The sequence below is a fragment of the Scyliorhinus torazame genome, chromosome 2 (genome assembly GCF_047496885.1).
Source record: "Scyliorhinus torazame isolate Kashiwa2021f chromosome 2, sScyTor2.1, whole genome shotgun sequence".
Lineage (NCBI taxonomy): Eukaryota > Metazoa > Chordata > Chondrichthyes > Carcharhiniformes > Scyliorhinidae > Scyliorhinus > Scyliorhinus torazame.
The window spans coordinates 47,329,621-47,473,799 of record NC_092708.1 but is presented as its reverse complement, the minus strand read 5'-3'; the positions used below and the strand labels follow the sequence as shown (position 1 = coordinate 47,473,799).

Here is a 144,179-nt window from a genome sequence, read left to right as displayed (position 1 = left end):
ATCTCAAACCAGGGTCAATAATCAGCTCTTGGTTACTTCCTTCTATGAGGCCATTAATTGGCCTCCTGCCCTTATGTGGGAGCTGGGAGCTGCTGACCAATCAAAGGGCAAATAAATGAATACAAAGGAATGGCTAAGAATAGTTTTAACTTTGAAATGGTGCTCATATGTCATCAAATAAAAGTTTTGGTGAGAATTCTACAATTTCTAATATTAACAACTGTCCATTCAAGTGAAAATAAGAACTTCTTATAGTACTGTATGGCATTACATCTTATAGTACTGAATGGCATTACATCTTATTCCTAACAAGGGGCAGGGTGGGGGTGGTCTTTTGTCAGATTAAGGTGATGAGAGATGATGGTGAACCTTGTGGCGGGAAGTCCCAATTTTACCAAGTACTCTAGTGACACCAAGTGGCAGCATTGTAAGCTAGCAATTTAAATATAAGTTTCATGTTGGTCCAATAACTGGAAAAGGTGATATCAGTATTACCGCAAAATATTTAAATTCTCATTTCCGTTTTATTCTGACGTTCTGCAGTCAATTCTGAGAATAATGTCCGCAGGAAACCTTGAACTTACTGGCTCTTATGATGTGGAGATTCACCTGAGGAGGGAGCAGTGCTCCGAAAACTAGGGATTTGAAACAAACCTGTTGGACTTTAACCTGGTGTTGTAAGACTTCTTAACTTACTGGCTCTTGGCATCCCTTGAAGCCGACGCAGGTTGTCATGCCAATTAGTAGAGCCTCTAGGGCAGCATGGTGGCGCAATGGTAGCACGACAGTCTCACGCCGCCGAGGTCCCAGGTTCGATCCTGGCTCTGGGTCACTGTCTGTGTGGAGTTTGCACATTCTCCCCGTGTTTGCATGGGTTTCGCCCCCACAACCCAAAATGTGCAGGGTAGGTGAACTGGCCACGCTAAATTGCCCCTTAATGGAAAAATTATTTGGGTACTCTAAATTTATTTTTAAAATTTAGAGCTTCTAAATGTAAGCTGACGGTATGGCCTGAATGAGCACTGTATAGTTGAAAGGCTCAGGAGTTCAACTGTTTGTTGCAGTTGAAGCTTTACGGAAACCAGCTTAAAATTTAAGTCAAAAGGACAAAACCAAAATCAATGGGTGGAATTTTCCCATAATTGTCAGAGTGTCAGGTTCTGACTGAAATCCGGTGTGTATCTCTCCAGCTGCACCGCCGAGTTTTCATGCCAGACCTTGAGCCATTCTGACAACAGAAAAGTGGGGGCGTGGTTTATGCCGTTAGCCTGGTGGGACAGGGCCTGATAGAGCCAACAAGCCTGGCTCCACAGATATCGAGGCGTCGTCTTTAAAGGGCGCCCTGATCAGAGCTGAGATGTACAACCCCCCCCCCCACCCCCAGCCCTACCCCCCAAAGATATCCGGGGCTCTCCCCCACCATGGCACAATTACCGGGGGAGGGGGGTCTCATCCCCCCCCCCCCCCCCCGGCTACAACCGCCATGTCAGTATCGGCAACGCTACCCCCCATCCTGCCAGGTCTGCCCCCAGCACAGACAGGTACCCCATCTCAATGCCAGGTCCCCTCAATGCCAGGTTCCCTCTCTCACACTGCCCACTCTCTCTGCCACTTCCAGCACCCTCTTCAAAGACCTCAAAGCTATCCTTCAGCTCCACACATAATGAGAACAGCCCCCACTCCCCAGAGGGCCCATCCTGGTACTACCCCCTTGGTACAGGGTGGCACATGTTGGTACTGCCAGGTTGTCACAGGTTTGACATAGAATCATAGAATCATAAAATATACAGGGCAGAAGGAGGCCATTTGGCCCATCGAGTCTGCACCGGCCCTTGGAAAGAGCACCCTACCCAAGCCCACACGTCCACGCTATCCCCGTAACCCAGTAACCCCACCTAACCCTTTTGGAAACTAAGGGCAATTTATCATGGCCAATCCACCTAATCTGCACATCTTTGGACTGTGGGAGGAAACCGGAGCACCCGGAGGAAACCCACGCAGACACGGGGAGAACGTGCAGACTCCACATAGACAGTGATCCAAGTGGGAATCGAATCTGGGACCCTGGCACTGTAAAGCAACGGTGCTAACCACTGTGCTACCATGCCATCCTCCACGCTGAAATCAATGATCTCCGAGGTAAAAGGTTTCAGCTCATTGGGAAGGGCATGATGCTGGGCCCAGTACAACATGATATGATGAACTTTGGACAATAGCAGCTCAGTCTGCATCCATACACTTATCCGGGCCACCATGACCACATCATTCTGGGGGGTATTGGAGCCCAAATTGACAGTGGGACCCTACACAATGTGTCAGTGTTTGTGATCTGCACCCCAGGATGGTGTTCCAGCATGTAGTCAAACCGCAGCAACAAAAGGGCCCTTGGAAAGAGCACCCTATCCAAGCCCACACCTCCACATAATCCCCGTAACTCAGTAACCCCACCCAACCTTTTTCTGGACACTAAGGGCAAATTAGCGTGACTGATCAACCGAACATGCACATCTTTGGGCTGTAGGAGGAAACCGGAGCACTCGGAGCAAACCCACGCAGACAGGAGGAAAACGGGCAGCCGCTGCACAGACAACGACCCAAGCCAGGAATCGAACCTGGGACCCTGGAGCTGTGAAGCAACATAGAACATAGAACAGCACAGCACAGAAGAGGCCCTTCAGCCCACGATGTTGTGCCGACCATTTATCCTAATCTAAGATCACCCTAGCCTACAGCCCTTCAATTTACCGAAACCCTGGCCAAGTGTTGATGCCGGCGTAGACACCGGAGTCCTGGCCCAGCGATTCAGCGGCCCTCAGGGGGCCAGCACGGTGCCGGAGCGCTGCACGCTGTTCCGGCGCCGAAAGGCGACCCTGCGCTGTCAGAGTGGCATGGCGGGAATTTCCCGCGTCACCAGCGATTCTCTGACCCGGTGCGGGCTCGGTGAATCCCAGCCCCTATCTCTGACATCTCCCCTATATCTTCCTCCAATCACCTTAAAATTATGTCCCCTTGTGACAGCCATTTCCGCCCTGGGGAAAAGCCTCTGGCTATCCACTCTATTCATGCCTCTCATCACCTTATACAGCGCTATCAAGTCACCTCTCTTCCTTCAGTGAGAAAAGCCCCAGCTCCCTCAACCTTTCTTCATAAGATATGCCCTCCAGTCCAGGCAGCTTCCTGATAAATCTCCTCTGCACCCTTTCCAAAGCATCCACATCCTTCCCATAATGAGGTGACCCAGGACTGAACACAATATTCCATGTGTGGTCGAACCAGGGTTTTATAAAGCTGCAGCAAAACTTCGCAGCTCTTAAACTCAATCCCCCTGTTAATGAAAGCCAGCACACCTTGCACCTTCTTAACATCCCTATCAACCTGGGTGGCAACTTTGAGGGATCTATGTACGTGGACTCCAAGATCCCTCTGTTCCTCCACACTTCCAAGAATCCTGCCTTTTACTTGGTATTCAGCATTCAAATTCGACGTTCCAAAATGAATCACTTCACATTTATCTAGGTTCAACTCCCTCTGACACTTCTCAGCCCAGGTCTGCATCCTGTCAATGTCCTGTTGTAACCTGCAACAGCCCTCAACACTATCTACTATCCCACCAACCTTCATGTCATCGGCAAACTTACTAACCCACTTTCTCGTCCAAGTCATTTATTACAACCACAAAGAGCAGAGGTCCCAGAACAGATCCCTGCAGGACACCACTGGTCACCGACCTCCGGGCAGAATACTTTCCATCCACTACCACACGCTGTCTTCTTTTGGCCTGCCAATTCTGTATCCAGACAGCTAAATTTCCCTGTATCCCATGCCCCCTAACTTTCTGAATGAGCCTACCATGGGGAACCTTATCAAATGCCTTACTGAAATCCATATACACCACATTCACTGCCCGAACTTCATCAATCTGTCTCGTCACAGCCTCAAAGAATTCAATGAGGCTTGTGAGGCATGACCTGCCTCTCACAAAGCCATGCTGACTATCTTTAAATCAAACTATGTTTTTCGAAATAATCATAAATCCTATCTCTCAGAATCTTTTCCAATATTTTGCTCACCACAGATGTAAGACTGACTGGTCTGTAATTCCCAGGGATTTCCCTATTCCCTTTCTTGAACAGGAGAACAACATTCGCCTCCCTCCAATCATCCAGTACTACTCCAACGGAGAGTGAGGATGTAATGATCATCACCAACGGCGCAGCAATCTCCTCCCTCACTTCCCGTAGTAACCTTGGGTATATCCCGTCAGGCCCAGGGGACTTATCTATCCTGATGCCTTTCAAAATTTCCAGCACATCCTCCTTCTTAATATCAACCTGTTTGAGTCTATTAACCTGGTTCATGCTGTTTTCATGGGCAACAAGGTCCCTCTCTCTGGTGAATACTGAAGCAAAATATTCAGTTAGGGCCTCCCTATCTGCTCAGACTCCAGGTACAAGTTTCCTCCACTATCCCTCTTACTCTAATCATACTCTTATTTCTCACATAAATGTAGAAAGCCTTGGGGTCTTCCCTAATCCTTCCCGCCAGGGCTTTTTCATGCCCCCTTCCAGCTCTCCTCAGTCCATTTTTGAGTTCCTTCCTGGCTACCTTGTAACCCTCTAGAGCCATGCCAGATCCTTGCATCCTCATCCTTACATAAGCTTCCTTCTTCCTCTTGACTAGAAGCTCCACTTTTCTTGTCATCCAAGGCTCCTTCATCTTACCATTCCTTCCTTGTCTCAGTGGGACAAAACTATCCAGCAATTGCAGCAAGTGCTCCTTAAACAACCTCCACATTACTGTTGTGCATTTCCCCCAAAACAAGTATTCCCACTTTATGCTCCTCAGCTCCTGTTAAAGCAGTATAATTTCCCCTCCCCCAATTAAATACCTTCCCATACTTTCTCTTCCCATCTCTCTCCATGACTATGGTAAAGGTCAAGGAATTGTGGTCACTGTCATCGAAATGCTCTCCCACCAAGACATCTGACACCTGGCCTGGTTCGTTGCCAAATATGGCCTTCCCCTCAGTCGGCCTATCTCCATATTAAGTCAGGAATCCTTCCTGTACACACCTGTCAAAATCTGCTCCATCCAAACCATTTGCAGTAAGGAGGTTCCAGTCAATATTAGAGAAGTTGAAGTCACCTATGACAACAACTCTGTTACTTCTGCACCTTTCCAAGATCTGCCGCCCAATTTGTTCCCCCACCTCTTTGCTGCTATTGGGGGTCTGTAGAAAACTCCCAATAAAGTGACTGCTCCTTTCTTGTTTCTGACTTCCACCCATACTGACTCAGTAGACAAACCCCCCTTGACTACCTCCTTTTCTGCAGCTGTGATGCACTCACTAATTAACAGTGCCACTTCCCCTCCTCTTTTACCTCCCTCCCTATTCTTCTGAAAACATCTAAACCCCGGAACATCTAACAACCATTCCTGCCCCTGTGAAATCCATGTCTCCGTAATGGCCACAACATTGTAGTTCCAAGTACTGATCCATGCTCTAAGTTCATCTCCCTTATTCCTGACACTCCTTGCATTGAAACAGACATAGTTTAACCCATTCCACTGAGTGCAACTTTGCCCTATCAACTGTCTATTCTTCCTCATAGACTCGCTGAATACTATTTCAGCCTGTTCAACAGCTCCCCTATCATCTGATCTATAGCTCTGGTTCCCATCCCCCTGCCAAACTAGTTTAAACCATCCCAAATTGCTCTAGCAAACCTCCTACCCAGTCTATTGGTGCCCCTCCAGTTTAGGTGCAATCTGTCCTTCATGTACAGTTCCCACCTTCCCCAGAAGGTATCCCAATGATCCACATATCTGAAGCCTTCCCTCCTGCACCAGCCCTGTAGCCACGTGTTCAGCTGCACTCACTCTCTATTCCTGCCTCACTTGCACGAGGCACCGGTAGCAATCCTGAGATTACGAACCTGCTTATCCTGCTCTTTAGCTTCCAACCTAACTCCCTAAAATCACTTTTTAGATCCTCATCCCTTTTCTTAGCTATGTCGTTGGTGCCTAAGTGCACCACGAATTCTGGTTGCAACCCCTCCCCCTTAAGAATCCTGCAGCCTCGATCCGAGTCATCCCTGACCCTGGCACCCGGGAAGCAACATACCTGAGGTGGTGGAGTCAGAGTCATTAGGGACATTTAAGCGACTATTAGACAGGCACATGGGCATCAGTAAATTGAATGGATGTAGGTTAGGTTGATCTTAGATTAGGATAAATGGTCGGCACAACATCGTGGGCTGAAGGGCCTGTACTGTGCTGTACTGTTCTATGTTCTATGTTCCGGGTGTCTCATTCGCGACCACAGAATCTCCTATCCGTTCCCCTAACCGTTGGGTCTCCTGTCACTATTGCTTTTCTATTCTCCCCCCTTCCCTTCTGAGCCACAGAGCCAGGCTCAGTGTCAGAGACCTGGCCGCTAGGGCCTTCCCCCGGTCTCTGAGGAGCTGGAGTTGTGCGTGCAGTTTACGCAAGTGTAGTCAGTGGGGACACCAGTGGTGTCCCTCACCACCCACATCCTACAGGAGGAGCACACAACTGCCCTAGCCTCCATCCCCTCTGATCTGAATTCCCAAAGAGATTTAAAAGGAAGAAAAAAAGATTAAACATCTGTTAGGCCCTATACTGCTGCTACTCTCTCAAGAGAACCCTCAGTGGTTAGCAACAGTGCTAACCACTGTGCTACCGTGCCGCCCCTGAATGTTGGGTGTGATTTTTGTCCTCCGGTCTATGGACTGGGGTTTGATCCCACAACCTTCTGACTGAGAGTTCTGGTCACTGAGGCATGGCTGACACTAGACAATACAAAGTTCGAAAGGGAAAGTTACCCTTTAACACCACACCCCACTTTGCCTCCAGTTCCTAAATCTAATAATAAAAACCCTAGTATAAATAACATGGATTTGACTGATAAATGTTGAAGTTTCAACTTCGCGTCTGAGCCTCGGACATCGTCCTGCCTCTCTATTGTTTGTGTCAGTGAAAGGAAGGTGTTGGAGGACTGACTGGGAAATGGGTCTCCAACCAATTGTTATATTGGTTACTAGCGCTAAAGAGAAACCCGTCTCTTTAAATAAATCGACTGGGAAAAGGCTACAATGAAATCGGTCCCTTTTAACCTACACAATAGCAGGAGGCTCAGCTTGCCTGGCTTCAGGAGGAATTCACTCGGCCCATCGCCTTCCTGACATCACTTTAAAAGGTCTTTCTGATTCATCCAACTGCTCTGCTCTTTCCCCACAGCCCTGCAAACTCTTCGCTTTTGGAAGTATTTACCCTTTGGAAAGATACTATTCGCCGCCATCCTCCGGCCACGCTGCGCCGGAAAAGCAGCTCGTTGTGGCACAGCGTGGCCGGTGAAAGCTGGGAGAGCCCACTCCCGGGATTTACCCTGCTCACACTGCCTGCTTGGCACTACCGGGAAAGGCAGGTCCCTCTCTCACCGATAGCTATACTTACCTTGGCACCCTCAGTGGGATCCCCGCAACTGTTTCCCACCTTCATATAGCTGTTGTGAATCTTGCCAATGTGACGTCACGTTGGCAACATTTGAATATTCAGTGAGGGGGAATCATGTGATGGGTAGGCCCTTTAATAATATTATAAAATTCATTGAAATGTATTTAAATGATGTCCCTGCCCTTTTGGGCAGGAACCTCATTACTTCACCGATGAGGGATGGAGAAAATCGGATCTCGCTGGCGAGAATGAATGCCAGTATGTTAAAATCTAAAAGAGATCTAACATAACACCTACCTGGATATGTTTGAAAAAGCCAGGCTTCTGATCCACGATGCGGAAGAACTCGCTCAGTGCAGGAATCCTGACAGTGGGAAGCAAAGAGAATTAACGCAGAAGATACTCCCATTTTTTACAGCACCAACTGTCGTGGGGTATATTTAAATACCCAAATTGGTGAATGGGTGATGAATGGATTTTAGTGAATAGGTAGGGCGAGTAGTTGGGTGAAGTGGTGGGTGCAGAAGGTTGTGGATGGCAGGTGGGTAGATTTTCAGTTGGTTGTGGCTAGGGTGGCAGGTGGGTAGATTGGCACCTGGTAATGTGCGTAGGGTGGCAGCTGGCTGAGGTGATAGGGTTGCAGGTGGGTAAGGTTGCAGTAGGTAGGGTGGCAGGTGAGTGGGGTGGCGATGGGGAGGGTGAAAGATGGGTAGGTGGGTGAGTAGGTTGGAAGGTAGTCAGGTTTGGTTGGGGTTGTTACATTAAAGGCCAGTCTAGTTAGGTTGGTGGTACGTTGGGTCATGGGGCTGGTCAGGTTGGGTCGGGAGGATGGTCGGAGGTCGAGGGATTGGGAGTCAGGTGGGGTTGGGTCAGTTTGGATTAGGAGGGGGCCATTGGCTCCGGGCAGGTAGTTAAGTTGGTTTGGTCGGGATTGTTACATTAACGGCTAGTCAAGTTTGGTTGGGGCTGCAGGTTTGTCATGGGCTGGTCAGGTTGGGTCGAGAGGATGGACTTTAGACATAGACATAGAACATACAGTACAGAAGGAGGCCATTCGGCCCATCGAGTCTGCACCGACCTACTTAAGCCCTCACTTCCACCCTATCTCCATAACCCAATAACCCCTCCTAACCTTTTTGGACACTAAGGGCAATTTAGTATGGCCAATCCACCTAACCTGCACGTCTTTGAACTGTGGGAGGAAACCGGAGCACCCGGAGGAAACCCACGCAGACACAGGGAGAACGTGTAGACTCCACACAGACAGTGACCCAGCGGGGAATCGAACCTGGGACCCTGGTGCTGTGAAGCAATTGTGTTAATCATTGTGCTACTGTGCTGCCCAAGGTCAAGGGAGAGGGAGCCAAGGTGAGTTTGGGTCAGTTTGGATTGGCAGGGGGTCGTTGGTTTGGTGCGGGTAGTTGGGTCGGGTCTGAAGGGGTAGCTGAGTTGGGTCAGGTCGGGGAAGAATCATGGGGATAGTCGGGGAAGGGATGAGGGGCGAGTCAGGAGGTGTCAGTGTGGGCAATTGGGGGGTTGGGAGGGGTATTAGTTGAATAATTACCCAGGAGTTCGATTGTTTTACCTAACATTTCCAGGGTAATTATCCAGATAAGTAAACCAAAACTGTCCGAAATCTCGGACTCGAGATCAGTCAGATACTTTCTTAGAGGATCCCAGTTAGCAGGGGAATTGACCATCTCAGGTTCAAACATCTCAGGCAATTCCCACGCTGTCAATGCATCAGGACTTTCCGTGGGGTCCTGCTACCCATTTTGGTTCCTCTATCCAATCTCTCCCAATTTGGAGACCAGAGCTCTGGGGCACCAGTATCCTTTAAACCTTCTGTATGATGTATTTTATCTCTGAATGATGTCAAATTGCTTCTTCTCAGGCATTCACATGATCCACCTCATACATATGCTAATGCTATATATCAGTCTGATTCCTCATGAAAGGTTAGAACATGGAAAAACTTCACCTCACCGGCACTTGGGTGAGAGAAGGTTAGACATGAAAGCCAAGAAATTCTCTACAGAAAATGAAATGTCCAAAACGTCCCCCTCAGTGAATTTAAAATATTTAAATAAATAAGTCAGATATGGCCTCATATTTCATAACTTCAGGAGATCCCAAGGCACTGAACAACCAATGTAAGCCACCAATATCACAGATAGCAGTCTTCAGCCAATTACATTTACTCCATGTGCCATGACATAATTGTTGACGGCACTGGATACATCAAAGACCCTGGCAACAGCCCAGCTGCTGTGGTTCCCAGGTTCGCTTCCCATCTGTGCATAGTCTGCACATTCTCCCCGTGTCTGCGTGAGTTTCCTCTGGGTGCTCCGGTTCCCTCCCACAGTCCAAAGATGTGCAGGTGAGGTGGATTGGCCATGCTAAATTTCCCTTAGTGTCCAAAAAAGGTTAGGTGGGGTTACTGGGTTATGGTCATAGGTTGGAGGCGTGGGCTAACGTAGGGTGCTCTTTTCAAGGGCCGGAGGCAACTCAATGGGCCGAATGGCCTCCTTCTGCACTGCAAATTCTATGATAACCCGGTTCGATCCCAGCCCTTTCAGTGCGGACTTTGCATATTCTCCCCGTGTCTGCGTGGGTTTCACCCCCACAACCCAAAGATGTGCAGGACAGGTTAGTTGGAAATGCTAAATTGCCCCTTAATTGGATAAAAAGAATTGGGTACTCTAAATTTATAAAAAGAAAGAAAAAATCTGTCCACAAACAGCAGGACAAACCTGGCCAATTACTGCCTCATCAGTCTGCTCACAATCAGAAACAAATTGATTGAAGATGTCATTGATGGTGCTATTAAGTAGCACTGTAAGATTTTGATACTACTACTAATTTTAAGGGTTCAGTGTTGGCCTGACATAACACCTATGGATTTTATTTTAAATCGCTTGTTGAGATACTTTGTAGGATGGCAGATGGATTTGTGCGGAACTACACTTAATGGATTTATGACTTCAAGTTGCCTGAGGGTCTGGGTTCAGCAGTTGCAACTTGTCTTAATTGTATTTTGGGTATTTAAGAGGCTTTTTAAAAATTAGCTTTGAAGAAATGGCTTTGAGGTAACTTTAACTGCGGATGATACCTGAACCAAACCCGTACACTGATTTAATTGATTAACCATATTCGTAGGGCAGAACATCTGTATTAGAGGGAAACCTTTCTTTCTGTTTAGACATTATGGTAAGATGCGTTCCTAACATTTCTTCTTAATGACTTTAGCTTCTGTGAGACTTAGATTAAAGATGCCTAAGAGGATGCAATTTTGTTTGTAACTGCTCTGTATCTGAAGGAAATGTGTCATTTGTTCACAATTTGTAAACTCTGGGGGCCCAGGAAACAAAGGATGGACAATTGACTTTAGTCTACATGACTCCCCATTAGAGGTGGTTTGAGACCAGATTACCCATACCCTAAGCCAATGGAAGAGGTGCAATTGGACTATTTCCAAATAATAATCTTTATTGTCACAAGTAGTCTTCCATTAACACTGCAATTAAGTTACTGTGTAAAGCCCCCAGTCGCCACACTCCAGCACCTGTTCAGGTACACTGAGGGAGAATTCAGAATGTCCAATTCACCTAACAGCACATCTTTTGGGACCTGTGGGAGGAAACCGGAACGCCCGGAGAATGTGAAGACTCCGCACAGACAGTGACCCAAGCGGGAATCGAACCTGGGACCCTGGCACTGTGAAGCAACAATGCTAACCACTATGCTATCACACATCTCACCCAAAAATGGAATAACCTTGCCGAGAAAGTCACCACAGGCAGAGAAGTGTTCAAGTATGTCTCCTTCCTCTATTTTCTCCACTTTGTGCCATAATTTAATGGTGCTCTACTCACCGGTATTTTGGAAACATTCTTTGCAATTGTTTTCTTCTTCTCAGACTTTTTCAAACCCTTTCTTAAACATAAACGTTGTTGAATGATGTTAGATGACAGTTTCTTAAATGCGTATGAATAATTAATGAAATGATTTACGGTTATATATTATATTCCATTGAATTTTCCTTGTGTGATGCTTTTACAAGTAATCACATCTCGTAAATCCATGGTACTGGCTGGATGGTAACTATAACTGATGCCATTTTTATTCAGAATTCTTCACCTGATAGACATGTAAGACAATTTAAAATTACAGTCTCCTTTTATTTAAAAATGGATGTTGTTTCCAGGGATTTTAGTTCCCCACAATTAGGTAGTTTAAGGAAAAAACATCTGAAAATAAACTTAATCATTAAGTTTGTTTCAAAAAAATAAATTTGTCCACATCAACATTAATCAACGTTCCCATCTTTGATGTTTTCCAGCAATGAAGTCTTTTATACATGCAAAATAGCCACTGGCATTCTAAAATCAAAGATTTTGTTGTATTCAACTAAATGGCTGCATTTAGTTGATGGTGATAATTAACTTAGCCTTTATACTACTGTCAAATGAGGAGCCACACAGTAATTAGTGATTTAATGAATGGTAGCAACATTGAGGAAAATAATCAGGAAATAATTTTGAACAGAATAAATGCCAGGCTTTACACTGGAATTTTGATAACTATTGTAGCCAGGACCTAATTATCCATTACCGGATACCGGGGCAGCATAGTGGCACATTGGTTAGCACTGTTGCTTCACAGCATTAGGATCACAGGTTCGATTCCTGGCTTGGGTCACTGTCCGTACCTTCTTTCTTTCAAATTGGAGATTGAATTCGACCATATTATGATCACTGCCTCCTAAGTGCTCCCTTACTTTAAGATCTTTAATCAAGTCTGGCTCATTACATAACACTAAGTCCAGAATGGCCTGTTCCCTCGTGGGCTCCATCACAAGCTGTTCCAAAAAGCCCTCCTGTAAACATTCAATTAATTCCCTTTCCTTGGGTCCACTGGCAGCATTATTTACCCAGTCCACCTGCATATTGAAGTCCCCCATGATCACTGTGACGTTGCCTTTCTGACATGCACTTTCTATTTCGTGGTGCATTTTGTGCCCCCGGTCCTGACCACTGTTAGGAGGCCTGTACATAACTCCCATTATGTTTTTTTTGCCTTTGTGGTTCCTCAACTCTACCCACACAGACTCCACATCATCTGACGCTATGTCGTTTAGTGCTATTGATTTAATTTCATTCCTAATTAACAAGGCAACCCCGCCCCCTCTGCCCACCTCTCTGTCTTTTCGATAGGTTGTGAATCCCTGGATGTTTAAATGCCAGTCCTGAACCCCCTGCAACCATGTCTCTGTGATGCCTACCACATCATACCTGCCAGTCACAATCTGGGCCACAAGCTCCTCTACCTTGTTCCGTACACTGCGCGCATTTAAATATAGCACCTTTAATTCTCTATTGACCGTCCCTTTTTGTTTTCTTGTTTTCTCAAATATCAGCAAAGGCCAATAGTGGGCAGGGAAAGTGACACTGAAACCGCCAGCACCAATGGTGTCTTTCTCCGCAGTATCATCTGGGACTTAGTAAAAAAGGGGCAGGTCCCATGACATCACCCTATCCTCTCCACTAACAATTTAGTTTTTTGAAGGTTGGGGTGCCATTTTTAAAGGCTGCCCAATGTACAAAGGTTCACCAGGATCACCTTCCCTGTCCCCTCTCCACCCCGCACTCCACAGGCAGTGGCAGGATAGTGTCCGGACTTGACCCTCTCCCCATTGAACTATGCACTCACGTGAGCTCCCCTGGGAGGTCTGCTCGCCTGGCGCCTTGGGAGAACAGTCATCCCATTCTGCTACGATGCCGACATAAATTGACTACTGAGGGAGATGATCCAGGTGTAGAGGCGTGATAATGGGATGTTAATGGCCGGGATTCTCCGGAAACACCGGAGTGTTTCACTCCGCCTTCAATGGGCCCCTTGGCCCAGCGATTCATGTACCTGAAGGGGGCCAACAGGGCGCCGGTGTGCTCCGCACAGCTCCGGCTGTCGATACTGGGCCCTGCACTTCTGGCCGCGGGTCCGCGCAACATGGCAAATCCACACAGCAAGCTGGCCCCAACAATATAGGCCCCCCCCCCCCCCCCCAGATAGCGTGCGCCCGCCGATCGGTGACCCCCGATCGAAACCCTGACCCGCCTGGAGAACCACCCCCCCCCCCAGGGACGGATCCCTCCCGTCCCCCAGCAGGGCGGCCGCGGTAGCCGCTACTCCGAGTGCCCGCCGGGTGGAACCATTGTAGAACCACGGGGCGGGAACTCAGTCAGCTGCCGGCGGAGAATCGCCGTGGAGGCCCCTTTCAATGGCTCACGACCGGCGCCGCGTCGACGGCGCTCGCATGACTGACGGCGATTCTCCGGCGTTGGACCCGATCGCATGTCTGACGCCCCATTCTCCGCCCCCGCGTCGAACGCGGTTTTGGCGCGGAGGATCGGAGAATCCCGGCCAATGTGTGGAAATGGTTTTCTCGATGTTGAACATAGGGAATCACAGCTGGGGCAATAATGTCACACTTTTACATTGGCGAGAAACGCGATTTGGGCCTCTCCGACGATTTTCTGGTCCTGTTGTCAAACCTAGCTGAAAAAAACGGGAGCGGAAAATCCCATTCAGTGGGCGAGATTGTCCGTTGCCCGACGCCGATATCGTAATTGGCGATCAGGTGGAGAATCCCTTCCGATGTCCAAATTGGGGGCGGCGCCGGTTTTCGAGTCTCTGCCCCCTCGAAACCGGCGTCATCACATCACGAGCCGCATGCTGTTGGAACGGTGTTGGCGCATCATTGGCAGACCGTCCCCCGATGTTCCGCACCCGATGGCTCGAGTTTCCAACCGTGCGGTTGACGTGTGGTCTGAGCGTTCGGGAACCCGGCGTGGCAGCCGTGGACTGTGTCCAACCCGGCCACAGTTGGCCGGGAGCCGTGTCGCTGGCCGGGAGGACTTCTGCGAGGGCTGGGGGATGGTGGGAGGGGTGGCCAGGGGTTGTCCTATGGGGCCGTATCTGGCAGGTCGGATCCGCGCACGGCCGGGTGTTGTATGGCGCGACCGCTGCAGGTCATCGCCGTGTGCATGCGCGGCCACGGACCTGGCCACTCTCTGGCCATTGTTAGCGCAGGAGTCGGGAGTTTTACCTGACACGGCTGCTAGTCCCTCACTGGTCTCGGAATCGGTGAGGGCTCGGTGCTGATTTTTGCATCGGAAAACGCCACTGCTCCCACGCCGGTGTCGGCACTTAGCCGCAGAATAGGAGAATCCAGCCCAGTGTCTTTGGTGAGTATTTGCCCATTTAAACCTAACTGTGTGCCTCAGTGGGGCACCAAGATCCAGGTGAATGTCAAACTGAGAATTCCACTGATGTAACTTGTGTAATGTGGATGGAATATTTACAACTCAAGCAGGGGAGTTCGAGGTATGGGTTTGTATGCTAACAGGCATTACAGGAAAAACTGGCTATTGATCCTTGAATTTAGACGACCATTTCACATTCCATTATACTTACCTCAATTGTGGTTTTAAAGACCTATCCATCCATAGGTGGTTCACACAAGATATTACCAGACTGATTTTTGAACTGCGAAATAACAGCGATTATAGAATATTAGGTGATAGATTTTCTTTTTACTTATTTCAAATAACATTTATTTCAGTATGCAGAATCTGTTACAAAAATAAAACAAGCACTTGTCAATAATTTCCTTGATAAAATGAGATATTTTAACATATATAATTGCACTTTCGAGGATAGTTTTTCTTTTTCCATCTTAGCTATCCATCTGCAGCATCACGTACTCTCATATCACGTGCAGAAGAGCTGAAACTGAGTAAACCCTTGTTTTAACTCCAGTTTCAGAACCCTAATTCACCAGTTGAAATATAAACTGTTGCATATCTCTCACTGATGATCCTTTCAGCTTTCCTTGTGGGCTCAAGAGAATTGATGCCTTAACAAAGGGGGTACAAGAAAGTTACCACAAATCTTGGAAGAATTGTTATAACCCAGAATTCTTATATCTTGTGTTTATTTTTATGAATAGGTAACATCAGCACCCTCCATAATTTTAAATACTTGAATTGCATGGCCACTTCTAAATCTTATTTGTATCAATAAAAAATAGCCTGTTTTTTTGAAAAACATGGGCTGCATTCTCCGCTCCCCGACGCCGAAATCGCATCCGTTTTGACGGCAACATCGGGAGCGTCGCCAGTTTTTGTATTCTCCACCCCCTGAAAGGTGGCGTACTCTAGGAGTACGCTGCACTGATTATCCACGGCTTCAGGCCATTGCCTGAGGCTTGCCATGTGATGCTCCAGCCCCAACTGGCCGAGTTCACAACGGCGTGGGCTACGTGTGCTCACACCGTCCGGGAACCTCGTGTGGCGGCTGTGGACTCAGTCCGACGCCGCCGGTGTCAGGGGAGGGCTGATCCGTGGGCAGGGGGGGGGGTTTCATTTGGCGCTGGGGGCACTGTGGGCGGGCGGTGCGGGGGCGTGAGCAGGGGGAAGGGGGGCACTACTTTTGTGGTCCAGGTCCGTGGGTTGAGCATGCCATGAAGGACGGCGCGGACGCTGCAGGCCGCCCTCATGCGCATGCGTGGCCATGGAACCGGAAATGCTGAGGGCCATACCGGTAGCTAGAGCCGCAAGCTCTATGTTGCCTCCCTGCTAGCCCCCAGCAAAACGGTGAATCGGTGCCCGTTTTGCACCAGTTTTCCTGGCGTAAAAGACCACCATTTTCACTCTGGCATGGGGACTTAGTCTCCAAAATGGAGAATCCAGCCCCATGTGTTCTGCTCTTAGAGATGAGCCTGAGAATCAAACTGGACACTTTCTGCACACTCTTCCGAATGCCTGGGGTAGACAGGTCTTGTTTTTTAAAAAGCTTTTGTGTATGTATCTCAATTATTCCAGCAGCAAGCTTTTGTGAGTTTAAACATAAAAGGTATTTATTTCAAACATTTAGCCTGAAATTAAAATGTGGCATCTCACACACTCGTCCTTAAATCCATGGTCACACACACAAAACTTAGTTTGTACACTTGTACAAATTATGGTTAACTTAGACTCTGGTTTATGATCTGCAGTCCCCTGTGAAGCAGATCTGGGGCTGGATATTCTGCCCCGCCACACCACATTTCTGCGTCACCCTGCCGGTGGCATGCTCTGTTATGCCAGCTAGTCAATGGGGTTTCCCATTGTGGGGCAGCCCCACGCCGTCAGGAAACCCCCGGGCTGCCGGCAAAATGGAGCATCCCGCCAGTGGAGAATCCAGCCCCTGGTTTCTGGAAAGAATTTGTTTCTCTCAGTTGTTGTAAAAGAAAGGATTCTCAGCATGGTGCGAGGTTTCCTGTGGTTGAATTTCCAGCAGATTGTTTCTCGTGTGAACTCAAAAGTAGGGACAGGTTGACGGAGTCCTTCTCTCTTTTGGGATCACCCGCTTAAAAGTGCTCTGATCCCAATTGATGTTATAACTGGACGGGAAGATTTCAGAAAGGAACCCTGGCTCAATAGACCGTAATGTTTACTATTTTTTATCAAATGTGTAGAAACAGAGTCACAGGACTACTAATTGGTTTTAACAACAAGGAAAAACTATAAACATGAAAAAATTGGATTATGCTACAATACTCATTTACTCCCCTTTTCTTAACAATTACACACAGAACTTAGGATTTACACAGTTTACAAAGTTACAATTGTAACGAAAAGGGTTTCCTTTACTCCACAACAGGCTGGTATTGAATGTCACAGATAACTGTGGGTGTCTCTCTCCTGCAGCTGTTGAAACCACGACCCGGAAGGGTCGCAGGAGGGGACAAGTCTCACTGTTTATACCTAACCAGTGAGGTTGTCCTTATGCCACACCAGTTACCCTGACTGCCACTTATGCCTGTGTGAGTCTCTCTCCTGTGATGGTGAAATGTCACCCGGAAGTGCCCCACTAGTGCAACTTCACAAGAGAGAGAGAGAAAGAGGGACCACTGTTTATTACTGACCAGTAGCCTCTCGAGTGAGCGTGTTCGAAGCGCTCAGATTCCCTTTTCCGGTCCTTGACTACGGGATTATGTCCTGGCAATTATTGTGACTTGACCAGAGCGGACAGTGAAAGGAAGGTGAGACCACAATAATGGTAGTTTTAAAATAATTGATTTATTCAAGAGAAATTAAGTCTTCTGCAACTCAGATTAACATACAAACACCGATTATGAAATACTATGTGTAAAACAAGAGACTATACGGCACATCAAAAATTCTTACAGCTTACACAGATTTACTTTAGCGCCCACAAACACAGATCATAGAATTTACAGTGCAGAAGGAGGCCATTCGGCCCATCGAGTCTGCACCAGCTCTTGGAAAGAGCACCCTACCCAAGGTCAACACCTCCACCCTATCCCCATAACCCACTAACCCCACCCAACACTAAGACCAATTTTGGATCTAAGGGCAATTTATCATGGCCAATCCACCTAACCTGCCCATCTTTGGACTGTGGGAGGAAACCGGAGCACCCGGAGGAAACCCTCGCACACCCGGGAGGATGTGCAGACTCCGCACAGACAGTGACCCAAGCCGGAATCGAACCTGGGACCCTGGAGCTGTGAAGCAATTGTGCTACCAACAATGCTACCGTGCTGCCCTAATAATAATCACTTATTGTCACAAGTAGGCTTCGATGAAGTTACTGTGAAAAGCCCCCAGTCGCCACATTCCGCCGCCTGTTTAGGGAGGCTGGAACGGGAATTGAACCTGCGCTGCTGGTCTTGTTCTGCATTCCAAGCCAGCTGTCTTAGCCCACTGTGCTAAACCAGCTCCAGATACACAGATATCTCACCCAACTCAAACCTCAACAAACTATACTAATTGGGAGTTTTCTGTGAGCTGGAGGAACATACTCTTCACTCCAGGGACAGGATAGTTAAAAAAATTGTTGGCACAGATTTCTTTAAATCTTCTTCCAAGCTGGCTGGTCCTTGTGGCTATTGTTCCTCCGGTTCTCGTGTTCTGTTTTCAGCAAGGCGAAGCGTGTGTCAGGCAGGAGAGTAGAGTTCCCCCAACAGTTCCTCAGACTTGTCATTTTAAGGGCAAAACTCTGAATGGGTCAAATACTGACCCTCCCACAGGTGAGTTCCAGGACAAAGTTATTACCTGTCCTGGAACTCACGCCTCCAAATCCCACCAGTCTGGGGTTTTAATATTTTCTATGTCCTTCGCAATATCGACTGTTTTCTGTTCTAAAATGTAGAAATGTTTGTGAGACAGCTCAACTGCCGCCAGCAGTTGCTGGAGCTTCTCCTTTACAGGGGGGATTATCGTACCCAAAGTGGGCAACATCGTCCTGCAAGTTAGTAAAATTCTCCTGTACCGTAATGTGAATGGAGGACGGTTCTGGAATGGGTACGATTCGCTGATGTGCCACATGAACTTCCGCCCAGGGTTTAAAACAGAAACTGCTGTGCGATATCGGGCACCACTGCTGTGGTCCGTGCTGATACCGCTGGGCATTGGTGGTAACACAGTATGTCCCACCTCCTATGTATGCCACCTGTGGAGGGACATGGCTAGCGGCCATTGCTTCCATGGTGCAGTTTATAGGCTCTGCCCCAGCAGTACTGAACCCGCACTGAGGTCTAGCATAGGCGTTCATGTGCTAGGGACACAAGATCACTTGCGCTCCCCTGCTTCGACAACCCGAAAGGTCAGTGCCTGTCACGGTGTGCTCCAACACAATGACATCGGGCGGGACCTTCCTGTAATGAACATGTACACCCCCATGAATGACTCCCACATTCTCCACTCGGTACAGAGGGGCTGGTTGTGCAGAGGTTCCCATCACTGGGATACGCACAACTACCCCCATGATTGTGTGGTTGGACTTCCCACAATCCACAGGTACTGGGTAGGCTTCTGAGGCTACACAAAGTTGGCAGGGACTCAATGTGCTGTTATAAGGGTGTAGCACTGCTAGGTGCTGGTTGCTTATCCATGAGGGGACGTGACCTTGTCTCAAATCCTCCAGATTGTTCCTCCCCTCTCCCAGCAACCAAGCCCCATAGAGCCCACACACCTCATTTTGTGCAGCCTGATCGGATGCATTCCGATCCTCTCTAATTAAAGCATTTATAGTTTTGGCATGTGTCTCCAATTGTGAAATGTAGAGTCATTACCACCTCCTCGTGTAACCCCGACCCTACCACAGCATTTTCATCCCCCAAAATCTTCCTGAGCTGGCTCTTTAAATCGTTCATTTGTAAAGCCAATTCTACATTGTCTAGGCTATTGACAATTGATGTGCCAGTATTAAATGCTGTGAAGCCGCCATTTACCAGCCCTTGCCGTTGCCTCCCTGGTCCCATAGTAAAAACATTTTCCTGTTTATACAATTGATCAATATTTACATCCCCGAAATCCAGATTATAACATTTTTGAAAGATGTCTTTCAGAAGGGCTTGGTGCAGTAGTTCTGTTTCCTGAGGACACCATGCTGGTAACCGTACCTCTGTCAGGTTTAAAACCACTGAAGCCACTGCGTAATGTACCCCCTGATACAGCAGCTTTTCTGTGGGAATACAAAGAACAAAGAAAAATTACAGCACAGAACAGGCTCTTCGGCCCTCCAAGCCAGCGCCGATCCAGATCCTCTATCTAAAACTGTCGCCTATTTTCTAAGGATCTGTATCCCTCTGCTCCCTGCCCATTCATGTATCTGTCTAGATACATCTTAAATGAATGACGCTATCGTGCCCGCCTCTACCACCTCCGGCGGCAATGGGTTCCAGGCACCCACCACCCTCTGCGTAAAGAGCTTTCCACGCATATCTCCCTTAAACTTTTCCCCTCTCACCTTGAACTCGTGACTCCTAGTAATTGAGTCCCCCGCCCTGGGAAAAGTTTCTTGCTATCCACCCTGTCTAAACCTCTCATGATTTTGTAGACCTCAATGAGGTTCCCCCCTCTACCTCCGTCTTTCTAATGAAAATAATCCTAATCTACTCACCCTCTCTTCATAGCTAGTGCCCTCCATACCAGGCAACATCCTGGTGAGCCTCCTCTGCACCTTCTCCAAAGCATCCACATCCTTTTGGTAATGTGGCGACCAGAACTGTACGCAGTATTCCAAATGTGGCTGAACCAAAGTCTTATACAACTGTAACATGAGCTGCCAACTCTTATACTCAAAACCCCTTCTGATGAAGGAAAGCATGCCGTATGCCTTCTTGGTCCACATAGGTACCAGCGACATAGGTAGGAAAAGGGATAGGGATGTAAGGCAGGAATTCAGGGAGCTAGGGTGGAAACTCAGATCTAGGACGAACAGAGTTATTACCTCTGGGTTGTTACCCGTGCCACGTGCTAGCGAGACGAGGAATAAGGAGAGAGAGGAGTTGAACACGTGGCTACAGGGATGGTGCAGGAGAGAGGGTTTCAGTTTCTGGATAATTGGGGCTCATTCTGGGGTCGGTGGGACCTCTACAAACGGGATGGTCTACACCTGGACCAGAGGGGTACCAATATCCTGGGGGGGAAATTTGCTAATGCTCTTCGGGAGGGTTTCAACTAGTTCAGAAGGGGCTTGGGAACCTGAATTGTAGCTCCAGTATACAGGAGGTTGAGAGTAGTGAGGTCATGAGTAAGGTTTCAAGGTTGCAGGAATGTACCGGCAGGCAGGAAGGGGGTTTAAAGTGTGTCTTCTTCAATGCCAGGAGCATCCGGAATAAGGTGGGTGAACTTGCGGCGTGGGTTGGTACCTGGGACTTCGATGTTGTGGCCATTTCGGAGACATGGATAGAGCAGGGACAGGAATTGTTGTTGCAGGTGCCGGGGTTTAGATATTTCAGTAAGCTCAGGGAAGGTGGTAAAAGAGGAGGAGGGCTGGCATTGTTAGTCAAGGACAGTATTACGGTGGCAGAAAGGACTGAGGTAGTATGGGCTGAGGTTAGAAACAGGAAAGGAGAGGTCACCCTGTTAGGGGTTTTCTATAGGCCTCCGAAAAGTTCCTGAGATGTAGAGGAAAGGATTGCAAAGATGATTCTGGATAGGAGCGAAAGCAACAGGGTAGTTGTTATGGGGGACTTTAACTTTCCAAATATTGACTGGAAACGCTATAGTTCGAGTACTTTAGATGGGTCCGTTTTTGTCCAATGTGTGCAGGAGGGTTTCCTGACACAATATGTAGATAGGCCAACGAGAAGCGAGGGCATATTGGATTTGGTACTGGGTAATGAACCAGGACAGGTGTTAGATTTGGAGGTAGGTGAGCACTTTGGTGATAGTGACCACAATTCAATTATGGTTACTTTAGTGATAGAAAGGGATAGGTATATACCGCAGGGCAAGAGTTATATCTGGGGGAAAGGCAATTATGATGCGATGAGGCAAGACTTAGGATGCATCGGATGGAGAGGAAAACTGCAGGGGATGGGCACAATAGAAATGTGGAGCTTGTTCAAGGAACAGCTACTGCGTGTCCTTGATAAGTATGTACCTGTCAGGCAGGAAGGAAGTGGTCGAGCAAGGGAACCGTGGTTTATTAAAGCAGTCGAAACACTTGTAAAGAGGAAGAAGGAGGCTTATGTAAAGATGAGACATGAAGGTTCAGTTAGGGCATTCGAGAGTTACAAGTTAGCTAAGATGGACCTAAAGAGGTAGCTATGAAGAGCTAGGAGACATGAGAAGTCTTTGGCAAGTAGGATCAAGGATAATCCCAAGGCTTTCTATAGATATGTCAGGAATAAAAGAATGACTAGGGTAAGAGTAGGGACAGTCAAGGACAGTGGTGGGAAGTTGTGCGTGGGGATAGGAGAGGTGCTAAATGAATATTTTTCGTCAGTATTCACACAGGAACAAGACAATGTTGTCGAGGAGAATACTGAGATTCAGGCGACTAGACTAGAAGGGCTTGAGGTTCATAAGGAGGAGGTGTTAGCAATTCTGGAAAGTGTGAAAATAGGTAAGTACCCTGAGCCGGATGGGATTTATCCTAGGATTCTCTGGGAAGCTAGGGAGGAGATTGCTGAGCCTTTGGCTTTGATCTTTAAGTCATCTTTGTCTACAGGAATAGTGCCAGAAGACTGGAGGATAGCAAATGTTGTCCCCTTGTTCAAGACGAGGAGTAGAGACACCCCCGGTAACTATAGACCAGTGAGCCTTACTTCTGTTGTGGGCAAAATCTTGGAAAGGTTTATAAGAGATAGGATGTATAATCATCTGGAAAGGAATAATTTGATTAGGGCTGCTGCCCCTCTAATCCTCCTACCTCCGGCTCTCCCACCATGATTGGTAACCCCACCCCCTGGTGTGCTGCACAAGGCGGAGATGCCGCTAACTGAGGGTGCTCTCCTGACCCCCCTTGGACCTGTCCCTCCTTGGACAGCCCGAACCCCACCTGCCAACCCAGACACATTACCGGCGCCTCAGGAGGCGGTCTGACCCCCCTTGCCCCTGGGAAATCATCTGCTGCTTGAAGCCTTCTATCTCCTGGGGACCCTCCTGGTCCTATCAGGCAGATCCGTCCCCTTGCCTGGGACAGAGCCTCTTCCAGCTTTTTGATCCTCAGCTGACAAGGTCTGTGGTCGCTCCCACCCAGCTCACTACAAGCTACCCTGTACGCTGCCTGGATGTCTTTAAATTTCCCCTCTAATTCTCTGTACCTTTGGGTACCCTGTACATGGAGATCTTGGAAATTTCTCTCCCTCTCCTTTGCCTCTGTTACTTGGCATTGCAGATACCCTTGGTTATTCCGGTTAGACTCATTCACCTGCTGAATGAACTGTTTGGCTTCATACAACTCCTCATAGAGTCTTTCCTCTGCCCTAGCGCTTTCCTCAGCATTTCTCTGTACTACCTTAAGTTGGCTCTCCAACTCAATAATTTGCTTTTCCATTTTTGCTACCTGTTGGGACAAGCATACCAGTCAGACTGCCTTTTTCTGTTTTTTATTACGGCTCTTACTCTCTGTCCATTCCCTTGCAGCCTATACTGGCTGCTCAGTTCCAGTGAGAGCTAATACGCCCGGTTTTATGAGATTAATTTTCTTGAATAAATAGGTGGAAATCCTTTCTTCCATTTTACTCCTTTCTCTCACCCCCTCTGATAAGTCACAAACTCCACCATAGTCCTGCTGCGGGACCATTGTAACGAAAACGGTTTCCTTTACTCCGCAACAGGCTGGTATTGGGTGTCACAGATAACTGTGGGTGTCTCTCTCCTGCAGGTGTTGAAACCACGACCCGGAAGTGTCGCACTGGGGCAGCTTCGCAAGAGAGAGGGGACAAGTCTCACTGTTTATACCTAACCAGTGAGGTTGCCCTTATGCCACACCAGTTACCTTGACTGCCACCTTCGCCTGTGTGAGTCTCTCTCCTGTGATGGTGAAATGTCACCCGGAAGTGCCCCACCAGTGCAAGTTCACAAGAGAGAGAGAAAGAGGGACCACTGGTTATTACTGGCCAGTAGCCTCTCGAGTGAGCGTGTTCGAAGCGCTCAGATTCCCTTTTCCGGTCCTTGACTATGGGATTATGTCCTGGCAATTATTGTGACTTGACCAGGGCGGACAGTGAAAGGAAGAGGAGACCACAATAATGGTAGTTTTAAAATAATTGATTTATTCAAGAGAAATTAAGTCTTCTGTAACTCAGATTAACCCACACACACAAACACCGATCATGAAATAGTGTGTGTAAAACAAGAGACTAAAGGGCACATCAAAAATTCTTACAGCTTACACAGATTTACTTTAGCGCCCGCAAACACAGATATATTCACTCACCCAACCCAAATCTCAACAAACTATACTAATTGGGAGTTTTCTGTGAGCTGGAGGAATATACTCACCGCTCCAGGGACAGGATAGTTAAAAAAAACATTGGCACATTTCTTTACATCTTCTTCCAAGCTGGCTGGTCCTTGTGGCTATTGTTCCTCCGGTTCTCGTGTTCTGTTTTCAGCAAGGCAAAGCGTGTGTCAGGCAGGAGAGTAGAGTTCCCCCAACAGTTCCTCAGACTTGTCATTTTAAGGGCAAAACCCTGAATGGGTCAAATACTGACCCTCCCACCGTTGAGTTCCAGGACAAAGGAAGCCTTTCTGATTGTTGACAGGATGGAAGTGATTAAGTTCCCCAATCAAAAGGTGTCGTAATGTAATTTGATTTTAATCAGTGCCCTTACAAAAGCTTGCAATGTCTCTGGTTTCTGCTGGTCTCTTGACAATGGTCACTGGATACAACTTTAATTGTTACCCCATTAAGGTATTGTGGTTCCGTCTGGCCAGGGCAGCAAGTGGTTTGCATTTCAACTGCCCCTGGTCTCTGAATGAGATTGGGCCATTTCAGGACTCACGGCCTGTTTGTCTTGACTCAATTGTCTGCCTGCAGACATGGTTTGTACAGCAATCTGTCCTTTGAAAATGGAATGTCCTGTTCCAATATGTCCAGTTCATTTTGGTCCTTTGATGAGTTTGCTACAACTTACACAATTAATCTACAATAAGAACATAAGAACTAGGAGCAGGAGTAGGTCATTTGGCCCTTCGAGCCTGCTCCGTCATTCAATGAGATCATCGCTGATCTTTTTTGGACTCAGCTCCACTTTCCCCTTCAAAAACTATCTATCTTTATCTTGAAAACATTGAATGAAGGAGCCTCAACTGCTTCACTGGGCAAGGAATTCCATAGATTCACAACCTTTTGGGTGAAGACGTTCCTCCTAAGCTCAGTCCTAAATCTACTTCCCGTTATTTTGAGGCTATGCCCCCTAGTTCTGCTTTCACCCGCCAGTGGAAACAACCTGCCCACATCTATCCTATCTACTACCTTCATAATCTTATATGTTTCTATAAGATTCCCCCTGCATCCTTCTTAATTCAAACGAGCACAGTCCCAGTCTACTCAACCTCTCCTCGTAATCCAAGCCTCTCAACTCTGGGATTAACGTAGTGAATCTCCTCTGCACACCCTCCAGTGCCAGTACGTCCTTTCTCAGGTAAGGAGACCAAAACTGAACATAATACTCCAGGTGTGGCCTCACTAACACCTTATACAATTTCAGCATAACCTCCCTGGTCTTAAACTCCATCCCTCCAGCAATGAAGGACAAAACTCTATTCGCCTTCTTAATCACCTGTTGCCCCTGTAAACCAACTTTTTGCGACTCATGCACTAGCACACCCAGGTCTCTCTGCACAGCAGCATGTTTTAAAATTTTATCATTTGAATAATAATCCCTTTTGCTGTTATTCCTACCAAAATGGATAACCTCACATTTGTCAACATTGTATTCCATTTGCCATTCCTGCCATTCGTGTGAGGCAGAAGGTGTGCTCCAAAAGCTAGTGATTCGAAACAAGCCTGGTGGCTTTAACCTGCTGTTGTCAGACTTCTTACTGTCCTCTTGAGAGAGGAATGGTTTCAATCCACAGTGAGGTGGCCCTCGGCCAGCCATCATTTCAGCCTTCTGTGTCCAGCTTTAAAATATAAATGTAGTTTGAAATTCAGAATAGTACATGCAGTTTCTGCGAATGGCAGCAATCTCATTCAAGCACCATTGTCTTTTTTCTTAAAATATTTCAAAGTAGTTAACATTGAAGAACATTCTTCAAACTGCACTGTTACACATAAACATTGGAAAGTAAAGAGTGCCAGAAAATACGCTTCAAACCACTTAGCCAGTCGCAAAAAACATATATCACTCTAATCCGTCAAATATTTATTCAGTTCTTGACTTTAACCACACTATCGGGGGTGAAATTGGATCTAATTTTCCAATTTTCCAGGTGGAAAGTTAGGCCTCGTAAGTCCAATTTCTGGGACTTCCCTTTCATATCTGAATAACATTCAAAACACCTCAGACACTGTATTGGTTCAAATGCTTTTAGAGGTTTACCTGGTGTCAGACCAGAACAGCTGTTAAATCTCTTTAATGTGCTACTAAGTGGCATAATTGCCTACTTTAGGACATCTTTCCCAAAATTCTGGCAGTTTGTCCTAAGGGACCCAGTCAGCAGTTTTTCGGGGGACCATTGGAGGCCACTAAAACCCAAGGGCAGTCCTCCTGCAATCCATAGCGATGGTGCACAATGCCGCACCACCCTCCCACTACATGGACATACTGGACCACTGCCCACGTTGCTGTGGCTCAACATGCATCTCTGCTTTGTTGAACGTATTAATGAGGCTTAAAGCCACAGGCCCTGATAGTGACGTTTAAGGGGCATCTTGACAAATACATGAATAGGATGGGAATAGAGGGATACGGACCCAGGAAGTGTAGAAGATTTTAGTTTAGACGGGCAGCATGGTTGGCGCAGGCTTGGAGGGCTGAAGGGCCTGTTATGGTGCTGTACTTTTCTTTGTTCTTTGATTGATCAGGTTTGGGTCTACTTATCCCACACATGAGCATTCCCTGTGCCCAGATCATGCCCGGCTTAGCAGCTCAACTCTCTGTCATCAGACAGTTCATTCTGAGCATTTGCCAGCTCTGCCTAAAGCAGTTAAACCTATGCGGTTAAGTAGGTAAATGGAGCAGTCGTTTTTACATGACAAGATCTGCCACACACAAATGATGACTAGCTAATTGGTTTTCGGTTGCCTTGCCTTTGGGAGGAATATTGGGGAAGTTCCCAGCTTTGTGAACTTCAGTGGCTCGTGAACTTTAAAGCCTGCTCAGTTACTTTGGTTTAAGGCCTCATCTGCAAGAGACCAGAATTTGCCTGGCTTGGAACCCATATCTGAGGCAGAAAGCTGAGAGCTCTAACAACTGCAGCAACATGGCTTCAGAGTGACAATACAACCTGGCCCGGAGCTTCTGAGCAGCAGCAATGACGGACAGATTGCCACTGCGTTTGAGAATTCTCCCGACCCGTTGCAGCTACCTATTTCCTCCAGTCTTGGCTTTCACAGAAATATGCAGCATCTCTCATGGAACCCCGCCAGAGTGGAGTAGAGCCCGATGAAGGCAGGACACATCCTCTCTTTAGGGTTCCAGCTGCCATATGGTAAGTTTAAAGGTCCAGTCTTTGAATGCTAGTGGATGGGTGAATGGACGGATGAGTAAATGTGTGGGGGTAGGGTGGATTGGCAGGTGAGTGGGTAGTTGGGTAGATGACTAATTGGATTGGGTGGGCAGTTGGGTACATGGACAGGGTGAGCAGATGGTTGAGGTGGGTAGGCTGGGTGAAGTGTAGGTGGGAGAGGGAGTAGTTGGATCCGTGGGGGTAATTAGGAAAGATTTGGAGAGGTAGTTGGGTGGGGAAGTAGTCAAATCTGGTTGGGAGGGGTAGTAGGGTGGTTGGGGGGGATGGTGAGGGTTTTATGGGGCATAGTAATGGTTGGGGGATTGTTGGATGCTTTGGGGGGAGGGGGGGTTGATTAGGAAGGCCATTTTTGTAGTTACCAGGTATTAGACTAGGTTTTAATCCAACATTTCCAAGGTAACTAATCAGGTAGGTCCTGTGGATCTGTCCCAAGTCTTTGACTCTAGCTGAGAGTCAAGAGACATTCACTGAGGAGCCTGGGGAGCTGGGGAATTGCCCATCAGAAATTTAAACCTCCTGGCCAATTTCCTGACTCCCAAACTTGTCCCACATGTCAAAACGTTTACAGGATCCAGATGCACATCTTCAGGATAATTTCATACTTCCCCACATTATTGTCCATGTCACTGTCTTGTCCAATCACTTATATTATTATCTGCTCACTATCCTTTGCAGCCTTTGTATTAAAAACAAACTTGAATATATTGTACTCCATCCCTCATTAAGTCATTGAAATAGATTGTAAATGGCTGAAGCCCAAGTATGGATTTTTATGACACTCCACTGGTTAAACTCTGTTCCCCCAAAAATGACTATTATTCCTGCTCTCGATTTACCCCAATCCATGCTAATATATTACCCCAATTGCATGAGCTTCTTAAAGCCATTAGCATTGCTGAAACCTCCACCATTAACATCCTGGACCAAAAATACAGTGCCTACAAGAGCTATTCCGTGACGAGTAAATTCCCCAAAGGCTACCCACCATTGACAAGGCACAGAAAAGTCAGGAGTGTGGTGGAATACTCTCGACTTGCCTGGGTGAATGCAGCTCTAACAACATGCAAGAAGCTCAACACCATCCTGGAGAAAAATCTTAAAACATTGATGAGTCTAAAGATCATTTAAGATTATGTACAATTTTGAACATGCATTTTGTTTAATTTAATTAAGATGTTCCCTGCCATTTAGTTTGAAAACATTCTGAATGCAGGGCTATGTTTATGGACTAAATAGACACATTACACAGAAAATTACAGTACTGAAACAGGCCTTTTGGTCCAGCCAATACATACAATCCTGACAGGGCAGAAGGAAGCCATTCAGCCCGTCGAGTCTGTACTGACCCTCCGAAAGAGCTCTCTACCTAGGCCCACTCACCCACCCTATCGCCATCCAACCTTTGGACACTAAGGGCAATTTAGCATGGTCAATCCACCTACCCTGCATATCTTTGGACTGTGGGAGGAAACTGGAGAACCCGGAGGATACTCACTGGTGGACCTCTGTCTATTTGGAACCCTGGATATCCGTTATCCCTTCTCAGTTCTCAAATAACAGAGGTCAAGTCTGTGCTTTTTGGCAAAGTCCACTTGTACTCATTTGTCAGCTGTGCCACTGGTAAACTTATTTTCAATACAAAATTTAGGAAATTTCCAACTAGCCCTGCAGCAAGCTAGTCAGATTGATCGTCTTTAGCGAATACAGTAGTTGAGTTTTCATTCAATTACAGATCGTAGTAATTCTTCAAATCATAATACACAGGATAAAATAACTAAGTAATTTAAACAAAAGAAAGATGGCGATTAGCAAAAGCAAGCAGCAAAGGAAATAGGTTTCAGAAATATAGATGGGGTGATCCCGGGATGGGTTTTTCCTTCCTGGATTCTTATCTTAAGGTCTAGCCTTCTTTTTGCTTCTGATTGGCTTTAACTAATTTATAATTTACTCAATGCAGCCAAAATATCTGTCCATCAATTTAAGAGGTATATGTATTTAAATGTATTGGTGCAAATTTCCCATTCCATCGCTTGCCAATTTTCCAAATTATCCACACCCGCATCTAACATTAATTAGAAAAACACAGTTTTTGTTAAGACATTATCACCCTAGACTGGCTGTTACCATAGAAACGGGACTACCAGTACTGGGACAGCAGCACCAGTTCTTACAATACAATGTGGCCTTTTAGCTAGTTGACGTCACTGACCTTGCAGCCTCAAGCACCTTGCTAATATGAAACCTAAGGAAAGAAATTAAGGTGTATGATCTGGATTAAGTGGATTCCCAGTTATTGTTGCACTCAAGTAATGCTTAATATTATAGTTAATTATTCTTAATGAGTTCCCATTTAACCCTTTTACCTCTATCATCTTCCCTTACTAGAAAAGTCAATTTCTATCACCCACCATACACAGGGAGAACGTGCAAATTTCACACAGTCACCTAAGACCTCAATTGAACCTGGGCCCCTGGCACTCTGGGGCAACAGTGCTAACCACTGTGCAATGTAGGTGCTTATCCTCCAGTTGAGCAGTAGTCCAACATTTTAAATCCCTGCTTTTTCCCCATACTCCTGTGTTCTCCTTTCCTTCAACCATCTATCTAGCCTACATGTTTTAGCTTTCATGGCCTTTGATTCTCCTACTCTGTTTTTGAAAACTCACCACTATTCTTAGAAGTCCCCCTATACCAAAAAGGGCCGACATTCTAAATGGTGAAACAGGGATTCTCACTCCCTGACTCCGTGGGTGCTATTCAGGTCAAACTATGTTTTCAAGTTATCCCCCGGTATAACCCATACCTTCACCGAAGATTTCATCTACATACCACTTAGTAGCATCGATCCTGGGTCCCGCATTGCCAAGTAAGAAAAGCAGACTTTGGAATAACCACTATTTCAGGTTAAGTTAAGTTATTTTATTATAATATTTTTTCTTTTAAAAGCTGCAATTACTGTCTTTACAGAAAGGAAAACAGATCTTGCTTCTGGATCCTTCTGGTTGGTTGAAGGGGCCTTCAGGCCCACCTTGACAATCAATCTTCTTTAAAGTCTGGTCTTCTTTAGATGTATTCACTGGTTAGCTCAGTTGCTATGTCCTATCTTTCCCATGTACCGAGCTGTGAGAGCTGGCTATCTCTGAGCTGACTCTGCCTACTCTTTAAATTCTAGTCTTCCTTATATGTATTAGCTATTTTAGCTCAGCTGCTATGTCTTATCTTTCCCATGACCGAGTTGGCTGTAATCTGACTCTAGCTGCTTGTTCCTTCTCTGCTTCTCCTCTCTCTCCCTCTGAGTTTTGGTTCTGGTTCTGCCGGTGTCCCCTTTCTTCGGGTTTATATATTTTTCTAACATTTATCTAGTTTTTATGACTTTATTGTAAAGTAACTCTTGATTTTCTTTGATTGTAAAAAGTATCTTTGATCTAAACATTCTAATCCAACTAAGTACTCATTTTGACATGACTTCATCTCATAGATCTGTTTACATTGTTTCCTTTGTGATGTTCAAAATGCTTTGACTTCAAGAGGTGTTACTTTTAATTCCTGTCATTTCTATAGTTTTATTTTCCAATTGTGTCCTCAGCTCATAATTTTGACTTTGATTTTGGCTTTGAATTATGTTTCTCGTAGACTGATAGTCTCCAGTTTTCTTTAATTAGCCTGGTATTAGCAAAATTTCACACCTCGAATTATCACAAAATTCAACTGGACCTCATCCATTCTTTTCCAGATGCTTACTAAGACAGTTACTTTCAATGAAGGTGTGAGCCATTGTTTTTGGCTTCATTCAAAATCCTGTTTGTCTTGTTTGCTAAGCCTGCTTGACCAAGGCTATCTTCATTTTACAATCCCGCTCTTTGCAGCTGCTGTTAACCCTTTGTGGGATATTTCCCTTTATCCTCTCGTTTCTCTCAGACCAGATATTGCCAGACTTCCATTTTTCAAATGACACATCTTTCCATATTTTCAATAACAACTCCCTTGTCCGAAATCTCTTAGATTTAATGTTCTATCAATATCCCCTCATTTAAGAATCAACAACCTCATTTTTTTCCTTAATTCTGATGTATCTCTAACAGGTCACTCCATAATTTTCTCTGTTGTGTTAACAGCCTCAATATTTTAAGCCTTGTTTCTGTAATTATAGCAGAGGAATTCTTAGTGAATCTGTCCCATACCTTCCCTGTTGCTTCAGATACCTGCTCATAGTGTGGAGCCCAAAACTGAACTCAGACTCCATCTATGGATTTACTAAGGTTACAAACTCACATATTCTTTTGCTCTTCCAGATCACAGTCAAGAGCAGAATTCCATACCGTTTGTCTGGTTAAAACAAGACTTAGGTCCCTGAAGCAAGACTCTAACTCATGCCATCCTCTCCTCTGGGTGCCAGTTCCCCAGGATGGTGTAATTCAACTGCCCCGACCCCCGGGGCAAAATCCATTGTCATGCAATGGCATATTTGAATGCTGGAATGGGGACTCGTGAAATAAAGCGGGTCACCTGCCCACCACTTTCCCGCCTACCCCCAACCTGTTTCCCATATTATGGTTGGTGGGCAACGTGTCAAATGGGGCCTTTCAGGGACCAATTAATGGCTACTTAAGGGCTTCATTCCACATCTGCTGCAATTTTCCAGGTGGCAGGGGAACGTGAAGGAAAAGAGAGCAGAGTTTATTGGACGGGCTGCTGTCAGGCAGAAAGGGGAATCCCCGTGGCCATTCAGGGCACTACCCCAACAAGATCGTACCTCCCTTTCATTTATCCCACCGGGATCTAAAATGGGATGTCCATGTATCTCCCCCCCAGTGTATTACCGCTGCGGGGACGCCAGGTTTAATCTGGTCAGTGTGGTAATCTGTCCCCATTGTAAAATCCACCTCTGTGAGGCAAGTTACTGAAGCCTCTCACCAGCTTTAGCTGCTATGCGAAGTGTACTCGGAGGAAAGCATGATCATACAATAAAATGTCACTGTGATAAAGCCAGGAGAGTCCAACGAGCTTCTTTAAAAGTCCTTTATTTCAGCAACAGCATCATACAAGCACAGGGTCCCGTTACCTTTCACCGGGTCCTCGTTCCTTTTTAGCTGACTCTATAGCTGCTGGCCTTTTATGCGAGTGCTGGGTTAACTCAGCCCAATTGAGCATGGGGATAAATCACCCCCAGCTGGATGAGTCCTGTGCAGGTTATTACAGTCACAAAGGCACTCACATCAATCTACCTGCTTGGGCGGATGTAAAAGATTTCAAAGAAGAGTTGATAGCTACCTTTGGTGTCCAGGCCATTATGTATCCCTAAATCAACGTCATATGAACAGATAATCTAGTTATTGTCACATTTCTGTTTGTGGGAGTTTGCCGTGCGGCTTGGCTGTCATGTTTCCCACAATAGTGACTGCACTTCGAAAATTCTTCATTGGCAGTACAGCATTTAGATATGTCAAGTAGTCTTGGGGGGGCGGGGGTACAAAGAACAAAGAAAAGTACAGCACAAGAACATGCCCTTCGGCCCTCCAAGCCTGCGCCGACCATGCTGCCCGTCTAAACTAACATCTTCTACACTTCCGGGGTCCGTATCCCTCTATTCCCCTCCTATTCATGTATTTGTCAAGATGCCCCTTAAACGTCACTATCGTCCCTGCTTCCACCACCTCCTCCGGCAGCGAGTTCCAGGCACCCACTACCCTGTGTGAAAAAGACTTGCCTCACATATCTCCTCTCAACCTTGCCCCCTCGTAATTGACCATTCTACCCTGGGAAAAAGTCTCTGACTATCCACTCTGTCTATGCCCCTCAACCTTCTTCGTTCCAGTGAGAACAAACCAAGTTTATTCAACCTCCCCTCATAGCTAATGCCCCCCATACCAGTCAACATCCTGGTAAATCTCTTCTGCACCCTCTCTAAAGCCTCCACATCCTTCTGGTAGTGTGGCGACCAGAATTGAACACTATAAAGTGTGGCCTAATTAAGGTTCTATACAGCTGCAACATGACTTGCCAATTTTTATACTCAATGCCCCGGCCAATGAAGGCAAGCATGCCGCATGCCTTCTTGACTACCTTCTCCACCTGTGTTGCCCCTTTCAGTGACCTGTACACAAAGATCTCTCTGTCAATACTCTTGAGGGTTCTACCATTCACTGTATATTCCCTACCTGTATTAGACCTTCCAAAATGTATCACCTCACATTTGTCCGAATTAAACTCCATCTGCCATCTCTCCGCCCAAGTCTCCAAACGATCTAAATCCTGCTGTATCCTCGACAGTCTTCATCACTATCCGCAATTCCACCACCATTTGTGTCGTCCGCAAACTTACTAATCAGACCAGTTACATTTTCCTCCAAATCAATTATATATACTACGAACAGCAAAGGTCCCAGCACTGATCCGTGCGGAACACCACTAGTCATTGTCATTGTAATGGTAAGGTCATTGCACTGGTATTCCAGAGGGTCTGGCTAATACTCCGGGGACATGGGGCTCATCCCATGATGGCAACTGGTGAAGTTGAATTACTAAAGCTGGAATATAAAGTTCGTCTTAATGCCGACCCTGGAGCCATTGCCAATTTTTGTAAAAACCCATCTGGTTCACTAATGTCTTTCAGGGAATGAAATTGGCCATCCTTTCTTGGTTTGGCCTACATGTGACCCGAGGCCCACAGCAATGTAGTTGCTAGCAGGCCACTCATTTCAAGAGCAATTAAGAATGGACAACACATGCAGGCCTTGCCAGCAATGCCCATACCCGGTGAAAGAATAGTTTTTTTAAACTACGTAAACGCAAATCATTCTTTCTTTGGAATGGCCAAATTTTCAAAGCTCATGAGCTACGAAAGGAATACTTTTATCTGACAAAGAGCGATAACTGTTCAGCTCATTTTCATGTTGCAGCTTTGGTCCCAGAGAAAAGACATCAGCAGCGATTTTGGGGGAGCCACTTATTTGTACCAAACTGTTACAAGGTCTACAAAAATAATACAACCAGGTCGACTATCCACAATCGACCCAGGCACTGGAAAAAACAATAGCAAATCAGACCCTGCCAAGTGTCCAAGGTCCAACCATTTTCAGCTGCTTCCATCATAAGGTCAGAACTGGGGATGTTTGCTGATGACTGCGCAATGTTCAGTACCATTCGCAACTCCTCATGCACTGAAGCAATCCATATCCAAATGCAGCATGACCTGGACAATATCCAGGCTTGGGCTGACAAGTGGTAAGTAACACATCTGCACTATACAAGTGCCAGGCAATGGCCAACTCCAACCAGACAGAATCCAACCATCTCCCCCTGACATTCAATCCTGCATTGATTAAATCACCCCCTGACGCCCCAAAGCCTGTCCACCATCTACAAGGCACAGGTTAGGAGTGTAATGGAATACTCTCCACTTGCCTGGATGAATGTAGCTCCACCAAAATTCAACAAGGTTGACATCACCCAGGACAAAGCATCCTGCTTGATTGGCGCCGCTTCCACAAACATTCACTCTCTCCACCACCGATAGTGTGTAATATGTACAATAAGCACTGCAGGACCTCACCCAGGCTCCTTAGACAGCACCTTACAAACCCATGACTGCTACCATCTAGATTTTTGATGGACAAGGGCGGCACCATCTGGACGTTCCCCTCCAAGTCACTCACCATCCTGACTTGGACATATATTGTAGTTGCTTCACTGTCACCTGGAACTCTGTAACAACACTGTAGATGTACCTACAGTATAGGAACTACAACAGTTCAAGGAGGCAGATCACCACAATCTTCTCAAGGGCAATAAATGCTGGCTCAGCCAGCGCCACCCACTTCCTGCAAATGACAAAAAAGGTTATCCTTACGAACATCTGGGAGCTTGTTGCAAAATTAGGAGAACTGTCCAACAGACTAGCTAGTCAAGCAATAACCTCACAGAATCAATGTTCCAGACACCCACCATCACCATTCCCATGTACGCCCTGACCCACCAGCTGGAGAGACCAACCAGACGTGGTAGCACATTGGTATACAGTCAGTATGGAGTTCCCGTGGGAGTTCTCAAAATCAATTCTAAACCGCATTAAGTCTCATGGCATCAGGTCAAACACGGCCAAGGAAACCTCCTGCTGATTACGACCAACTTCAGTTGATCAATTAATACCATGTTGAATACCACTTGAAGGAAACACGAAGGGTGGCTAGGGCACAGAATGTACTCTGGGTGGGGGACTACAATCTCCATCACAAAGATTGTCTCGGTAGAACGCCTACTGACCGAGCAGAGTGCTAAAGGATATAGCTGCTAGACTAGGCCTGTGGCAGGTGATGAGTGAGCCAACAAGAGAGGAAAAGCTACTTGACCTCGCCCTCCCTAATCTACCTGTCGCAGAGGTATCTTTTAAAAAATAATCTTTGTCACAAGTGGGCTTACATTAACACTGCAATGAAGTTAGTGAAAAGCCCCTAGTTGCCACATTCCGGTGCCCATTCGGGTACACAGAGGGAGAATTCAGAATGTCCAATTCACCTAACAGCACGTCTTTTGGGACTTGCGGGAGGAAACGGGAGCACCCGGAGGAAACCCACGCAGACACAGGGAGAAAGTGCAGACTCCACACAGACAGTGACCCAAGCCGGGAATCGAACCAGGGACCCTAGAGCTGTGGAGTAACAGTGCTACCCACTGTGCTACCGTGCCATCCATGACAGATTTGGTAAGAGTGACCACCATACAGTCCTTGTGGAGACAAAGCCCCATTGAGGATGCCCTCCATCGGGTTGTGTGACACTACCACTGTGCTAAATAGGATAGATTTCAAACACATCCAGCAATTCAAAACACGGCATCGATGAAGTGCTGTGGACCATCAGCGACAGCGGAATTGCATACAACACAATCTGTAATCCATGGCCTGGCATATCCCCCACTCTACCATTACCATCAAGCTGTGGGATCAACCCATGTCCAATGAAGACTGCAGGATGGCATGCCAGGAGCAGCACCAGGAATCCTACAAACGAGGTTTCACCCAGGTTGCATGCCAGTCTAAGCAGCATACAAGAGAGTTGTTGTTTTTTTAAAATTTAGAATACCCAATTCATTTTTTCCAATTAAGGGGCAGTTTAGCGTTGTCAATCCACCTACCCTGCACATCTTTGGGTTGTGGGGGTGAAACCCACGCAAACAGGGGGAGAATGTGCAAACTCCACATGGACAGTAACCCAGAGCCGGGATCAAACCTGGGACCTCGGCGCCGTGAGGCTGCAATGCTAACCACTGCGCTACCATGCTGCCTGTAGAGAGATAAGCAATCCAGCAACCAACAGACGAGGCCCATGCCCTGCAGTTCTGCCTCATCTAGATGTGAATGGTGGTGGACAATTAAACAAATAACTGAGAGCATCTGAGACGCTGAAAATAGTGCTGAGCATTGTACAATGATTAGTGTTACTGACCATCCTCATTTCTGATCTTATGATGGAGGAAAGGTCATTGATGGAGCAGCTGAAGATGTTTGGGCAGAGAACATTATCTTGAGTAACTCCTGCAGTGATGTCCTAGGTCTAAGATGGTTGACCTTCAAGAACCACAACCATCTTCCTTTGTGCTAGGTATGACTCCAACTACTGGAGAATTTTCCTCTGATTCCCATTGACTAGTTCTGCTCAGGCTCCTGGATGCCATACTTGGTCAAATGCTGCCTTGATAGCAAGGGCACTGACTCACTTTTTGTTCACGTTTGTACTAAAGCTGTAATGAGGTTAGAAGCGCAGTGGCCCTGGCAGAACCCAAACTGAGCATCAGCAATCAGGTTATTGCTGGGCAAGTGCTGCTTGATAACACTGGCAGCAACTCCTTCCATCACTTTATTGATGATCAGGAGTTGACTGAAGGTCGGAGTTGGATTTGTCCTGCTTTTTGTAGACAGGACGTACCTGGACAGTTGACGCTCTCAAGGAGAAAGAATCCTGCTTGATTTGCACACAACAGAACTGTAGAAAAGTTGTGGTGCAGAAAGGGGCCATTCAGCACATTGTTTCTCTCTTTTTGGCCGGTACAGACACAAAGGTAAACTAGCCGCTCATTTTAATGTCACTTTCCAGCACCTGCCCCATAGCCTTGCAGGTTACAGCACTTCAGATGCAGATCCAGCTAACTTTTTAATGAGTTCAGCCTTTTAGTCGCTTCCACCAGTTCTGGGTGAAAAGGGCTTTTCACATGTTCCCTCCAATCTTTCTACCAATCACCTTAAATCTATGCCCGCTGGTAATTGACTCCACAACTGGGGGAAACAATTCTTTCCCGTCTACCTTGTCTCGGCCCCTCATAATTTTGCACCTCAATTAGGTCACTCCTTAGCCTCCCCTGTTCCTTTTTTAAGGGGCCATTTAGCATGGCCAATCCACCTACCCGGCACATCTTTGGATTGTGGGGGTGAGACCTGCGCAGACATGGGGAGAATGTGCAAATGCCACACGGACAGTGAATCGGGGCCGGGATCAAACCTGGGTCCTTGGCGCTGTGAGGCAGCTGTGCTAACCACTGCACCTCCGTTGGCCTCCTCTGTTCTAAGGAAAACAACCCTAGAATATCCAGTGCCTCCACAAAGCTGCAATTTCCAAGCCCTGGCAACATTCTCATAAATCTCAAAGAACAAAGAACAAAGAAATGTACAGCACAGGAACAGGCCCTTCGGCCCTCCAAGCCCGTGCCGACCATACTGCCCGACTAAACTACAATCTTCTACACTTCCTGGGTCCGTATCCTTCTATTCCCATCCTATTCATATATTTGTCAAGATGCCCCTTAAATGTCCCTATCGTCCCTGCCTCCACTACCTCCTCCGGTAGTGAGTTCCAGGCACCCACTACCCTCTGCGTAAAAAACTTGCCTCGTACATCTACTCTAAACTTTGCCCCTCTCACCTTAAACCTATGCCCCCTAGTAATTGACCCCTCTACCCTGGGGAAAAGCCTCTGACTATCCACTCTGTCTATGCCCCTCATAATTTTGTATACCTCTATCAGGTCGCCCCTCAACCTCCTTCGTTCCAGTGAGAACAAACCGAGTTTATTCAATCGCTCCTCATAGCTTATGCCCTCCATACCAGGCAACATTCTGGTAAATCTCTTCTGCACCCTCTCTAAAGCCTCCACATCCTTCTGGTAGTGTGGCGACCAGAATTGAACACTATACTCCAAGTGTGGCCTAACTAAGGTTCTATACAGCTGCAACATGACTTGCCAATTCTTATACTCAATGCCCCGGCCAATGAAGGCAAGCATGCCGTATGCCTTCTTGACTACCTTCTCCACCTGTGTAGCCCCTTTCAGTGATCTGTGGACCTGTACTCCTAGATCTCTTTGACTTTCAATACTCCTGAGGGTTCTACCATTCACTGTATATTCCCTACCTGCATTAGCCCTTCCAAAATGCATTACCTCACATTTGTCCAGGTTAAACTCCATCTGCCATCTCTCCGCCCAAGTCTCCAGACAATCTAAATCCTGCTGTATCCTCAGACAGTCCTCATCGCTATCCGCAATTCCACCAACCTTTGTGTCGTCTGCAAACTTACTAATCAGACCAGTTACATTTTCCTCCAAATCATTTATATATACTACAAAGAGCAAAGGTCCCAGCACTGATCCCTGTGGAACACCACTGGTCACAGCCCTCCAATTAGAAAAGCATCCCTCCATTGCTACCCTCTGCCTTCTATGGCCTAGCCAGTTCTGTATCCACCTTGCCAGTTCACCCCTGATCCCGTGTGACTTCACCTTTTGTACTAGTCTACCATGAGGGACCTTGTCAAAGGCCTTACTGAAGTCCATACAGACAACATCTACTGCCCTACCTGCATCAATCATCTTAGTGACCTCCTCGAAAAACTCGATCAAGTTAGTGAGACACGACCTCCCCTTCACAAAACCGTGCTGCCTCTCACTAATACGTCCATTTGCTTCCAAATGGGAGTAGATCCTGTCTCGAAGAATTCTCTCCAGTAATTTCCCTACCACTGAAGTAAGGCTCACCGGCCTGTAGTTCCCGGGATTATCCCTGCCACCCTTCTTAAACAGAGGAACAACATTGGCTATTCTCCAGTCCTCCGGGACATCCCCTGAAGACAGCGAGGATCCAAAGATTTCTGTCAAGGCCTCAGCAATTTCCTCTCCAGCCTCCTTCAGTATTCTGGGGTAGATCCCATCCGGCCCTGGGGACTTATCTACCTTAATATTTTTTAAGACACCCAACACCTCGTCTTTTTGGATCACAATGTGACCCAGGCTATCTACACCCCCTTCTCCAGACTCAACATCTACCAATTCCTTCTCTTTGGTGAATACTGATGCAAAGTATTCATTTAGTACCTCGCCCATTTCCTCTGGCTCCACACATAGATTCCCTTGCCTATCCTTCAGTGGGCCAACCCTTTCCCTGGCTACCCTCTTGCTTTTTATGTAAGTGTAAAAAGCCTTGGGATTTTCCTTAACCCTATTTGCCAATGACTTCTCATGACCCCTTCTAGCCCTCCTGACTCCCTGCTTAAGTTCCTTCCTACTTTCCTTATATGCCACACAGGCTTCGTCTGTTCCCAGCCTTTTAGCCCTGACAAATGCCTCCTTTTTCTTTTTGACGAGGCCTACAATATCATTCGTCATCCAAGGTTCCCGAAAATTGCCGTATTTATCTTTCTTCCTCACAGGAACATGCCTGTCCTGTATTCCTTTCAACTGACACTTGAAAGCCTCCCACATGTCAGATGTTGATTTGCCCTCAAACATCCGCCCCCAATCTATGTTCTCCAGGTCCCGCCTAATATTGTTATATCTCTTCGGCATGGTCTCCAGAACAATTGCCTTCCTATAATGTGATGACTAGAACTGTACACAAAATTTCAGCTGTGGCCTAACCAGTGTTTTATACAGTTCCATCATTACATCCCTGCTTTTGTATTCAATATCTCGCCTAATAAAGGAAATCATTCCATCTGCTGTCTTGGCCACCTTGTCCACCTGTCCTGCCACCTTCAAGAACCTATGGATAGGCACTCCAAATCTCTCACTTCCTCAAACCCTCTCAATAGCTTCCAGTTTATGGAGTATTCCCTTGCATGGTTTGCCCTCCTCAAATGCATTCTCACACATTCTGAATTGAATTCCATCTGCCACTTCTCTGTACACTAAACTAAACCATTGATATCTTTCAGGAGTCAACAGTTATGCTCTTCACTATCGACTACATGGCCAATTTTTGTGCCATCTGTAAATTTCCGAATCTACCTTCCACATTAAAGTCTAAATCATTAACATATACAACAAAGAGCAACTGCCCCAACACTAAGCCTTGTGGAACATCACTGGAAACCATCTTCCATTCTCCAAAAACAGCCATTAAACCCTTTGTTTCCTGTCACCGAGTTAATTTTGGATCCAGCCTGCCTCCTTCCCTTGTATCCAGTGAGATCTCATTTTTCAGACCAGTCTGCCATGTGGGACCTTTCAGAAAATCCCTTTCTGAAATCCATGTCAACAACATCTACTGCACTACCCTCATCAATCCTCCTTGTTACTTCCTTTAAAATTCTATTAAGTTAGTAAGACATCATCTTCCCCTAAAAAAAAAACATGCTATCTGTTACGACCCTCTTGGGGGCCAAGGTCTATGCTCTATATGATTCCCCCCCGCCCCCCCCCCCCCACCCTCTCCCCAAGTAATTTGGAGCGCGGTTTCTCTTTTAACAAGGGGGAACCTTTCAATATAAAACCCCCGACCTGGGTGCAGGTTGAGGAGGGTGGCCCTTCGGGGAGAGTTGCTGTAGCTTAGTGATTTTGTGTATGCCGTAATAAACCTTTGTTAATTTCTATCCTACCGTGCAATCTTGCGTCTCTCCCGTTGGATTTTACACTATCCCTGATCAATCAATGCCTACAACTAACAATTGATTCCGTCTTCAAGTTGTCTCCAATAACTTGCCCAACGCGGAAGTCAGACTGCCTTGCCTGTAGATTTCTGGCCTGTCCCTCGCACCTTCAACATCCACTTCCTTCACCAGCGATGCAAAGTACCAGCAGTGTGTACCATCTACAAGATGCATTGCAGCAACTCACAAGGCTCCTTCGATTAGAAGGACAAGGACAGCAGGTGTCGGGGAACACCACCAACTGTAAGTTCCTCTCCAGAGGGCAGCACGGTAGCACAACTGGCTAGCACAGTGGCTTCACAGCGCCAAGGTCCCAGGTTTGATTCCCCGCTGGGTCACTGTCTATGTGGAGTCTGCACGTTCTCCCTGTGTCTGTGTGGGTTTCCTCCCGGTGCTCCGGTTTCCTCCCACAGTCCAAAGACGTGTAGATTAGGTGGATTGGCCATGCTAAATTGCCCTTAGTGTCCAAAAATGGTTAGGAGGGGTTATTGGGTTACAGGGATAGGGTGGAAGTGAGGGCTTAAGTGGGTTGGTGCAGACTCGATGGGCCGAATAGCCTATTTCTGCACTGTATGTTCTATGTTCACACCACCAACTTGACTTGGAACTATACATCACTGTTTTTTCACTATCGCTGGGTCAAAATCTTGGAACTCCCCAACTGAACAATAGGTCTACCTACACCTCTGGGAACGTAGTGGTTCAACAAAGCAGCTTACAACCACTGTCTCAAGGACAATGAGGGATGGGCAGTAAAGGTGCTGGCCTAGCCAGTGACTTCCACATCCCATGAAATGATATAAATAAATCTCTGCTGCTGTTGGCTTTGCCCAGGTTGGAATATTTATTCGAGGAATGCCACAGATTGCAGCAGCCCAGAGCACCTCATTACAGCAAAGGCGCTGTATAATTAAATTATACATGTTTGGATGTTTGAAGCATCAGCCATAGCAATTTTGTCGGATAAAGTTGACACAACAAATTTGGTTTCTAAAACTGCACGAACACCAGTAACCATAAATTTCTTAACGAACATCTATCAGTAATAATCCACTCGCTGTAGTTACACCAAAAATACAATTTCACCCTCATTAAGCACACAAACTAATGTTCTGGTTCTAACCTTGCTTGTAACTTGCCGTCCTCTTTATAGATGAAGGTAACAACTGTGCATTGTGAATGGCAGAATAGATTTGTTCCTCGATTTTATCTGTTGACAGGCAGGCAAAACAGATTTGCTCAGGTGGAACTCAGCATATAAAAAGGGCAACATCTTTAGGACATGGATACTTTTCATATGGCAGAATCCAGCTTCGTACTGATATATCTGTAACACCCACAGCACGAGTTCAGCCCACGGACTCTTTGCTCACTTCTATTCCAGGGAAAAAAGGTATTTATATACATTTTACTGTGTTCAGAAGACATTTTTAAAACACATTGTAAAAAAATCCATTCCCTCTTGCAAGAGGTGTACTAATTAAAAAAAAAATCTTTATTGTTACAAGTAGGCATACATTAACACTGCAATGAAGTTACTGTGAAAAGCCCCTAGTCGTCACATTCCACCACCTGTTCGGGTACACGGAGGAAGAATTCAGAATGTCCAATTCACCCAACAGCGCGTCTTTCGGGACTTGTGGGAGGAAACCAGAGCACCCAGAGGAAACCCATGCAGACACAGGGAGAATGTGCAGACTCCACACAGTGAGCCAAGCCGGGAATCGAACCTGGGACCCTGGAGCTGTGAAGCAACAGTGCTACTCACTTTGCTACCGCGCCGCCCTATTAAACACTTGTCCGTACTTTTCAGTGCTATAAAGCTCATCAGCAACATAGTATAGGTTTGGAAACACACGTGGTCTTGACTGTGGTAAATTCAGAGGTTCACTCACTGCTTTGATCGCTGCTCTTCTCTGGACATTGCTGCTGTCTTTGTGCCATGGCCCATTCACCATTTAACCTGCACTTGTTCCAGAAAGCCTCGATAAAATAGTGTCTTTTTCTGTAGTTTATACCATTCTGTGCCAGTTGAATAATTTGTTGGGACAGTCATAAAGCCATCATCCAAACTCCAGTGCAGTACTGAGAGCATGCTGTACTGCTGGAGGTCCCATCTGTCAGATGAGACATTAAACCGAGGCCCGTCTGCCTTCAGGTTCTACAGTACTATTCTGAAGACGGGCTTGGGAGTTCTCCTGGCCAATATTCATTCCTCAACCACCATTATTAAAAACACATTACCTAATCATCATCACACTGCTGTTTATAGGAGTTTGCTGTGTACCAACCTAAGCTAGTGAGTGGGCCACGAGTAGCCCTCCTTCATCTCAGTGGGCCGCAAGATTGATATCAGGCATCAGGGTTGTACACTAACCATGATCCCATGATTAAAAGTACAATTAACACCTGCCAAATACATCATAATGAATTAAAGAAAATTCTTAATCAAAAACATTATTTCAAATGGAAAAGCAAAATAAATATTTACTATCTGGGGAGGCAGTAACATAGTGGTATTGTCACTGGACTAGTAATCCAGAGACCCAGGATAATGCTCTGGGGACATGGGTTCGTATTCCACCAGGGCAGATGGTGGAATTTTAATTCAATAAAAAAAATAAATCTGGAATTAAAAATCTAATGATGACCATGAAAAACATTGTCGATTGTTGTAAAATCCCATCCCTAATGTCGTTCAGGAATCGGTCATCCTTACCTGGTCTGGCCTACATGTGGCTCCAGACCTATGGCAATGTGGTTGACTCTTAAATGCCCTCTTGAGGTGGGCAACAAATGCTGGTCTGGTCAGCGACTCCCACATCCCACGCACGAATAAAGAAAACAATTTACACTTTTGACGCAGAGGGAGTGCACGGTTCTCACAGTGAATATTGTGTGCAACCAGTATGCATCTCACTTCACTTGCTCTTGCTTTGCCGGGAGGAAAAAAAACGACATGGAACAAAATCAGTGGACTGTGGCAACTCTGTCTGTGGCCAATGGTCAACAAAATGCACTCGGAACCAAGTTGGGCCATGTTTTTAAAAAATACATTTAGAATATCCAATTATTTTTTTTTCCAATTAAGTGGCAATTTAGCATGGCCAATCCACCTAACCTGAACATCTTTGGGTTGTGGGGGTGAAACCCACACAGACATGGGGAGAATGTGCAAACTCCACACGGACAGTGACCCAGGGCTGGGATTCGAACCCAGGTCCTCAGCACTGTAGTCCCAGTGCTAACCACTGCACCACATGCTGCCCTAGTTTGGCCCTCGTGCACAGGTTGCCCAGCACTGCTAGACACAATTTGATTGTCATGTTTCCTACATTACAACAGTGGCTACACTCCAAAAGTACTTCACTGGCTGTAAAATGGTCAAGGACATTCTGACATCATGAAAGGCACAATATAAATGCAGGTTTTTCTTCCTTTTGAAACTCACACCAAAAAAAATTGTAAATAATCAATTGCATCCATACTGCTGAGTTTTAGGAAATGTAATTTATTATCTGCTAAATTGAGATAAGCTGCCTCACTGGAATTGGATCAAACCACAGTACACATGAGGCAAATGCCATCAGTAAACAGTTCTCTTAGAGCACCACTGATACAGATTTCCTTAGTGACATTTCCTTTGTATAGAATACCGATGAATGTATCCCAGCAACATTTATCATGATCAGTCTTTTACAATGTCATTAGAGGTAAACTAAAATAAATAACACTGATATATTCAGCATCTTATAGTTTTCTTCTTCAACTAAATACATCTGAGCAAGCAGAATGCATCAATAAAATAGAGCTTTGTAAGCAGGCCTTTCTTTGGCTGCATCTCAGTATTAAAACGGTGACTGAAATCAAGGCAGGCTGTTCCCTTGTAGTTTCTTCATTACAAGGCAATCTGTAGGCGCATTTGTAAAAAGACTTCCAACAAACACATGTGTCCCCCAAAGCTTGTGCTGGATAACTTTACAACAGCCCAGATCCTCAATGCGGAAACCGAGGTGCCGATAGCGCTCATCTGTTTCAAATAGTGTGTTATTTGAGTATGGTCCAAAATACTGGAAGAAATCGAAATAAAATATTACTACAATTCTTCAAATCAATTAATGATCACTTGTAGCAAAAGTCTTGTACATTTAAACTTTTGAAAGCACAACGTAAATCTTGATTCAAACACAGAACTAATGGAGTATTCAATGCAAGAGACTGCACCAAATTGGTCTCTGAAAGCACAAAAGCTCCCCATTTGATGTGGTCATACATCTTTGATGAAAAAGACTATATATTGAGATGATTTGCAAAGTGTTATTTTGACCTATGAGGTCGGTAGCATGGTCTTTAAGGTGGTCGCCCCTGTACTTTGCAAGTCGCCCCAGACCCAGTTTTAAAAAAATAATCTTTTAGTATCGCAAGTAGGCTTACATTAACACTGCAATGAAGTTACTGTGAAAATCCCATAGTCGTCACACTATGGCGCCTGTTCGGGTACACAGAGGGAGAATTCAGAATGTCCAATTCACCTAACAAGCACGTCTTTCGGGACTTGTGGGAGGAAACTGGAGCACCCAGGGAATACCCATGCAGACATAGGGAGAACATAAGACTCCGCACAGAGAGTAACCCAAGCCAGGAATCGAACCCAGGTTCCTGGCGTAGTGAAGCAATAGTGCTAACCACTGTGCTAGCGAGCCGTCATGGTTCCATGCTCAGCATGGCAACCCATGTATTTTCAGTGTGTCATGTGAGAGTACCTTTAAGAAATGGATGTTTAAGCAATGTACCTTTAAGAAAACAGTGATGTCAGAGAGTGGGTGGAGCTGAGCTCAGTTCAGCCATTTTGAAGTTTCAGTTTTGAAACAAGCTTGGTGTGTGTCTGTGTTTGCAGTGAGCTGGATCTGCTGTGATCTCTGCCATGAAAGACTATCTCTGGATCATTTGGGTGATTTAAACTCATAATAGTAAAGCCTTTAACCTGATGTGTTTCTGTTTAAAGGTGTTAAGTCTCTCTCGGATGTTGAAAGGAATAACTGAAGGATTATTTAGTGTTGTAATATTTTCGGGGTTATCTTTGAAGTAAGGGGGTGTTCAGAGATCCAATGTTTATTTAAAAGTGTTAAGTTGAGTTCATGGAATAAACATTGTTTTGTGTTTAAAAACGCACGTGTCCATAATTGCTGTATCACACCTGAAGAACAAGCCGTGTGCTCGGAAAAGCAGCAAATACATTAAAGGGGAGGTTGGTTGAACTCCATGATACATTTTGGGGTTCTGAAAACCCCTCTCCCAAAACAAGTGGTTATGCCGAAGGAGCTAGAACCTCGAGGAACAATGGCTTCTTACAGGCAGAGAGGCTTCTTACAGGCAAAGAGGGCTTGTGATTCCATTAAGCCTGCATGAGTAATAATAATAATCTTTATTATTGTCACAAGTAGGCTTAACACTGCAATGAAGTTACTGTGAAAATCCCCTAGTCGCCACAGTCCGGTGCCTGTTCGGGTACACTGAGGGAGAATTCAGAATGTCCAATTCACCTGACAAGCATGCCTTTCGGGAGTTTGAGGGAGAAAACAAGAGCATCCGGAGGAAACCCATGCAGACACGGGGAGAACGTGCAGACCCCGCACAGTGAACCAAGCCGGGAATTACAATGGGAAACCATCTCATATGTTCTTTTCCTCTGGAAAATTTCACAGAAGCTCCCATGAGCATATGAACTGGAAAGTACAAGACTGTTGGGTATGAAGAAATGAGCAGAGGACCTAACCTTAGACAGATCACTACTACTTTTTGACCGCCTGAAATCATGCGGCTGGATTCTCCGCTTTTGGGACTATGTCCCCACGCCGTCGTAAAAACGGTGGACTTTCACGGCAGAACAAATGGCGTGAAAGGGCCACATATTGCTGGTCCTTCAGGGGGCTAGCAGGGACCCGGCGTGGATCTCGCAGATTTTGCTGCAGATACGGGCCTGCCGCACTTCCGGGTCAGAGGCCACGCATGTGCACAGCGGCGGCCTCCAGTGGCCGCGCAATGCTCCATGGCGGACTCAGACCACGGAGTAGGACCCTAAAAATAGACCCCCCGAATGGCCGTGCGCCCGATCCTGACCGCCCGCCAGAACACTGCCCGGCCGTTTATAAGGCCTCCCCTCCGATTGGCCCATACCCCGACCAGAGCGGCCGTGTACGGAGTCTGCATCCGCCACGCTAGTATCCCGACCGGCAGGATCATATTAGATCTACGCCGTCGGGACTTCGGCCGGTCAGGGGCGGAGAATAGCGGAACGGGCCCCCAACAATGGCCTCAGGTAAGGGGATGTGGGCCCGGAGAATCGGGGAACTGGCGCCAGTCCCGATTCCATGTGGGGAATTGGATTCTTCGCCCTGGTGCCGAGCACGATTTCGGCGTCGGGGTTTGGAGAATCCAGCACATGATTTTTATTTATTTATACATTTTATTCTTCAGCCTACAAAAAAATGGACACAATTGTGTGTTAATTTTAGAAACATGTCAGGCCAAATTATAATTCTAGCGTTCCAAACCTGCCTCGGGCAGAATTACAGGTTAGGAACCCGGAAGTGGCCGTGACAGCACCCTGGAGCAAATTATTGAGATGGTGGCCAATTTATCCAGGAATCCCGTCCTAGCAAAGATAGCAAGGGGTGGGGAAGGGGCACTACAGTCAGGAGGGCTAGGGAAAGTCAAAGACTGAGGGCAGCCAGTAGCACCAAGTTGGAGATACCCTCCTGAAGAATGAAAAATGTTTCAAAATAATATGTTTACAACTGCCAGATATTAACTGCAGAGGGGGAGCACCTCCACATGATGGCCTGAGATCTCTGCTGGGCTGCTTTGCAGGAAACACCTTTGGTCACTCGGCCTACTGCCAAGAAGCCGCCAGCATGTCGCCTGCAGGCTTTAGTCAGATTGAGCTAAGCACCCGCCGTCTGGAAAATCCAGAGGGAGTATGAAGGATTCCCACAACTGGCATTTCAATTGGCCTGATTGGCGATCTGCCATTGGCAGACAGGTAGTCATCACCTCCTCACCCCCCAGCCTAGGAGCCACGTCTTTGAAAGTAGGTCAGAGGTGGAAACACACTGGCATGCGGGCTTGCTGGACGCTGACATGTCAGGATGTCCGTCTCTGATACTGCTTCCGCTGCGGAATGAAATTTCAGCTCATCAATACCATTAAAATAAAACAATTCTATTGTCACTTTAAGATTTATTTATTTCTATACAAAGAACAGCGACGCCTTGGGCGGGTCTTCTCAGGCGAGACATCACTAAAACCCTTGTATAAATGTAATGCAGGTTGCTCTTCTCTTCCACCCAGCCCATTTCACCGAACTTTTTTACGGCAGGATTAGTTGGATTCTTGACTAACAAGGGAGTCAAAGGATAATGGGGTTAGGTCGGAAAGTGCAGTTGAGGCCATAATCCGATCAGCCATGGTCATATTGAATGGCAGAGCAGGCTCCAGGGACCAAATAGTCTACTCCTGCTTCTGATTCATATGTATATTCTCTCAGTTATTGGAAATCCCCGTGTCGCTTAAATTTCCATCATATGCACAAAACATTACAGCACTTAGGGACACTGTAACAAGATATCTGCTCCATCATTTCAGACCTCAGGTTTAAATCTTTGGGTGGGCAATACAAGAAAAATTAAATTTTGCAATTCTCTATCATGAGAATAAGTTGCCATAAGCACGCTAGAAACTAGGTGAAAAAAAAACCCAAGAAAATCTCTTACCCTAAAAAAAAGGCTTAATTTAAAAACTATGGAAAATATCTTCATTACAAAGAAAACTAATAACAATTAAATTTACATCTCCCAAACAGCCCTGGAGGGAAGAAATTAAACAATAATTGCTGGAGGATACCTACTGCGAGGCCTGAAGATGGATCAATAAAGTCAGCCCAGTAACCCTCTGATCGAAGTGCATAGCAGATTTCCTTGGCACCACTAATGAACTGCAAAATAAATAAAAATAACTTTTAGTGTAAAACAGAATCACAGCACAGGTGGGCAAAGCTCCTCACAGTCTCTCAGCTTAAAATAAACTTTCAGAGTACCCGAGGGTTAACACCAGAAAAGCTAATTTCAATGTAATTAGAAACATAGAAAAAATAGAATAGGAGGCCATTCGGCCCTTCAAGCCCACTGCACCATTCATTATGATCATGGCTGATAATCGAACTCAGTAGCCTAATCCCATTTTCCCCCATTCCCTACGCCCCAAGTGCTATAACTAACTGCTTCTTGAAACCATACAACGTTTTGGACTCAACTACTTCCTGTGGTAATGAATTCCACAGGCTCATCACTCTCTGGGTGAAGAAATTTCTCATCTCTGTCCTAAATGGTCGACCCCATATCCTCAGACTGTGCCCCCTGGTTCTGGACACACCCACCATCGGGAACATCCTTCTTGCATCTACGCTGTCCAGTCCTGTTAGAATTTTATAGGTTTCTATGAGATACCCCCCTCGTTCTGCTGAACTCTAGTGAACACAGTCCTAACCGATTCAATCTCGCCTTGTACGTCAAACCTGCCATCCCAGGAATCAGTCTGGTAATTCGCTGCACTCCCTCTATAGCTAGAACATCCTTCCTCAGATAAGGAGACCAAAACTGCACATAATATTCCAGGTGTGACCTCACCAAGACCTTGAAAATTGCAGCAAGACATCCCTGCTCCTGTACTCGAATCCTCTCGCAATGAAGGCCAGCATACCATTGGCCTTCTTTACTGCCTGTTGCACTTGCCTGCTCACCTTCAGTGACTGGTGCACGAGGACACCAGGTCTCGTTGCACGTTCCCCTCTCCTAATTTATGGCCATTTAGATAATAGTCTGACTTCTTGGGCGGGATTCTCTGCAATCGGCGCGATGTCCGCCGACCGGCGCCAAATACGGCGCGAATCAGTCCGGAATCGCGCCGCCCCAAAGGTGCGGAATCCTCCGCATCTTGAGGGGCTAGGCCCGCGCCGGACTGATTTCCGCCCCGCCAGCTGGTGGGAAAGGCCTTTGGTGCCCCGCCAGCTGATGCGGAAATGACTTTGCCGTGCGGCGCATGCGTGGGAGCGACAGCAGCCGCTCACGGCATCCCCGCGCATGCGCAGTGGAGGGGGTCTCTTCCGCCTCCGCCATAGTGGAGACCATGGCGAAGGCGGAAGGAAAAGAGTGCCCCCACGGCACAGGCCCGCCCATGGATCGGTGGGCCCCGATCGCGGGCCAGGCCACCGTGGGGGCACCCCCCAGGGCCAGATCGCCCCGCGCCCCCCCCAGGACCCCGGAGCCCGCCCGCGCCGCCTTGTCCCGCCGGTAAGAGAGGTGGTTTGATTCTCGCCGGCGGGACAGGCATTCCAGCAGCGGGACTTCGGCCCACCGCGGGCCGGAGAATCGCCGGGGGGGGGGGGGGGGCGCCCAACCGGCGCGGCGCGATTCCCACCCCCGCCGAATATCCGCTGCCGGAGAATTCGGCAACCGGCGGGGGCGGGATTCACGCCAGCCCCCGCCAATTCTCCGACCCGGCGGGGGGGGTCGGAGAATCCCGCCCCTTGGTTTTATACCTCGCATTTATACAAATTATACTGCATCTGCCATTCATTTGCCCATTCACTCAACTTGCCCAAATCACACTGAAGGATCCCTGCATCCTCACAGCTCACCCTCCCACACAACTTGGTATCATCTGCAAATTTGGAGATGTGACACGTTGTTCCTTACCAAGAATCACTTGGTAGAAAAATTAGCAGTCACAAATGACAGGGCTTTGCCCTGCAAACACTGGGCAGCATTGGCCGTCACTCTAAGCACTATCCTACCCGAATTGCTGAGGTTTGTCAGTGTACAATTCAACCATACTGATGAAGCTTTTAATACAAGAGTAAAGAATGGGACCAAACCAAAGTCTTTGTGATTAGCAACATGAACAACTATATTGGACAACTATTCACTGCAGAACATCAAATGATTGTTAAAAATGTCTTTAGTCATTTGAAGTCTGACAAAATTGATGGACTGTCGACTGCTACTATTTAAGACGAGGCCCAGACATGGTGGTCAATGTTTACATTTCTGGCAGACTATTGTTTTGGTGCACTGGCTCACCATTTAGATATCTTGTTGTCCAGAGAAGCTGGGGTAGGGGTGAGGGCTGCGGCAGAAAGAATAAAGGGAACAGATCAAAGGTGAATTCCCATGACAGTCTAACGCTGCACTTAAACCTATGCAACCCAATCTTGTCCTGGACTAATCTTGTTATTATTTGTCTTATGGATAGGATGTGCATGCACTCGAGGTTGTTAACTAAGTGATTAGAAACAAAAAGAAAGATGCAAAATAATAAAGGATGGAGCATTGAGAAACTGTGCTTTTGATCATTTATTAGCCAGTAGGCTCAGAAATAATTGTGTTGACTAAAATTACAGCTCTATGTTGGGATACAAGCCTGAAAATATAAAACATAATTAAGACAATGGTTCCCCTCTCTTGGGTCGAGAGAGCTCTATGTAAAAGTTGTGCAGACCATCTGAGTCCAGGCACTATTGTACAAGAGATCATATCAAAAATCTGACAATTCAATGCTTTCTGTCGCTAAATTGACAGGCTAAGGGAAATTCTCAGGCAGAATGGAGTGCTTTATTCTGCAGCTTGCCTGACTTATACATATTCTGCGCGTGCTCAGTGTTCACCATTCCATTGCATCTTTCATGCACATGAAGTAAAATATATATTTTGGGGGAAAGGGGAAGGCACAAAGCAGAATTGAAAATGATGAGTCTATAGTTGTGAAGCTCTTCAATATCTTGAAAAAGGCTCAGTTCTAAAGCAATATAGTATTTCAAAAAACACAAAAGATCAGATTGGAACATGTCTTGTTTGGCAGTTGTTATTTTCTATGTTACAATATACCTTGAATATGTGTTTATAAGTTAACAGCTCTTTTTCCTATTTAGATAAAAGCAGGAAAGACTTGGGGCATGATTTAATGGACATGAAACATAGTCCAATTTTCGGCGGGTTTAGCAGGCTGCTTCCTGACACTGCAGCACCGAGAAGAATGGGATTCTGCTTCATTTTTGGGCCTCACCGAGGCCGCATTTAGGCTCATCTCCTGCACCAATAAGCTCAGCTCGCCAGTGCAGGAAGAGATCGGGCCGTCATTTTTAAATGACTCCTCAATCTTTGGACCCCCCAGTAACCCAGTCAAGTAGTAAAAGGGAGGGAGGAGGGGAGGCAAGTGAGCCCCAGGAGGGCAGAGGAAACGCATCGAGGACACCCCAAAAGCCTCCTTGAAAAAGTGCAACATCCCCACCGTCATCTTGGAATCCCTGGCCTAAAACCGCCAAAGTAGAGGAAAAGCATATGGGGTGGAGCTGAACATCTTGAGTTTCATCGCCGAGAGCTAACGTGAAGCCAAGCATCGACAGCGAAAGGAGCGCATGGCAACACAGGCACCCCACCCACCCGCACCTCCAAGCACCATCTGCCCACCTCTGACAAAGACTGTAGGTCACACATTGGGCTCCTCAATCAGCTGAGACCTCATTTTAGTGTGGATGCACTCAGCCTCGTCTCCATGGGATTGTCCATGAAGAAGGATTAAAAAATGGTAGCAAGGAAGCCGAGGAGGGAAAGGGGCATTAAATAGGGTGGAAAGGTTTTATTAAAAAATAAACTAAATAATTAATAAAATAATTGTTAAAAAGCCAGGACTTTGTATACACATTTAAATTTATTCTTGTAAGATTGTATTCATCCTGCTCTACATATAGTAGAAATTCCAGAGACTGTGGGCGCTTTTGTATTGATGGCATGTTCAGAATGTCAAGTTGTTCCATTTTAAGTGGCATTCTATTATAAGATCAATACCTTGCCTCTTACAGCACCAAACTTTATGTATGTTCAGAGAGCGGATATCAGCTGTGTAGAAAGACACCAACATTCTTCTGTTGGGCCACCACAAGAGACTTATTAAAAATTAATTTATTGGATTTGGGAGTCACTGGGTAGGCCAGCATTTATTACACATCCCTAGTTGCCCTTCAGAAGGTGGTGATGAATTGCCTTCTTGAACTGCTGCAGTCCTTCAGGTGCAGATACACTCACCGTGCTGTTAAGGAAGGAGTTCCAGGATTTTGTGCCAGCGACAGCGAAGGAACGGCGATATATTTCCAAGTCAGGTGGTGGGTGACTTGGAGAGGAACCTCCAGGTGGGGGGGTCCCAGGCATCTACTGCTCTTGTCCTTCTAGATGATAGTGGTGGTGGGTTTGGAAGGTGCTGTCTAAGAACCTTTGTGAGTTACTGCAGTGCATCTTGTAGATGATACACACGACTGCCACTGTTCGGCTGCCACTGTTCGGCAGTGGTGGAGGGTTTGAATGTTTGTGGAAGAGGTAGCAATCAAGCGGGCTGCTTTGTCCTGGATGGTGTTGAGCTTCTTGAGTGTTGTTGGAGTTGCACTCATCTAGGCAAGTGGAGAGTATTCCATTGCGCTCCTGACTTGTGCCTTACAGATGGTGGACAGGCTTTGGGGGGGCGTCAGGAGGAGAGTTACCCACCGTAGGACTGGAAGCACAGAGACTCAGTAAAAATGGGAGCGTGGGGGTCGGCGATGCCCACCTGTGCGCTGCTCTCCACTCCACTGAGAGTGCCTTTTTCACAAATTATGTTGACTAGCACTTACACACGGCTCCGTGTCACATTTCTAGAAAGGTGTGACACTGGTAAGTAATGCAGGATGTCATTTCTGTTCTTTATGTAGTGCTTGTAAGCTTGTGACACTGTGGTAATAGACTTCATGCAGCAAACAAAAGGAACCATGCAATGTAGCAGCAATTCTTATTCTTTTTGTAGTTCAAATGTGGTCATTTAGAATTAATCTGAATTGAAAGTATTCATAAATTTATTTTTTTCAAAAGTACCCAATAGAACCTATTTCATGATCACCAACCAATAAGTACTTGAAATGTCTGATGGAAACAAAAGGCTCTGCATTTTCTTCAGATTTTCCCAGTTGTCATTCCTTCCTCTCTTGCCTTAACCTTCTTGTGCCTCCTTCATTGGTCTTTACAACGGCTGCTCTGAACATGAAATCTGAGCCAATGTAAATGCAATTAATGTTTTTTTTATAGCAAGTGTCCAAAATCAATGTTTTTTTCCCAAACCACTGGCTTTTTATTGTGTACCAAAGTAAATCTTTTCAACTAGTCCATTTTAATGGTCTGTAATTTGTCAGGTATTCCACAATTATGACCCCAATGGTGTAATTTTCCAGACTACGCTCCCCCAGCTGGGATGATGGGGCGGTTCAAGTCATGGACTTCTCCATGGTGACCAACAAAATTGGATATGCTAATGACTCAAAATGTAGCATTTTTAATATTCTCTCCCTTGCCTGCAGCATTAAAACTCAGAAGCAATAAAACTTGGGCTGAACAATTAGTTCTTCAGACACCTCCTCACCATCTAACAGTGATCAAGCTGCAAAAGATAATTCATTGGGGTGGGTGTGAAGGTGTTTTGGGACATCCAGTAGGTATGAATAATTCAAGCTCTTACTTTCTGCAAGAACGAAATAACAAACGATTCTCTCTCTTCATCTAAGCACACCAAAATGAGCCTTGGAGATCTACAGTGCAGCCAATGGTGAATTTTCAAAAAGAAAACCTTGTATTTAATTCTTTAATTGTTGCTAGTTGGTATAGCTCAGCTATTATTTGGAGTGCCGGCATAATATCTGCATTTCTTTGGCTTTAGATTCAGATCACGTTCATGTGACTTGGTCAAGAGAGTCAGAAAGTAGCTTGTTCCCCAGTCTACTGTCAGAAGAACATAAGAAATAGGAGTGGGCATAGATAATGCAGCCCTACGAGCCTGCTCCACCATTCAAGCTGATCTTCCATTTTGGCTACGACTTGCCATGATAGCCTCATATCCCTTGATGCCCTGTCAATCCGGTCTTGAATGTGCTTAAGGACTGAGCCAAGGGGACAATTCTAATGGCCCTCAGCAGTTTTGAGTGAAGAGGTTTCTCCCCATCTCTGTCCTAAAAATGTTGTTAACGTTGTGCCACAACTGCAAGCAGAAAGGTAGCAAGAACATTTCAGCACAACATGCCCTCACATTTGCAGGCCATTCGACTGGAGAAAAGGTCTAATCTCAATGGTTATCAATTGCTCTAACAAAGAAAAGCTGAATAGCAACCTGCTGCATTGGTAATGTCAGATGCAAGTCTGGATTTCCATTGATAGCAATACCCATCACCATGTTTATAGTTTTACTTCAACTGAACAATTGATTTTTCACCCATGACAAAAATCCAAAATAAATGTGTTTAAATATAATGAACATGGGTGTTTGCTGAAATAAGTCATGAGTTAATTTTAACAAAATGTCCAACTTGGGCTTTTTGATTATTGAGGTTGTCAATTCTGAAGCACTTCCTTGTGAGTGGCTGCTTATTCTAACAGCATAAAATTGTCTCAAAACAATTTTGAAAAAATTATTTACAGCTTCATTAACTGCTGCTCATTTTGTTTTGAACAATGGAACAGACTAACGATGCATTTTAGTCAGCGAAACCACTACAATGACAAGATTCTTGGCCACTGCTACTTAACATCAAGTCTTCAATTAATAATGGCAGGGAAACAGCATTGCAAATGCTTGGGTGAACATTTAAGTGGGGAAATTTCACATACTTGTAACAAAATATAGAAATGGCAGCTAAAACATCAGTCATTTTCTTTTTGCTGATTATTAGGTAAAGGTCATACAGGTTAACTAGTCTGCTCTTCATTGTAATATTTCATTCACTGTTGGGATTTATGTCTACCGGTTGATAGTTCCAATTAGATTCAGGTTGTAAAACAAGCCAATGTTTAACTCAGACGAGAAGTCAAGTTTGGCAAACAACGTCAGAATCTCTGCCACCTATTTACAGATGCTGCATTTTGAATCAGAAACAAAAGAGACAGCAAGGGTTCTTGAATAAAGAATGCACACGTGGGCGGCACTGTGGCGCAGTAGTTAGCACTGCTGCCTCAGGGCGCCGAGGACCCGGGTTCAATCCCGGCCGTGTGGAGTTTGCACATTCTCCTGTGTCTGCATGGGTCTCACCCCCACAACCCAAAGATGTGCAGGGTAGGTGGATTGGCCACACTAAATTGATCTTTAATTGTAAAAAAAAAAAAATTGGTTACTCTAAATTTATTAAAAAAAGAATGCGCTCAAGAAAGAAAGGCTTCTGAATGTGGTGAGGGGATAACAGTTTTAAATTCTTAACAGGTTGTAAACTGTTTGGAGGGGCATGAAATGGTACATAGCCCACTAAAAGGAACGTGTTGGCGATGAGCTCTAATGCCATTTTCCTTTCCTCGCTGTCCTCATGCTCAGTGCGGAAACAGATTAATCTTAAATTGCTTTGGATCAGTTCATTCATTGGAGGCATCAGCAGAGAAACGGCTTTACATTTTCTCAAGCCAAGGGAACAGGATACACGGGAGTAAAATTAACATTTCCTCAGGCACTGTAATGATAGAGATACATTACCTCCTCAGGGAGTTACTTTAACCAAGTGAAAGAGGCATTAGGTTCAATTTGGAGATAATTAGCACACTGGTTAGCACTATGGCTTCACAGCGCCAGGATCCCAGGTTCGATTCCCCGCTGGGTCACTGTCTGTGGAAGCCTGCACGTTCTCCCCATTTCTGCGTGGGTTTCCTCCGGGTGCTCCGCTTTGCTCCCACAGTCCAAAGACGTGCAGGTTAGGTCGATTGGCCATGTGAAAATTGCCCTTAGTGTCCTAAAAAGGTTAGGAGAGATTATTGGGTTACAGGGATAGGGTGGAAGTGAGGGCTTAAGTGGGCCGGTGCAGACTTGATGGGCCAAATGACCTCCTCCTGCACTGTATGTTCTATGTTCTATTAAGTATATCTTACTCTGTCTCGAAACAGCGATTATTATTATTTTAGATGAACGTTATATTGCCAAAATCATTAATTGAGTGGACTGAATGAACCTATTTTAATGTAAGTATTAAAATTACATGCATTCAAAACTTGCTCTCCCATTTTCCCCCATATAGGGATGGATTTGAATTACAATAGACTGCCTGTTTTGTTCCAGTTACTGGTCACTAACAATTGTCCTTTGCAAAATGAAGTTTGATACCTTGCGTAGTCTTTGTTCAGCATAATCTGACACCATGCAGTTCAATACAAAATTGGTTAAAACTTGCAAGGGAACTTCATTTTTTGTGGTTAAGATATATATAACCTTTTAGGGTTTAATAAAAAAGCTGTTCCCAGGGCAATCAAAAATACTGCTGAAGTAAGGCTGCCATCTACTGGCTGCAACAGGAAAACACGGCTTGGCAGAATATCTTCCCATTCTGAAACAAAAGCAAAAATACTACTGGTGCTGGCAATCTGAAATGAAAGCAGAAAATGCTGGAAATACTCACGTCAGACAGTATCTGGAACAGAGTTAACGTTCAAGGTCGCCGATCTTTTCACAGAACTGTCCGAGGGAATTCTTTTCTCGATAGACTCGGTCAGTTAGACGACCCAGCAGCACTTTTTAAAGTGCCAGTGTTTTATCTCTTCCTGCCTACCAGCGATAGAGAGGTTTCCAGACGATTACAGCATTAGTTGACCATATGGTTGGCTACTGGCAATCTTTAAAGTCGATTTCAAATTGAAATGCCAGAAAGCTGTGTGAAGTTAAATGCTGGTGACTGAAAGCTATCACCTGGTGGCCCCAAACCTCTGTATATTGAAATGTGACCTTCCGGCCTGCTCTCCATCACCAGAACAGGTTTGAGCTGAATTTTAGAGACCCTATTGATCCTGGATATTTTTCTTCTGTTTATTTTTTACTGAAGAGTGTACAGGATTGTGAGGGTGGATGGGAGATGGAGTTTCTGGGTGGGGAGAGAGAGTTTAGCCACAATGCTCTGGCCATGATGATATGGGGCAGACCTGATGGATCAGCTGGTCCCGCCCAGGAATTTTGTGCATTTGCATGTGGGATGCTCCTTTAAAAATATCTCCGACAGTATTCATCAAAATTCACAGCAATATTGGTTTATTTCAAGTTCATTAAAGTATAAGCACTCAAACGGCATAGAACCTCCTGCAGCACACTGTTATCAGCAAAACCAACTGGACGCCAACCTTGCCATTAATAAGCAATTTATTAATAAACCTACTGAACACAGACTTACCACTATTGGGGGTGGGTGTGGGGTGGCCCGCTGTTGTCCGGCGGCAGGGGTTAATCATCGACGGTTAGTCATAGGCGGTACCGGAGCATCCGGCTGGAAAATCCCCTCCCATGGCATTTGGCTTATTTGCACATGAATCTGACTGTAGACTTACTGCATCAGTGGTGAGCAAAGCTGACAAATGCTAGACTGGCCCAATCAGATCTTACCAACCAATCTGTTGTTAAAGTTACTCTATCTCCAACATTTTTCGACGTGGTTCAGGTGAAAGACTGTCAGAGGAGCCTGTGTAAATATCTAAATTCTGAACATAGGAAATAGGAGCACAAGTAGACCATTCAGTCCCTTGAGTCTGCTCAGCCATTCGATCATGGCTGATCTATTTGTGTTTGGAGTTCCACATTCCCAGTACCGATAACCTTTGATTTCCTTCTCTACCTCTGCCTTAAAAATGTTCAGTGACTCGCTTCCACCGCCTTCTGAGGCAGGAAGTTTCAAAGTCATAATCCCGCAGAGAAAAATAATTCTTCTCATCTCTGTCCTAGAAGGATGACCCCTAATTTTAAAGCAGTGCCCCTTAGTTCCTTACTACTAAGAAAATAACCTTTATTGTCACAAGTAGGCTTACATTAACACTGCAATCAAGTTACTGTGAAAAGCCCCTACTCGCCACATTCCGCCGCCTGTTCGGATACACAGAGAGGGAATTCATAATGTCCAAATTACCCAACAGCACATCTTTTGTGATTTGTGGGAGGAAACCGGAGCACCGGGCAGAAACCCACACAGACACGGGGAGAACGTGCAGACTCTGCACAGACAGTGACCCAAGCCAGGAATCGAACCTGGGCCCCTGGCACTGTGAAGCTAAAGTGCTACCCATTGTGCTACTGTGCCGCCCACGCTCACGGAGGAAATATCCTTTCAACATCCATCTTGTCAATACCATTCAGCATCTTATATACTTCACTCAGTCCCCCCTCACTCTTCTAAACTCCAGTTGAAATGCGCCCAGCCTATTTCATAAGACAACCAGCTCATTCCAGGTATCATAACGAAGCTCCTCTGAACCACCTTCAACGCATTTACATCTTTCTTTAAATAAGGAGACCAAAACTGAGCACTGTTTTTGCGATGTGGACTCAAAAATGCCTTGCATAACTGAAGCACAACATCCTTACTTTTATGTTCAATTCCACTCATAATAAAGGATAGCATTCTATTAGCGTTATGATTATGTGCTGTACCTGCGTACTAACGTTTTGTGAATCGTGCACTAGAACACCTAGGTACCTCTGTACTGGAGTCGTTTCATTTCATTTCATTTCTCCATTTAAGTAATACTCTGATTTTTTTATTCTTCCTGTCAAGGTGAACAACGTCACTATTTTTCCACACTACTTTCATCTGCCAGATTTTTGCTGACTTACTCAACCTTTCTATATGTTTGCAAACTCCTTATGCCTTCTTCACAACATACTTTCCTATCTATCCTTGTGCTGTCTGAGCTGTAGGTATCATCATCACATTGCAAGGATTTCTTTCAAAGTAATAACAAGCATGCTAAGAATAGGTTACAAAGCAGTTGAAAGTCTGCTTGGCCCAAAATTAGCCTCTCACTTAGAAACACTTAAACAGAGGCCACACAATCCCTTTAATGTAGCCAAGATCATCACTGGAGCATAGAACCCCAACAGATCATAATGTTTTGATACACCAAGAACGAGATAGAACAAAAGCAAGACTGGAGATCAAGGGATAAAACACACTTTTGTCTGCATACTGCGGAGTTGTTGCTGCTTTCTACCTGCCAAAGCTAGAATGCAGTTTACCCAGGGCAATGTTAATCTTGACAAATATATGAATAGGATGGGAATAGAAGGATACGGACCCAGGAAGTGTAGAAGATTGTAGTTTAGTCGGGCAGTATGGTCGGCACGGGCTTGGAGGGCCGAAGGGCCTGTTCCTGTGCTGTACATTTCTTTGTTCTTTGTTTGTTAAATATAAATTTTCCAACCTGGGATAAATTCATGCTAAACTTCATGGGTTCAAAGTGTAACGCGACTGACCACCACTTTAAAGCGGTTTATTCAGGCAGCCACACCCAACAATTCCTTGGTTCTCATCAATGTAATAAATTATGACGGAGCAGGTTAAGTGAAGCTTACAAGTGGGAAAAGGCAAGAGAAATCAAGTAGCACTGATTAGGTGATGTCAAATTAGGGTTTAAGCTCCAGAGCTGGATTGCAGGAAGGCTAAAAGATGTTTTGATCATAGCTGCAAAGTCATTTTCCCTGTTAACTTGCATTTCATACTTTCCTGTAGATTCACATTAATACAAATATTACTATATGTTACTTACTTTCTCTAGTAGCTGTTCTCGTTCCTCCTCTACTGCTTCATTCCATATAGTCATATCATTAATACTCCTTTGGGTTACAGTAAGAACAGTGAATCCAGCAACTGGGGCGTCAGGAAACATAGACTGAAAATCTGTGGAACAACATAAAGGCCGAATCAAACCTCAGGCTTCAATCACACAACATTGTTAGTGTCCTCACTGTAATCACATCAGATACTGAGCTTTTATTGAGCCTGTGATGACACTGCATTGGTTGGCTGAAGGTCCTGATCTGTTAGTGTCCTCACTTTAATCACATCAGATACTGAGCTTTTATTGAGCCTGTGATGACACTGCTTTGGTTGGCTGAAGGTCCTGATCTGTTAGTGTCCTCACTGTAATCACATCATATACTGAGCTTTTATTGAGCCTGTGATGACACTGCTTTGGTTGGCTGAAGGTCCTGATCCACTAGTGGCAAGAGAAATTAACTTCCTGCTTCCATAGCCATTACATTAAAAACATTCACAATTGCTGCATTTTCTAGATCATTGAACAAGCTTTAAGATACTGCAAAAACAGTTAAGTTGCATGATCGGAAGAACTTAATAGTTGAATTAATAGGAAAGCATCTGTGGCATATAGCCTGAACCTAGTCTTAATTTTACTTCTTAATCAAGGAAGATAAAATAGTAAAATTCTCCAAGATGGAGAAAGAGACGAGATGCAGAGAGATTGTGTTGACAAAGGTATCTTCTATCAGGGATTGATACTTAAGCAAGCACAGAGGTCTAATCAATGTTCACCTCTCTTCCAAAACTTGGGAGGGTACATTGGAACAGTGTGATGCTAATCCAGACACGTGCTACAGCTATGTAAGGATAATGTAAATACAAGAATCTGTTTACAACTATTGTAAAACTTAAATTGTATTTAAAGAAACAAAAAAAAAAATACACAAGAGACCTTTTCGTAGAAGTTCTGGGCAGGTTTGTATTGCACATTCCACCTTCGCATTCTCAAAGTAATTCTCTGCAGTAGTGACTTCCTGTGGTTGAGATTCAGCTTCATTTCCCTAAAATAAATGGGAGAAACAAAGCATTATTCTGCTGGAAACATACTGATGACAAGATCAATATGATGGGTCTAATTTTCGTTCTGCTCCAACACCACAAACTGAACAGCAGTCGCACAACTTTCTTACAGCAATGTGACAATTTGGCCAGACTTTTCCAGCCAATGGACATTTGAATGGCACTCTGCATCCGGCGTGAGGCAAACCACTGCAAAAGGGCTGGAAAATTCCAGCCTGTGAGAAAAAGGATTAGCTAGGCAATGAGAGTCACGAGGGAAACTGAACTCTCAATAAAAACCACACACGCGCAGCAAAAGTTAATTGTTGTCGCACAAACTAGTTTTATTCTTCACAGGTTTGGAAAGTAAACAATTTTACCCTCCCCGATAATAAATGTGAAGACATCCATCGACAGCAACATTATTAGAGACATGAAGTTGCACGAGTCATCACAATGCGTGGGATCTTGTGGAGGCATCAGGGGTCTTTGCCACTGGCTCAACAGCCAGCGAGGGCCCTGTGCCACCTCCTTTCAGGAAGGCCTGCTGAACTCTAACAACCCAGTGAAGGAACAGTGATCTGCTTCGAAGCCAGGATGGCTCAGGTGGTGGTGTTCTCATGCATCTGCTGCCCTTGTCCTTCTAGATGGTAGAGGTCACAGGTTTGGAAGATGCTGTCAAAGGAGTCCTGGTGAGTTGCTGCAGTGCAGCAGATACTGATGCATACTGTGCATCAGTGGGGGCGGGAGTCAATGTTGAGAGTGGTAGATGGGGTGCCAATCAATTGGGTTACTTTGTCCTGGATGGTCTCAAGCTTCTGAGTGTTGTTGGAGCTGCACTCATCTAGGCAAGTGGAGAGCATTCCATCACACTCCTGATTTTTCGATTGTGGACTGGCTTTGCGAAGTCATGAGGTGAGCATTCTTTGCAGAATTCCCAGCCTCTGACCAGCTCTTGTAGCCACACCATTCATATGGCTGGTCCAGGCCAACTTCTGGTCAATGGTAACCTCCAGGATGTTGATTGTGGGGGATTCAGCGATAGGAATGCCAATGATTATCAAGGGAAGATGCTTAGGCTATATCTTGTTGGATATGGCCAGGCACTTGTGTGGTGCAAATGCCACTTGCTCCTTATCAGCCCAAGTTTGAATGTTGTCCAAGAACACAAGAATATAAGAAATGGGAGCAGGAGTAAACCATATGGCTCGTAGAGCCTGTTCCCCCATCAATACGATCATGACTGATCTTGGACTTCAGTTCCCAAAGCCCCTTGGGAGACCAAAACTCTGTATGTTCCAGCCTTGAATATATTCAAAGATGGAACATCCACAACCCTCTGGAACAGAGAACTCCAAAGATCCACTACCCTATGAGTAATTTCTCTGGATCTTAGTTCTAAATGATCAGCTTTTATCCTGAGTCTGTGCCCGTGGGTTTTCAATTCCCTGGCCAGCGTAAACAATCTATCAAGCCCCTTCAGAATCTTCTACTTTTCAGTGAGATTGCCTCATTCTTCTGACCTGCAGAGAAAATGGAACCAATTTACTTAGCTTCTCATAGGACAACTTCTTCACCTCAAGGAATTTAGTGAACCTTCGCTGTACTTCCTCTAATGCAAGTATTTCCTTTTTTAATTGTGGAGACCAAAATTGTACACAGTAATCCAAATGTGGTCTCAACAAACCCCTGTACAATTATAGCAAAACTTTTTATTTGTGTACTCCAGTCCCTTTGCAATAAATGCTAATACACTATTTGCCATCCTGATTGCTTGCTATATCTGTGTGTTGACCTTTTGGTTCCTTGTTCGAGAACACCCAATTCTCTTTGAACATCCACACTTACAATTTTGTCACCATTTAAAAAAAAGTATTCAGCTCTTCTATTATTTCAACCAAAGTGAATAACTTTAAACTTCCCTGCTTTATGTTAGATAGATAGAACATACATACAGTGCAGAAGGAGGCCATTAGGCCCATCGAGTCTGCACCAACCCACTTGAGCCCTCACTTCCACCCGTAACCCAATAACCTCTCCTAACCTTTTTTGCCTGGGTCACACTGGTGTCCAGAAACTCCCACATTCCACAGTTGAAGAACTCTTTTAAACCTCCGATTCTGCTGCAAGTCTCGGTGCATAAGGACATGGCCTGCTTCACTATCCCAGGAATTGCGAGTGGCACCAAGCATTGTGTAATCATCAGCGAACATTCTGACTTCTTATCTTGTGATGGACGGAACGTCATTGATGAAGGAGAGGAAGATGGTTGAGCCTAGGACACTACCTGGAGGAATATTTGCTACAATATCCTGGGACTGAGGTGAATGTCCTCCAACAAGCACAACCATCTTCCTTTGTGCCAGGCATGATTCCAACCAGAGGAGAGTTTTTCCCTGATTCCCATTGACCTCAGTTTTGCTACGGCACCTCGATGCCACACTTGGTGCTGTCTTGATGTCAAGGGCTGTCACTCTCACCTCACCCAAGTTCAGCTCTTTTGTTTATGTTTGGAACAAGGCTGTAATGAGGTCAGGAGTGAAGTGGCGGAATGCAAACTGAGCATCAGTGAGCAGAGTTATTGTTGAGTAAGTGCCACTTGATAATACTGTCGACGACACTTTCCATCATCTTGCTGATGATCGAGAGTTGACTGAAGGGTGGTTTTTGTGGAAAAATAATTTCACAAAACTTAGAAATATTTCATGCAAGTCATGTATCTAGTTTTGTTAATATTGAACCAGCTAAACTTTTATATCATATTTATATTATAAAATGTTACATTACAATGCCTTCAATCTTTTGCTGTTATTGGCCATAATGGCATTTTGCACCCGATCCATGATAGAACATACAGTACAGGAGGCCATTCGTCCCATTGAGTCTGCACCGACCCATTTAAGCCTCACTTCCATCCTATCCCCATAACCCAACAACCCCTCCTAACCTTTTTGGACACTTAAGGGCAATTTATCATGGCCACTCCACCTAGCCTGCACGTCTTTGGACTGCGGGAGGAAACCGGAGCACCCGGAGGAAACCCACGCAGACACGGGGAGAACGTGCAGACTCCGCACAGACAGTGACCCAGCATGAAATCGAACCTGGGACCCTGGCGCTGTGAAGCCACAGTGCTAGTCATGTGTGCTACTGTGCTGCCCATGATGTGAGATTCCGATTGATCAGCAATATTTGACAGAGCAAAATGATAGCAGAGCCCAAAACAAATGAGATGAGATCTAGGATCATAAACACATCTCACAAAATGTTGGTCACCAGTTTCAGAAACAGAATGGAACTGGTTAGTATTGCATGATATAACCTGTGCTTTCAATCACACATTCCATTGAGAATTAGTACGAAATATAAAATATGAACATCAAGAAAAATTCACATTATTAATCACAGGAAGTTGAAAAATTGATATGAGAAGCTAATAATTTAATGATCGAAAATGATGCTGTCTTGCCTGAAATTCGTTGACAAATTGTGCAAGAATGAACTCGTGCTTCTCACTGGTTAATGGCTCAGTCAGCACATCTGGAAGTGTTCTGTGCGTTGAGATTCTCTTCTGATTAGCAATACCATTAATATGGGACTCAAACCCTATGTTACCCGGCAGCTGAAACCGCTGGTCCTGAGGTCCAAAAGGCCCCATCTTTTCATCAGGCCATATAGTCTGTAAACCTGGCAATATAAGCACAATGTTTAATTTAAACTTGGCACAATCATATTCAACCTATAACCGAAAGTGGGAGAGTAGAAAGCAAACAAAACCATGACAACACTCACTGTGAAAAAACTTACAGGGAACTATTTTTCAAAGTATGTGAATGCTCATTTGCAGACCTATTTTCTTGTTGGTACTACATTTTTAAAGTAAATCAAAATTAAAGTAAGTTGAAAAGTAGAGTGTGAAGTGTTTTTGATTGTTGAATGCTCTGCTCTCAGTTATTGAATGGAATAGATGTTTGTTAAATAAATGAGCAACTTAAATTCACTGGTCTGCATCATGTACTTGTATACAAGGCATTTTCTCCTAAAAGTAGTGCATGTGGTACAAATGGTGTCGCTGCAGTATCTGCAGCAATTCAGCAAGTTTCACTGGACAACATGTACCTGCAATCAGCTCAGACAAAATATACAGTATTGCCTTGGATTAATCTGGAGTGCGACATGTTGTTCTGGTCACATGGTCGTTGGAAGAATATTAATTGGCCGTGAAACAGCATTTGATGAAGTTCAATTTATTAACTTGAATTTAAGTTGATGAGGAGCAGTAATGCGTTCAGTAGCTTTCTTCAGTAAAAATAAGACAACAAAATTACATAATTGAAGATTATAATGGGAATTTTTATGTGGAGCAAATTGTTCACTGTGATGAAGGATTTCAAACAAAAGGGAACAAATTAAAAATCGGGAGGTTAGGAGGAAGAAGGGAACCTAGGGAAAACTTTGACATCTGAAGGAAATAGAATAACAAAGTAATTACCAGTAAAGTCCACTGAAGAACTTCTTCAAGCAAAGGGTGGTAGAATTCACTGAAGACAGTTTAAATCAGCTCAATAGATAGCTGGATACTTTTCTAGAGGGGGAAGGATTTATGGTTTATGACGAAGGGGGCAGTTGCTGATCTCCGATAAAAAGCACTAACGGATTTTCCGATTCTGACATGTTATCTATTCTTCCAAGTGTTCTAAAAATATGGATCATTCTTCCTTCACCATTTTCATCTTCAATAAGTTCAGTTCTATGTGTGTCCTCATAACTTAGAACAGAAAGACGCCAACGCATAATGTGTAGGTACAGCTTGCTCAGCAATATTGGTGCTTCCTCTTAGAAAATGCTAATTTATGTTCCGGTGGTGGCCATAGAGTGAGTTTTGCCCATTTGGCAGCTCCCGTTCGAGGTGGCTTTTTCGATCCTTTTCCCCGCTCGTTGGGTGGGCATTTCGCTGAAAAAAGGTGCAGGGGTGATTGAAGAAAGTTAAACTCCACTGGTGGGGTTGGCGGATGGATCTACGGACCACAAATGGGGCGAAAAGAAGGGAGGAGTTGGTGCAAGAGAACCTTTATGCATCACAGGTCAAGGTGGTGGAGGGTAAAGGGCCAGCCTTGCCTGCCCAGTGATTAATGGAGCAGTTGGTGGACTTCTTAAATGAGTCATTCAGCCAGCAGAGGAGGGAAGCCCAGGGAGACCTAGCCAAGGCGATGGATCCATTAAAAGTGGGAATCGACTGCGTGGAACAGAGACTGGAGTCCCAGGGCCAGGCTATTCGGAAAGTGGAGGAGGCGGTGGGGAGTATGAGGAGCAGCTTGCCTTGTTGGCGACCAAGACAGGAGTTATGCGGGAGACTCAGAAGCGGTTAAAGGAGAAGGTGGAGGACCTGCTTGCTCCTGCAGTCAGAATTTGTAAATTGTGGGGATGCCTGAAGGCATCGAGGGAGCGGATGCTGGCTCATATGTAGCCAAGATGCTGGAGAAGTTGATGGGAGATGGGCCTTTGACCGACCCCAGGAGGTCGACTGAGCACACAGTGCGCTGATGAGGAAGCCACAGGTGAACGAGCCGCCAAGGGAGATGGTGGGGCGTCTCCACCGATTCCTGGATCAGGAGAAGATACTGAGACGGGTGAGGCAGACGAGGAGGTGTACCTGGGAAGGGAACAAGCTTGGGGTGTACCAGGACCTGGCGAAGAGGAGAGCCAGGTTCAATTTGGTGAAGGCTGCCCTCTTTAAAAAGGGGTGAAGTTTGGGATGCTGTAACCGGCTCCCCTCTGGGTCTTTTAACAGCCGAGAACATTATTTCAGGACACCAGAGGAGGCGATGAAATCTTTGAGAGACAATGGACTGGTAGGAGAAGGAGGACATTGAACTGTGATGGAGGTATGATGAGTTGTTTGTCTTTCATTCTTTTTCGTTTGTTGGTTGTTTGAGAACTTTTCTCCCTTGAGGTGTTTCTGTGGGGGGATGCTGGAGGAACGTGTAGGGTGAGTGCACCTTTTTTCTTCTTTTATTGTTGTTTGTTACTTGGAGGTATGCGAGTGGGGGGAGAGGGGGGAAATCAGTGAGGGTTAGGAGGCTCAGTAGCCTCGGGCGCAGGCTGCCAGGCTAGCTGGGCGGGTTAGCTAACGAGAGCAAAGTGGGGTTGGCCTGGTGGTTAGCGCAGAAGAGGGGGCTGGGGTTGATGTTTTGATCAAAAGGGGATGGGGGGGGCTGCTGACAAAGGTGTAGCTGCTGTGGCGCAGCAAGAAAAGAAGCGATGACGTTGGGCATCCAATGGTGGGCCTGGAGGGTCGTGTGACATGGCCCGGCGGCTGGCCAAAGAAAGGACATGGTTGATCGGCAAGGGATGGAGGCGGGGTGCCCCCCAAACCAGGTTGGTCACATAGAATGTGAGGGGGCTGAATGTGCCAGTCAAACCGGGAGGGTGTTGGCAGTGGGGAAGGAGCTGAAGGGGTTTATAGAGCGTACTGGGGTGAAAGGGGGAGGGAAGGGTGGACTCATGGAGGTTTGGGAGGCCGAGGGTGAAAGAGTTCTCGTACTTCTTGGTTCACCGTGTACCGGGTGTACTCTCGGATTGATTATTTTTGTGGTGGACAAGACGTTGCTATCGGGGGGAGAAAGAGGGAATGTGGCAGTTCCTGGATGGATTGGAGTTCTCCACGGTGGAGAAGGAACAGGTGGCCGGATGGGGGGCCCTCATTGGGCTGGTGGAGGTGATGGGAGAGCATGGAATTCAAGAAGGGAAGGCCCTGGGCCTGGATGGGTTCCCTGTGGAATTTTATAAGAAGTTTGGGGGGAAACCTGGGGCCTTGCCGGTGAGGGCATATAATGGGGCGAGGGAAAAAGGGGAACTCCCCTTTACATTATCGCAGGCATCGATATCCCTAATACCAAAGAAAGATAAAGATCCAGAGCAGTTTAGGTCATACCATCCGATACCACTATTAAACGTGTACGCTAAATTGCTGGCAAAGATCTTAGTCTCGCGTATGGAGGACTGTGTGCTGGGAATGATAGGGGAAGATCAAATGGGGTTTGTAAAGTGGAGGCAATTGTCGGCAACTGTTAGGAGATTATTAAATGTGATGATGATGTCCCGGAGGGACAAGACGTAGAGGTGGCAGTGGCAATGGCGCAGAGAAGGTTTTCGATCGGGTGGAGTGGGGACATTTGTGGAAAGTGTTATGACAGTTTGGGTTCGGGCAGGGGTTTGTGGACTGGATCCAATTATTGTACACAGGACAGGTAGCGAGCGTGCGGACGAATCGGATGAGCTTGGGGTACTTCGGGCTGCACCATGGGACAAGGCAGGGGTGCCCACTCTCCCCATCGCTTATTGCCTTCACAATAAAGCCATTGGCAATAGTGCTTAAGAGTGTCGAGAAGTTGGAGATGGATTGTGTGGGGGGGTTGCGCACAGGGTCTTGCTGTATCCGGATGACTTGCTGCTGTATATTTCGGACCCACTGGGGGGTGTCCTGGAGGAGTTTGGATGGTTTTCCAGATATAAGCTAAATATGGGGAAGAAAGAGGTGTTCCCTCCCAATCAAGGCTAGGGGCAGCAGAGGAGGTTGGGAGAGATGCCGTTCAAGGTAGTGGGAGCGTGCTCCAGGTATTTGGGCAACCAGATGGCGCAGGAATGGGTGTAGCTGCACAAGCTGAATCTGGATCGGCTGGTGGAACAATTGAAAGGGGATTTTGGGAGGTAGAATGCGCTGCCACTGTCGCTGGTGGCGCGGGCGCAGATAGTGAAAATGACGGTGCTGCCGAGGCTCTTATTTGTCTTTCATAATCTCCCAATCTTTGCCCCCAAATCATTCTTTAAGAAAATCAACGCTTTGAATTTGGTGTTTGAGTGGGCAGGGGAAACCCTGCGGGTTAAGGTGTTGTTGTTGTTGGGGGGGGGGTGTAGGAAGTGGGTAGTTGGGTGGGGCCAGCATGGGGGCGGATGGAGGGGGCCTCGTGCAGAGGAACAAGTTTTGGGGCATTGTTGACGGCACCTCTGCCGTTCTTGCTGGCCAGGTACTCCACGAGCCCAGTGGTGGTTGCGGTCCTGAGGGCACTGGCGGCAGCATCGGAGGTTGGAAGGTGCCTCGGTGTGGGCACCGATTTGGAGGGGGGTTGGACGTGAGGTTTCGGCGGTGGTGACAGGCAGTGATCGAGCGGTTTGGGGACCCATTTGTGGGGGGCAGCTTTGAGAGTTTAGAGGACCTGGAGGAGGAATATGAGCTGCCCAGTGGGAATGGGTTTAGATACTTAAAGGTTCGAGACTTTGTGAGGAAGCAGGTTCCGTCTTTCCTGGTTTGCCGCCTTTGTGATTTCAGGATAAGGCGTTATCGAGGGAAGGAGTGGGTGAGGGTAAGGTGCCCGAGATCTACAAGTAGCTAACGGACTGGGGAGAGCCCCGAGAGGGGAAGTCAAACGGAAATGGGAGGAGGAACTTTGGGAGTCCAGGGGGTGAGAGAGGCCGGCGTTTTGGACTTTGCTTCCCTGATAGCTCGGAGATGGATTTTGCTGGAGTGGAGGGACCTGTAGCCACCAAAACCGGGGGTGTGGATGAGCGGCCTGGCGGAGTTCCTAAGGTTGGAGAAAATAAAGTTTGTCTTAAGCGAGTCGGTCGATGGGTTTGCCCGGAAAAGCCATTTATCGACTTCTTCAAGGAGAATTGAGGTGGCAGCAGAGGGATGGGGGAAGAGAGCTAAAGGGGTTAAACTGGGGAAGGCAGGAGGGGAATAGCAGGGGGGGGGGGTTGGTGTGTGGGTTAGCTAGTTACTTGCCACGATGTTCCTGTTTGTTCTTGCTCGTTTTTGTTTGTATTTACTGTTTATACCTTATTATGCCTTAATAAAAATATTTTTTAAAAGATGTTAATTCAAAAATACTTATTAGTAGTCTTCCAAATAGGTTTCATCCATCCTAATGTATTAACACAACTATCAACAGGGAGGAAATGTATACCAACCTTTATCAGGTGGCATAACTGCAATATAAGGCTCATCGGAGCCTGAAGAGCCTGCTGTGGAAAATGTTCTAACTGTTGCAATCCTTCGAACCAATGTATGAACCCCTGGCAGGTAGGTCACTAGCCTGGCCTTGGTGCAGAGCGCCTGTTTGAGTGGAACACAAAATTAAAAGAAGGATAAAATTCTGATATCTTTAATTTTCAGACTACAAGCTATTGGTAGACCAGCCATTTGTTGCAGTACAAACATAGCTAACACAGGAATTAACCTGCAGGAGAAGATGTTTCCGCTTGGAAACAAATAAAGCACAACTGGAAGGGAACAGTGGTAATTATAGTTCGTGGGTCCTTCCTGGTCCAGTCTGGCAGAGATTTGGACTCTGGATTACTTGCCAAGTTAACAACATGCATCTGTGTTACGTGGTTCAGATTGCTGTACTAAGTGAACCAGGGAAATAGAGGAACAAAAGGAAAAAGCAGCACTGATATTTGAGAGTACTATGGAAATTAAGGGCCAAGCATGGGAGAAAAATGTATGGTTCTAGTAAAATAAACTACAGACTAAAGGAAAAAGAAAAGAGACATTGGGAAAATAATTAGGGACTAAGAAAAGAGATTTAAAAAATTAAGTAAACAAACCTTCATGTCTTTAATAAATATTTTCAAATACAGAATTAGGTGACATAGTAAGTTGCATCAGTAGTCTTTCACCTCTGAAATGGAAATGTGGGTAAAAATCTGACAGTATCAGTCTCCAGTTTCTGGTGACTTTTAAGGGGCCACTATGAATTGCGCTCAGTCAGTCTCAAGCTCGTAATGGTTATGGGTTTCCATCACAAAACGTTCCCTCGTTCAGCACTAGTGGATAATCTCAGAGAGGGCACGATAGCTGGGAAGGGGCAAAAGTTCCAATTATGTACTGGGGATACTCTGGCTATGTTGTGCCTGAGCTTGGGGGTATTTGTAACTGATACTGGATGTCTGTCCCCAGCACGAAAATTTAATGTGTGCACAAAGATAAATAGAATACAACAAAGAAATCATTTGCCTCCATTGAAAATAAAGGAAATTATCCTAAACTCAGGGGCTGGGATTCTCCGACCCTGCGCTGGGTCGGAGAATCCCCAGGGGGAGGCGCGAAACACGCCCCTCTGCCCGCTGCCCTATTCTCCGGCGCCGTTTTTCGGGGGCCGGCGGGATTCCCGCCACGCCGGTCGGGGGCTGTTGACAGCGGGCCCTCCGGCAAGTCTCTGGGCCCCGATGGGCCGAGTGGCTGTCAAGTTTTGCCCAGTCCCGCCGACGTGAATTACTCACCTCACACACGGCGGGACCTGGCAGGTAAGTGAGCCGGGGGCGGTCCGACTCCGGGGGGCCCCCATTGTGGCCTGGCCCGCGATCAGGGTCTACCGATCGGTGGGCGGGCTGGTTCCATGGGGGCCTTCTTTCCTCCGTGCCGGGCCCCATTAGGGCTCCGCCATATTGCCCGGTGGCCGGCGCGGAAATACGCCGGCCATTCTGCGCATGCGTGGAAATACGCCAGCTGGTCCGTGCATGCATGAGATCACACCGGCCATTCTGCGCATGCGCGAACTCCTGCCCTTCGGCACCAGCTGGTGCTGCGGGAACCACTCTGGCGTCAACCTAGCCCCCTCACTTTCAGGGGCTGTTGACGCCGGAGTGGTTGGCACCGGTTTCCACGCCAGCGTGGGGACATAGCCCCATTATTGCAGAATCCCGCTCTGGATGTCCCAAAGCACTTTTGTACTGTTGTAGTATAAGGAAGTGTAGTTTAAAGAAATGCATCAGCAAATTTGTGCACAGCAAAGTCCCACAAACGGTGAGATGCACAAGTTCCTCTCCAAGTCATGTACCATTCTGACTTGTAACTATATCAGCATTCCCTCACTGTCGCCAGGTCAAATCCAGGACAGCATTTATTAACCAGCCCCGATGGCAGTTAAGAGTCAACCACATTGCTGGAATCACATGTAGGCCAGACCAAGGGTGGCAGATTTCCTTTCCTAAAGGACATTAGTGATCCAATGAACGGCTGTTTCATGGTTATTACCACTTTTAATTGCTGATTTTTATTGGATTCAAATTTCACCATCTGCTGTGGTGGGATTCGAACTTGGGTCCCAGAACATTACCTTGGGGTTTCTGGAATAGTGGTCCAGTGACAATACCACTGTGCTACCACTCCCCTGTGAGCGTGCCTACTACACCAGATGGACGGCAGTGGTTCAAGAAATCAGCTCATCATCACCTTCTCAAGGGCAATTAGGGGTGAGCAATAAACGTTTGCCTTGCCAGCAATGCTCACATTTCAAGAAAGAATAAAAAGACCACCCCCCGACCCTCCACGTTTCGATCCCCCCCACACCTCACACCCCCTCCACCTGGTAAGGACCTCAGAGTCTGATCCTTGGCAGTGCCAGCCTTACACCAGTGGAAACTAGTACTAAACGGTGCCCTGGCGAAGTCTCCGAGGTGTGGCCGTTAGGTCCTGGGTGCCTGGAGAATCCCGTGAGCGCATATTAATGATCTGGAAGAAGGAACTGAAGGCACTGTTGCTAAGTTCACAGATGATACAAAGATCTGTAGAGGGACAGATAGTATTGAGGAAGCAAGGGGGCTGCAGAAGGATTTGCACAAGCTCGGAGAGTGGGCAAAGAAGTGGCAAATGAAACAAAATGTGGAAAAGTGTGAGGTTCAGCACTTTGGAAGAAGGAATTTAGGCATAGACTATTTTCTAAATGGAGAAATGCTTAGGAAATCAGAAGAACAAAGGGACTTGGGCGTCCTTGTTCACGATTCTCTTAAGGTTAATGTGCAGGTTCAGTCAGCAGTTAAGAAGGCAAATGCAATATTGCCATTCATGTCAAAAGGGCTAGAATACAAGACCAGGGATGTACTTCTGAGAGTGTATAAGTCTCTGGTCAGACCCCATTTGGAGTATTGTGAGCAGTTTTGGGCCCCGTATCTAAGGAATGATGTGCTGGCCTTGGAAAGGGTCCAGAGAAGATTCACAAGAATGATCCCTGGAATGAAAAACTTGAGGAACGCTTGAGGACTCTGGGTCTGTACTCGTTGGAGTTTAGAAGGATGAGAGCGGATCTTATTGAAACATACAAGATACTGCGAGGCCTGGATGGAGTGGACGTGGAAAGGATGTTTCCACTTGTAGGAAAAACTAGAACTGAGGACACCATCTCAGACTAAAGGGACGATCCTTTAAAACAGAGACGAGGAGGAATTTCTTCAGCCAGAGGGTGGTGGATCTGTGGAACCCTTTGCCACAGAAGGCTGTGGAAGCCAAATCACTGAGTGTCTTTAAGATCGAGATAGATAGGTTCTTGATGAATAAGGGGATCAGGGGTTATGGGGAGAAGGCAGGAGAATGGGGATGAGAAAATATCAGCCATGGTCGAATGGCGGAGCAGACTCGATGGACCAAGTGGCCTAATTCTGCTCCCATGTCTTATCGTCGTATATTTAACTAAGCAGAATGGCTTGGTTAAATATGCAGATCTGGATCATGTCTAGTGAGGGTGAGATACAGATTGCAACGTCTGGTCGCAAGATTCAATGACCTCATCCCGACATCAAGTAGGGCGTGATGAGGTCGCTAAATCGAGCCCTCGGCCTTCAACGCGAACGTCCTCAACTCCATCCCGCTGCGGCATGTTCTCCATCATCACATCAGTACAACCCCATCCTGGCACGAGGTAGAAAATGCCATCCGACAACTAAGGAACAACAGGCTATCAAGAGCGGACGGAATCCCCACTGAAGCCCTAAAACATGGCAGAGAAGCAACAATGGTATGAATATAAAACCTAATTCCCCTTATCTGGTAGAAGGACAACATGCCAGGAGATCTCAAAGAAGCTATAAATCGTGATCATTTTCAAGAAAGGTGATAAGTCTAACTGCAGTAACTACAGAGGAATTTCCCTGTTGGTCACTGGGAAGGTCATCGCAACAGTCCTCCTTAACTGCCTCCTCCATGTGGCTGAAGAGTTCCTCCTAGAGGTACAATGGATATGATCTTCACCAAGTGGCAACAACGTGGGAAATGCAGGGAACAGCACCAACCCTTTGACATGGCCTGCTTTGATCTCACAAAGGACTTTGACACTGTCAACCATGAGGGATTATGGAGCGTCCTTCGTTTTGGTTGTCCCCAAAGGTTTTCCACCATCCTCCGCCTGCTCCATGATGACATGCAAGCCGTGATCCTGACCAACGGATCCACCACTGAAGCAATTCACTTTCGAACTGGGGTCAAGTAAGGCTGGGTCATTGCACTGACGCTCTTTTCGATCTTTCTAGCTGCAATGCTCCATCTCACCCTCAGCAAACTCTCCGCTGGATTGGAGCTAAACTACGAACAAATGGGAATCTGCTCAACCTCTGCCACCTGAAAGTTGCCCCATCCTCTTGATTGAGGCAACTTTCAATCAACTTTCAATGTAGTTGAAATTACAGTATGCCGACGATGCTTGCATCTGCGCACACTCGGAGGCCAAGCTCCAAGCCATTGTCAACACCTTCATCGAGGCATACAAGAGCATGGGCCTTACAGTAAACATCCGTAAGGCAGAGGGCCTCTACCAACCTTCCCAAACCCCCTCCAACATGCAACACTTTCCATATCGATGATCAGGTTCAACACCACCTTCAACATGCTAGTACAGCCTTTGGTCGTCCAAAGAAAAACGTGTTAGATGACCGGGACCTCATACCTGGCACCAAGCTCATGGTCTTCAGTACAGTAGTAATCCTGCCTTCCTGCATAGCTAAAGAGATGACGTGGACTATGTGTAGCAGGCATCTCAAAACCCCAGAGAAGTACCACCAGTGCTGCCTCAAGATCTTAGAAATCCATTGGCAGGATAAGCACACCAATGTCAGTGTTCGAACTCAAGCCAAACTCCCCATCATTGAAGTATTGACCATGCTTGATCAGCTCCACTGAGAGGGCCACTTCATTTGCACAGCTGACATGAGTCACAGTTTGACAGTACAGAAAGAGGCCCTTCGGCCCATCGTGTATGTGCCGAAGAACAATGTTTAAGGTGGTGAATTGCCAAACAAGTGGGCTCCTTTTGCCTGGATGGTGTTGAGCTCCTTTAGTGTTGTTGGAGCTGCACTCATTCAGGCAAGTGGAGAATATTCCATCACACACCTGACTTGTGCCCTGTAGCTGGTGGATAGGCTTTGGGGAGCCGTGGCTGGTGGACAGGCTTTGGGGAGCCAGCTGCAGAATTCCCAGTCTCTGACCTGCTCTTGTAATCAGAGTATTTATATGGCTGGTCCAGTTCAGTTTGAGGAGAGATTGACTGGGTTAGGATTGTTCTCGCTGGAGTTCAGAAGAATGAGGGGGGATCTCATAGCGACTTATAAAATTCTAACAGGACTAGACAGGGTAGATGCAGGGAAGGTGTTCCCGATGGTGTGTGTGTCCAAAACCGGGGGTCACAGTCTGAGGATTCAGGGTAAACCATTTCTGACAGAGATGTGGAGAAATTTGTTCACCTCTTCACCGAAAGAGTGGTGAGCCTGTGGAATTCATTACCACAGGAAGTAGTTGATGCTAAAACATTGAATATATTCAAGAGACGATTAGATATAGCACTTGCGGCAAATGGGATCAAAGGTTATAGGGAGAAAGCAGGATTAGCTATTGAGTTGGATGATCAGCCGTGATCGTGATAAATGGTGGAGCAGACTCGAAGGGCCAAAGGTCTCCTCCTGCTGTTATCTTCTATGTATCTATGTTTCTGGTCAATGGTAATCCCTAGATGTTGCTAGTGGGGGATTCATGATGGTAATGCCACTGAATGTCGAGAGATGGTTAAATTCTCTCTTCCAGGAGATGGTAATTACCTGCCATTTGGTAGTGCAAATATTACTTGCCACTTATCAGCTGAAAAAATACTTTTCCATTTCTTAAACTCAAAGATATGGCGATAAATAAACCGTGGCAGACATTTAAAGTAACAATTCAAACCACATTTCAGCAATGTACTGAAGACTTGGATTCCAGAACTTGTTGTGCCCCTAGCCAAGCTGTTCAGAATATTCCATCACACACTTGACTTGTGCATATGGGCACAGACGGCTTCAGTATCTGAGGAATCGTGAATGGGGTGAACATTATGCACTCTCGCCTCACCTCTGGAGTTCAGCTTTTTTATCCATGTTTAAACCAAGGTTGTAATGCAGTCAGGAGCTGAGCAGGTCTGGTAGACCTGAGTTGAGCGTCCGTGAGCAGTTTATTGCTGAGTAAATGACACTTGATAGAACAGTTGATGACACTTTCTATAATTTTGCTGATGATCAAGAGTAGACTGATAGCTTGAAAATTAGCCAGGTTGGATTTGATCTGTGTTTTGTGGACAGGACTTACCTGGTACATTTTCCACATCGTCAGATAGATAGATGCCAGCATCTTAATCGTTCTGAACAGCTTGGCTAGGGGCACAACAAGTTCTGGAATCCAAGTCTTCAGTACATTGCTGAAATGTGGTTTGAATTGTTACTTTAAATGTCTGCCACAGTTTATTTATCGCCATATCTTTGAGTTTAAGATTCTTATCTGGGACTGGAAATGTTGCTTCCAAATTCAACATGGAATGCAATTGTATTATGATCATTTTTTCCCATGGATTTCTTACTCAGAGATTAAGGGTGGCATGGTGGCACACTGGCTTGCACAGTGGTTAGCACTGCTGTCTCAGAGCACCCAGGGACCCAGTGTTATGGGCCAGGGTTTAGAGAATCCCAAAGTGTATCATGGAGTTCACCTGACCCACAGCTATTAATAGATTGTGGTATGGGGAGCACACGGCCCACTCTACAGGTGTGGTAGAGCAGAGATGGAAAAGTATTTTTTAAAGCAAAACAATGTTTATTCTGTGAACTCAAGTTAACCTTTTTAAAACAAACAGTGAATATCTTAGCAACCATTAATTCAAAGATAACCCCCAAAGAATACAACACAAGTAATCCTTTAAGCTGTCCTTTTAACATCCAAAAGGCTGAACAACCTTTAAACAGAAGCACATCAGGGTTTACATTCAATACTGAAAACATTTAAATTTCTGAATTCACCAAATGATTAAGAGATAGTCCTTCGTGGCAGAGAGATCAACAGTACAGCTGCTTTGGCTGACTTCAGCTGCAACACACTGAAAAACGAAACCAAAAAGAGACACACCCAAGCTTTTCTCAAAGTGAAACTAAAAAGCAGAACCAGAGCTCAGTTCCACCCACCCTCTGACATCACTGCAGTAATATGAGCAGCCAAACATTTCTAAAACCACATTCTCATGACACCTTCCCCCAAGAAAAAAAACCCCATTAACTACAAGATGGTTTCATTTTTCACTATCCTTTAATCCTTTAAGAAATGCACACAGCAAATATACTTTTTCGTCTCAAAAAACAAACACATGCAAACAGGTACAATAATATAGTCCATTTTGTTTTTCTTCCTCCAACTGAAACTGCTTCCGTTCATCACATTCATGATAAAGCATCGGCTATCCCGTTTTGTCGTCCTGCCACATGTACTATTTTAAAATGAAATGGCTGTAACAGTAAACTCCAGCGAAACAGCCTTGCATTGTTATTCCGGAATCGCTCCAAAAACGTCAACGGATTATGATCAAGAAATATACCGGTGTCGGACAGATTGCTGGTCACATAAATGTGAAAATGTTGCAAAGCCAGCACCAAACTCAAGGTCTCCTTCTCAAGCGTGGAATACTTTTTTCTGGTGAGAATTCAATTTCTTTGAAAAATAACCAATAGGCCGCTCTAGCCCTTCATCGTCGTCTTGTAGAAGCTACAGCCACTTTGAATGGTTTGGTATAATTTGGGATGGCTAACACAGGAGCAGTGGTTAACACAGCCTTCAGGCCGTCAAATGCCTGTTGACACTCCGCTGTCCATTGGAATTTGTTACGCTTCTTGAGCAAGTCCATCAGTGGAGCGACCACACTGTTAAAATTGGGTACAAATTTCCAGTAAAATCCACTCATACCAAGAAATCGCATTATTTCCCGTCGTATCGAGGGTATCGGAAACTCCCCAATAACTTTTGTTTTCACATCCCGAACATTAACATAGTGCAAAAAGAGAATATACAATAACAATTAAATAGACATTACCCCAAGCACTCAGTCTTCCCACACCATCCCAAAGAAGCACTCACCACCCCACCCCACCCCACCCCCCCACCCTACGGATTGCTGCTGATACTGACATTTTAATTTTCCCCGAGAAAGTCGACGAACGGCTGCCACCTCCGAGAGAACCCTAGCATAGGCCCTCTTAAGGAAAACTTTATTTTCTCAAGATTGAGAAACCCAGCCACGTCATTAACCCAAGTCTCTACACTCGGGGGTTTCGAGTCCCTCCACATTAATAAAATCCGTCTCCGGGCTATTAGGGAGGCAAAAGCAAAGACGTCAGCCTCTTTCGCCCCCTGCACTCCTGGGTCTTCTGACACTCCAAAGATCGCCATCTCTGGACTCGGCACCACCCGTGTGTTAAGCACCTTGGACATTGCCCTCGCGAACCCTTGCCGAACTCTCTAAGCTCCAGGCATGCCCAAAACATGTGGACATGGTTTGCAGGGCTGTCCTTGCACCTCAACTCTTCTCCACCAAAAAGCTTGCTCATTCTCGCTGCTGTCATGTGTGCACGGTGGACCACCTTAAATTGAATTCGACTGAGCCTGGCACATGGTGAGGAATTAACCCTTCCCAGGACCTCTGCCCACAGACGCGCTTACAACTCCTCACCGAGCTCCTCCTCCCACTTGCCCTTGAGCTCCTCCACTGGGGTTTCCTCTGCCTCCTGTCGTTCCTGGTAGATATCCGACACCTTCCCCTCCCGCACACAGGTGCCGGAGACCACCCTGTCCTGTATCCTCAGTGGCGGCAGCGTCGGAAAGGCCTCTACCTGTTTTTTCAGGAAGGCTCATACTTGCAGATATTTAAAGGCGTTTCCTGGCGGCAGATTAAATTTGTCCTCTAGCACCTTCAAACTGGGAAAGCTTCCGTCTATGAACAGATCTCCCATTCTAATGCCTGCCGTCTGCCGGCTCTGGAACCCACCATCCATCCTACCCGGGACAAACCTGTGGTCGTTACATATCGGGGTCCAGACCGACACTCCCTCCACCTTCTTGTACCTCCTCCACTGTCCCCAGATCTGCAGTGTCACCACCACCACCGGACTTGTGGAGTAACGGGTCGGCGAGAACGGCAAAGGAGCCGTTTATCAAAGCTCCCAGACTAGTACCTTGACATGATGCCTCAACTGCTCCCACGCTCCCCCCCCCCCCACTTCCTAATCATAGCTATATTGGCCGCCCAGTAGTAGTTGCGAAAGTTCGGCAGCGCCAAACCCCCCCCCAACCGACTGCGCTCCAACAGCGATCTCCTTACTCGCGGGGTCTTATTTGCCCACACAAAGCCCGAAATGATCCTACTCACCCGCATAAAAAAGGCCTTAGGGATGAAGATGGGGAGGCACTGAAAGACAAACAAAAATCTGGGGCGGACAGTCATTTTCACGGTCTGCACCCTCCCTGCCAGTGATAGCGGGAGCATGTCCCACCTTTTAAAGTCCCCTTCCATTTGCTCCACCAACCGGGTCAGGTTGAGCCTGTGCAGGGCATCTCATTTCCTGGCCACCTGTATACCCAGGTAACAAAAACTTTTCTCTACCATCCTGAGTGGCAGCTCTTTCAGTTTCTCCTCCTGCCCCTTGGCCTGGATCACAAACAACTTGCTCTTTCCCATGTTCAGTTTGTACGCTGAAAAACACCCTATGTTCCACCGCCCAACCCCGAACCAGTCCCCGCCAGTTCCTCGAGGCTCTCAGCGCCATAGCTAGCGGTTCTATAGCTAGGGCAAATAGTGACGGGGAGAGGGGACACCCCTGCCTCGTTCCCCGGTGAAGCTCCAAGTACTCCGACCTCAGCCGGTTTGTACATACACTTGCTACAGGTGCCTGGTACAGCAATTTCACCCAGCCAATAAAGCCCTCACCAAACCCGAACCTCCCCAGCATTTCCCACAAGGACTCCCACTCCACCCGGTCAAAGGCTTTCTCTGCGTCCATCGCTGTTACCACCTCCGCCTCCCCTCCCTCTGAGGGCATCATAATAATATTCGAAAGTCTCCGGACATTGGTATTGAGTTGTCTGCCTTTAAAAAACCCAGTCTGGTCTTCCTCTATCACCCCTGGGACGCAATCCTCAATTCTTGTGGCCAGAATCTCAGCTAGCAATTTGGCATCCACGTTTAAAAGCGAAATCGGCCTGTATGACCCGCAATGTTCCGGGTCCTTCCCTCGTTTACGAATGAGTGAGATCAAGGCCTGTGACATTGTTGGGGGGAGGGTTCCTTTCTCTCTAGCCTCATTGAAGGTCCTCATCAGGAGTGGGCTCAATATTTCAGAAAATTTCTTGTAGAATTCTACCTGCAAACCGTCTGGCCCCGGGGCTTTACCCGATTGCATGCCCTCTATACCCTTGACAATCTCCTCCAATTCAATCGGACCCCTTTGGAAACCTCAACTGGTCCAAAAATTGCCTCATCCCTTCCGCTCCCATCGGGGGCTCTGACTCGTATAGTTCACTATAGAACTCCTTAAAGACTCCGTTCACCCCCCCGGATCCAAGACCATGTTACCCTCCTTATTCTTTACTCCCCCGATTTCCCTGGCCGCCTCCATCTTTCACAGTTGGTGTGCCAGCATTCTACTCGCTTTCTCCCCGTACTCACAGACTGTCTTCCTTGCCTTCCTCAGCTGTGCTACCGCTTTCCCTGTGGTCAGCAGTTCAAACTCGCCTGCAGACTCCGCCGCTCCCTCAGTAGCCCCGCCTCGGGGGCCTCCGCGTATCTCCTGTCCACTCTGAGTATCTCCTCCACCAGTCTCTCCCTCTCCCCTCTTTCTCTCTTTTCCCTATGGGATCGAATGGAGATGAGCTCCCCTCTGACAACTGCCTTCAGAGCCTCCCAGACTGTTGCCGTTGCCACCTCACCCATATCGTTTGTTTCCAGGTAATCCTGGATGTTCCTCCTAATTCGCCCGCAAACCTCTTCGTCCGCCAGCAGCCCCACATCCAATCCCCAGAGTGGGCGCTGCCCTCTCTCCTCACTAAGCCACAGGTCTACCCAGTGCGGGGCATGGTCCGAGACTGTGATTGCTGAGTATTCGGTCTCCGCCACCTTTGGGATTAACGCCCTGCTCAAGACAAAGAAGTCTATGCGGGAATAAACCTCACGAACGTGGGAGAAAAAAGTGAACTCCTTTGCTCTCGGCCGCGCGAACCATCAGGGATCCACCCCCCCCATCTGCTCCATAAAACCCTTCAGTTACTTAGCCACTGCCGGTCACTTCCCTGTCCTGGACTTCGACCGGTCCAGCTTGGGGTCAATGACGTCTCCCCCCATGGTCAGGTTGTGTGATTCTAAGTCCGGGATTTTGCCTAGCATGCGTCTCATAAATTCCATATCATCCCAATTCGGAGCGTAGACGTTCACAAAAACCACCCGGATCCCCTCCCACTTTCCACTCACCATTATATACCTGTCCCCCTTATCTGCCACAATTCTCCCAGCCGCGAATGCCACAACCTTACTGATCAGAATTGCTACCCCCCTGGTCTTCGACTCCAGCCCTGAATGGAACACCTGGCCTGCCCATCCCTTTCTCAATCTCGTATGATCTGCGAGCTTTAAATGTGTCTCCTGAAACATTGGTACGTCTGCCTTTAACCCCTTTAGATGCGCGAACACGCCCATTCAAACCCCTCACATTCCACGTGATCAGCCTGGACGAGGGGCTAACCCCCCTCTCCCGCCGACTAGCTATCGCCCTTTTTTGGCCAACCTCGAGCCCGTGCTCTTCGCTTCAAACAAACAAAACAAAGTACAGCACAAGAACAGGCCCTTCGGCCCTCCAGGCCCGTGCCGACCATGCTGCCCGTCTAAACTAAAATCTTCTACACATCCTGGGTCCGTATCCCTCTATTCCCATCCTATTCATGTATGTGTCAAGATGCCCCTTAAATGTCACTATCGTCCCTGCTTCCACCATCTCCTCCAGCAGCGAGTTCCAGGCAACCACTGTGTAAAACAAACTTGCCTCGTACATCGCCTCTAAACCTTGCCCCTCGCACCTTAAACCTCTGCCCCCTAGTCGTTGACCCCTTTACCTTGGGGAAAAGCCTCTGACTATCCACTCTGTCTATGTCCCTCATAATTTTGTAGACAAATACCTCGAGCACCCCCACAGGGAGCCACCGCCCCGGGTACTCAATTGGTACCCCGGAATTGATACCTCCTCTGTCAGCAAAGCAGCATCCCCCCTCCCCTCAACAGCCCCACGACCCAAAACCCCCCGCCAAGCACCAGCTGAGCACTTGCTCACCCCCCACTACACTCCCGAGAGTCAGCTGACCCTGGCAGCTCCCGCCCCTGGCGCCGATCAGATTGTCGCCTCATTGTCCGAACCCCTCTCCCCACATAAATAAACCAATAAAACTACCTCTCCAGCCCCAGTGAGCAAATAGTAATACAAATAGTAATAAAAATAAACAAAAGACACTAACATTACCCCGTGAGGAGACACTTGTTGAACCAAGGCTCCAACTTCCCGAAAAATCGCATTAAGTACAGGGCCCCCTCCCCCCTCCATATCTCAACTTTGCCAAAAACACTGCACCCTCCAGCCACCACCACAGCCCATACACGCACCCAACATTGTATACAATCTTATATTAGAAACGGTACCGTGTTACCCAGCCCCACCGCCGCATTCCACCAAAGCTTAACTGTCCTTTAATTCGAGTCCAGCTTTTCTTGTTTGACGAATGACCATGCCTCGTCCGACGTCTCAAAATAGAGATGCCGTTCCTTGTACGTGACCCATAGCCTCACTAGGTGTAGCATCCCAAATTTCACGCCCTTGCTGAAGAGGGTCGCCTTGAATCCAGCACGCCTCTTGGCCAGCTCCGCACCCAGGTCCTGGTAGATGCGTATCACGCTGTTCTCCCACCTGCTGCTCCGTTCTTTTTTTGCCCACCGCAAGACAAGTTCCTCGTCCGAGAAGCGATGCAATCTCACCACCACGGCCCTCGGCAGTTCATTCGCCTTGGGCTTCCTTGCGAGGGCGAGGCCCACAATTCTCAAGTTCTGTCTCCTGGACCTGTTTTCTAGGTCCTCCAGCCTTTCCTGCCACTTCTTGTAGAGGTCATCCTGCGCCTCCACCTTAAAGGCCAATACGACCAACTCGTCCTTATGGTCAGATAGCTTTTTCTCCATCTCCTTAATCGCTTTCCCTTGTTTTGCCCGAGTTGCGATCATTTGGTCTATTGATGCCTTCATCGGGGCCAGCATGTCCTTTTTAAGATCAGCAAAGCAGCCCCTAAGGAACTCCTGTTGCTCCTGTGACCACTGCGCCCATGCACCCTGGTCTATACCGGCCGCCATGCCGTGCCTCAGCGCCCGCTCTGCGCGTTTCTGTCTGTTGGGACTTAAACGCTTCACCCGGCCACTCCTGGTCCAGCTATCCATCCAACAGAGAGGGAATCCTTTTGGCAGTGTTCGCTTCACCAATCTGCCCCAAAAAGTCTATGAAAACTCCTGAAAAAAGGTCCGAGAGTCCGTTCCAGACGGGAGCTGCCGAATGCGTGACCTACTTCTCCATGGCCGCAACCGGAAGTCGCCAAACATTTATTAAAGCGACACTCTCATGACACCCAGGTATAATTCCGACCACGGGTGAATGTGTGGAGTTTGCACGTTCTCCCAGTGCCTGCGTGGGTTTCCTCCGGGTGCTCTGGTTTCCTCCCACAGTCCAAAGATATGCCGGTTAGGTGCATTGGCCATGCTAAATTGACCCTTTGTGTCTAAAAGTTAGGTGGGGTTATAGGTCAGGCCGGGGGATTGGGCCTAGGTAGGGTACTCTTTTGGAGAGTCGGTGCAGGCTCGATGAGCCGAATGGCCTCGTTCTGCACTGTAGGGATTCTATGAAATTACTAATTAACCTTATCTCATTGCACAATCCCAGATCTAAAATGTTTTTATCCATAGTTAATTTCACAACATATTTTTCCAGGAAACTGTCACAAAAACAACCCCAGATCTAAAATAGTTTTATCCATAGTTGATTTCATAACATATCGTTCCAGGAAACTGTCTCAAAAACATTCTGCACACTCCACTCACCCTCCCAATAATTGTCATGTTACATCTGTCACAAGCTCCAACTTTTATTGCTTAATGTTCAGCCCAATATAACCACTGTTGGGAGTATTTTCTGATCTGTGCTATTCCTAATTTCAACCCATACTAATTCTACATCCTGATCTTCTGAGCAAAGATCTATGGTCTTTTCTCCCAGTTCCTGTCTCCGTCACATCAATTATAATGGTGCAACTGTCCACAACAGTGCTTCTGAGATGTCTTTTTCCCTCAACCGAGGATTCCAACCCCACCACTACCGTGAATGATCCTGACCGCCACGTTTCCAGCACTTCTGCTCTCACCCCTTTCTGTCTGTCCCGTTGACCTCATCTTCCAACCCACCAGCCTCCATATTCAATGGATCATTTCCCGCCATTTCTGACGTCACCAGCATGATGCCACATCAAATACATCTTCCCTACCCTGCTCTTTCAACACTCCAAATGGTCCACTTCTCAAATCACCCACAACACTCCATTCACTTCCCAAAACACCTTTCCATGCAAATGCAGGAGATGGAACACCTGCCCTTTTTGCTCCTGTCTCCTCAACATCTAAGACTCCAAGCATTCCTTCCAGGAGACGCAGTCATGTATGTGTACATCTTTCAATCTCGTCTACTGTACTTGCTGCTCACATTGTGGTGTCTTGTAGATTGGGGAGATCGGAGATCAAACACCGATTCGGTGACTGCTTTGCAGAACACCTCTATTCAGTCTGCAAGCATGACCCAGAGTTTCCGGTGGCCTGCCATTTTAATTCTCCCCCATGTTCTCATGCTGACACTTTGTCCTTGGCCTGCTGCATTGTATCAGTAAAGCTCAACACAAACTTTTTTTAATATAAATTTAGAGCACCCAATTCGTTTTTTTTTTTACCAATTCAGGGGCAATTTAGCGTGGCCAATCCACCTACCCTGCACATCTTTTGGTTGTGGGGGCGAAAGCCACGCAAACACGGGGAGAATGTGCAAACTTCACACGGACAGTGACCCAGAGCCGGGATCGAACCTGGGACCTCGGCGCCGTGAGGCCACAGTGCTAACCCACTGTGCCACCGTGCTGCCCTCTCAACACAAACTTGAGGAACAGCGCTTCATCTTTCAATTAGAGCCTTGCTGACTCAACATTGAGTTCAACAATTTCAGACCATAATCTCTGGCTCCATTTTATTACCTTTTCTTTGCTTCTTCCGGTTTTTCTCTTATTTTTTCTTTCAGTCAGTAACACATCTGCTCTCGGCACATCTTTTGTTTATTTTCTTCCTTCCTTTCTTTTCTTGTTCCATCACCATTCCCTTTGACCCTGTAAGACTTCTATCATTCAATCTCTCCTGTCTTCCACCATGTCCTTTCTTTGTCTTTGTCCTACCCTGGTCTTGCTCAAAACCTATTACAATTCTAACTTTTCCTGGATCTGATGAAAGGTCATCTACCTGAAACATCAACTCTGTTTTTTACTCTCCACAGATGTTGCCGGACATGCTGGGTACTTCCAGCATTTACTATTATTTGGATGGAACTTATTCACTGATGTACTATTATCATTAAACTTTCTGTCCCTTTCTGCCCTACTCTGCCTTGGCTTTATCTAAGTCACTACACTAATCTGTTACTTTGGCATTTCTCTTTAGATCTCTACATTTCCCTTCATCTGAACCCTCCCCTCCCCTTTTAGTTTAAAGCTCAACCCATAGTCCTTATTATACGATTCGCCTGGATGCTGATCCCAGTATTGTTTAAGTGGAGCCTGTCCCAACGGAACAGCACCCTCTTTTCCGGATACAAGTGCAGGGTCCCATGAATTAAAATCCCTTAATCCCACACCACTCCAAGTCAAATGCTTAACTCTCTTATCTGCGAGATACTATGGCAACTGGTGCGTGACTCAGGTAACAATCCAGACGCGATTACATTTGAGGTTTTGCATTTTAAGTTGGGCCCTAACTTATCAAATTCTCTCAGTAGAACATCATTCGTAGTTCTACCTATGTTGTTAGTTCTTGCGTGGAAAACGACAACTAGATCCTCCCCATCCTACTTCAGGTTCGTCTCTAGCGTGAGGAGATGCCCTTTAATAACTAAGTGCCACATCACCCCCGTAGTAACTCCACAATTTATTCATGTACTCTTCAGTCAATAAAGAAATAAACTAAGACAATAAAATGATCCAAATCTTACCTTGGCCATTTTGCTTGGCTTCTGCACCGACCGCCTGTCCTGCAGAATAGAACAGAAAATGATTACCAAAAATTCAATTATTTTAAAGAATTCCACAATTAACTTTGTCAACATTATCTCTGTAATTGGCACAGATCAAAGCAGCTCAAAATTCTTCTGGTTTAGCCACTCAGATTTTCTGTGTGTTTGCCCAACAAACTCTACCAACAGCATTTTCAGAGTCCAGCGCAGTTTTTTGATCAGATACTAAATGAAAATCTTTCAGTACTTATGCCATCAAAGGCGGCAATAAATCAAATTCTATCAAGTCATAGCCAAGGTACGAGAGTTGATTTTTACAGATACGGAGAGCGGACTAATGGGCCAAAACTATAGTGTGGGACCACCATAAAACTAAGGTAGGCAAAGTAGTGACGCCACTAAATTTGGGATTTAAAGTTACAATCTGGATAAACAGTCCCTCCCATTATTCTCATGAACCAACCGTCTTAAAAAACTGTAATAAATCGTACTACTTTAGATAGTCTGTGTTAACTTTCTGCTCATTTGAAATATGAAAAGTGTACAAAAATGTATCGCTAGTTGTTCAGATAAGTGGTTAAATATTCACTCAAGTGACTAGTTTTATCTTCAGCACTGCATGAACAATATAGAAATTAGGAGATAATAACCGTATATACCACTCGAAAGCAAGGATCAATTCAAAATGATCTGTAAAGTCAGCACAGATCGACTCACAATAATTTTACTCTGCAACAGCAATTTATTTTGACCTTTTTGGGAAGATTGCTGTCTATGGTTGAATGAGGAGAACTGCTATTTGTCAAAAAATACTTTTCCAAGGCGACATTTGTTTAAATGCAGCGGGCTATATTCAACCTCATCAGTTTCAGGTACTAACATTCCCTTCCATATTATGAAGTCAGAGAAGATCGCCAATCGCTTCAGTAACTGTTTCTTTTAAAAGAATATCAGTCTGAAGAGAGAAACGATCCCATTTGCCAAAATATAAAGATACACATTGAAAAGTAACCAAGAGAAATTGTAGAAGCTCTTGTTATTCAAATTTGTCAGACCCTAAGAACAGTTCAAATTTGGCTGTCACCTATTCTATCATCCTTTTTACGCTGAAAATTAAAGAATTATAATTTATAAAACAATATCTTAGGAGGTAAGGGAAAGAGAGCAAAATAGTTATCCTTATCCTGATAAACAGACAAATGATCAATTTGACAGCAGTCCTTTTCCCATACCAACAGAACAGCTACCATCTGCTGCCCCCTACGGAGGAACAGGGAAATACTGGTGACATAGCTACTTAGATCACCAGAAGGTAGGGCAGCACAATGGCACAGTGTTTAGCACTGCTGCCTCATGGCACCGAGCACCCAGGTTCGATCCCGGCCCCTGGTCGTTGTCCGTGAGGAGTTTGCACATTCTCCCCGTTTCTGCTTGAGTCTCACCCCCACAATCCAAAATGATGTGCAGGGTAGGTTAATTGGCTACGCTAAACTGCCCCTTAATTGGGAAAAAAAGGAATTGGGCATTCTTAAATTCCTTTTTTAAAAAAAAAAGATCACCAGAAGACCACGAGTTTCAAAGCCACTACTGTTGTTGATGGTCGTCCGAAAATAAATGCTTTGGTCCAGTAAGCCCAAACTAACAAGCCCCACTCCCTAGTTCCAAATTCAAAAGCTATTTTGTCGCATTACTTTTCAAAGTCACTTATTAACAAAACTCTCAGGCTTTGAAGCTAACATTCCAAGTATGCCCGAGTGCTTGTTCACAGCAGTGGGTGATTTTGATAGCAAATAAAACTAGAGTTGGCTGATCTACAATTCAGGACAAGGTTAGTGTAATCACCAGTTACACAACATTCAGGGTGGGAGTTCCAGGGGAGTTCAGAGCTGGTGGGAGGAACGCAGTAACAACCTTTGGGTACAAGAACCTATCAGAGTGAAAGCATTAGCCTGGCTAGTTTCTATCCACCCCCAAGCTCTGCTCACTGCTACCTTGTGCAAGGTGGCAACCTCCATGTGGTCCACTCCGCCAAGTAACAAATCAGGATTAATGACAACTAAACCGGTGACTGATCAATGATTGTGTTCTTCACAGTAACAATTCAAGCCACTATAACAGCCCGATCACCTGGATCAATTACCTTCCAACTCAAGATGTCTGCGACGATGTCAGCAACATGTTGAAGACACAAAACACCAATGCCCTCACACTCAAGGAAATCAACATTTCTATTGACCAACAGGCCAGCTGTTACTATATCCACGAATCCAATCTTACAACTAACCACTACCATCCAAAATATAGTCTGATCATAAACATGCAGAATATCATCACATATTTGGATGCCCCAACTGAAGAAAAGGTCACCTACAGCACTGTTATCAAGTTAGGGGAGCACATTATTAGTACATCCAAAATCCTTAATTCAAAATGGCTGAAACCAGTGCTCTCTGAGGGTCAACACCAGCTCTAGACATTAGTATCGTTAACAGCTGCCACTCTACATGAGGCATAAAACAAATTAAATCAATAGCGAAGACCTCTCAGACTGGATCTCAGCATAATATCTGCAACTGATCTTTGAACCTAAACAGCAAGCAACTTTCCAACCTGCTCATTGACAAAGCAACTACAAGATGACCTCACCTTCATTTCGAAGAAGAAAGTGGGAGCACATTTAATGCAGCTGGCAAGATACTTCCCAAATACCCTAACAGCCAACATCTCCGCATCTTCAACTGGGTTGGCATTGAAATCCCAGTGATTGTCAAAATTAATCCCAGCCAGCTAAAGGTGAGAAAATGGTGGTCTGTATCCCAATGACAAAGAAATGTGAGCATTAGTTTGTTTGCCTCTTCACCACTGTTGCCAAGCAGAGACTGACTGCCCCAGGGTTTCCAGGAAGAATGGACAAAGGTAATGCAATATCTGCTCCAGCAGCACAACCAGCCAGATCTCTCAGATTGTGAAAAGAGAATTTTGCAATAACACCAGGCGAGAGATCCACCATTGCCTTCACCGAAATATGATCTAAATCCTTCCACAAGTCCCCCCCCTGCCATCAGCTCAGATAACTCCATTGCCAGATAAAAGGAAGGTGTTGGTATTCCTTCATTGACTCACCTGCAAAATTGTACATCCATACCATAGATTCTAGATGGCCATGGTCATACACAAACCAGGCAAGCCAACCAACATCCTGGAAGCCATAGATTGATATCGCTCCTTATATCAACTCTGAATCAGCACTGTTGTTAAGTCAGCCATCCCAAAAAAGACAAGCAGGATTCTCATTCCAGTTTCTGTGATCACGTTTTGACCCATGCAATGCACATTGATAGCGGATTCTGGAAGAAATCCAAGATCGGTGCAGCTTGCCATTGGCCTATGACATGGTCTAGATTAAAGGGCTGATGCTCACAGGATCACCCCGTCTCAAAATTCTGGACTGTTTTGGACGAAGTTGGGCAATAGGCAGTTTTGTTTCCATTTGGCTATCTAAGTTATCTTGTCCCAGTCACTGAACAATGGCTGCCACAAGCCTCAACACTTGTGCCAATGCTTTTAGAGAAGATTTGATAGAGGTGCTTAAAATCGTGCAGGATGGAGTAGATGAGGAGAAACTGTTCCCACTGGCAGCAAGGTTGAGAACCAATGGACACCGATTTGAGGTAATTGGCAAATTAACCAGAGGAAACATTTTTTTCTTAAAAAAAAAAAGAATTTAGAGTACCCGCTTATTTTTTTCCAATTAAGGGGCAATTTAGCGTGGCCAATTCACCTAACCTGCACATCTTTGGGTTGTGGGGGTGAAACCCACGCAGACACGTGGAGAATGTGCAAACTCCACACGGACAGTGACCCAGGGCCAGGATGCGAACCCGGGTCCTCAGCGCCGTAGTTCCAGTGCTAACCACTGCGCCATGTGCTGCCCTCAAACCAGAGGAAACTTGAGGGAAAATATTTTTATGTAACAAATGGCTAGAATCTGGAATGCCTGACCTGAGTACGTGCTGGAGAAAGATTCATTCATGGACTTCAAAAGGGAATTGGAGGTTCATCTGAAGAGAATAGATTTGCAGGGTGATGGTGAAAAAAATGGGGGGGGCCGACTCTACCACTCTGACTGTTATGTTGTCACACATCGCTCCCCCGTCCATTCACAGAATCCTCTGGGAATTGAACAAAATAAACATCTCCCCGTTCTCCTGGACCTCAGCAACTTCCACTACACCACTTCAAGTCATGCCCCTTGGGACCTCTGGACTTAACCTGCAACAATATAATTTCACCCGTAAAAGCCAAATGGAGTTCAGAAGGAGTCACAATCACCTTGAAGAACAATGTGACGCAGAGGATCCTTAACTTCCATCTTCCGCAAAGCTAATGAACAGACCCTAAAACACATCTATGTAAACCATGGCAGGTGCAGATACTTGATGCACAAATGGAAACATTAAAAACTCTTCATTGCACAACCGCATTCATCCAGAACAGACCATGGAATATATATCAACTCAATGTCTGATTCACTGTTACAAAGGAGGCAGCACAGCGATTCAATCAACAACAATTTTTTTTTTTTTAAAACAAACAATTTTGAGGTATTTTAGGCATATAGAAAAAATGACATTGTACAGTACAAACAAAAAAGTCAAGACACAAATTCCACATTAAACATAATGCAAACCACGGCTCGGTTCACGCACGGACCTGCCTCAATATCCCCCTACTCTACGCTACCCTAACCTCCCCCCCCCCGCCCTTGCTGACGCTTACTCCTCTGCGAAGAAGTCAATGGCTGCCACCTTCGGGCGAACCCTAGTGGCGAACTTGACTTTCTCTAGGCCAAGAAAGCTCGCCATGTCCGATAGCCATACCTCAGCCCACAGGGGCTTTGAGTCCCTCCATGCTAACAGCCCGGTGCATGACCTTAAACTGGATCAGGCTGAGCCTGGCGCATGTTGCGGTCGTGTTTACTCTGCTCAGGGCTTCTGCCCAAATACCGTTCTCCAGCTCACCCCCGAGCTCCTCCTCCCACTTAAGCTTCAGGTCCTCGGTCTGCGAGTCCTCAGCACTCATTAGCTCCTTGTAGACGTCTGAGACTCTACCCTCTCCCACCTCTCCCCTAGAAACTACCCTGTCCTGCCTCCCCTTCGGCGGGAGACATGGGAAGGGCAGCACCAGTCTGCGTACAAAATCCCTCACCTGCAAGTATCTAAAGTTGTTCCCTCTCATCAGCCCAAACTTCTCCTCCAGCGCCCTCATGCTCGGAAAGCTCCCTGCCAGGAACAGATCCCTCATCCTCACAATCCCCGCTCTCCTCCACAGTCGATACCCCCCTACTCTGCTCCCTGTACACACACGACTGCGTGGAAAAACTTGGTTCCAATCCATCTACAAGTTTGCTGACGATACGACCATAGTAGGCCGGATCTCGAATAACGACGAGTCAGAATACAGGAGGGAGATAGAGAACCTAGTGGAGTGGTGTAGCGGCAACAATCTCTCCCTCAATGCCAGCAAAACTAAAGAGCTGGTCATTGACTTCACCCGCGGGGACTTCCCTGCCCATACAAATCCCAGAATAATTTTATTCAGCCTCTTAAAGAAGGACCGCGGGATAAAGATGGAGAGACACTGAACAACAAAGAACCGCGGGAGAATCGTCATCTTAACAGTCTGCATCCTCCCCGCCAATGACAGCGGGAGCGCATCCCACCTCCGGACCTCCTCCCTCACTCGTTCCACCAGTCGGGACAGGTTGAGCTTGTGCAACCTGCCCCAGTCCCGTGCCACCTGAATCCCCAAATATCGGAAACTCTCCCCCACTAGCCTGAACGGCAACCCCTTCAGCCTATTCTCCTGCCCCCTCGCCTGCATTACAAACAACTCGCTCTTAGTCATGTTCAGTTTGTATCCGGAGAACCGGCCAAATTCCCTCAGGGTTGCCATACCGTCCATCCCCACCATTGGGTCCGATACATATAACAGCAAATCATCCGCAGATAACAAGACTCTATGTTCTTCTCCCCCCCCCCGACCAGCCCTTTCCAGCCCCTAGAAGTTCTCAGTGCAATTGTCAGGGGCTCTATGGCCAGCGCAAACAGCAGTGGGGAGCGAGGGCAGCCCTGTCTTGTCCCACGGTGCAGTCTAAAGTAGTCCGATGTCGTCCTGTTCATCCTTACACTCGCCTCCGGGGCCTGATACAGTAGCCTAACCCAATCAATGAACCCCCCCCCCCCCAAACCGTCCTAGCACCTCCCACAGATAATCCCACTCGACCCGGTCAAACGCCTTTTCAGCATCCATGGCTACCACTATCTCTACCTCCCTACTCTCCGGGGGCATCATAATCACGTTGAGCAGCCTTATGTTGGCCACCAGCTGCCTCCCCTTTACAAACACGGTTTGGTCCTCCACAATTACATCCGGTACACAGACCTCAATTCTGGTCACCAAAATCTTGGCCAGTAACTTGCCATCGACGTTAATCAAAGAGATCGGCCTGTCTGATCCACATGCCTCCGGGTCCTTATCCTGTTTCAGAATGAGCGAGATGGTGGCTTGCGACATCGTCTGGGGTAAACTCCCTCAGTCTCTTGCCTCGTTAAAGACCCTGACCTGCACCAGCCCCACTATCCCAGCAAATCTTTTGTAAACTCCACCGGATACCCGTCCGGTCCCGGGGCTTTACCCGACTGCATGACCTTCAGGCCCCCCAACACCTCTTCGATCCTGACCAGGGCCCCCAGTCCGTCCACCAACCCCCTCCCCATTCTTGGGAAGGTCAGTCCCCCGGGTGGTTCCAAAGTGTACAGCCTAAGTCCCTAAAGACCTTGTTCAGCCCTGCTGGATCACCCACTAGATTACCTTCCCCATCCACTACCCTCCCTATTTCCCGAGCCGCTTCCCTCTTCCTCAGTTGCTGCGCAAGCATTCTACTGGCCTTCTCCCATGCTCATAAATTGCACCTTATACCTTTCTAAGCTGCTCTACAGCCTTGCCTGTAGTCAGCACCCCAATTTCGGCCTGCAGCCTCTGTCGTTTCCTGAGTAACTCTGGTCTCGGTGATTCCGCGTAACTCCTGTCCGTCCGTAGAATTTCCTTAATCAGTCGGTCCGTCTCTGCCCTATCTGTCCTGTCCCTGTACGCCCGGATTGAAATCAGCTTCCCTCTCACCACTGCCTTCAGTGCCTCCCAGAGCACCGCTGCCAAGACTTCTCCAGTATCGTTCACTTGCAGGTAATTCTGCATGCATTTCCTCAGCCTCTCGCACACCGCCTCGTCCGCGAGTAGTCCAACTTCCAGCCTCCATGGTGGGCGCTGAAAGCTGTCCTTACAAAACTGCAGTTCTACCCAGTGCGGAGCATGGCCCGATATGGCAATTGCCAAATATTCTGCCCCCACCATTCCGGCCAGCATGTCCCTACTCACAGCAAAGTAGTCAATTCAGGAATACACCTTGTGGACGTGGGAGTAGTACGAGAACTCCCTCGCCGTCGGCCGGCTAAATCACCACGGATCTGCTCCCCCCATTTGCTACATGAACCCTCTCAGTTTCTTTACCATCGCTGGTAACCTGCCCGTTCTTGAGCATGACCGGTCCAGGCTTGGGTCCAGGACCGTTATAAAGTCCCCGCCCATGATCAATTTACGCGAGTCCAAGTCGGGGATCTTCCCTAGCATCCTCCTAATAAAATCCACATCGTCCCAATTAGGAACATGCACACTGACCAGGACTACTCTCATCCCTTCGAGCTTACCCCTCACCATAACAAACCTGCCACCCCTATCCACGACTGTGCCCTCCGCCTCAAATTGTACCCTTTTCTTAATCAGGATCACAACCCCCCTCGTCTTAGAATCAAGCCCTGAATGAAAGACCTGACTGACCCAGCCCTTCCTTAACTTAACCTGGTCTGCCACTTTCAGGTGAGTCTCCTGCAACAAGACTATGTCCACCTTCAGAAACCCGCAGATGCGCAAACACACACGCCCTCTTCACTGGCCCGTTTAACCCTCTAACGCTCCAGGTGATCAGCCTATTTGGGGGGCACTTCGCCCCCTCCCCCCCCTTGCCGATCAGCCACACCCTTTCTTTGGTCAGTCCCCCAGCCATGTGTCGCGCTTCTTCTGGCCCGCCTCCTGGCCGGCTCCACCCATGACCTCCTCACTGTTGCCATGCCCAGTTCCCCTCCCCGTCAGCAGAACAAATCCCCTCCCCCCCAGCAACACCATTCTATCACCTAACTCCTGCCCTAATCTAACTATATGGACCCCCCACCCCACCCCCACCACACCTCCGCTCCTGTTGACTAGCTGCACTCAGCTAGCCTGGGGCTCCCAGCCTCTGCTCCAGCCCGTCTCCCACCGATTGTTCCCAGTCACCTCTCCCCCCGACCCCTCCACACCACTTCCCCAGATCAGCCCTACTTAAGCAAACACTCAACACAAGTCATAAACAACCCCCACAACAGTACAATTCAAGTTAAACAAGAAAAGAGATGAGAATTAACAGGCATTCTTCAGTCCTTCCCATATAGACACAGAAAAAAAAATTGCACAAAGTTCCCCTGAAGCATACATTTTAATCCAGCCCTTTTAACTGTTTTCTTTATTAATTCCCCCCAGCCAAACTCCAACTAAGCAAAGAGCCCAAGCAGGAAACATTCAGGTAAACCACGCAAAGAGCACGCAAAAAACAACAAAAAAAAAGATACATCCCAAAACGGGAGACACACCACATATACTTAAAAGCTTTAACATGAGTCCAAACGTCCTCAGCTCAGGGCCAGCCCTTGCTTCTTAACGAAGTCCATCGCCTCTTCGGGTTCCTCGAAATAGTGGTGCTGACCCTTATACGTAACCCACAGTCGCACCGGAAAAAGCAGCCCGAATTTCACCTTGTTTTTATACAGTATCTCCTTCACCTGCCTGTAGCCCCCCCTCCTCCTGACCACCTCAGCGCTCAAATCCTGGTATACACGGAGGGTGGTATTGTCCCAAATACAGCTTTGTGTGCTCTTTGCCCATTGCAGCACCCGCTCCTTGTCCAGGTACCTGTGAAAGCGTACCACCATCGCTCATGGGGGACCCCCTTGTCGCGGATGCCTCACCTGCACTCTGTGTGCCCTGTCCACCACCGGCGGGCGCGGGAACACCTAGTTCCCCAGCAACTTCTGAAACATACCCTCTACATACGCAGCAGCATCTAGCCCCTCTGCCCTCTCTGGAAGGCCCACGATTCTCACGTTCTGCCGGCGAGATCTGTTGTCCAGGTCCTCCAGCCTTTCCAGCACTTTTTGTTGGTCCCTCAGCCTCTGAATTTCCACATCCGCCACCATTTGAAAGTCAGCTTGCTCCTCCACTGACATCTCCAACTGCTGGAGCTTCTCGGCCTGATCATCCAGCCTTTTTCCCATCCGATCAATCGACTTCTGAAGCGGCTCCAAGTTGTCACGCTTCAAAGCCAAAAAGCCCTCCTGCGTCGTCTGCAGCAGCTGCTCCATTGTGGGCTGGGCTGTCGGCTCCTTGCTCTGAACACCAGCCATGCTGGTCTCTCTCACAGCCTCCACTGTGCCCTTACTCGGCCACTTCCTCTGATGTTTACGATCCCTCCGGCTTCTTAGGTCAGCACTTGGTGCCCATCCTTAATTGCCACAATGGCATAGCTTGCTGGCCATTTCGGAGGGCTGTTAAGAGTGAACCACACAGGATCACATATAGGCCAGCCTGCTAAGGATGGCAGGTTTCCTTCCCAAAAGCTCTAAAATTCTCTTCCTGCCCCTCTTCACTCTGCTTTTTATGAAAGTCGATGATCATTCCATGGTCGTTATTACGGAGACTAGTATAGTGGAGTGGAAATATTAATTCTGTTTCACTCTGTCCACAGATGCTGCCATATTCACTGAGCTTTTGATTTGATTTATTGTCACGTGTAGCGAAGTACAGTGAAAAGTATTTTTCTGCGGCCGAGGGAATGTACACAGTACGTACATAGAAGACAAGGAGAATAATCAACAGAGAAAATTGACAAATGGTACATCGACAAACAGTGATTGGTTGCAGTGTGAAACCAAGGGGCCAAACAAAGCAAATACATGAGCAAGAGCAGCATAGGGCATCGTGAATAGTGTTCTTACAGGGAACAGATCAGTCCAAGGGGGAGTCGTTGAGTCTTGTAGCTGTGGTGAAGAAGCTGTCCTTTGTCTGGATATGCGGGTCTTCAGACTTCTGTACCTTCGGCCCGATGGAAGGATCTGGAAGAAGGCAATGCCTGGGCGGGAGGGGTCTCTAATAATGCTGTCTGCCTTCACGAGGCAGCGGGAGGTGTATACAGAATCAATGTGGGGGTGGCAAGATTGTGTGATGCATTTTCCAGTGTTATTTCAAATCTCCAGCATCTGCACTATTTTGTTTTGAATAAACTCATACTGAGGCTAGCTTTCAATTCGAGGTATTTTTTCAATGAATTAATTACATTTAAATTCCATGGTGGGATTTGAACCCATTAGCTTGAACCTCTGGAGTACGAGTCTACTGACATGACGACTCTGCCACAATCTTGTTGCTAGGGGGATGGATGAAGTCGATAGCTTGGAAACAGAGTGTGGAGCAGAGACTGAAAACAATAGTTTCTGTAACAATGACACCAGTCTTCGCCATATATAATTGGTGAAAATTGTTGCTCCGGACAAGCCAAGAAAGGCAGCATTGATGAAGGTTGGTGAAGTAAAGCTGGGTGTTTCCGGCAGGCCGCGTCTACGGCCCAGGGCGGACGGACGGCCGGAAACACCCTCCGCCCCCGGCCGTAGACATGGCCAGCAGCCTGCCCAGGGCGGTAGACCCAGCCAGCCTGCTGCCCCGGACAGTAGACCCAGCCTGTTGCCCCCGGCTGTAGACAAAGCCTGCCGCCCCGGGCAGTACACCCAGCCTGCCACCCCAGGCAGTACACCCAGCCTGCCGCCCCGGGCAGTAGATCCAGCCTGCCGCCCCGAGCAGTAGATCCAGCCTGCCGCCCTCGACAGCAGATCCAGCTGCCACCCAGGGCAGTACACCCAGCCTGCCGCCCGGGCAGGAGATCCAGCCTGCCGCCCTGGACAGTAGATCCATCAGCCACCTAGGGCAGTACACCCAGCCTGCCGCCCTGGACAGTAGATGCAGCCTGCCGCCTCGGACAGTAGATCCAGCCTGCCGCCCTGGGCAGTACATCCAGCCTGCCGCCCCGGGCAGTATATCCAGCCTGCCGCCCCGGGCAGTATATCCAGCCTGCCGCCCTGGACAGTAATCCAGCTGCCACCCAGGGCAGTACACCCAGCCCGCCGCCCTGGACAGTAGATTCATCTGCCACCTAGGGCAGTACACCCAGCCTGCCGCCCCGGACAGTAGATCCAGCCTGCCGCCCCGGGCAGTACACCCAGCCTGCCGCCACGGGCAGTAGATCCAGCCTGCCGCCCCGGGCAGTAGATCCAGCCTGCCGCCCCGGGCAGTAGATCCATCTGCCACCTAGGACAGTACACCCAGCCTGCCGCCCTGGACAGTAGATCCAGCTGCCACCTAGGGCAGTATACCCAGCCTGCCGCCCCGGACAGTAGATCCAGCCTGCCGCCCCGGACAGTAGATCCAGCCTGCCGCCCCGGGCAGTATACCCAGCCTGCCGCCCTGGACAGTAGATCCAGCCTGCCGCCCCGGACAGTAGATCCAGCCTGCCGCCCCGGGCAGTAGATCCATCTGCCACCTAGGGCAGTATACCCAGCCTGCCGCCCTGGACAGTAGATCCAGCCTTCCGCCCCGGGCAGTAGATCCATCTGCCACCTGGGGCAGTATACCCAGCCTGCCGCCCCGGACAGTAGATCCAGCCTGCCGCCCCGGACAGTAGATCCAGCCTGCCGCCCCGGACAGTAGATCCAGCCTGCCGCCCCGGACAGTAGATCCAGCCTGCCGCGCCGGTCAGTATACCCAGCCTGCCGCCCTGGACAGTAGATCCAGCCTGCCGCCCCGGGCAGTATATCCAGCCTGCGGCCCCGGACAGTATACCCAGCCTGCGGCCCCGGACAGTATACCCAGCCTGCCGCCCCAGACAGTATACCCAGCCTGCCGCCCCAGACAGTATACCCAGCCTGCCGCCCCAGACAGTAGATCCAGCCTGCCGCCCCGGACAGTAGATCCAGCCTGCCGCCCCGGACAGTACACCCAGCCTGCCGCCCCGGACAGTACACCCAGCCTGCCGCCTCGGACAGTATACCCAGCCTGCCGCCCCGGACAGTATACCCAGCCTGCCGCCCCGGGCAGTATACCCAGCCTGCCGCCCCGGGCAGTATACCCAGCCTGCCGCCCCGGGCAGTAGATCCAGCCTGCCGCCCCGGGCAGTAGATCCAGCCTGCCGCCCCGGGCAGTATACCCAGCCTGCCGCCCCGGACAGTAGATCCAGCCTGCCGCCCTGGACAGTAGATCCATCTGCCACCTAGGGCAGTACACCCAGCCTGCCGCCCCGGACAGTAGATCCAGCCTGCCGCCCCGGACAGTAGATCCAGCCTGCCGCCCCAGACAGTATACCCAGCCTGCCGCCCCGGACAGTAGATCCAGCCTGCCGCCCCGGACAGTAGATCCAGCCTGCCGCCCTGGACAGTAGATCCATCTGCCACCTAGGGCAGTACACCCAGCCTGCCGCCCCGGGCAGTACACCCAGCCTGCCGCCCGGGCAGTACACCCAGCCTGCCGCCCTGGGCCTGCTCGGCAGATGTTGGGCTCTCCTCACATTGACAGCTTTACCCGGATAGTGGATGTTACGATGGCCCCTGGCGCGGATGGGAGGCACAGCTGCCTCCTCCCACTCAAGCTCACCGGCAGGGTCCACCTTCCTCCTCCTCTATCCGGATCCACCGTCTCAAGTCCCACCGCCTCGGCCTCCCTGCTTCAGCTCCGCAACACACGTATCCAGCACGTCACCACGCACGTTGCTCCGCCCCAGAGTGCCTGTCACCATGGCGCTGCTCTCGGAGCTCCATAGCAACGGGGCCTAGCCCACACCCTGTGCCTTCTCCTGGCAACCAACCGTCAACCAACGCATCACAGTCAATAAAATCATCCCCCCCCCCCCCCCCCCCGTTAATATCAACACCGTAGCCCAGAAAACAAATTATAGCGTCAAAATGGAGACCAGAGATTGATATTTTTTAGGGAGGGGGGAATATTAAAATAGATTTGGTCGTCAGGCTCGCGCAGTGATTCGATTGATTGTCGAGAGGGCGATAGAAGCGGCTCCCGGCGATGGCGGACTGGAGGACGCACAGCCTGGTTCATCAGCAGCTGCAGGACGTCGTCCTCACGCAGCAGCAGCAAATCCGGCGCTTCGGCCAGACGGTGAGGACTGAGTGAGTGAGTGACCCTTCCCCGCTCAGGTCCGGCGGGAATCCTCGAAGTCAGGACAGGGAGCGGCCCACATTAAAGCCGGTGTCGGGCAGGCTGTCGGCCTCGGGTCTTCTCCCCGGCCGCCGGAGTGCCTCTAACCCACACAACCTCTGCCCGCCGAAGGGCTAAACTCATCGACAACAAGTTATATCACATCAGACATGACAGGGCGCTCCACAGGACCGTGGAGGGGGAGGGTGCAGGCCAAGGGTTTAAGGAGCATCTTCAAGGGGTTTGAGGGAGAGATTTTTTAAAGCTGTCTTTTCTCAAATTGTTTGTCGCTCCCTTGCACCTTGAGCTATTTTGCTCTCTTATGACTCCAGGGAATTGAGTAGGTAATTTTGGTCATTGAGTAGTGATGTACCATCAATAACCACGAGATGAAATGGTGAACAATTGAGGCTTTGTTGCGCTAGATGTTAAGCATCCTGCAGCTGAAACCAGAATGGAGGCAGCGTAGGAGAGTGCACACTTTTATACAGAGCCTGCTGGGTGGAGCCAGGGGTTTACTGTGTTGACTAGTACTGGCAGTACTGTAATACACGTAGTGTATAGCCAGTGGTGTTTACCACATTCACCCCCTGTTTAAGAAAAGAGTCCAGCAGGGGTGAAGCAAAGTTACAGGTCGAGTCTGTCAGGGGCTTTGACCCTCCACCGTGATCGCCTCAGTCCCGGTTGTAGTGTGGATGCCAATGTGGGCACTTGCGACTCCGGGAGCGTGTTGTCCTCTCCTTCACCCAGTAGTGGATCCGGCGGGGGGATGGGTGCTGCTGGGGTGGGGGTTTCGGTGAGGGTCGCTGGTGGAGGGCGAACGGCGCAGGGGCGGGGGTGGCAACCGGAGGGGAAGGGGACGGTACCAGGTCAGGGTTGGTGGTGATTGTGGATGGGGAACCAGCGGGTGCCAGGTCCCGGAGGGAGACTGTCCTGCCACCCGTTATGGTGTGCCACGTAGGCGTACTGTGGGTTCGCATTGAGGAGGAGGACTTTTTCGACGAGGGAATCCGATTTGTGGCTCCTCGCATGCTTCCGGAGGAGGACGGGCCCAGGAACTGTCAGTCAGATTGGGAGCGAGACCCCAGAGATGGATTTCCTAGGGAAGGCAAACGCTTGTTCGTGAGGGGTCCCATTGGTAGCAGTGCACAGGAGCGACCAAATGGAGTGGAGCGCATCGGGGAGTACCTCCTGCCAGCGGGAGGCTGGGAGACTCCTAGACCGAAGGGCCAGCAGGACGGCCCTCCAGATAGTCACATTTTCCCTCTCCACCTGCCCGTTTCCCCAGGGGTTGTAGCTGGTCATCCTGCTCGAGGCGATGCCCTTCCTGGGCAGGAACTGACGCAGCTCATCACTCATGAAGGAGGATCGCCGATTGCTGTGGATATAGGTGGGGAAATCAAACAAGGTGAAGATACTGTGTAGGGCCTTGATGACCGTGGCAGAAGTCATGTCAGGGCATGGGATGGCGAAAGGGAAATGGGAATACTCATCAAGGATATTGAGAAAGTACACATTGCGGTCAGTGGCGGGGAGGGGCCCTTTGAAGTCCATGCTGAGGCGCTCAAAGGGGCGGGAGGCCTTCACCAAGTGCGCCCTGTCCAGCCGGTAGAAGTGCGGTTTGTACTCCGCACAGACTTGGCAGTCCCTGGTCACTGTCCTGACCTCCTCGATGGAGTAAGGCAGGTTGCAGGCCTTGACAAAATGAAAAAAACGGGTGACAGAGGTCATTGTGGAGAGCCCGAAGTCGGTCTACTTGTGCGCTGGCACATGTACCACGGGATAGGGCACCTGGGAGCTCATTGAGCTTCCCCGGACGATACAAGATCTCGTAGTTATAGGTGGAGAGTTCGATCCACCTAAAGATCTTGTTGTTCTTAACTTGCCCCGCTGTGAATTACTAAACATGAAGGCAACCAACCGTTGGTCAGTGAGGAGAGTGAATCTCCTGCTGGCCAGGTAATGCCGCCAATGTCGCACAGTTTCCAGGATGGCTTGGGCCTCCTTTTCGACAGAGGACTGCCGAATTTCGGAGGCATGGAGGGTGCGGGAGAAGAAAGCGATGGGTCTGCCCGCCTGGTTGAGGGTGGTGGCCGGAGCCACATCCGATGCGTCGCTCTCCACCTGAAAGGGGAGGGACTTGTCGACCGCGTGCGATGTCCGCCTTGATGTGGTTGAAGTCCCGGCGGGCCTCAGCCATCAGGGGGAAAACTGTAGACTTGATGAGTGGGCGGGCCTTGTCTGTATAATTAGGGACCCACTGGGCGTAATATGAGAAGAACCCCAGGCATTGTTTCAGGGCCTTGGGGCAGTGGGGGAGAGGGAGTTCCAGGAAGGGGCGCATGCGGTCGGGGTCGGGTCCTAGGACTCCATTTTCCACAACCTAGCCAAGAATGGCTAGGCGGGTTGTGCGGAAAACACATAGGTAAGGTTAAGGCGTTTAGGGGTGTGGAGGAATTTCTGGAGGTTCGCGTCGTGGTCCTGCTGGTCGTGGCCGCAGATGATGACGTTATCCAGATACGGGAAGGTGGCCTGCTGTCCGTACTGGTCAACCATTCAGTCCATCCCTCACTGGAAGACCGAGACCCCATTGGTGACGCCGAAAGGGACCCTGAGGAAGTGGTAGAGGCGGCCGTCTGCTTCAAATGCAGTGTATTGGCGGTTCTCCGGGCGGATGGGGAGCTGGTGGTATACAGATTTCAAGTCCACTGTGGAGAAGACTCGATACTGTGCAATCTGGTTGACCATATCAGGTATGCGTGGGAGGGTGTACGCGTCGAGCTGCGTGTACCGGTTGATCGTCTGACTGTAGTCGATGACCATCCGGTGTTTCTCCCCAGTCTTAACTACCACCACTTGAGCTCTCCAGGGGCTGTTACTGGCCTCAATGACCCCCTTCCGACCTGATAAAGATCCTGTCCTGGGCACTGTACCATTTGCTCCTTGTGGCGACGGGCTTACAGTCCGGAGTGAGGTTCGCAAAGAGTGAGGGCGGGTCGACCTTCAGGATCGTGAGGCCACAGACGGTAAGGGGGGGCAGGGGTCCGCCGAACTTCAGGGTAAGGCTCTGGAGGTGGCACTGAAAATAGAGACCTAGTAACGGCAGCGCAGAGATGGGGGAGGACGTCGAGTCTGAAGTTACTGTACTCTACGCCCTGTACGGAGAGGGTCGCGACGCAGTACCGCCGGATCTGTACGAATCCAGTGAGATTTTCTGGATGACGGAGTGGACGGGGAGGGAGCAGCGCCTTATCGTAGCAGGTTGGATGGAACTCTCCGTGCTCCCAGAGTCAAAGAGGCAGGTCGTCTCGTGCCCGTTGATTCGTACAGTCGGTGTAGCGGTTGCGAGGTTGCGGGGCCGAGACTGATCGAGGGTGATGGAGGCGAGCTGCAGACGTTGGTGGGAGGGCTGATTGGCGGTGGCAGAGGTATCGGTAGCCCGCGAACGGCCAGACGAGCAGAGGTCCCGGGATGCGTTCCAAGATGGCAGCGCCGAAGATGGCGGGGCGCACATGGCGGACGATCCAAGATGGCGGCGCCCACGGGCCGCATGTGGCGGGCGGCGGCGAAGGTGGCTCGCACGTGGGGGGTGCAGCGATGTTGGGCCTGGAAACGTCAGGGACCGATCGGGCCTGGCAAATGGAGACAAAGTGGCCCTTCCTGCCACACCTGTTGCAGGTCGCGCTCCGTGCTGGGCAGCGTTGTCTTGGGTGCTTGTTCTGGCCACAAAAATAGCATTTGGGGCCTCCGGAGTTAGCTGGCTGCTGCGCGGCGCAGGCTTGCGGGGTACCCAGGTCGGACGATGGTGGAGCCCATGACGGCCACGAGGGTGCCGCGCGGTCGGAGGTGTAGGACTCTAGATTGCGGGAGGCCACTTCCAGGGAGTTTGCGAGCTGTACAGTCTGTACGGTCGAGTGGACCCCCTTCCAGTAACCGCTGGCGTACACAATTGGATTTAATGCCCGTGACATAGGCGTCTCTGATCAGCAGTTCTGTGTGTTGGACTGCCGACACAGTCTGGCAATGACAGTTTCTACCAAGTATCCGCAAGGCACACAGGAAATTGTCCTGGGACTCCCCCGGGAGTTGCTGTCTCGTGGCCAGGAGGTGCCTGGCGAACACCTGATTAACAGTCTTGATGTACTTCCTTTTAGTAGTGCCATCGCTTCCGTGTAAGTGAGAGCGTCCCGAATGAGGAGGAAAACTTGTGGGCTCACCCGTGCGTAGAGGATCTGGAGCTTCTGCGGGTCTGAGAGGGCTTCTGTGGATGCTCCAAGATATCCTTCGAAGCAGGCTAGCCAGTGCTCGAAAGTGGCAGTGGCGTTGGCTGCGTGAGGGTTCAGCTCCAGGCGATCTGGCTTGATTAAGACGTTCATCTTTAAAATTCTAACGCAATAAATTGGTGTACCATCAATAACCACGAGATGAAATGGTGAATAATTGAGGCTTTATTGCGCTAGATGTTAAGCCTCCTGCAGCTGGAACCAGAATGGAGGCAGCGCAGGAGAGTGCACACTTTTACACAGAGCCTGCTGGGTGGAGCCAGCAGGCCGGGGTTTACTGCATTGACTGTAGTACAGTGGCAGTACCGTAATACACGTAGTGTATAACCAGTGGTGTTTACCACAAGTAGGTCATTTTGGAAGGTCGAATTTGAATGTTGAATACAGGGTTAAAGGCAGCATTCTTGGAAGTGTGAAGGGACAGAGGGATCTTGGGATCCACGTACATAGATCCTTCAAAGTTGCCACCCAAGTTGATAGGGTTGTTAAGAAGGCGTATGGTGTGTTGGCTTTCATTAACAGGGGTATTGAGTTTAAGAGTCGTGAGGCTTTGCTGCAGCTTTATAAAACCCTAGTTAGACCACACTTGGAATATTGTGTCCAGTTCTGGTCGCCTCTTTGTAGGAAAGATGTGGATGCTTTGGAGAGGGTACAGAGGAGATTTACCAGGGTGCTGCCTGGAATGGAGGGCATGCCTTATGAAGAAAGACTGAGGGAGCTAGGGCTTTTCCCACTGGTGCGATAAAGGAAGAGAGGTGACTTGATAGAGGTGTACAAGGTGATGAGAGGCGTGGATAGCCAGAGACTTTTACCCAGGGCAGAAATGGCTGTCACGAGGGGACATAGTTTTAAGGTGATTGGAGGAAGGTATCGGGGAGATGTCTGAGGTAGGTTCTTGACACAGAGAGTGGCGGGTGCATGGAATGCACTGCCAGCAGAGGTGGTGGAGTCTGAGTCATTCGGGACATTTAAGCGACTCTTGGACAGGCACATGGACAGGAGTAAATTGAAGGGGTGTAGGATAGGTTGACCTTAGATTAGGATAAATGGTCGGCACAACATTGTGGGCCGAAGGGCCTGAACTGTGCTGTACTGTTCTATGGTCTATGTAATCCAGGTGCTTAACCGAGGCCATAAGGGATAAGTTTTCTCTGCACCTGTGTACCATGTACCTAAATTTTCACTTGGTGCTTATGTGATTTTTCTCTTTCACTTTACGTTGTATATATGTATATTTTTCTTTGTTTCTCACTTTCCTTCAAGTTTTTCATTTAACAGGTTGGATGGAGGCTCTAACCAGATAGCTGTGAAAGCATATTGCTTTATGTATTCTGTTTGCTGTATTTTATAATGTCTATCGGTGGGACAAAGCAGTAATAGAAGTTTATTTTTTACTTTTTCAAATCATTGCAAGTCTTTTTAACATTTCTGGAATGAACAGGAAAAAGTACTGTACTGCAGAATTTAACAATTTATATTTAAACATTTTCCTCAGTTTATCATATTTGATGACTACCAGACTCCATGATCCACTAAAGTCTGATGCTGTTTATTTAGGTTACAGTTTTAACACCATCCAACTGCTATTCTATATTGTGCATCAAACTGCTATAAAAGGTATAATGCCATGCTATTCTTGTCATCACAGATGTAATCTTGCTGTACAATCCAATTTATTGTTAGTGAATTTTGTATATGCTGCTACAAAATTTCCATCCATCAGCTGGGCAGCCCGATGACGGGGCCAAGAATTCTTATATATTTGAAACAAAACTGTTTAACACAAGACAATGCATTCCATATTTAGATAAAACAACGAGAAGTGGAGTCGGTAAGCAGAGAGGAGTTTGATGTTGTTGTGAAGGAGTTGGAGGTGAGAACCTTTGAAGCTAATAGAGGTAATTGTTAACAAGACTGATGTATATATTTTGATATTTAGTACTTAATTAGTTTCTACACCAGTGCACGTATCTATAGCGTGAGTATATAATTTATCAGACACCGATTTTTTTTTTTAGATAACCTTCAAACGAGTACCTACAGTATTTTGTGTATGAATAATGTAAGTCCCAATTTTTTTTTCTAATATAAGCATAGAGACAGTCATAGAACCATTATGGCACAGAAGGAGCCTATTCACTTGAGTCCATGCTGACTTTCTGTTGAGTAATCTACTTAGCCCCATTCCCCTGCTCTAATTCCCATAGTTCTGTACATTCGTTTCCTTTAAATGCCAAGCTAATTTCCCTTTCAAATCATTAATCATATCTGCTTCCACCACCGTCATGGGTAACAAGCTCTAGGCTGTTAGCACTCCGTGTGGGAGGGAAAAGATGTTCCTCACACCTTTGGTGACGTGGTAGCATAATGGCTAGCACTGTTGCTTCACTGCATCAGGGACTCGGTTCGATTCCCGGCTTGGATCACTGTCTGTACGGAGTCTGCACGTTCTCCCCATGTCTGCATGGGTTTCCTCCGGGTGTTCTGGTTTCCTCCCATATGTCACAAAAGATGTGCTTGTTAGGTGAATTAGACATTCTGAATTCTCTCTCAGTGCACCCGAACAGCCGCTGGACGGTGGCAACTAGGGGATATTCACAGCAACTTCATTGCAGTGTTAATGTAAGCCTACTTGTGACTAATAAAGATTATTATTATTGTATCTCTCACCCAAACCTTTAATCTCTGTCGCCTAGCACTTGTCCCATCAGTTAATGGAAACAGCTTTTCTTGTCCACCATATTTAAACCTGTCATAATCTTGAAGACCCTATCAAATCTCCCCTCAATTTCATTCTGTCAAAGTATTTTGTTATGATCTCCATAGACACTGATAACTGAAAGCTCAAATTTCTTTTAAAAAGTTAATAGCTGAAAAGCTGACATGACAAGATTTTATGTTTTAGGATGTTTACTATAACAAACTATAAACATTTTCTGTAGACAAAGTATACTTAAAGTACAGAACAGAACTTTTGACAAAATCTAGAAACTCACTCGGAGGTATAATTACATTATCCTTTAATTATTCAGTTCTGCCAGAACAAGTTCAAAATGATTCCTAGCTCCCAGGTGTTTACTTCTGATTTTAGGAACTAGGAATTAGGAGTAGAAGTAGGCAATTCAGACCTTCAAGCCTGCTCCGCCATACAATCAGATCATGGCTGATCTCTTCCTGGTCTCAAATCCTCCTCCCCACCTGCTTCCCATTAACCTTTGACCCGTTTTTTAATCAGAAATATATCTACCTCCTGGAAACCCTTCAATGACAACGATTTCACCACATTATGGGCAGTGAGTTCCACAAATTCACTACCCTCGGCGAGAAGTAGTGTCTCCTCATTTCAGTTCTGTATCGACCACCTCTCAACCGACATCCATGACCTCTCGTTCTAGATCGCCCCACAAGGGGAAACATTTGGTTTACGTTTACTTTATCAATCCCTTTTAGTATTTTATATAACTCGATCAGATCCCTTCTCATCCTTCTAAACTCCAACATGTACAAGCCCAAACTGTTTAATCTCTCTTCATGCGTCAACCTTTTCATCCCAGAATCAATCTGGTGAACCACCTCTGAACTGCCTCCAATGCCATCATATCCTTCCTCAAATAAGGAGACCAAAAGTGCACACAATACTCCAGATGTGGTCTCACCAATACCCTATACAATTGCAACAATACTTCTCTACTTTTATAGTCCAGTCCTTTTGCAATAAAGGCATTTGCCTTTTTAATTACATGCTGTACATGCATACCGACTTTCTGCGATTCATGAACAAAGACACCCAGATCCCTCTGCCCAGAAGCATTTTGAGCCTGCTTTCCATTTAGATGATAACTTGCCTATCTATTTTTTTCGGCCAAAATGTATAACCTCACATTTATCTACATTAAACTACATTTAAAAACGTTTGGCCAAATCTCTTAGCCTATCTATATCCATCTGTAAAATGGATCTGTAAAATCTGTATCGCCTCTTCACTGCCTGCTTTCCCACCTATTTTAGTATCATCTGCAGATCATTTATATAGATGGTAAAAGTTGAGGTCCGAGAACTGACCCCTGCGGCACCCCGCTAGTTACAGTTCGCCAGCCTGGTGCCAATCCTCTGCTTTCTGTCAGCTAACCAATCCTCAGTCCAATCTAGTACTCTACCCCCGATCCCCTGCGATCTCAACTTCAGGATCAGTCTTTTATGCAGCACCTTGTCAAACGCCTTCTCGAAGTCTAGATATACCACATCCACAGGTTCCCCATTGCTAGTTACGTCCCCAAAGAACTCAAGCAAGTTTGTTAACATAGAACGATACAGCGCAGTACAGGCCCTTCGGCCCACGGTGTTGCACCGAAACAAAAGCCATCTAACCTACACTATGCCATTATCATCCATATGCTTATCCAATAAACTTTTAAATGCCCTCAATGTTGGCGAGTTCACTACTGTTGCAGGTAGGGCATTCCACGGCCTCACCACTCTTTGCGTAAAGAACCTGCCTCTGACCTCTGTCCTATATCTATTACCCCTCAGTTTAAAGCTATGTCCCCTCGTGCTAGCCATTTCCATCCGCGGGAGAAGGCTCTCACTGTCCACCCTATCTAACCCCCTGATCATTTTGTATGCCTCTATTAAGTCTCCTCTTAACCTTCTTCTCTCTAACGAAAACAACCTCAAGTCCATCAGCCTTTACTCATAAGATTTTCCCTCCATACCAGGCAACATCCTGGTAAATCTCCTCTGCACCCGCTCCAAAGCTTCCACGTCCTTCCTATAATGCGGTGACCAGAACTGTACGCAATACTCCAAATGCGGCCGTACCAGAGTTTTGTACAGCTGCAACATGACCTCATGACTCCGGAACTCAATCCCTCTACCAATAAAGGCCAACACTCCATAGGCCTTCTTCACAACCCTATCAACCTGGGTGGCAACTTTCAGGGACCTATGTACATGGACACCTAGATCCCTCTGCTCATCCACACTTCCAAGAACTTTACCATTAGCCAAATATTCCGCATTCCCGTTATTCCTTCCAAAGTGAATCACCTCACACTTCTCTACATTAAACTCCATTTGCCACCTCTCAGCCCAGCTCTGCAGCTTATCTATGTCCCTCTGTAACCTGCTACATCCTTCCGCACTGTCGACAACACCACCGACTTTAGTGTCGTCTGCAAATTTACTCACCCACCCTTCTGCGCCCTCCTCTAGGTCGTTGATAAAAATGACAAACAGCAACGGCCCCAGAACAGATCCTTGTGGTACGCCACTTGTAACTGAACTCCATTCTGAACATTTCCCATCAACCACCACCCTCTGTCTTCTTTCAGCTAGCCAATTTCTGATCCACATCTCTAAATCACCCTCAATCCCCAGCCTTCGTATTTTCTGCAATAGCCTACCGTGGGGAACCTTATCAAACGTTTTACTGAAATCCATATACACCACATCAACTGCTCTACCCTCGTCTACCTGTTCAGTCACCTTCTCAAAGAACTCGATAAGGTTTGTCAGGCATGACCTACCCTTCACAAAGCCATGCTGACTATCCCTGATCATATTATTCCTATCTAGATGATAATAAATCTTGTCTCTTATAATCCCCTCCAAGACTTTACCCACAACAGACCATGCTGACAATGGTGGATTGAGCTTTGTCTTTCCAAATGTTCAGCCATCTCCTCCTCAATGATTGATTCCAGGAACTTCCCAACCACAGAGGTCAAGCTAACAGATCTATAGTTTCCCACTTTTTGCCTCTCTCTCTTTTTGAATAGGGGCATCACATTAGAGTGGTTTAATTGAGAAGTATTTAATATCAAGGTTGGTATCATAACCGGTACAGGCTCGGAGGGCCAAAAGGTCTGTTCCTGTCCTGCTTTGTTCTTTGTATCTCCCTGAACATTCGCCATTGTTCTTCCACTGTCCTACCCTTAATTATCTGTGCCCAGTCTACTTGGCCAATTCTTTCCTCTGGCCTTTATAATTCCCTCTTCCCAGGTGAAAACTCTAGTATGGCACCCTGACTTCTCTCGCTCAATCTGAATTTGGCTGTGATCACTCCTTCCAAGAGGATCCTTAACGACAAGACTATTTATCAACCCTTCGTCATTATATTATACTAAATCTAAAATAGCCTACTCCCTGGTTGGCTCCATAACATACTGGGCTACCCATGTCAATTTGATTAATCCAGTGAATATAATAATAATAATCTTTATTGTCACAAGTAGGCTTGCATTAACACTGCAATGAAGTTACTGTGAAAAGCCCCTAGTCGTCACATTCCGGCGCCTGTTCGGGTACACAAAGGCAGAATTCAGAATGTCCACTTCACTTAACAAGCACGTCTTTTGGGACTTGTGGCAGTAAACCGGAGCACCCGGAAGAAACCTATGCAGACTCCACACAGACAGCGATCCAAGCCGAGAATCGGACCCAGTCCCTGATGCTGTGAAGCAACAGTGCAAACCACTGCAACCGTGCCGCCCTATGCATGTTAAAATCACCCATGATAACTGTTGTGCCCTTCTCACAAGCCGTCAATATTTCTTGGTTCATACGATACCCCACTTTAGAAGTATTGCTTGGGGCCTGTTATTACTCCTACCAAGGAGTTTTTTCCCCTTGTTTTTTTATTTCTACCAAGATCAATTCAACATTTTGGCCCTTAGTGCCAATATCATTTTGTAATACAGCCTTGATCTCATCTTTAACCAATACAGCAGCTCCACCTCCTGTTCCATCCTATCTATCCTTTTGGAATACTGAGTACGCTTGGACATTCAACTCCCAGTCCTGGTCCCCCTGCAACCATGTTTCAGTAATCCACAGCAAATCATATCCATTTGTCTCTATTTCTGCTGTCAGCTCATTGCCCTTATTGCGAATACTACGTACATTTAGGTACAAGGTTTTTAAATATGTCCGACTGATTTATATTTCCTTTGCAGGACTTTCTTGCGCACTATGCTTTTCACACATTCTGACCTCCTTTATTAATCTCTGCTAATACTCAGCCTCATCCCCAACTTTAATCCAACAGTCACCTTAACATTTGATTTTTTATGTCCCACCCCCCCCCCCCCCCCCCCCCCCCCATTTTCTTTCCTTGCCTGGAAACCTTTAACTCCGTTACTGTCTTTCACGGTACGGGTTTTCCTGTAGCTAAAACTAAACCTCTCCCTGTAGCTAAAACTAGGCAAATCTTCCAACCTCATGAATTTGGTCCTTCTAATCTAAGTGAGGGATCCCATACCCATTCTTTGCCTTTCTATTGCTGTGCTCTCTCCCCTGGACTCTGGAAGACTAACCCACCCGTCTGTGATATTCAGTGATATTTTAGGAAAGCCTGTGACCCCCGATAATGACTTCCTCTGGGCCCTTTCCGAAGGCAGTGAAAATCACATTGGCCTTGTATCCAGGTGGAAATGCTGATTGGCTATTCTTTAGAATCCATCTCTGTCCTATCCTGGAACCAGATGGACAGTTCAAAGTATACCTTTTTACAATCTGATATTCTTAACACCTCCCTGGGAGACTCTCAGCCTATCCACTGGCATCAGCGCCACCTTCAATGTTGTCTGCAAGTGTGAATACCTTGCACTTCCTTCCCAGTGAAACAATCCAGGCCTTTTAATCTTTAACAGACTCATCGCCCAGGTCTGTTGACAAGCGGGCTTCAGCACAGGTCACCTTAATTTTATCATAAATTAAAGACCGGTTCCCAAAATATCATAAACCTCAAAATTCTACATTTGAAAAGAACCCATTTTCTCCAATCTAATCTTGTACAAAGAACAAAGAAAAGTACAGCACAGGAACAGGCCCTTCGGCCCTCCAAGCCTGCGCCGACCATGCTGCCCATGAAAACTAAAATCTTCTACACTTCCGGGGTCCGTATCCCTCTATTCGTGCTGTCGTGGTGCACATAGGCACCAACGATATAGGTAAAAAACGGGACGAGGTCCTACAAGCTGAATTCAGGGAGTTACGAGGTAAACTAAAAAGTAGGACCTCAAAGGTAGTAATCTCGGGATTGCTACCAGTGCCACGAGCTAGTCAGAGTAGGAATGTCAGGATAGATAGAATGAATGCGTGGCTCGAGAGATGGTGCAAGAGGGAGGGATTCAAATTCCTGGGGCACTGGAACCGATTCTGGGGGAGGTGGGACCAGTACAAACCGGACGGTCTGCACCTGGGCAGGACTGGAACCGATGTCCTAGGGGGGGTGTTTGCTAGAGCTGTTGGGGAGGGGTAAACTAATGTGGCAGGGGGATGGGAACCGATGCAGGAAGTTGGAAGGTAGTAAAACAGGGACAGAAACAAAAGGCAGTAAGGGGGAAAGTGTAAGGCAGAGAAGCCATAGACAAAAATCAAAAAGGGCGACAGTACAAGGTACAGTGACTGAGGGGAGCTCAGTGAATAGGACCAGTAAGACTAAAAGGAATAAACCGGGAAGTAAAAACATTAATGATAAGCGACGCGGCAGGTTGTTACATGAAGATATGGGTTCAACGACAAGGAAAATTAGGAGAAAAGTTAAGAGGAAATGTAACTTGGGAAAGGTTACTGATCGAGGTGTTAAGATTCAGAACTGAGGTAAAAAAGCCAACATAAGTGTACTTTACCTGAATGCTCATAGTATTCGGAATAAGGTAAATGAGTTGATGGCGCAAATCATCGTGAATGACTATGATTTAGTGGCCATTACTGAAACATGGTTAAAGGATGGTCATGACGGGGAGTTAAATATCCAAGGGTATCAAACTATTCGGAAGGACAGAGTGGATGGTAAGGGAGGTGGTGTAGCTCTTATTTAAGGATGACATCCAGGCAATAGTAAGGGATGACATCGGTGCTATGGAGGATAAGGTTGAATCCATTTGGATGGAAATCAGGAATAGTAAGGCAAAAAAGCCACTGATAGGAGTAGTCTATAGGCCACCAAATAGGAACATTATGGTGGGGCAGGCAATAAACAAAGAATTAACGGATGCATGTAGAAATGGTACAGCAGTTATCATGGGGGATTTTAATCTACATGTCGATTGGTTTAACCAGGTCAGTCAAGGCAGCCTTGAGGAGGAGTTTATAGAATGTATCCACGATAGTTTCCTAGAACAGTATGTAATGGAACCTATGAGGGAACAAGCGGTTCTAGATCTGGTCCTGTGTAATGAGACAGGATTGATTCATGATCTCATAGTTAGGGATCCTCTCAGAAGGAGCGATCACAATATAGTGGAATTTAAAACACAGATGGAGGGTGAGAAGGTAAAATCAAACACTAATGTTTTGTGCTTAAACAAAGGAGATTACAATGGGATGAGAGAAGAACTAGCTAAGGTAGACTGGGAGAAAAGACTTTATGGTGAAACAGTTGAGGAACAGTAGAGAACCTTCCAAGCGATTTTTCACAGTACTCAGCAAAGGTTTATACTAACAAAAAAAAAGGATGGTAGAAAGAGGGAAAATCGACCGTGGATATCTAAGGAAATTGGCAAACGTGACACCACTGTTTAAAAAAGGAGGTAGGCAGAAAGCGGGTAATTATAGGTCAGTGAGCTTAACTTCAGTAGTAGGGAAGATGCTGGCGTCTATCATCAAGGAAGAAATAGCGAGGCATCTTGATGGTAATTGTCCCGTTGGGCAGACGCAGCATGGGTTCATAAAGGGCAGGTCGCGCCTAACTAATTTAGTAGAATTTTTTGAGGACATTACCAGTGCGGTAGATAACGGGGAGCCAATGGATGTGGTATATCTGGATTTCCAGAAAGCCTTTGACAAGGTGCCACACACAAGGTTGCTGCATAAGGTAAAGATGCATGGCATTAAGGGGAAAGTAGTAACATGGATAGAGGATTGATTAATTAATAGAAAGCAAAGAGTGGGGATTAATGGGTGTTTCTCTGGTTGGCAATCAGTAGCTAGTGGTGACCCTCAAGGATCAGTGTTGGGCCCACAATTGTTCACCATTTACATAGATTATTTGGAGTTGGGGACGAAGGTCAATGTGTCCAAGTTTGCAGACGACGCTAAGATGAGTGGTAAAGCAAAAAGTGCAGAGGATACTGGAAGTCTGCAGAGGGATTTGGATAGGCTAAGTGAATGGGCTAGGGTCTGGCAGATGGAATACAATGTTGACAAATGTGAGGTTATCCATTTTGGTAGGAATAACAGCAAAAGGGATTATTATTTAAATGATAAAATATTAAAACATGTTGTTGTGCAGAGAGACCTGGGTGTGCTAGTGCATGAGTTTCAAAAGGTTGGTTTACAGGTGCAACAGGTGATTAAGAAGGCAAATGGAATTTTGTCCTTCATTGTTAGAGGGATGGATTTTAAGACTAGGGAGGTTATGCTGCAATTGTATAAGGTGTTAGTGAGGCCACACCTGGAGTATTGTGTTCAGTTTTTGTCTCCTTACTTGAGAAAGGACGTACTGGCACTGGAGGGTGTGCAGAGGAGATTCACTAGGGTAATCCCAGAGCTGAAGGGGTTGGATTACGAGGAGAGGTTGAGTAGACTGGGACTGTACTCGTTGGAATTTAGAAGGATGAAGGGGGATCTTATCGAAACATATAAAATTATGAAGGGAATAGATAGGATAGATGCGGGCAGGTTGTTTCCACTGGTGGGTGAAAGCAGAACTAGGGGCATAGCCTCAAAATAAGGGAAGTAGATTTAGGACTGAGTCTAGGAGGAACTTCTTCACCCAAAGGGTTGTGAATCTATGGAATTCCTTGCCCAGTGAAGCAGTAGAGGCTCCTTCATTAAATGTTTTTAAGATAAAGATAAATAGCTTTTTGAAGAATAAAGGGATTAAGGGTTATGTTATTCGGGCCGGAAAGTGGAGCTGAGTCCACAAAAGATCAGCCATGATCTCATTGAATGGCGGAGCAGGCTCAAGGGGCCAGATGGACTACTCCTGCTCCTATTTCTTATGTTCTTATTCCCATCCTATTCATGTATTTGTCAAGATGCCCCTTAAACGTCACTATCGTCCCTGCTTCCACCACGTCCTCCAGCAGCGAGTTCCTGGCACCCACTACCCTCTGTGGAAAAAAACGTGCCTCGCACATCTCCTCTAAACCCTGCCCCCCCACACCTTAAACCTATGTCCCCTAGTAATTGACCCCTCTACCCTGGGAAAAAGTCTCTGACTATCTACTCTGTCTACGCCGCTCATAATTTTGTAGACCTCTATCAGGTCACCCCTCAACCTTCTTCGTTCCAGTGAGAACAAACCAAGTTTATTCAACCTCTCCTCATAGCTAATGCCCTCCATACCAGGCAACATCCTGGTAAATCTCTTTTGCACCCTCTCTAAAGCTTCCACATCCTTCTGGGAGTGTGGCGACCAAAACTGAACACTATACTCCAAGTGTGGCCTAACTAAGGTTCTATACAGCTCCAACATGACTTGCCAATTTTTAGACTCAATGCCCCGGCCAATGAAGGCAAGCATGCCATCTTGACTCCCTTCTTCACCTGTGTTGCCCCTTTCAGTGACCTGTGGACCTGTACACCAAGATCTCGCTGACTGTCAATACTCTTGAGGGTTCTACCATTCACTGTATATTCCCTACCTGTATTAGACCTTCCAAAATGCATCACCTCACATTTGTCCGAATTAAACTCCATCTGCCATCTCGCCGCCCAAGTATCCAAACGATCTAAATCCTGCTGTATCCTCTGGTAGTCCTCATCACTATCCGCAATTCCACCAACCTTTGTGTCGTCCGCACACTTACTAATCAGACCAGTTACATTTTCCTCCAAATCATTTATATATACTACGAACAGCAAAGGTCCCAGCACTGATCCTTGCGGAACACCACTAGTCACAGCCCTCCAATCAGAAAAGCACCCTTCTATTGCTACTCTCTGCCTTCTATGACCTAGCCAGTTCTGTATCCATCTTGCCGCCTCACCTCTGATCCAGTGTGACTTCACCTTTTGTACCAGTCTGCCACAAGGGACCTTGTCAAAGGTCTTACTGAAGTTCACAGAGACAACATCCACTGCCCTACCAGCATTAATCATCTTTGTGACCTCCTCGAAAAACTCTATCAAGTTAGTGAGATACAACCTCCCCTTCACAAAACCGTGCTGCCGCTCACTAATATGACCCCTTGCTACCAAATGGGAGGAGATCCTGTCTCGAAGAATTCTCTCCAGTAATTTCCCTACCACTGACGTAAGGCTCACCAGCCTGTAGTTCCCGGGATTATCCTTGCTACCCTTCTTAAACAAAGGAACAACATTGGCTATTCTCCAGTCCACCGGGACATCACCTGAAGACACTGAGGATCCAAAGATTTCTGTCAAGGCCTCAGCAATTTCCTCTCTTGCCTCCTTCAGTATTCTGGGGTAGATCCCATCAGGCCCTGGGGACTGATCCACCTTAATATTTTTAAAGGCGCCCAACACCTCGTCTTTTTGGATCTCAATGTGACCCAGGCTATCTACACACCCTTCGCCAGACACAACATCCACCAATTCCTTCTCTTTGGTGAAAACTGATGCAAAGTATTCATATAGTACCTCGCCCACTTCCTCTGGCTCCACACATAGATTTCCTCCCCTGTCCTTCAGTGGGCCAACCCTTTCCCTGGCTACCCTCTTGCTTTTTATGTACGTGTAAAAAGCCTTGGGATTTTCCTGAACCCTATTTGCCAATGACTTTTCGTGACCCCCTTTAGCTCACCTGACTCCTTGCTTAAGTTCCTTCCTACTTTCCTTATATTCCACACAAGCTTCATCTGTTCCCAGCCTTCTAGCCCTGAAAAATGCCTCCTTTTTCTTTTTGACGAGGCCTACAATATCCCTCGTTATCCAAGGATCGCGAAATTTGCCATATTTATCCTTCTTCCTCACTGGTATATGCCGGTCCTGAATTCCTTTCAACTGACATTCGAAAGCCTCCCACATGTCAGATGTTGATTTACCCTCAAACATCCGCCCCCAATCTATGTTCTTCAGTTCTCGCCTAATAATGTTATAATTAGCCTTCCCCCAATTTAGCACATTCACCTGAGGACCACTCTTATCCTTGTCCACCAGCACTTTAAAACTGACTGAATTGTGGTCACTGTTCCCGAAATGCTCCCCTACTGAAACTTCTACCACCTGGCCGGGCTCATTCCCCAATACCAGGTCCAGTACAGCCCCTTCTCTAGTTGGACTATCTACATATTGTTTTAAGGAGCCCTCCTGGATGCTCCTTACAAACTCTGCCCCATCCAAGCCCCTAGCACTAAGTGAGTCCCAGTCAATATTGGGGAAGTTAAAGTCTCCCATCACAACAACCCTGTTGCTTTTACTCCTTTCCAAAATCTGTCTCCCTCTCTGCTCCTCTATCTCCCGCTGGCTGTCAGGAGGCCTGCAGTAAACCCCCAACATTGTGACTGCACCCTTGTTATTCCTGATCTCTACCCATATAGCCTCACTGCCCTCTGAGGTGTCCTCCCGCAGTACCGCTGTGATATTCTCCCTAACCAGTAGCGCAACCCCTCCGCCCCTTTTACCTCCCCCTCTATCCCACCTGAAACATCTAAATCCTGGAATGTTTAGCTGCCAATACTGTCCTTCCCTCAACCAGGTCTCTAATGGCAACAACATCATAGTTCCAAGTACTAATCCAATCTCTAAGTTTATCTGCCTTGCCTGTTATACTTCTTGCATTAAAACATATGCACTTCAGGCCACCAGTCCCACTGTTTTCAGCAACATCTCCCTGTCTGCTCTTCCTCAGAGCCATAGTGGCCCTATTTCCTAGTTCTCCCTCCATTTTTTCACCTTCTGACCTATGCTCCGGTGCCCACTCCCTGCCATACTAGTTTAAACCCTCCCGAGTGACACTCGCAAACCTCGCGGCCAGGATATTTATGCCTCTCCAGTTTAGATGCAACCCGTCCTTATACAGGTCACACCTGCCCCGGAAGAGCTCCTATTGGTCCAGATAACTGAAACCCCTCCTCCTACACCTGCTGTTCAGCCACGTGTTTGGCTGCTCTATCTTCTTATTTCTAGCCTCACTGGCACGTGGCACAGGGAGTAATCCCGAGATTACAACCCTTGAGGTCCTGTCTTTTAACTTTCTGCCTAGCTCCCTGAACTCCTGCTGCAGGACCTCATCCCCCTTCCTGCCTATGTCGTTAGTACCAATATGTGCCACGACCACTGCCTGTTTGCCCTCCCCCTTCAGGATGCCCCCTTCAGGATGCCCACTACACGTTCTGAGACATCCTGGACCCTGGCACTAGGGAGGCAACATACCATCCTGGAGTCTCTTTCACGTCCACAGAAGCGCCTATCTGCGCCCCTGACTATAGAGTCCGCTATGACTATTGATCTTCTGCAGTATCCAAAGTGGTATACCTGTTTGAGAGGGGACAACCACAGGGGATTCCTGCACTGACTGCCTGTCTCTTCTGGTGGTCACCCATTTCTCTGCCTGCACCTTGGGTGTGACCACATTTATATAACTGCTATCTATGACGCTTTCCGCCACCTGCATGCTCCTAACTGCTGCTTCAACCGAACCATGCGTTCTGTGAGGAGCTCCAGTTGGGTGCACTTTCTGCAGATGAAGCCATCCGGGACGCTGGAAGCCTCCCGGACCTGCCACATCTCACAGTCAGAGCACTGCACCCCTCTAATTGACATTGCGTTAATTAATTAGTAAATTAAATTTTTTAAAATGTAAAAAAACAATTACTGTTAACTATATGTTTTCTAGCACTAGATTTCTACTATAAATGTAAGTACTAAATACAGTACTCTCCAATTTCTGGCTTAGATATCCCTCTAAATTATGATTAAGTAATTAATTAATTATGTTTAATTAGGTTAACAATGTTTAATTTTTAAATTTAGTGCAGATTCCCTATCAGCCAATCAGGTCACAGCTTTCCGGTGATGCCACTTTTCTGTCCTCGTGTCGTCCCCCCCCCCCCCCCCCCCCCCCCCCCCCGTCGGATCACTCATATCTATCACTTATCTGTTCCCAAGCTGCTCCCGGCTCTCTCTCTCTCGCTCCCGAAAATGAAGGCCGCTGGAACCTGGTGGTAAGATTTTATATCACCAACCTTCCCAGGGTGCGCCCTGGTTTTCTCCCTGCTTCCCGGAATGCACTCTGGATCTCTCCCTGCAGATTACCAGTTACAAAGCCAAACGAAGGAAACAGAACAAAAAGGGAAACAGCACTTCCTCCCACTCCACGCCGAATTACCACACTGCCCAAATTACCAAGTTCCAATTCCCACTCTGGCTGTATCTCACTCACTCTGGCTCTGTCTCCTTCACCTGAGCAAAGCTTGTAGCTAAACTCCTTCATGGAACCATTGTGGTAAATCGCCCATGATTCCGAGGACACAGTCCCTCTGTCCCTGCACACTGTGAGTATCTAAGATATAGGGGCTGGTTTAGCACACTGGGCTAAATCGCTGGCTTTTAAAGCAGACCAAGGCAGGCCAGCAGCATGGTTCGATTCCCGTACCAGCCTCCCCGAACAGGTGCCGGAATGTGGCGACTAGGGGCTTTTCACAGTAACTTCATTTGAAGCCTACTTGTGACAATAAGCGATTTTCATTTTTTCATTTCATTTCATTTCACACTGTGTATTTTTATTATATATATATATATATGTATATATATATATGCTCATTGCTATTTCTAAACTTTTACAACTGAGCAAAAGTCCTTAAAATGGTTAAAACTATATCTGTCTGTGACCCCTGAACAAAAGAAGCCACTTGGCTTCTTGTTTTAGGAAAACCATCAACTGGTCATCTCTGAGGAGCCACTGACAACCCCCTTTTGGACTGGCCAGGAAATGGATCGTCTGCTAAGACAAAGTCTTCACCGCATTTCTTTCAGTTCCTAATGGCTAAGACAGCCTTAGGATCCAGACATTGGATACACATTCCTGGTCACAGCTGGTGGAGAGTGACATGGGCCTCTGGCTTGTGGAACAATAACTATTGCCTTACTGAACTGCGTAGCTCAGTCTGCTGTTTACCATCTAACTAGCAGCCTCATGGAATAGTAACTCTGCCCAGGTTGAACACCTGGTCCCACCTACGCTGCTTCTACTGGAAATTTCGTAACATTGCCTAAAAGACAGGCGCATCTCATCTTGTGACGTCAACCTCGCTGGTGTACTGAATTAACACAGTATTAATTTTCAACCTGCTAACCTCCGTGATTGGATTTTGATCCTGGACTCTGGAACCCACGTAAAGCATTTTTATGGAAGCAATGTTGTGACCCTCCTTTCATGTACGTGCGTGCGTCTGTAACAACTCTCTGGAATTCTACCGTTAAGCATACATTGTTTTGATTTATTGTCACGTGTACCGAGGTACAGTGAAAAGTATTGTTCTGCGTACATTACATACATGAAAAAGGACATACATGAATATAGAATGTAAATACACAGACACAGTCAGTGGGTGAAGCATACAGAGTGTAGTATTATTCAGTAGAGAAGATGTGTGGAGAGATCAGTTCAGCCCATAAGAGGGTCATTCAGGAGTCTGGCAACAGCGAGGAAGAAGCTGTTTTTGAATCTGTTAGTGCATGTTCTCAGACTTTTGTATCCCCTGCCCGATGGAAGAGAGAATAAGCCGGGTGTGAGGGGTCTTTGATTATGCTGCCCACTGTCCCAGGGCAGCAGGAGGTGTAGACAGAGTCAGTGGATAGGAGGCGGTTTTGCGTGACGGGCTGGACTGTGTTCATGACTCTCTGTAGTTTCTTACGGCCTTGAGCTGAGCAGTTCCCATATCAGGCTGTGATGCAGCCAGATGGTGCATCTATAAAAATTGGTAAGAGTCATTGAGGACATGCCAAATTTCCTTAGTTTCCTGAGGAGGTTTAGGCGCAGTTGTGCTTTCTTGGTCGTTGGGTGGACCAGGACAGATTGTTGGTGATGTGCACACCTAGGAAATTGAAGCTGTCAACCATCTCCACCTCGGCACCCTTGATACTTTGCTTCCTGAAGTCAATGAACAGCTCCTTAATTTTTGCTGAGGGAGAGATTGTGTCGTTACACCACGCCACTAGGTTCTCTATCTTCCTCCTGTACTCTGACTCATTGTGTTCGAGAGCCGACCCACTATGGTCGTGTCATCAGCAAACTTGTAGCTGGAGTTTCAGCCAAATTTTGCCACACAGTCATAGAACATATAGAACAATACAGCGCAGTACAGGCCCTTCGGCCCACGATGTTGCACCGAAACAAAAGCCATCTAACCTACACTATACCATTATCATCCATATGTTTATCCAATAAACTTTTAAATGCGCCTAAATGTTGGCGAGTTCACTACTGTAGCAGGTAGGGCATTCCACGGCCTCACTCACTAGTCGTGAGTGTGTAGGGAGTATAGTAAGGGGCTAAGTGCGGTATTGAGGACTATCGTGGAGGAGGTGGTGTTTATCCTTACTGATTGTGGTCTTTGGGTCAGGAAGTCGAGGATCTAGTTGCAGAAAGAGGAGCCAAGTCCTAGGTTTTGGAGTTTGGATATGAGCTTGACTGGAATTATGATGTTGAAGGCGGAGCTGTAGTCAATGAATAGGAGTCTGATGCAGGAGTGCTTGTTGTCGAGATGCTTCAGGGATGAGTCTTGGGCCAGGGAGATGGCGTCTGCTGTGGACCGGTTGTGGCGGTATGCAAATTGCAGTTGATCAAGGCAGTTTGGAGTTGATGTGTCTCATGACTAACCTCTCGAAGCACTTCATAATGATAGATGTCAAGGCCACCAGTCGGTGGTCGTTGAGGCACGTTGCCAGGTTCTTCTTTGGCACCGGTATGCTGGTGGCCTTCTTGAAGCAGGTGGAACTTCGGAACAAAGTAGGGAGAGGTTGAAGATGTCAGTGAACACACCCGCCAGTTGGTCCGCGCAGGATCTGAGTACACGACCAGGGACTCCGTCAGAACCCGTTGCTTTATGAGGGTTCACTTTCAGGAAGGCCGATCTGACTTCGGAAACTGTGACGGTGGGTATGGGTGTGTCCGGGGCTGCCGGGCAGTTCATAGAATCATAGAATTTACAGTACAGAAGGAAGGAGACCATTCGGCCTATCAAGTCTGCACTGACCATTGGAAAGAGAATTCAGCCTACACCTCCACCCTTTCCCAGTAACCCCACCTAACTTTTTGGACACTAAGGGCAATTTAGCATCGCCAATCCACCTAACCTGCACTTATTTTGGACAATGGGGGGAAACCGGAGCACCCGGAGGAAACCCACGCAGATACGCGCAGAAAGTGCAAACTCCACATAGACAGTAATACGAGGCCGGAATTGAACTTGGGATCCTGGTGCTGTGAGGCAGCAGTGCTAACTGTTGTGCCACCAACAGTTTCATGGTTTCCTGCTCGAAACGAGCATAGAATGCATTGAGTTAATCGCGTAGGGGTGCGCTGCTGTCAGAGATTCTACTAGGCCTTGCTTTGTAGCCCGTTATGTTTAGGCCTTGCCACAACCGACGAGAGTCTGTGTCGTTAGTCTGTGACTCTAACTAAGTCTGGTATTGTCTCTTGGCATCCCTGATGGCTTTGCGGAGATTGTACCTGGATTTTTTGTACAGGTCAGGGTCGCCTCTCCCTGTCCTCCTCACCTGCCAAAATGCATCCCCTCGCACTTCTCTTCATAAAATTACATCTGCCACATGTCTTCCCATTCTGCTTGCCTATCTATGTCCTGTTGCAGTCAATTGGTATTTTTGCTGACCTTTCCCTTCTACACCTATTCACCCACACCAGCTATCATTTTAATTTGACCAGAGAGAATTTTTGACATGTTCTTTCGTACGCTGGGTTTATGTATGGTTCAACACAACTCCAGCAGCTGAGTAATTCTACTAACTCTGTCATGCTTCTCTACAGAATGAAAGACTTGAGCATGCTAAAACCAAAGCATTACTTTTCAAAGAGTCTGAAAAACTACAGTTTTCACTCGGTGAAATAGAGATTCTAATGAAACAGCTAGATCGGGAAAAAAAGGCCTTTGAAAATGCGTAAGTTTTTTTTCTTCACTTTGCCACATAACCTCCGTGTATATGTTTCATAAAGTAATTAATTGGCTCTGAACTGCTTGGGGATTTTCTAAGGGCCTGGAAAGAACCACATAAATATAGGTTTGTTATTATAGTTCTACAGTCCCTTAGAATTCTTTGGCGATTTTTGATCCTGATCTGACTGTTTTGAAACTTGTCATATATAAGTACAGTGCTTGTTACACTATTTTGTATTTCCCTCACAACAGTGTGCAGGGACAGAGGGATCGGGGGTGGGGGGGGGGGGGTGGTGGGGGGGTTGCTGTTTATGTGCATAGATCTTTGAAGGTGGCAGGAGATTTAAACTATTTCACTCCTGCTTAAGATCAAGTGCTGTGTTAGTTTTGAGACTATGGTGCAGCTAGTTTTAAATATGACCTTCATGCAATGGCATTAATCTTTTGCACAATTTTGTTTCTTATCTGGTGCTGACATTCTTAGTTTTCAAAGAAAATTATGCTGTTGCACCATCAGCACAGCCTGCTGTATTGAAATTTTGATAGTAATGGAATGCCATAAATGGAATTAGTCCGGTTGTTGCCTGCGGAAACACTGCCTACAGAAGTTCATGATTGGAATAAGAAGAAAGTAAATAAGTACCTATTATAACTATTTGGAAGTTTCAGGAAGGAATTGTGAAAATCTACAGTTGAGCAAGGTGAAGAGCTGGAGGCAATGTATTAACCTACTGTGATATGTGATTTGTGAAGCAATAGAAAAAATGAAATTTATTGCTTGATACGTTTGTCATCTTTGGGCTAATGAGAGCCTCAAGAATACTATTGTGAATCATAGTTGCAAGAGATTGAAAGAAGGATTAAGCTTTCCTACTTGGTGGTAATTTCTCGGGAAATGTAGTTGGTTTGGTAGGGACATTTCACCTACTGCTGCCAGGTAGATTTACAGAATTGAAATACTTTTGGATGGGGACTAGACAGAATTCTGGCGGTGCTAATTGGCCCTAACAGGGTAAGAGGGGAAAGGAGTGTTACTGCTGCAGGCCTTGGGCACTTAGCAATGGACTTGGGCACTTAGCTGATTACGGCACCAACATTTTTATTCAGCATGCCTCTGTGCCATAATGAAGCTGACTATTTCAGAGTGCAATACTGTCTGCATTTCTATTTGAATACACCCATCCAAACATGGGGGACCTGGCAGGGTGCCTGCCAAAAGGCTCCAAACTGATTTTTCATTAAACTCCCCTGCTCAGCAGACCCTGAAAATGGGTTGTGCAAGGAAGGAAAATCTAACCATGGCCTTTGACAGATATATAAAATATTCTACAAATTTACCTCCTAACAACTTGCATGTGGTACTTAAATGTAGATTGACAGTCTGTCATCACATTTATATCTAAGTCAGGGGCTGTAGGTTGAGAGACTCGAGTACAAAAATCTAGGATGACACAGGAGAGCCACTCGCAGAGACACTGTTACTTGATGAGGCAGTAAAATGAGACAATGTCACACTCTTAGTTGGATGGCACTATTTTGAAGAAGCTTGATGGAGTTCTTCCTTGTATCTATTGCTTAATCAGCATCACAAACTGTTTACCTGGTGGTTATTACATTGCAGTTTTTTAGATCCTGCTGAGTGCAAATTGGCTGCCACATTTTCTACATGAAAGTAATGGTTGCACCTAAAGTTTTTTTGGGAAGCCCTGAAAGATGCTATATAAATACAATATCTTTTAAGCTTAAATTAGTCTGTAGACCTCTTTCATTTCTGCAACCATAAGATATAGGGGCAGAATTGGGCCACTCGGCCCATCGAGTCTGCTCCGCCATTCAATCATGGATGATAGTTTTCTCATCCCCATTCTTCTGTCTTTTTCCCATAACCCCTGGTCCCCTTATTGATCAAGAACCTAGATGGACAAAGAACTGGCTGGGCAACAGGAGACAGAGAGTAGTGGTGGAAGGGAGTGTCTCAAAATGGAGAAAGGTGACCAGTGGTGTTCCACAGGGATCCGTGCTCGGACCACTGTTGTTTGTGATATACATAAATGATCTGGACGAAGATATAGGTGGTCTGATTAGCAAGTTTGCAGATGATACTAAGATTGGTGGAGTTGCAGATAGCGAGGAGGACTGTCAGAGAATACAGCAAAATATAGATAGATTGGAGAGTTGGGCAGAAAAATGGCAGATGGAGTTCAATCCAGGCAAATGCGAGATGATGCATTTTGGAAGATCTAATTCAAGAGCGGACTATACGGTCAATGGAAGGGTCCTGGGGAAAATTGATGTACAGAGAGATCTGGGAGTTCAGGTCCATTGTACCCCGAAGGTGGTAACGAAGGTCGATAGAGTGGTCAAGAAGACATACAGCATGCTTGCCTTCATCGGACGGGGTATTGAGTACAAGAGTCGGCAGGTCATGTTACAGTTGTATAGGACTTTGGTTAGGCCACATTTGGAATACTACGTGCAGTTCTGGTCGCCACATTACCAGAAGGATGTGGATGCTTTAGAGAGGGTGCAGAGGAGGTTCACCAGGATGTTGCCTGGTATGGAGGGTGCTAGCTATGAAGAAAGGTTGAGTAGATTAGGATTGTTTTAATTGGAAAGACGGAGATTGAGGGGGACCTGATTGAGGTCTACAAAATTATGAGAGGTATGGACAGTGTGGATAGCAACAAGCTTTTTCCAAGAGTGGGGGTGTCAATTACAAGGGGTCACGATTTCAAGGTGAGAGGGGGAAAGTTTAAGGGAGATGTGCGTGGAAAGTTTTTTGCGCAGAGGGTGGTGGGTGCCTGGAACGCTTTGCCAGCGGAGATGGTAGAGGCGGGCACGATAGCATCATTTAAGATGCATCTAGACAGATATATGAATGGGCGGGGAACAGAGGGAAGTAGATCCTTGGAAAATAGAAGACAGGTTTAGATAAAGGATCTGAATCGGCGCAGGCTGGGAGGGTCGAAGGGCCTGTTCCTGTGCTGTAATTTTCTTTGTTCTTTGTTCTATCTCTATATTTTTAAAAATATTTTTATTAATGCCTTTGTATATACATTAAACACAACCTAAGCCAGAGTAAGAACAAACAGAAAACCTCATAATAAATAAATAATTATCCAATTGCCCCAACCTCCTTACCTCCTCCCCCATCCTATCTTTCCTTGATTCTCCCATTCCACCCGATCGAATGCCTTCTCTGCGTCCATAGTGACCCCCACCTCCATCTCCTGTCCCTTCGGGGGCATCATTATCACATTTAATAACCGCTTAAAATTTGCCGACAGATATCTCCCCTTTACAAGCCCTGTGTTATCCTCCCCATCACCTCTGGTGCACAGTCCTCGATCTTTGCCAGCAGTTTGGCGTCCACATTTAGCTGCGATATCGGGCGGTAGGACCTACACTGCTCCGGGTCCTTGTACGTCTTCAAAATGTTTCTTTTTTATAAATTTAGAGTACCCAATTCATTTTTTCCAATTAAGGGGCAATTTAGTGTGGCCAATCCACCTACCCTGCACATCTTTGGATTGTGGGGGCGAAACCCACGCAAACACGGGGAGAATGTGCAAACTCCACACAGTCAGTGATCCAGAGCCGGGATCGAACATGGGACCTCGGTGCCGTGAGGCAGCATGCTAACCACTGTGCCACCGTGCTGCCCTGTACTTCTTCAAAATTAAGATTATTGAAGCCTGCAATAACGTAGGGGGGAGTTCCCCCTTTTCCCTCACCTTATTGCATGCCCTTACCGGCAGGGACCCCAGATCCCCAGAAAACTGTTTCTAAAATTCGACAGAAAACCCAACCAGGCCCGGGGCCTTCCCTGCCAAAATCGCCCCCATACCCTCCATTACTTCCACCAGTCCAATGCGGGGGGCGGGGGGGGGGGGGGGCTAGCCCTAGCCCCTCTCCCAGGTGGTCCTCCACCTTGGGGAACTGCAATCCGTCTAGGACTTGGAAACATTCTAACTCCGCCCCCCAACCCCACCCCCAAGCACCTGGAGGCTCCAAATTCCAATCCGTCCATGACTTGAAAGATTTTAAATCTCTCTCTCTATTTCCCCCCCACCCCACCCCGGCGCCTGGAGGTTCCAAATTCATAAAGCCTATTATAAAACTCCTGGAAAACCCCATTCATCCCCACCGGGTCCAGATTGTGTCCAGTGTCATGTGTGTCATGTATCACAAATGTATTGAAGCACCTCAGAGTACAACATGATCTATGTTGAAAATTTGAATATCATACAAACATGTCTTATTTTCACCCTTTACAAAGATTGGGAAGTATTAAAAACAAAGCATTGAAGGAGTCAACGAAAAATGACAAGTTAATAAGCAAATGCAATGGTAAGTCATAGTACCATTCTTCTAAATTCTCTTTTTTCCGTGGCAAATGTTGCAAGCTATAATTTATTCCCATGAAACTTTTCCCATGAAGTTTTAAAGTGAACTTGTTGACTTTTATAATTTTCCTCTTTGTTTTCTCACTGACGCCCATGCACATGCACACATATAGATGTACACGGGTATGTATACCCACCTGCTTTGCGGCCGGGAAATGTGCAACAGAAGTACAATGGGCGAGATTCTCTGTTTCAGAAACTCACTGTTGACTCCAGGACTGAATCAGTGAACTTCTACGACAACAAAATTGGCACCGGTCCCAGACCAATTCATGATCCATTAATGGGCTAGCACCAGCGCTATGTGGAACACGATCGATTCCAATGAAAAAAGGTGCCCGATTCATCGGGATTGCCACTTGAGAGGCTGACAAGCTGCAGTTGCATATTAGCATTCCACTCCCCACACACACTCATTGCAGCCAACAAGAGGGCAGCACAGAGAATGGCACTCCAGTTTGCGGATGCCGAACTGGAGACCCTGCTGGACCCCCCCCCCCCCCCCAACACAAGCCCCCAGCCCATAACCGGCCGGAGAAGACTGGAGGGGGACAGCCGGACCTGCGGCCCCTCACCAGAGCGGCAGGGACTGGACCTGGTTGGTGGGACCAGAGAAGGGCCAAGGCAGAGGTCGGCATCGGGCAACGAAGTGAGACTCCGCTGCGTTGTGATTATCCATGGCATGCGTGGCACGGTCCCAAACCTCAATCCAATCATGCGTCATGTCTTGTGTCTTGCTGGATCACATGGCGATGAGGCGGGTCCTTCTGGTGTCCCTCAACCTAACCCCAAGCAGATTCCAGTGTCGCGGATGTGACGGATAGCGAAGAGTGTCCCCAAATGCCAGCCCGGTACAACCAGGGACACCAGTGCAGGGACGACACTGACTTCCCATCACATCTGTCTCCAACACCCTCCACCATCCCAGAGACGCTCAACTTGGTTGGGCACTTGAGTGAAGAGGCTCATGGGGCACTATCTGGTTCACATCACACACATGCTGCGGTACATCAGGTGGAGATAGGAACACCCGAGGGGCCGGACAGTCAGAAGGCTGCCCAACCCCCAGGACTAGCTGCCGTCCAGACGGATTTCAGGCTTCTAGAAAGCCGGTCTCATTGATAATGGAAATGCAGACACAGAGCCAGGGACTACATAGAGGCGCTGTCAGCAACTATCCAACGCTTGCCTGTGCAGTCCAACGACGTGCAGGGGCAGGAGGCGGTGCCACCCAGGCCAATATTGCACGGTGGAGGCCTTTGGGGCGAAGATATCTGTAATGGGTCAGGATGTCCAAGGCCTCGGGCACTCTGTGCGGGCGGTGGCCGAGGCACAGGACAGGGCTGTCCTGTCACAGGCAGCTATGTACCAGGATCACCTGCAACTCAAGAGCTTGGCCCAGTCATAATGGGTTATGGCTGACGGCGTCGTTGGCATTGCCTGGGCGCTGGCTGACCTGTGTCAATCCCGGAGGGAGGTGGCATAGTCCCAGAGGAAGGTGGCCCAGTCCCTGTGTTCCATGGCCGCGAGCATGGAGACCCTGGTCGAGATTAGAGCGGGCCTCCAGGATTGGTGGCACCAGGTGGCGGGGGAGCCACAGGAGTTAGCTCCGGTCTCACCCCTGTCCCAACAGTAGCCCGGGGGCCATCTGGCACCCCGGGGGAGGAAAAGGTGATGGGGCCCGTTGCAGTGATTTCTGCAGGGGTAGTGCAGGAACACCACAGCGCCTCAGAACCCTCTCCCCATGCTTGTCCCTGGTGTATCCGTTGGGCAGTGGGAAGAACAGGGTGGCACCACGCCACTTTGAACATCTGAGCGACTGCCGGATAACCTCTAGAGCCAACCCTTCACCTGGTGAAGTGCCTCGAAGGTGTCAGGGACCGTTGAGTTGCTAGGATGAAGGCGTCGTGCACACTGCCCATGTATCAGGCACAGACATATATGATGTGCAGCTCCTGGTCACACCAGCTGCACGTTCATTGAGTGGAACCCTTTTTGGTTTGTGAAGACTGACCCATCATGAGCCGGTGCTCATAGACCTCTACAGACAGGATGGTCTACATCTGAACCTGCGGGGCACAAATATCCTGGGGGGGAGATTTGTTAGTGCTCTTTGGGGAGGTTTAAACTAATGCAGCAGGGGCATGGGAACCTGGATTGTAGTTTTAGGGTAAGGGAGAATGAGAGTATAGAGGTCAGGAGCTCAGATTTGACGTCGGAGGAGGGGGCCAGTGTTCAGGTAGGTGGTTTGAAGTGTGTCTACTTCAATGCCAGGAGTATACGAAATAAGGTAGGGGAACTGGCAGCATGGGTTGGTACCTGGGACTTCGATGTTGTGGCCATTTCGGAGACGTGGATAGAGCAGGGACAGGAATGGATGTTGCAGGTTCCGGGGTTTAGGTGTTTTAGTAAGCTCAGGGAAGGTGGCAAAAGAGGGGGAGGTGTGGCGCTGCTAGTCAAGAGCAGTATTACGGTGGCGGAGAGGATGCTAGATGGGGACTCATCTTCCGAGGTAGTATGGGCTGAGGTTAGAAACAGGAAAGGAGAGGTCACCCTGTTGGGAGTTTTCTATAGGCCTCCAAATAGTTCTAGGGATGTAGAGGAAAGGATGGCGAAGATGATCCTGGATATGAGCGAAAGTAACAGGGTAGTTATTATGGGAGACTTTAACTTTCCAAATATTGACTGGAAAAGATATAGTTCGAGTACATTAGATGGGTCGTTTTTTGTTCAGTGTGTGCAGGAGGGTTTCCTGACACAGTTTGTTGACAGGCCAACAAGAGGTGAGGCCACATTGGATTTGGTTTTGGGTAATGAACCAGGCCAGGTGTTGGATTTGGAGGTAGGTGAGCACTTTGGGGACAGTGACCACAATTCGGTGACGTTTACGTTAAGGATGGAAAGGGATAAGTATACACCGCAGGGCAAGAGTTATAGCTGGGGGAAGGGAAATTATGATGCCATTAGACGTGACTTGGGGGGGATAAGGTGGAGAAGTAGGCTGCAAGTTTTGGACACACTGGATAAGTGGAGCTTGTTCAAGGATCAGCTATTGCGTGTTCTTGATAAGTATGTACCGGTCAGGCAGGGAGGAAGGTGCCGAGCGAGGGAACCGTGGTTTACCAAAGAAGTGGAATCTCTTGTTAAGAGGAAGAAGGAGGCCTATGTGAAGATGAGGTGTGAAGTTTCAGTTGGGGCGATGGATAGTTACAAGGTAGCGAGGAAGGATCTAAAGAGAGAGCTAAGACGAGCAAGGAGGGGACATGAGAAGTATTTGGCAGGAAGGATCAAGGAAAACCCAAAAGCTTTCTATAGGTATGTCAGGAATAAGCGAATGACTAGGGACAGAGTAGGACCAGTCAAGGACAGGAATGGGAAGTTGTGTGTAGAGTCTGAAGAGATAGGCGAGATACTAAATGAATATTTTTCGTCAGTATTCACTCAGGAAAAAGATAATGTTGTGGAGGAGAATGCTGAGCTCCAGGTAAATAGATTAGATGGCATTGAGGTAAGTAGGGAAGAGGTGTTGGCAATTCTGGACAGGCTGAAAATAGATAAGTCCCCGGGGCCTGATGGGATTTATCCTAGGATTCTCTGGGAGGCCAGGGAAGAGATTGCTGGACCATTGGCTTTGATTTTTATGTCATCATTGGATACAGGAATAGTGCCAGAGGACTGGAGGATAGCAAATGTGGTCCCTTTGTTCAAAAAGGGGAGCAGAGACAACCCCGGCAACTATAGACCGGTGAGCCTCACGTCTGTAGTGGGTAAAGTCTTGGAGGGCATTATAAGAGACAAGATTTATAATCATCTAGATAGGAATAATATGATCAGGGATAGTCAGCATGGCTTTGTGAAGGGTAGGTCATGCCTCACAAACCTTATCGAGTTCTTTGAGAAGGTGACTGAACAGGTAGACGAGGGTAGAGCAGTTGATGTGGTGTATATGGATTTCAGCAAAGCGTTTGATAAGGTTCCCCACGGTAGGCTATTGCAGAAAATACGGAGGCTGGGGATTGAGGGTGATTTAGAGATGTGGATCAGAAATTGGCTAGCTGAAAGAAGACAGAGGGTGGTGGTTGATGGGAAATGTTCAGAATGGAGTTCTGTCACAAGTGGAGTACCACAAGGATCTGTTCTGGGGCCGTTGCTGTTTGTCATTTTTATCAATGACCTAGAGGAAGGCGCAGAAGGGTGGGTGAGTAAATTTGCAGACGATACTAAAGTCGGTGGTGTTGTCGATAGTGAGGAAGGAAGTAGCAGGTTACAGAGGGATATAGATAAGCTGCAGTGCTGGGCTGAGAGGTGGCAAATGGAGTTTAATGTAGAGAAGTGTGAGGTGATTCACTTTGGAAGGAAAAACAGGAATGTGGAATATGTGGCTAATGGAAAAGTTCTTGAAAGTGTGGATGAGCAGAGGGATCTAGGTGTCCATGTACATAGATCCCTGAAAGTTGCCACCCAGGTTGATAGGGTGGTGAAGAAGGCCTATGGAGTGTTGGCCTTTATTGGTAGAGGGATTGAGTTCCGGAGTCAGGAGGTCATGTTGCAGCTGTACAGAACTCTGGTACGGCCGCATTTGGAGTATTGCGTACAGTTCTGGTCACCGCATTATAGGAAGGACGTGGAGGCTTTGGAACGGGTGCAGAGGAGATTTACCAGGATGTTGCCTGGTATGGAGGGAAAATCTTATGAGGAAAGGCTGATGGACTTGAGGTTGTTTTCGTTAGAGAGAAGAAGGTTAAGAGGAGACTTAATAGAGGCATACAAAATGGTCAGAGGGTTAGATAGGGTGGACAGTGAGAGCCTTCTCCCGCGGATGGAAATGGCTAGCACGAGGGGGACATAGCCTTAAACTGAGGGGTAATAGATATAGGACAGAGGTCAGGGGTAGGTTCTTTACGCAAAGAGTAGTGAGGCCGTGGAATGCCCTACCTGCTACAGTAGTGAACTCGCCAACATTAAGGGCATTTAAAAGTTTATTGGATAAACATATGGATGATAATGGTATAGTGTAGGTTAGATGGCTTTTGTTTCGGTGCAACATCGTGGGCCGAAGGGCCTGTACTGCGCTGTATTGTTCTATGTTCTATGTTCTATGCATCCCGTTGATCACTGCCTGGACCTAATAGGTCCCCACCTGGCGCCTGGAAGGACCCCATGATGTAAATTTTCAGAGCGACCACCACCTTGACGGCCGCCAGGAGTGGGTATCTTCCCACATACCTCCGCGGTTCCAGGTGTGCCATGATCCAGCAGATATGGCGCACTATATGTTCCTGCTGAGCCGGAATCTTCAACGGCATGGAGGTCCGCCATGACCCTGCCGGTACACATGAGGCCGAATGCAGTGCCTCCTTCCCACGTCCTCCCCGGCCTGTTAGACGGCCAGCTCTCCAACCTCACAGGCAGCGTCCTGTTCCTCTAGGGCAGACTCCGCTAATGCAGGTTCCTCCCCGAGCAGTTCCTGCTCGGACAGCCTCGGTGCATCCCCCAAAGCTTCGGCAGCCAGGATGAAGGCTACCATTCCTTGTTGGATTCCGAAGTCCATTGTCCGCAGGGGGTGAAAGGCAGACATGTGAGTATGGTGCATATCCCTGTGCCCAACCGGATTCAACGGGCTACACAGTGGCCCCGGTCTGCACTGTAGCCCCTGCCCCTAGATGTCATTCTTCCATCCCCACCACCGTCGCGCCCCCCCCCCTCCCCCCCCCCCCCCCCCGCAATCTGCCCTCCGCACTGCACCCCTGGCCCCGTCAGTGCCTGGCCTCTGGCCCTGGCACCAGTCCCTGCCGGCAGGGCTACCGATGGCTGGCGCTACCCATGCCAGCGGTATGCCTTGCTGCCCCCATCCGGCGTCCTCCTGTAAGGGTTTCCGTGGATGTTGCCCTTGGATATTAACGATCTAGATGACGGGACTGGGGGCATTCTGGCTAAGTTTGCAGATTATACAAAGATAGGTGGAGGGGCAGGTAGTATGATTATATTCATTGGAGTTTAGGAGGTTGAGGGGAGATCTCATAGAAACTTACAAGATAATGAATGGCTTAGATAGGGTGGATGTAGGGAAGTTGTTTCCATTAGCAGGGGAGACTAGGACCCGGGGGCACAGCCTTAGAATAAAAGGGAGTCACTTTAGAACAGAGATGAGGAGAAATTTCTTCAGCCAGAGAGTGGTGGGTCTGTGGAATTCATTGCCACAGAGGGTGGTGGAGGCCAGGACGTTGAGTGTCTTTAAGACAGAAGTTGATAAATTCTTGATTTCTCGAGGAATTAAGGGCTATGGAGAGAGAGCAGGTAAATGGAGTTGAAATCAGCCATGATTGAATGGTGGAGTGGACTCGATGGGCCGAATGGCCTTACTTCCGCTCCTATGTCTTATGGTCTTATGGATGGGCCATGTGATGCCCTGCTGGCAGGTGGCGTCTGGTTGTGGCTGGGAGGTGGGGAGCGGTTGGTTGGGTGGAGGGAGAAATTGCGGAGGGGTATGTTGGTGGGGTGAAAGGAGGCGTTTGGGTGGGGGCGGGGGTGGGTGTACCCATATGGCCGGTGTCACTCTGTGCAGCCACGGTGCCTGGTCAGTGAGTTTCATAGAACATACAGTGCAGAAGGAGGCCATTCGGCCCATTGAGTCTGCACCAACCCACTTAAGCCCTCACTTCTATCCTATCCCTGTAACCCAATAACCCCTCCTAATCTTTTTGACCACTAAGGGCAATTTATCATGGCCAATCCACCTAACCTGCACATCTTTGGACTGTGGGAGGAAACTGGAACACCCGGAGGAAACCCACGCACACACGGGGAGAACGTGCAGACTCTGCGCAGACAGTGACCCAGCGTGGAATTGAACCTGGGACCCTGGCGCTGTGAAGCCACAGTGCTAGCCACTTGTGCTACCGTGCTGCCCCGCAAGATGGCTGCCCTGCAGACCGTTGCAATGGAGGTACATTCCCTGGACACCGTCCCGGTTCCGGGGGTCACCGCGGCCCATCCCCTGGTCATTCCCGTCACCCCCCCCCCGCTACCCTGGCAGATGCCTCCCATGGCCAGTCATGCCAGCGGCAGGTCCGGCATCCCCCAGTCATGCCTCCGGAAACGTGCTATCTCCTCTCTCTCCCTCTGGAGCCACAACGCTTGTTTCCCGATTTTTAAAGCCACAAGTGAAACTCGCCATTGGTAATTCCTCCTGGCAGAGGTGGAGCATTGCGTTATCCCTGGAGTATACCATGATTTAAAAAAAAATTTAAAGTACCCAATTCTTTTTTCCATTAAGGGGAAATTTAGTGTGACCAATCCAACTACCCTGCACATCTTTGGGTCGTGAGGATGCGACCCACGCAAACACAGGGAGAATGTGCAACCTCCAACACAGACAGTGACCTGGGGCCGGGATCGAACCCGGGTCCTCATCGTTGTGAATCAGCAGTGCTAACCACTGCGCCACTGTGCTGCCCCTGGGTCCATTAATGATATGCCAATGGTGTTTACTGTATATGGGAGCAGAATGCATTAACAACGCTGTCGAAGCACCGGCATGGCATTCTGTCGGGTGCCTGGCGCCGGCCAAGATTTTCAGCTCGCGCGCGATTCTCCGTCCAATCACATTTTGCGATTCCGGCGTTGCTGAACAGAGAATCCTGCCCAATATACTTGTTCAGGTTTGTGTGTGCCTAATTTTCCTTTCCCTAGTCACTGTAATTGTCTGGAGACCATTTGTGGTGTAATTCCCTGGGTCTGACAGCTTGATATTCTTCAGCAGCAATTCAAGCTCTCATTGGTAAATTGTATAACTTTTTTTGGGGCCCTCTTTAATCTGCTGCTGCATTCCTTTTTGGTAACTCTGCCTGGGTGCTGATCACTATGTAAATCTTTTGAGAATACTGAATACTCTACAATAATACTTACGCTGATAGTAACAAACAGTTACCAAAAATGATAGAAATATTTAATTTCACTGACTGATAGCAGATTGCAGGAATGATAGCATATATATTTCCTGGAAATTTTATGGTAAATTTTGTAAGGGAATAATTCAGCAGAGTTGGAGAGAAACTAATTATTTGAGAAAACAAAATGTTTTCGTTTCAGAGATTGAGAATCAGATGGAAAAACAAGATGATATTTTGAGTAGGAAGGAGGGTCAAATTGAAGAACTTTATCAACTACTTGCAAAGCAGAAAGATACATTGAAGTAAGTGTGTAAACCTTTCTTCTTTGATGTGTTACAGTCAGAAATATTCTTAATATTTTAAAGGGTCTGATTCTGTGTTCTGTATGCAGGCACCAGGTTGCTGACTTCGAAATACAGAAACAACAAGATGCTTATATAGCACGTGTGCTGAAAGAAAAAAAGAGGAAATCCACACAGACACGGGGAGAACGTGCAAATTCTATGCAGTCACCTGAGACAGGAATTGAACTCGGGTCCCTGGCGCTGTGAGGCAGTGCTAACCACTGTGACATTGTGCCACCCCTGGATACAATACATGTTAGCTTTGCCAAACACCAATGGTAAACATGAACAAATGTTGCTACGAAAATATGTTAAATCAGATCAACCTAATGCTATGCTGTTGTACTTATTTGTGATTGACATTATGATCTTTATCAAATATCAACTTCCTTTTTTTGGAACAATCTTACCGTAACCACTGTTATTAGGAACGGTACAATCAAAGTTCAGTGTGACACCTGTACATAGTTACTGTTATTAATAAAATTCATTTCCTGTTGTGTACGGTCAGGTTGTCATCTCTGAGGTTAATGGTCGTGCATTCAGGCTGATAGTTAGCCTGCGATTGTGTCCTTTTAATGCTTTCACTTGAGAATTTCCACAAATATTTTCCAGTCTTGATAATTGTCCATCTAACCTTGTATTGTTTGATCGCTTACAGTAAATTACAGCTGCTATTAAGTAATTTGAACAAGCTAACTGCCAACATATTCCCTTAAGCACACCATGGAGTGGCATGATGGCACAGTGGTTAGTATCGCTGCCTCATAGCACCAGGGACCCGGGCTCAATTCCGGCCTTGGGTAACTGTCTGTGTGGAGTTTACTCTTCCCTCCCGTGTCTGCGTGGGTTTCCTCCGGGTGCTCCGGTTTCCTCCCACAGTCCAAAGATGTGCTGGTTAGGTGGATTGGCCATGATAAGAATTGCCACTTAGTGTCCAGGGATGTGCAGGTTAGATGGGGTTACAGGGCTAGTGGCCCGGGGGGGGGGCCTAGATAGAGTGCTATTTCAGACGGTCGGTGCAGACTCGATGGGCCAAATGTCCTCCTGCACTGTAGAGATTCGATAGAGATTCAATGTATCTCCTGAAACAAAATAAAACTTTTTAAAATCTAATTTTTATATAAGGCTTATAATTTGATCAAAATACACAAATGGAGTGTGACTTTTTGGTGGTAGAAAGAGGGATTTGCTCAAAATTCTACATGTGCTTTAAATTGTGGAAAACATTAATGGAAGCAGGATATTTCTCAAGAGCCTGATCTGCTTTTTGTGCTTCCCAAGTGCTGTTAATTCACAAATGTACAGTGATACTTGTTCTACTACCAACAGTCATAGCAAGTGAAAGGGAAAGCTATAGTTTATTTTGCAACAAAAAATAATCAACAAGGATGTTAGTTTGCTTACTGAAGAACCATCAAAGCTTATTGATTATTGGAGGCTGTTTAATCCATTGTCCCTCTTGCCAGCTCTTTGATAAACCTTATGTATCACTTTGTGGCAGATTGAGATTAGACTAGATTGTTCTAGTTTGCTATTTTCTTCTTTCTGATCTGATTTATCTGTTACCTTCTCGTTAACAATGGTACAATATCTCTTTGTTATGTGTCGTTAACTTTGAGTGCGTGTTTCCTGGCACTTGCAGTGAAAATGCCACCTGAGCACCTAGGTGGCACCAGCAGTGCCAGGATACCACTGCCCAAAGGGCATGCAGCTGGGGGCCTCCAACCCCTTGGAGACCGCACGAGTGCCATTCCATCTGGTCCCCATTTGTGGGGTCCAGTACCAAACACCACCCACCCAAAGTCTGAGGCAAAGGGGTTGAATCCCAAAGTCTCAGGAACCTGCACATTAGAGTGAGGCTAGCTGTCTCGCTCTAATATGCAGATTTGCCAAAAAAGTTATCTCCCCCCATTGTGGGCTTCCAATGGCCATGCTGCGTTGCAGAGAACTACTTTTCTGGTGCAGCGTGGCTGTAGGATCGGGCCCTTTGAGCTGTAATGTCAACTGACGGGTTTATTGTCTCTACGGTCAGTGCCTGATCCGTTGAGCATTTCCAGCTTTGTTTTGGTTTTCAGATATCCATCACCTGCAGCATTTTGTTCTCTGAAATACTACCGCCCAAATCTTCCGATCAGCGTTGGAAAGATTGTCAATTGTCATTAAAAACCCATCTGGTTCCTAATGCCCTTTAGGGAAGGAAATCTACCACCCTTACCTGGTCTGGCCGACATGTTACTCCAGACCAACAGCAGTGTGTTTGGCTTTAACTGTCCACTGAAATGGCCTAGCAATCCACTCAGTTCAAGCACAAATAGAGATGGGCAAAAACACCCACATCGCCTGAAAGAATAAATAAAACAATGATCGGTGTGCAAATTTCACTTTTACCTCAGTTACATTTAAAACGATTCAACTTCTGATGGAGCATCCAGAAGAACTCATTCAGTGCAGGATTCCACGCAGATACCTGCGAAGAGGATCAGTGCAGAAGAAAAGCCCTCTTTCTACGGCACTTGCTGCGCTGTTAAGTTTAATTGTTCCATGTGTATGTTAGTGAATGGGTGATGGATGAATGAGTCAAGTGGTACGGTTGTGGGCTTGGGTATGGTCAGCTAGGTTGGTGAAATGACAGGGTTGTAGGTGGTAGTGTGCCTGGTAAGGTGGCTGGGTGAGTAGCTGGGTTGGGGATGTCAGGTCGGATGGGGTAACTAAGTTGGAGACTAGTCAGGGTGGGTGGTAGTTGGTAAGGGAGAAGGGGGGGGTCAGGTCTGGTTGGGGTTAGAGTGGTCAGAGGTGTAACTGGGTGGTGGGGGTGGTTGGAAGGTCAGGGGGGTTGTTGAGGGGTGAGTCAGAACTCAAGAGTGATTGGGGAGGTCAGTACTGAGGTCAGTATTGTAATTATCCAGGAACTAGGTTAAGAGTTTTCTGCTTACCATTTCCTGGGTAACTATCCAGCTAAGTGTGTCGGAACTGTCCAAAGTCTCACATTCAATTCAGAAACAATCGCAGAGGCTCCTGAGGAGCAGGGAATTGGAAACATATGCAAGTGCTCCGAGGAAGCAGGGCAATTGCCTGTCAGAAGTTAAAACTTCCCAAGAAATTCCCACAGACATCAGTGGGACTTACACAGGGTCCCAATGTGCATCTTAGATCATACATCTGGGGCGAGATTCTCTGCCGGCGGGATTCTCCGTTTTGTCGGCATCCGGGAGTTTCCCCGACTGCGTGGGGCTGCCCCACAATAGGAAACTCCATTGACTGGCCGGCGTAATGGAGAAAACCGCCAGCAGGTCGGGGCAGAAATGTGGTGTGGCGGGGCGGAGAATCCAGACCCAGATCTCCAATGATCCCGAGACTCTTAAGATCTAGGCCGAAGTACTCGTGTGGATGAAGAGTAATTTTCTTTTGTGTTGTTGAAGAGTGAAGAGAGCAGCACTAGATGGCAGTACAGGTTATAATAAGAATGATGGAAAAGCTGTGAGCTGGAAATCTGAATTTTAAATAAATATTGTGTATTTCTAATTTTTTTTACAGCTTCAGAAAGAATCCTATAATATTTTATAACAAAAACAGAATATACTGGACAATCTCAGGTCTGACAGCATCTGTGGATAGAGAAGGGAGCTAACGTTTCGAATCTGGATGACTTTGTCAAAAATACTATTGTATATTAGAACGCAATGTAGACCATAAAATAGCACACCATAGTTTATATGCAGAGGCTCTATGAGCATCATACCCAATGCACAGGACAAATGCCACTCAAATTTTGTATTTTATTAATTCCTGTATATCTGCTGTAAGTTGTCTCCTTTACTAAACAAGGTAATGACCCAGATCTTACGGCCTCTGGATTACCGTAAATCTGTGGACCTACAACTGAGGATGTTTGTCTGGATCCCGGGGAAGTCCCAACACGCTGACATCTGTGGGAATTTTCTGGAAAGTTTGAGCTCCCTGGCAGTTCCCCAGGATCTTGAGTGAAAGCCTCTGACTCTGAGCTAGACACTTCTGTGGGACTTAGCTGAAGAGTTACCCAAGAAACACAGAAAAATCCTAGTCTAACTCCAGGGTAACTACAGAACTGATTCCCCCAATCGCTCTCATTGATCCCCGCCCCGACTACGTCCCGCCCTGACTACCACCCTCTGTGGCCCCTCGCCACCATTCCCGCCCACATTCACGAATAGTCGCACTGGACTTTTAAACTTAAAATATGGCAGCTAGCGCTGTTAATTGGAGGGGTGTTGTCAAGTCTTTCCCCCTGACACTATGGTGCTGTGAAAGGGACACTGAGCTCCATGTACCTGTAGAAGACAAGCTTGGAAGAAACGCAGAGCAGTGCCAGGACATGGAAAGGTTTGGGCAGGGCAACAATCCCACGATGATTGGCACTTTGTGGGAAATCCGAGCCAAGATTTGACCAAAGACGCGCCATGTTGGGAATAATCACAGGAAGTAGTGCAACTTAAATGACGGGCCATGCAAGGTGAGCAGAAATATGGGTAAATACAGGGTGATGTGGACCAGGTGGATAAAGAGGTAGGTAACATTTCTAATGGAGGACAGAAACAGAGATCGAAGCACAGAAACACATCTTTTTTTAAAAATGATTACTGGTGGAAAAAACAAAAATAGACATGCACTTTGTACATTTTATATTTAATTCAAAGCAAGAGTTGTGCTCGAATTAATCAGTTTCTGGAAAGGGTTTTGGCGACATGTTTAAATTAAAAGGGACCCAAAAGGGCTGAATCAGTATTCACTGGAGCAAATAAGATAACATTTTAAAAGTGTTTAAGATGTTTAAAAAAGCTAAATGATTTCCTGTAGTTGACGAAGTAATAGCAACGGGCATGTAAACTATAAATTAATATAGAAACATAAAAGGAAGAGGTTCAAAAAGATTTTTTTAATGCTAAGAACTATTAGATAATGGAATGATTTACCATGGATGATTATCAAAATTCCTCAAATTACAGTGTTAAAAGGGATTGGGGGTAGAAAAAAAGATCAAGGGGTTGAGTATTAATAGATAGCTTTAATATGTGCCGTTTTGGTCTTATCTAAGAAAGGATATAGTTGCCATAGAGGGAGTGCAGCAAAGGGTCACCAGACTGATTCCTGGGAAGACAGGATTGTCGCATGAGCAGAGATTGGGTCGACTGGGCCCATATTCACTGGAATTTGGAAGAATGAGAGGGGATCTTATTGAAACGTGCAAAATTCTGACAGGACGGGGCAGACTGGATGCGGAGATATTGCTTCCTCTGGCTGGAGGCTCTAGAATAAGGGGTCACAGGATATGGGGTAGGCCATTTGGACTGAGATGAGGAGTGCAGGGTTACGGATCGGGCGGGGGGGGGGGGGCGGAATGGGCCCACGTAAAGCGCTCTTTCGGATGGTCAGTGCAGACTCGATGGGCCAAATAGCCTTCTTCTGCACTGTAGGGATTCTATGGCATGGCGGAGTAGTCTTGAATGGCCTCCTCCTATTATCCATTTCTATATATGTACAAGCATGAGCACAGACATGTTGGGCTGAATGGCCTCTTCTCCATAATTTCTAAAATTTTTGATCTCCTGTACACATGAGATCTGATTGGTATGAGATAAGTAATCAGATTACCAGTATCAGTTTAATTTTACAGTAAATGCTGTATTTCCAATTGATTAAGACATGCTATATTTCTGGTTGAATAGTCTCACAAATATCCAAAAGGGGGGGGGGGGGGCATGGTAGCACAGTGGTTAGCACTGTTGCTTCACAGCTCCAGGGTCCCAGGTTCGATTCCCGGCTTGGGTCAATGCCTGTGGGGAGTTTGCACTTTCTCCCTGTGTCTGCGTGGGTTTCCTCCGGGTGCTCCGATTTCCTCCCACAGTCCAAAGATGTGCAGGTTAGGTGGATTGGCCCTGATAAATTGCCCTTAGCATCCAAAAAGGTTGTGTTGGGTGGGGTTACTGGGTTACAGGGATGGCTTTGGGGGTTGTATGTACAGTTCTGGTTTCCTTACCTGAGGAAATAATAATAATCTTTATTGTCACAAGTAAGCTGACATCAACACTGCAATGCAGTTACTGTGAAAGGCCCCTAGTCGCCACATTCCAGCGCTTGTTCGGGTACACAGGGAGAATTCAGAATGTCCAAATTACCTAACATTTGCTCTAGAGGGAGTGCAACAAAGGTTCACTAGACTGGTTCCTGGAAAGGGGATTGTCCTGTGAGGAGAGACTGAGTAGACTAAACCAATACTTCCCTGCAGCTTTAGAATGAAATGAAAATGAAAATTGCTTATTGTCACAAGTAGGCTTCAATGAAGTTACTGTGAATAAAGGTGGATAAGATTCTTAAGGTACTTGACAGGGTAGTTGCTGAGAAAGCATTGCCTCGCTATGGAATCTGAAATACAGGATAACAGAGTCAGATTAAGGGGTCGGCCATTGAGCACTGAAATGCGCCAGTTCACCATTTATAAGACACAAGTCAGAAGTGTGATAGAATACTCTCCAGCTATCTGGGTGAGTACAGCTCCAGCAATACTCAAGCGGCTCAACTCCACCCAGGATAAAGCAGCCCAATTGATTGGCACCCCTTCCACAAACACTGACTCTCTCTGTCACTGATGCACAGTAGCAGCCGTGTGTACCACCTACAAGAGGCACTACATGAACTCACTAAGACCGCTTAGTTAATTCAGCCCATTAACTCTGGCTTCTCCACAGATGCTAGGTGACCTATTGAAAGTTTCCAGCATTTTTTGTTTTTATTTTTGTATAAACACGCTGTGGTGCATTTTATTTTGGATCCACCGAGTCGTAAATTGCAGTGCCTTGTTTGCTTTTATTCTAGTCTTGTGGCAATGGTAGTAAACCTTTAAGGTCACGTATAAAACAATTCGATCTCATTTCCACTCTACTGTCATTAATTCAGAACCCAGCATGGTATGCACATGCTTGCTATTAGCCACAGAGAAGAGGCGGTATTGTCGTCGGACTAGTAATCCAGAAACCCAGGATAATGATCTGGGGACCCGGGTTCGAATCCCACCATGGCAGGTGATGGAATTTAAACTCAATAAAATATCTGGAATTAAAAGTCTACTGATGACCATGAAACCATTGTCGATTGTCGTACAAACCCATCTGGTTCACTCATGTCCTTTAGGAAGGAAATCTGCTGACCTTACCTGGTCTGACCTACATGTGATCCCAGACCCACAGCAATGTGGTTGACTCTTAACTGCCCCCTCAAGGGCAATTAGGGATGGGCAATAAATGCTTGTGCAGCCTGCGACACCCACGTCCCATGAACGAATAA

General features: G+C 47.0%; 2 protein-coding genes across 6 annotated transcripts; one reads left to right on the top strand and one right to left on the bottom strand.

Moving 5' to 3' along the window:
- Positions 1–44,886: 44,886 nt before the first annotated feature.
- mmadhcb (metabolism of cobalamin associated Db) lies at positions 44,887–100,476 on the bottom strand. Of its 4 annotated transcripts, none has more exons than XM_072471129.1 (8): positions 100,352–100,476; positions 87,485–87,523; positions 71,030–71,174; positions 65,532–65,749; positions 61,956–62,064; positions 61,011–61,141; positions 49,298–49,384; positions 44,887–45,461 (listed from the first exon to the last, which is right to left on the bottom strand). In XM_072471129.1, exons 2-8 carry the CDS (start codon positions 87,491–87,493, stop codon positions 45,258–45,260), a joined length of 903 nt encoding a protein of 300 aa, XP_072327230.1. In that variant the 5' UTR covers positions 87,494–87,523; positions 100,352–100,476; the 3' UTR covers positions 44,887–45,257. The 4 variants fall into 4 exon arrangements, with proteins under 4 accessions (XP_072327230.1, XP_072327239.1, XP_072327222.1 ...); XM_072471138.1 differs by lacking the exon at positions 100,352–100,476 and adding an exon at positions 100,280–100,302; XM_072471121.1 differs by lacking the exon at positions 100,352–100,476 and adding an exon at positions 88,738–88,770.
- A 109-nt stretch (positions 100,477–100,585) lies between these two features.
- Positions 100,586–137,363, top strand: LOC140387881 (spermatogenesis-associated protein 24-like). 2 transcript variants are annotated; one of them, XM_072471157.1, is made up of 7 exons: positions 100,586–100,870; positions 107,000–107,090; positions 107,211–107,254; positions 124,091–124,221; positions 128,497–128,567; positions 136,715–136,817; positions 136,907–137,363. In XM_072471157.1, the coding sequence occupies exons 1-7, from the start codon at positions 100,778–100,780 to the stop codon at positions 137,064–137,066; spliced, it is 693 nt and encodes a 230-aa protein (XP_072327258.1). In that variant the 5' UTR covers positions 100,586–100,777; the 3' UTR covers positions 137,067–137,363. The 2 variants fall into 2 exon arrangements, with proteins under 2 accessions (XP_072327258.1, XP_072327268.1); XM_072471167.1 differs by lacking the exon at positions 107,211–107,254 and having other exon boundaries at positions 100,589–100,870; positions 107,000–107,065.
- The last annotated feature ends 6,816 nt before the right edge of the window (positions 137,364–144,179 follow it).

Excerpts from the sequence above, each read along its gene's own strand:
- mmadhcb (XM_072471121.1), bottom strand. Across the intron at positions 65,750-71,029 it reads AGTTATGCCACCTGATAAAG|GTTTACAGACTATATGGCCT; the intron begins GTTGGTATACAT and ends TTATATTGCCAG. Across the intron at positions 61,142-61,955 it reads CCCAGAACTTCTACGAAAAG|ATTTTCAGTCTATGTTTCCT; the intron begins GTCTCTTGTGTA and ends GTTGTTCCACAG.
- LOC140387881 (XM_072471157.1), top strand. The coding sequence starts at position 100,778 with ATGGCGGACTGGAGGACGCACAGCCTGGTTCATCAGCAGCTGCAGGAC. Across the intron at positions 107,255-124,090 it reads GTATTTTGTGTATGAATAAT|AATGAAAGACTTGAGCATGC; the intron begins GTAAGTCCCAAT and ends GCTTCTCTACAG. Across the intron at positions 128,568-136,714 it reads GTTAATAAGCAAATGCAATG|AGATTGAGAATCAGATGGAA; the intron begins GTAAGTCATAGT and ends TTTTCGTTTCAG.